This window comes from Quercus suber, unplaced genomic scaffold (genome assembly GCF_002906115.3).
Source record: "Quercus suber isolate HL8 unplaced genomic scaffold, Cork oak 2.0 scaffold_17, whole genome shotgun sequence".
In the NCBI taxonomy this organism is placed as follows: Eukaryota; Viridiplantae; Streptophyta; class Magnoliopsida; order Fagales; family Fagaceae; genus Quercus; species Quercus suber.
Window position 1 is genome coordinate 1,315,429 of NW_027069482.1, and position 141,696 is coordinate 1,457,124.

Here is a 141,696-nt window from a genome sequence, read left to right on the forward strand (position 1 = left end):
CCCTTTTAGCGCGTGTATTACACGAATTTTTTTTTTTAGAGGGAAGATTAATTATTAAGGTGACAACTAACGACACACATTTTCACAATAGAATATAAATGTCAAGTTGTTATTAAGTAATTTAAGTTATAGATTCAAACGAGAACTAATAATAACTTACTATTTATGATTTGTTATGAAAATATTGTAAATATAATACTATTCCAAAATTTAGTAATCATATATTAGTTTCTTCAATTGATTTCAAATTGATAATTTGATTGTATCTATAATATTTTAAAAAGATAATATTATTTTTTACTTATCTAAATTTTACTCTTATTTTATTGATAATTAGTATGTAATCCATGTAAACACATTAATACATTTAAAATTAAACACAATTTTTACTATAAAAATATAAACAATTAGTCAAATTATTATTTTTTGTAAAGCATGTAGCACATGCATAAGTATGAATACATATAAAATTAAACACAAATTTTGTCATAAAAATATAAATAATTAGTCAAATCATTTTTTACTGAGTATATGTGATTGTTATTTTATATATATATATATATATATAGTTAATTAATATTAGATTCTTAGTATTTTGCACTCATTAACACACTTTGCACAAATATTAAAAAACTTAAGTGGACACATGATACAAATTTAAGTACATAATTATGATATAGTCCCCACATAAATTTAGACACATAGCGCAAAATTGAATTCCATAAAAATATAAATAATTAGTCAAAATTTTTTTTAAGTAAACATAATTAGTCACATATTAAAATTATTACCTAAATTTAATACTACTTATAATCCTTTTTTTTTCTAATTTTTAATAACATAGAATGTGTGATAATCTTTATTGTGTTGTGGTTTTTATTGAGTATATGTATTTTTATTTTTATTTTATGATTCATTAATATTAGATTCTTAATATTTTGCACTCATTAACTCACTTGGTACAAAGATTAAAAAATTTAAGTGGACACATGCACAAACTTAACCAAATAATATGATGTGGTCCCCACATAAATTTAGCACATAGCACAAAATTGAATTCTAATTTCAAATTATAATTGAACTTTCTCTGAACGTTGCCTATTAATATATATTAAAAAACTTAAATGGACACATGACACAAACTTAAGTGGATAATTATAATATGATTATCACATAAATTTAGACACATGACGCAAAATTGGATTCTAATTTCAAATTTTAATTGAACTTTCTTTGAGTTTTGCCTATTAATATATATATATATATATATTCAGTAATTGGAAGAGAAATATTTGAATTATAGATGTGGGGATAAAAGCCCAAGTTCGTTTATTGGGCCTTGGGCCCTATTTGAGGATGTGGGTATGTCTGAGGAAGAGTAAATAATTGGGAGAGACTCCATAGTAGAGAATCACATAAGTAAACGATGGGAGAATATAGTCTGAGGAGTGTATCCTTCTCAGATATAATAAATATCGGCCAAGCAAGTACTAGAACGATTTAGGTGATCTTCTAGGAAGTTCCACCGATAAGGATGAACTTAGACCCTTGAATAGTGTAATCTGAACCACCACCAAGCACAAAAAGTCAAAGAAGGTGCCTAATGGGACATATACTCGAGTGAATGTTTAAATGATTAACAGGTGTATGATCAAGATGGTTTGAAGAAAAACTATATAATGTAAAAGACCCCTTATAAGAGAGGGATCGAAAAAAGAAGAGGAGAGGGAAAGAGAAAAAGATTTACTGTACCACTAAGAATTGTATTAACCTTCTGAAATAGTAGTTCAGTTCATAGTTCATCTCTTCGGACACCAATTCAATCAAGGTCTAAGTGTATTTTTGTACTTATTCATATTTTAAATCCTTACTAGCCGTTGTTTAATTCACAAATAGCTCAACTCTTTCACCCACTCTCTACAAATTTATTGTATTGGGCTCATTGGGCTCACATTCCACCTCTTTTGGGCTTGGGCTACAAATTGTAACCCTACAATAGATATCTCCATTAAAACAATATGATGATGATGTTGGTAAGATATAAGACTTTAAACAATATTACTGTTATTAAGCTTGGTTTGGCATGGCAATTTTATTTTTTTGTAATGATGTTGGTAATAATATAAATTTGTATACAGAAAATAAGATGATGATTAAGAAATCAATTGGTTATATTTGGTAGATTGAATAGAGCTTACATTAGATGTAACAATCTTTATTACTATGAATAAAAGATGTAACTACTCATATTCAAATGTTTGGTTGATACCTATAGAAAGTTTGTAAAATATTTCTTTAAAAGAAATTTGTAAAAGATTTTTAATAATAATATATATATTGTTGAATAAAATTTAGTTACAAACATGATTGTAGCTATTGCCTACAACTTTATTCATCAATATTTTTTATTTAGATGTGAACTTTTAGAAATTCACTATTGGATTATATTTTCTTCTTATATCATCTATGCTTACAAAATATTTAGAACATTAAAAATAAATAGTTATGTTATTAATCAATTGTTTCAATTTTAAGCTTTTGTAGTCTAAAATTATGAGTAAAAAATAAGTTTATGGATTTAATAATAAATAACATTTGATTGCCACAAAATTGGACATACTTATTAAGAACATTTAAAAAAAAATGCAATCTATTGATTAGATTTTCAAGACATGTAGTCATGTTAATTTTTTTAGTGAAATACAACCAAGTCTATAGTCAAATTTTGTTGTATATTGTTTCTTTTGACGTCACAAAATTGTCTTGCACTAAAATATTTTTATTTAAGTTAATATTTTATAAGAGAGAGAGAGAGAGAGAGAGAGAGAGTATATTTCTAGAACAATTAATTCCTCAAGTGGTTCCGAGTGTCATGACAGGAAAGGTGGGATCTAATTTAGAATGAAGCCTTCAAGGGCATGAATTCTCATTAGTCATTCTCAAGACCCATAAAAAGATGAGACTATATTTTCATGCATTCGAACAATGTTGAATTTTCTGAAGATAGTTATTAAAAAGTCCTATCAAACTCTTTATTATGAGTTTGAGAGAAAAAGGTATTGATCTTTTTTAAGTAAGATAATAAATGTCTCCAACTTTATATAAACAATGAGTTCGTTGATGTTCAAATCGATTCATAAGAGATAAGATGCGTATGTTGTAAGTTTTTTCCAAAGAGCTTTTTGGAGAAAGACAAGTAGAAAACCCCATTTTAAAGTATAACATGGATTGGCAAGTATCACCACTTTGAAAAAGTCCTAATATTTAAGCTAATTAACAAAATACCAAACCCATTTATAACACACCCATTAATATTTAATATGGTTTTGGAAACCATTTTCTTTGAAAGCGATTGATTAGTTGTACAAAAATTGTGTTTTTTATTCTCTTAATTTATTTTAAGCATACAATCTTTTATATATTCATATATATAGAATGTCTCTTAGAAATGAATTTGAGGAAACATTAAACAAACAAACGTGTAGTTAATTAGCACTCTGTATCTCTTAGCGTGCTTTAAAAACTTGTGCTGATCGATGACATGAATTTCCAGTCTTATATTGCATCTCTCATTAGGCCTGCATGTCCTTGATGATAGATGAAACAAATTAACATTATATTGAAACAAATTAACATTATATCAATATAATGTTAATTTGTTTAATCTATCATCAAGGACATGCATGCCTAATGAGAGATGCAATATAAGACTGGAAATTCATTTCATCAAAAAAAAAAAATTAACATTATATTGATATTCTCCTAATTAGCTGACTTCATAATTTGAAGACGTCAACATGTATATATTATATACAAATACAATTAAAAAAATCCTTTACTGGAAAATATTGTTCATTATAAGAAGCAAAAAGGGAAAAAAAAAATTGGGTTCAAATTAACTCAATTGATAAAGTTTTTTATAGTTGAATAAGAGATTAGAGATTCAGGGTCCGTTTGGATAGCATTTATTGTTGCTGAAAGTTGATAAAAACTGATTGTTGCTGAAAACACTGTAGCAAAATAATTTTTAAATGTGTAAATAGTATCGTGGGACCCACTTTTAATATTAAATATTTCGTGAACAGTGCATAAACAGTGCGTGAACAGTGTGTGAACAGTGAGTGAACAGTAAATTTTGTCCCCAAAATGTCAACAATTGCGGCAAAAAAAAAGAAAAAAAAGAGAAAACGCAGGAAGCAAAACGCGCCGTGACTATCCACCGTATCCAAACCCAACCTCAATCTTGGTATACACCAAAAACCAATTGATATCTTGATTTAAATATAAAGAGTTATCATTATGAGTAAATATGATAAGTTAAAACTCTCTTTAAAAAAAAAAAAAAAGATTTCTTTACTTTTTTTTTATTTCTTTTTTTCTTTTTTTAGCATAGTTAAAAATCCTAATCTAATGAATCTATATATACTGCCGCCATTCCTTCCCATCCAAGACCACTCAAACTTAGAGTTTTCAAACCCTACAAGCCTTTAAGGCTTAATGGAAGTACCACTCTACCCAACGTGGGCGATGGTTAACTCTGATTTCTGAGTTCAGAAAAACATGGAAAGCATGCAAGCTTCATGAATCATGAATCATGCTTTTTCACGCGCTATGAGTGCACGTGAGATTGCATAAATTGCATAACTATCTAAGGACCTAAGGTTAATTATGTAAACTTGTACTGTTTGCATATCTTTACTTATTTTGATTTCTTTTTTTCTTTTTTTAGCATAGTTAGAAATCCTAATCTAATGAATCTATATATACTGCCGCCATTCCTTCCCATCCAAGACCACTCAAACTTAGAGTTTTCAAACCCTACAAGCCTTTAAGGCTTAAGGGAAGTACCACTCTACCCAACGTGGGCGATGGTTAACTCTGATTTCTGAGTTCAGAAAAACATGGAAAGCATGCAAGCTTCATGAATCATGAATCATGCTTTTTCACGCGCTATGAGTGCACGTGAGATTGCATAAATTGCATAACTATCTAAGGACCTAAGGTTAATTATGTAAACTTGTACTGTTTGCATTGGTTTGTTCGGTTGCCTATAGAAAATACAATAGAGCCGTTGATTTCTTTTTTACTACATTCTCGCAAGTCGTCAACTCGATTGGAATCAAATACTTTTTTGAGGACCATTATATGCCTTTTCAGTGTTTTTTGTTTCGAGTTTTTTTTTTTTCTTTTTCTTCTATATATTTTTTTTGTTGTATGCCTTTTAAGTTATTCATGAAGAAATTTGTTGTTATGAAAATTTTTATCACAGCAATGAATCTAAATTTTTAGCTTTTTAGCTAAACAAAAAGTCACATTATCTATGTTATCTTCTCACACCTTACAGTAGTAGAGCTATTTTACATTTTAACACGATAAAATGATATAAATACTACAATAAAATAATATTTCATTCAACCACCAACACACCACCACAACTACCATCAAACCCATAAAAATCACTACACAACCACAACCCCACTGTGCCCAACAAAACCAATGAAGAAGAACAAAACAAAAACCCAAAAAAATCAACATAGCCAAACCGAAACCCATGCCTGATACTCTGTCCGATTCGGTAATGGCCGACGAGACCTGCGCTGATCATCAATCAGTGATCATAAACAGTGATGATGAGTGCAAAGAGAAACAGAATGCTCTGATTTGAGGTGAGTCAGGTAATGTGGGACCCGATCGGAGCTAAAAACAAAGAGAGAGAGAGAGAGAAAAAAAAAAAAACGAAAAAGAAGTGGGTCTAAGGCGGATGGCGGCGTGGGTTTGAAGCTGATCGGCGGCTTGGAATGGCTGGTGGGTCGGTGACATCGAGTTTCGGTGGCAATGACGTTGAGAATGAGTCTAGCCGGCGGCGATGAATGAGGGAGCTTGAGAGAGTGACGTTGAGAGAGTTTGCCTAAGAGAGTTTTGAGAAATGATAAGAGCTTCAGCACTGAGAGAGAGAGAGAGAGAGAGAGAGAGGCATGTGGAGTGATTGAGAGAGAGAACCATTTTTATTATTTTAATCGGGCCGGGAGTAAAAAATTGTTTTTTTTTTTTTTTTGTTTAGCTCTCAGTTACAGTGCACGCCTATCTATAAATGTGCACTGTAACAATGAAGTTAAAAAAAATTAAGTATAGCTCCACTGCTACATGCTTTTTTTGGTGTTTTGGTGGAGCTAAAATAGCTATATAGCTATTTAGCTTCACTGTGCAAGTGCTCTAAATAGTAAGTATATATTATATATATATATATATATGACATAATTTACATAATAGCATTGCTATTTATATTAAATTTTTACAGTCAAATATTACCTATATCCTTTTCAAAAGGTAAGGGTTCGTGAACTTCGTGGTGGTAAAAAATATATTCAACCGGTTTGAAATGTAGAAAAGAAAAAATTGCATGTCCTCAGACAATGTGTTTTGACTTTCTATAGGATGCAGCTTCCTACTCAATATTGGTTGTTGTAAGCCCTTAAAGGAAACATATATTTTTATTTAATGGAAAGCCAAAAACCTTTATACAAAAACAGAAACCAAAACAAACAACAGCTACGTGTCATACATTAAAGGAACCCAGTTGAACTTCACATTATGTGAAAGAGCTTTCAAACTTAACGTATCTGAAATTAAATTTGAGATTATCCAAGGAACATGGGAGTCTGGCTCTTGAAGCAAACATATATTCAATCATTTAATAATTAAAAAAAAAATATATATATATATATATATATGACAAAAAACTAAAACTACTGCATAATATGACATGTTTGAAACCTTTAGGTTCTGTTTGGTTGGGAGGATATAAAACTGAGAAGATAAAAAATGTTCAACTTTTCCCTAACAAGTTTGGTAGAGAGGATAGAGAAGTTGAAGAAAAGAAATTTTGATTTAAATAAATTTATTACTATACCGTTAACATAAGGAAATGATAGAAAAGATTGGGTAAAATAATAAATTTAAAGTGAAAAATTATTCTCTCCACTTTTCCTCCCAATTTAGGAGGATGGTTTTAGGTGGACCCAAGTGGAAAGCTCCATCCATGCCCCTTTTCCATCAAACCAAACAATGAAAAACTACTATTTTCCATCCAACCAAATAAACCATTAGTTTTAATGAGTAATTCATTGAGTTGGGCTGATCCATAGTGCACTGAAAATAGCTTGATTATATATCACAAGTTTTACCATAATATCCACAACCCAAATCCCTTTTCTTGCTTTATAAACTTCCTCCACATGACCTTACGAGCTTTGGAACACCTAGACATTGTAGAGCCTACTAGAGTCTCAATGTATTTCCACACTCCAATTGGACCAAGTCCTAGGGTAATTGTTGATGGTGACCGATGACATATGAGAAAGGAGCACTTCATAGTGTTATGTATACATGTGTGAGTGAAATCTTGCCCACTTTGAATATTAAAAAGCTGTACATAAAAACTAATACCAAAAGTTAATGTCAAACACACTCATAGTTGGGCCCAAACCCATGAGCTTAAACATTTGGGTTAATTAATGCCCTACATGTTATATTAACTATTCAATTGGAGTCTTCCCAATGTGTTATCTCCATTATTCCTTAACAACTAGTATTTGAGTTAGGTAGTTTGTGACAAAGTGGCAATGTTAACAAGGTCCTCAACAATTGGTATTAGAGCCCATGATGGTGTATGAGAAAGGTGGCAATGGGTAAGGTTCTTTTTGCAGTTGAAGTAGGGACAAGAAAAGATCATAATGCCAACACAAACAATTTTGGGAAAAAGCTTAACAAAGTAGTATTGTCAATGGTGCAAGATTAAAAAAGAAAAGAAGAAAAAAAAAGGTGTAGCACAAGGTTCCAATAGACATGAAAGTGTGAGCTAGGTTCCTATGGATGAGCGTGCTAGGTTGACATAAATTTTTCATAGATGGTGTCAAGAGACCCGTAGATGATGCTTTAGTAAAGTAAAAAGCTCAAAGATAAGGGGGAATTATTTAGTAGGATTTGTTCATGAACCACAAAGAGGTCTCAAAGTCCACATAGAGAAGCAATGATTCACATATGAGGGGGAGATTGTTAGGTATACACATATAAATGAAGTCCTACATTAAATAATAATGAAAAAATTGAGTAATTAATATAACATAGTTGGACACTTGGACCTAAGCTCATAAGACTAAACTTTTGGGTTAAGTATTCACCAAAAAAAAAAATAAAAAAATTGGGTTAAATGGTACTCCTATATGTTATATGAACTACTTAATTGGAACTTCCCAAAGACGCTATCACCATGGACTCATATAACACTTGTTATATGAACTACTCTGTAGTTAATATAACATGTAGGGACACCACTTAATCCAAAAGTTTTAACCTATGAGATTAGGCCCAACCACTCAGTCTTCTCATTATTATTCAATGTGAGACTTTATTCACACATGTATACCTAACAATCTCATCCTCATATGTGAGTCATTGCCTTTTGTGAGACTTGCCTTGTGAAATGCACACTTTTTTGGGACATTTTGTGTTCCGAAAATATAACATGTGTAGGGGATCAACATGTGCAGTAGGGGAGACACAATTGGCGAAAAGAAATAATGCGTGCGACACTTTGTGTTCCCAAAATATGACATGGTGGGAGATCTAAATCTTTTTTTTTTTTTGCAATCAGATTAGCACATCTATAACCTTTCTATTTAATGTAATAGTCAAGGAAGCAACATAATTGTGAGCATGGCTGAAATTTAGTGCATTGATGGGGCTGAAGTTAAACAAAGTAGGCAATGCCAAAAACCTTGAGGTTACTCTATTCATGAGGTATGTCAAACAAGCATTCATTAGGTGTATGATCATGCAACAAGGGTGGGGTGTGTGTATAGGATTTAGGGTGGAATCGTGGAATCGTAGGAGCAGAGCACTTTCTATTGTGACAAGTTAAACCCCTGTGCTAGTAGCCCCACCAACCCTAGTACTAATGTGTCATGCACGACTCAAACCCAAGCAATAAGGTGAGGTCGATGAGATGCCTGACTACTAGACTCTCACCTCTCAAGGTCTAGGGATATCTGTAAACACCTCATTTTATACTCTTTACAACTCAAGTCTTGTTCCCCAACAACGATATCGCTAGATGGATATAGGAATGATTTAGGGCTAGTCAAAGGAAGTTGCAAAATAGGGTGTTAATACATGTGTAGGCGGGTGAATGTGTTGATTTAGTGGCATAAACTTCTATTAGAGGATGGAAGCTCGTGCAAAAGATTTTTTGGGATGATTTTGGAACATATGAGTCACTTCTTTGTTAACTCAATTTCAAATCGATGCACGATGACTTGGATTTGATAGGGCAAATGCTTAAATGACAACATGACACCACTAGGGCTCACACCTAACATGACAAGAAACCAAAAATAAAAGGATGATAATAAGAACATGTTTGGATAGCATGAAAACTAAGTGATATCACTCAATTTTCATGATCCATCATCCAAAACGAGTGGGTCCTATAGATGATAAAGAGTTTGACTTGGTTTTGGATTACTGTTTCCATCACTCAAAAACTCAAAATTTTGAGTTTGGATGATGGAAACTGAAAACATAATTTTGGTGTTTTTACATTTCCAAGTTATGAGTTACATGACATTTTAGTAAATATATAAAAATAATGGACCCACCTAAAGTCTTGTTACATCAATTCTTTTTTTATTTTTCTTTATTTCTTCCTTTCTTCTTCGGGTCACACGCTTGGTTCTGGTTCTCTCTTTCTTTCTAATTTTTTTTAAATTTTTTTCTTTTTCTTTCTTCCTTTTTCACTCTAGCGCCATTCTTCTCTTCTCTTTTCTTTCTTTGTTTCTTCACAGCTACTGCTTCTTTTTTTCTTCATCTCTTCACACCGATTTTTTTTCTTTCTTTCTCCACACAAATTTTTTTTTCGTTCTTTTTTCTTGATGGGTTTATGACAATTGCTTCTCTTTTTGTTATCTTTTTATATATTTATTTTTTTTGTTCTTCTTCACGACTGGGTTCTTTCATCTTCTTCCTTTTTTTTTCTTTTTCTTTTTTTTCTTTTCAATCTAGTTTCTTTTCTCAACTTCTTATTATTCTTCTTCATTCTTTCTTTTTTCTTCACGCGATGATGGCAGAGGACTTCGATTTTATTTGTGATTTGCATTTTAATCGGGTTAAGGTATGCTTTTTGGGCTTGGAGTTGTGGATTTTGACATTTTGTGGGGTAATTTTTTTGGTTTTTATTTTTATTTTTTTATTATTTATATGTAAAAGAATTTGCTGTGATGTTGAAGGTGTTGGTGGATTTGCTATGGTGGATGAGTTTAATTTTTGGTGTTTTGTACGGTGGTGGATACAAAACAAGGGCAGTGGGTTGGGCTTTTGAGAATTGCAATTGATCGGTTTGTGGGTTGTTGGAGGTGGTAGAGGCCGAAAATGGGAGGAGAAAGGTTTCAATGTTTCAAGCTTCATGAAAGAGGAGAGGAAAAAAAAAAATGAAAGAGATGGAGGAGAGAGACATGTTACCATTCTGATTTGCACAGTACATGGGCTCCACCTCTTTGTTAAAATTTTGAGTTAAGCTCACCTAGATTTGAAACCAAATAAAAATAAGATAGAGTTATGGAAAAAGTAGAGATAGAGATATGAGTTATGAAAATTGAGTTTGAGTGATGAGAAATGAGATATGAGAATTGAGTTTTGAGTTAAGAGTAAACCAAATAAGCCAATATTCCTTTATAGCCTAGACTTTGATCCCATAAAAAAACTGAAGAACTAATAATTCTGTATATTGAATTGTGTAAATAACTATACAAGTGTTACCCTTATACATAACACTAAATAATACGTAGAAAAGTTCACAAATACTTGGGTATGGAAATATATAAATACAAGAGTAATACACTATACCTGGGCTGATACAATATACCAATACACTAAAGAAAGATAGTTACATCTTAGTTTACCAAAAGATAGTCACATCTTGGTCTAAGACTTTTGGGACTACTGATTTTATTATTTTTAATAGTGAAATGATTTTTTTATATAAATAAAAAAATAAGAAGAAAAGCGTGTCCCAAGGTGTGATATTATATGCCTTTGTCTCCATTCCTGTGTGTTGTTTGTTTACTTTCCTTCTTAAAAAAAAAGGTGGCTTGACCTATTGTAACATTTTACTCGTTGGGCATTGAGCCATGGCCGGCTAAAGACGTCGATGAGCACTAAATAAGGAATTGTCATTGGGTAGTTTGGAACTGTACTTCTATTTTACGAAGAGATGAACCATTTCTGTAGGGCCGTTAATAGTTTGGGATTACACTCTCTGTTGATCGCAGAAGGGTGGGACAACCCAATAATATTCCCTAAAAATGTATAGATGCTACTCGATGCGAGAGTTGAAACCCAAAAAGCTAGTGACATTACCAAGTCTCCTTTTATCTTTCTCTTATTCCATGCTATTTTTTTTTTTTTTGAAAGGTCTTATTCTATGCTATTCAATCCGAGAAATGGAGGTACGCAATGGTCCCCTTGCCCCAAGTGTCGACTGTACTTATGAATTAACAACAAATTAAGATGAGAAAGAAGCTTCTTTGCCATAATCAGCTTCATACACGCGTCATGCACTACAAAATTAAGGCTAATAATGAGACTCAGTTTTTAGTCTCCAAAAAATTACGTATAAATTGAATCCAGCAACATATATAAATAGGCGCAGCCAGCCAATCCCATCGTACTCATCAAATTTAAGTGATGTGACTTCACTACATGCATCTAATTATAACACTGTGTACTGTTGTGTTTGGTGGTCATAGTTTCTTCCTCCTTTCCAACTGCCAAACCCCATCATTCCTACCAAACTTTCCATTTCTTTTATCATTTTTCGCTTTCATTCCCCCTTTTTTTTTAACTCTTACTTTTTTTTTTCCCCGTGGGGATCTCTTGAATCAATTTCAAGACACACACATTTAACAATAAAATTGCTTCAGAAGTAATTAGCTATTATTTGACACAAAATTTGATGTGTATAGAATAAAAATAGATGTACATGATAGCAAAGTTAGAACTTTTTTCATGAGAAACAAGATTAAAATAAAAATTAATTAATATAAGTATCAAATATTTAATTAATTAAACATAATTTTAATTTACATAAAAAAATTGTAATGTAATGCAGATGAATTTTTTTTTTTTTTAAATTGATTAAAATAAAAATTAATTAATATAAGTATCAAATATTTAATTAATTAAACATAATTTTAATTTACATAAAAAAATTGTAATGTAATGCAGATGAATTTTTTTTTTTTTTTAAATTGTTTCCATGTTAGTTGTTTTCAATTTATATTTAGGTGCCTAGTGTTAAAAGTTGAGATTTAGTTTCATACTTTAAAGTGTTCTATAATGGTGACTATAAATATATGTTTCGTAAAATATATAAATAAAAATATAACCATTTTATAGATAAATGGAAAAGATTAAATTAAATATATGATATTCAAAGAAGTCATTTGAATGCTTTTTAGTGTGAAGTCTTTGAATACTCGCCCATCCACGCTAACCTCTAAAGTTTTTTGGTTAAAGTTGCTCACTGCTTTGATATCCTCTTTGCTCATTTCTATATACGCACCCTAGATACATAGATAGTATAGAGCCTAGACAACATGCTAGTACTGGTCTAGATCAATCTAATCCCTCTGGAGCTTTGGCATCTATTACCCAAATTCACGTACGTTTTCAACAACCCTTAAACACTTGGCCTTAATTTTAGGAAATATCTAGGAAGACATCGATCGGTATATTTTGGGAGGATGCCAACATTTCAATACAAATCGATGAATTTACAACACTTTCCTTTTTTTCCTTTTTCTTTTTAGATAATGTAGTTGTGATTGTGATCAACGTATATGCCGCTTTATAATATATATAGATGAGTTATTTTATTTTATTTATTTTTATAATCTATAGAATACATGATCTTATTTTTATTGACTTGCTTTGTTTAAAAAATACATAATAGTGTAAAAGTATAGTCCTACTTTTTTTTTTTTTTTAAATGTAAAAAGTAAGGCTCTAATTAGTTATATGTAAGCTACTGGTAAAAATAATTAGACATTTTATAAGCTAAAATAGACACACCCTTTCTATTCCCTCTAGCTTATTTCAACTAGGGTTACACCCATTTTGTATCTCTATTTAGTATTTTCGCAAAAAAAAAAAAAAATCCTTTTATGAATTCAGATGAAATAATAAAAATAAATAAATAGTACATATCACCTAAACAAAAATTAAAAATATAAAATATAAAATATCACCAACCTCCTACTAGAGGAAAGCAAAACTTGTTCTACGCCAAGATAAGTGAAAGTACTTCAACATCATCATCACTGAAAATGATGGATTACCTATACGATGCAAATGATTACTTCAATGGTCCACTAAGGATAAAAAAAACAAAAAGGACAACTCATTAGCATTAAACATATTATATTTGGGAAATTCATTATATTACAATGTAACACTTTTCTTTTTTGGGCCGAAGGTGGGTTAGGCAGTCATTAGACAATGCTCTCATAATCTCCTTTGTGAGAAAGTTGGGACAGTGATCATTTGGACCTTAGCAATAATTAAAGAAAGCAACCAGCAATCAACCCTTGGAAGCCATCACTTTTAAGGACTGAAATAATTCAGGTGTTTCATTATTGCTGCCCCCATATGTTGTCAATGACATAGGCATCAATAATGAAGTTACACTCTAACCAAAAAATCGAGTAATTACTCTACTTAATTAAGCATGTCGTAAATAATGAGGAGCTAATAGTTACAGTGTTGGTTCCATCAATTAATGCTGGAGGGTCCCAATCATTTATACTGAATTGTCACAAATAAGCGGTGCAGGATTTACTTGGACCTGTTCAGGTTGAGATGGGTGAGCATGAGTATATAAGAGAGACTGGTTGAGCACTCGGTTTTAAAGTGGTTATCTTGAGTTTGAATGAGAATTCTTTAATTTAAATTCAGGTACAGCACTTTGAAAAAATTCTCTGAACCAACAATTTATCCGGTTATGAGTCTATCCGTCGCGAATAATGATTAGTCTTTGGTTGAAAATTTTGAAAAAATACTATAATAAAAGGAAAAAAAGAAAGAAAGAATATATAAAGTGAAAAGCATTTAGAAAGATGAGGACTTTCTTACTTTTGAAAGTAATGGCAAAAATGAGCTAGGTGAGATAGTTGCAAAGCAATTCCTAGTTGAAGATTTGGTGACCTCCCTTGTTGTTTGGTTGAATGGTTAGGTATATCATATATGCGTTTTCTGGAAATCCAACCAATAATTATTGTTGTGAGTTGTGACACCATTCATTTGTAAAACATTAAACGAGCGGTGTACAAATGATATGTTGTATCATGTATGTGGTGCCCCCCACAATCTCAAATTTCATTTCATACATTGAGATGAGACTCTCCGTCAATTCATAGATTGATGAATATATATTTTACAATTTGATGAGGAATGGGACTGGTTGGGATATTTGGCAGTGGCACGGTGATCGGATTCAAGAATTCAATAAGTATCTAAATTCTGAAGTTGGGCCTGGCTGTATGTCATTTTCACTTGTTCTCTTATTGGGCTACATTCACAATTTGTTAGGCTAAAGTCTGGCTGAATTAATTTTCGATGTACTATGGACTCCTAAATATCAGCAGGTTTGTATGAGAAGCGTTTTTATGAGAATTCTGGATGTACTATGGACACTCCTATTTATCCTTTATTCTTCAAATCATTTTAAATTTCATTTATTTTTTATATTTTAAATTTATAAACAATAAGTCTCAACAAATTTTACAATATTTTTATCACTATTGAGATGGTTATGGTAGATTGTGATTAGTGTACAATAGGAGTGATATAAGAAATAGTCTTGTAAAAATTATGCCCCCCAACCAATAATTTTAGGGGGTGTTTGGTATATGCATTTAAAAATATGTGTTTTGTTGTTTAAAAACATGTGTGGAAATATGTGTAAGTGAAAAAGTGTATGAAAAAGTGTATAACGTTGTTTAAAAACTGAAAATGTTTTTCAAAAGCGATTCAAAATGGCATAGGAGTGATATAAGAAATAGTCTTGTAAAAATTATGCCCCCCAACCAATAATTTTTGGGGGTGTTTGGTATATGTGTTTAAAAACATGTGTTTTGTTGTTTAAAAACATTGTGGAAATATGTATAAGTGAAAAAGTGTATAACGTTGTTTAAAAACTGAAAATATTGTTCAAAAGCGATTCAAAATGGCATAGTTTTATGTTCAAAAATAGCATCATGTCATAGTTGACAAATAATAGAAGCATTTTTTTTAATTATTCTTTATGCCACACAAAGTCAAATGGGGTAAGATGCTTTGTATGCCATGAGGAGCACTATGGAGGCTAGGAGAGTTTTGGAGGTGGGAACTAGGTTATTTCACCAAAGAATGTGGATATCACAACTGACAACCTACAAGGTTATTTCACCAAAGAATGTGTTGTCAAAGGGGATTTTTTTTCAAAATAACACTAAAACTCAAACAATTTCATTAGTTAGCACGTTTGCAAAACTATTTAGCAAACTAACATCTCGAGTACAAGAGACTCGATTTTGTTGTGCCAAATTGAGTGTAATAAACTCATTTTCCATGGAACTCAAGTCTTTAAGACTCAATTTTAGGAGTGTGCAGAAAACCCACCAACCCACCAAACCCGACTCGACCCTCCGAGTTGGGTCGGTTTTTAGGCTTGGTGAGTTGGGTTAGGTTACAAATTTTTTTTTTTATAGCGAGTCGGTTGGGTTTGGGTCATAAAATTACAAACCCGCCAAACCCAACCCGACCCACCCATATTTAATATATATTTAAATATATTATATATTTAATTTTTTTTTAAACCAACTGTAAGGCACTTATATATATATATATATATTATATATTATATATTTAATAATTAAAAAAAAAAAAAAAAACTAGCTGTATAGCAACACTTCCTCGGTTCCTCCTACTAATACTAATTTATATATATATATATATATAATATTATATAATTAATAAATTTCTTAAAATAACCAGCTATTCCTATCCTATATAAAAGCCAATTAGTTCACACAGACTCTAGTAAATTACTATTGTGGTTTAGTCATTAGTGTTGTTTACCTTTAAGGAGTTACATTTATACTAATCTTTAGGATTTTTTAATATATTAATATTTATATTTTTTTCTACTCAATTTAATAATAATAATAATAATAATAAATTGTCAAACCCATGGGTTCAACCCGACCCATGTGGGTTGGGTTGGACTTATGTGATGGGTTGGGTTGGGTTGAATTTTTTTTGACCCACCATGGTGGGTTGGGTCAAAAAATCCTCTCAACCCAACCCATGCACACCCCTACTCGATTTCCAACAAACCCAAAAAGAGAAACAACGAAATATCATCAACCAAAGACTCAGACAAGAAAACAACGAAACGTCATCAAACCCAAAGATCCAAAGAAGAAAATGAAGGAATTCGGCAAACCTTCGCTTGGAGCTTCGTCGTCGCTGCCTGAGCGTTTGAGCCAAACGGTTTGGGTTAGGGAGATCTGGGTTCATGGGTGCATTCTTCGTGGTTTCTGTTTGGGTTTGATCTCTCAGGTTTGTTCCTTCTTCACAATTTGTTGTTTCTTCTTGTTTCTGTTTGAGTTTCTTCTTCGTATTTTCTGGTTTGGGTTTCTTCTTCGTCTTCTGGTTTGTTCTTCTTCTTCATGTTTCTATTCGGGTTTCTTCTTTGTGGTTTTGTTTGATCTCTACTCGATTTAGCACAACAAAATTGAGTCTCTCACACTCAAGATGTTATTTTGCTAAATAGTTTTAAAAATATGCTAACTAACGAAATTATTTGAGTTTTAGTGTTATTTTGAAAAAAAAAAATCCCTGTCAAAGGAGGCATGGGTCCAATAGTTGATCATACAAAAAGGAGGAGGTAGAGCACTTAGTTGGTCCACATGATCTTTCTGCCTTTTGAAGCTAAACTCATAACATGTATGCATCTTTGAAGAGGATGATCCCGTGATGTGCTTATATGGACCCATATTCGGACATGAATCTATTCTGTAAAGAGTGATTTCAATCTCCTAGTGGAAGATATACAGAGAAATAAAGAGGAGGAGAGCTCATTGAAGAATCAAAGAACCCAATTATGGCGTAGATTTTGAAAAGTTGCAACATCAATTAAGTGGTGGCTTATATTGGATATACAACCCTCAAATGAGTCTTTGTACATGAGAAAGATTAGATCTCAACTAGAGTGTGAAGTTTACATGGAGGCAGTAGAATTAGTACTGCACTTCCTATGATCTTAATCCTTCGAAGCCAAAGTTTGGGAAGCTATGGAGGTCTCTGTCCTCAAAAGGCATAAATAACTTTCTCATTTTATTGAAATTGTTGAGTATGTAATGGAACACAGAGACATGAGGGAGGCAGCTATGAGCTATAGTTTTATATCATTGCATGGAATGGTGGTTGCATTAGAATGAAATTTATCGACAATCAAGATGTTCAATAAACTATAATGGAGGTGGTCATATGAGTTAGTTCCTTCATGGTGGTGAATGTGTAAGAAACTCAGAGACATGAGAACCAATCTATGACCCAAATATGTCGATGGACACCAAATAGAGAGCAAGGTTTCAAGGTGAACTTTGATGGAACTATTGTTGCACACATGGGTTTGATGGGAATTAGGGCTCTGATTCATGATTCGAAGGGTTAGACATAATTGCGATGGCATCAAGGTGTGTTAAAGGATAGAATCGTGAGGAAGCCCAGGTGCCTACCTATGGTTCGAGTAGTTCAGTTTGTATAATTAGACATTCAACATGTATTTTTTTAAGGAATAAACTGAAATCATATTTTTAAAATGTCCTCTACTACAAAGAGCTTTAAGGGTATTGTGATTTGGTACTAGTAGAAGCTCATTCACACAAACAAAAATATAAAACATTCATATATGATAACAATATTTAGTGTGGGCCATCTAAGTCCAAGCCTACATCCACAAGAAATGCCAACCAAAATCCACTGTCAACAATATGGATTACAAGTTTACAACCTCACAAAAACAACACTCACAAACATAAACTCACAATCCCAAAACCCCAATAAATCCAATAACACAACACTTACACAATAACATACAAACACTCAAACTACTCTTCATAAGCTACCATACCCTTTGCAAAAATACCCTTCTATAAGGCTTCGCTTTTATTCTTTGTTGGATAAGGAATATAGATTACTTCTTCAATAAAGAGCTTTCATTCCATATTAAGGAGAATATTTTTCTTCATTAAAAAAAAAAAAAAAATCTTTCATTCCACTCCTAGAAAATCAACCCCCATAAATAAATAAATAAATAAAAATCAAAAATCAAAAATCAAATTAACAACTTGATGCTATTTCCAACATGGGCCGCTTGTTTAAAGGAAGCAAGGGATTTAGCTCTGATATTAAGATATGCTATTTTCACCCTTTTGGAAGCAAGATATGACAAACATACTTTTTCATTAACTACCATAGGCCAATCTAGTACTTTTGAACTCAATGGAAGAAATTCTACCACCCATTGTCAACCATATGGTTGAGGAATGAGGATGCCTATTTTGTATAGTTTTGTAAATGTAGTGAATAATGAAATGTTGTCTTCATTATATATATGTGGGGAGTGGAATAGTCTCTATTCAGACCTAGAGCCTAGGAGGTTAATGGGCCACGAGAAAGTAGTTGGGCTTGGCCTTTGGGTTGAGGGGAAAGCTTGGAAGGAGGCAGTCCATGAAAGAGTTGAAAGTTGGGTCATCATGTTGAAGACAGAGTTGGATACCACGGTCAACCTATTCCTGTGGAAAAGGAACGCACTAGCTTGTTTGGAGCACGGATAATCAATGTACGATCTCCAAGAGACATTGGTGATCACGGGAAACTTCTGGAATACGCAAGGAGAAATAAGATCTTTTACCTCTGCATAAAAGAAGGGGTTCTTACCTAACCTTTGCCGCATTAATTGTGTAAAAGACAGCCTAAACAGTACATGCAACCTCTAGGCAGTCAGAATTTCAAGATAAGAAGGAGAGGAAACTAAGAAAGTAAGAAAAATATCATTGAGACTCTGAAAATGAGCAAGATAGGTGGAGGGATAAGAACAAAGGTTGAGGCTATAAGAGAAGGAAAGGAAAAAAGTTTAAGGAGATCCAAGAAGTGGGAGAGGAAAAAAATCAGTCTGAGAAGAAAAAGAAAGTGAGAGTGAAAGATATTGAGTGAAATACCATGGGAGCCAAGATAAAAAGCTTCCTAGAATCACCCTTTGTAATAGTGATGGTAGCACAAATGGTCAATGAAATCCACTGTTTGTATTTCCCATTGTAGAGTGTATATTCCATGTTGCTTATTTGAATCTTGTTTGTGTGGGTCATTGTAAAGAGAATTTCGTGGAGCAATCCTCGGGGACAAATTTCAATGTCCCTACAATATATATTAACTAATTTTAAATTCTATTCTATATTTCAAACCATCATTAAAATCTTACCAAATCATTTTTTTAAAGGTAGAATAAGTTCTATATACAAACATGATTATAATAAATGCATATTAATTATAAAAAATCATAATAAATGTCTATTAACAATTAGAATAATTATTAAATTTCATATTTAAACAAAAAATAAAAGATCAACAAATAATATTTTGTTAAACTTTCTTGTGCATTTTATGGGTTACTGTCGTTGTGATTCACTAATTTGTGACATGTGAATTTTGGAGGTCTTGCAATTTTTACATGTCATTAATCTATGATATATTTTTAATTGGTTTAAAATTTTATTCTATATTGAAACCCTCCATTACAATCTTATCACCTCATATTTTCTTTCAATGGTAAAATACATAGTTCCATATACAAAGACAATCACCATATATAAATGGTTATTAATAATTATAGAAATGATCAAATTTTATAATAAAAAATATATATTTTGTTAAATTCAATCCGGACTTCATGTAAAGGGTCATTCTACCATACCCAAAAAAAAAATGGGTACGATACCCACCTATATTTAAGCTGTTAGGTTTTAAAGATTTAGGAATTTATGTATTTAGAACTCTAATGTGTAATGTTGGCAAACCATGATCAAAACAATATGTTTAAGTCTTGTTTAGGCTTACTCAAAGTTGGGTCTTTCATGCAAAGTTGGAATCGAAAGGCTGCAGATGCATTGGTGCATTTCGGCCTGGCTCGATCGATCGAATCTCGGGCAGAATGTTTTTTTGCAGAATATTCCAGCTCAGCCTTAACTCATTAAACGTATTGAGTTTTCTGTTTTTACCCTAGGTATATAAAGAAAAACCCTAGCCACGTTTTTAGAGTTGCTCATGTTGTATTGTTACTCATACTTTTCTGTTTTGTGTAAATCTCTTGTGAGATCTAGAGGAGTTTTCATTTACACAAAGTTTAGGGTTTTCTAGGTAGAGATTACTTCAAAACCTTGATGATCAACTCGGTTGCTGCCATTGGAGCTTAAAGAATAACAAGCGTGGGTGCTTGTATCTTGTGGAGAATCCAAGAAAGAAGGAGTCCGTGGATTCGGAGTTTGCACGTGGGTGTCAGTAAGTTCTACTGGTGGGTAGCAGTAGGAAGTCAAGCGGGGAGCTTGTAAGTCCTTTTGTATGAATTTCAATTCTTTCATAGTGGATTCAGGTTTACTTTGATGATAGCTAAGTCAAATCCTCCCCAGGTTTTTTACCGGTTTGGTTTTCCTGGGTGATCATATCTTGTATTTTTTCTATTCTACTGCTTTATACTTTTGATATAATTGTATGTTTGTGATAACTTAGAATTGCATAATTTGACAAAGTAACAACTTAGCTAATTAACTAGGTTAATCTGGTTGGTTTAAGGGGTCTAAAACCGTTCATAAGACATTAATTTACTATGGTTTTGATCTTGTCCATTGATGTAATTTTAAAGGTTTTTGGTTACCGATTAAACAATTTTTATATATAAACAAAAAAATTAAAACATTCTTCACGCTTTTCAACCTTTTCTCTTGTCTCACGTTTGCTTCTCTACCTCTCTACTTCGTTTGCTCACTGCTCTGTTTGCCTCTCTAAACAAAACTCTCAAATCAAACAGTTGATACCACATCTACGGTGCACCCACAAAACCCTCAGAGCCCGGCACACCCACATCCTCAAATCGAAGGCGCTTCTTCTCATCCAATCCAACTCGTCGGCACCGATCTCTAGCTTATTCTCTTCTAATCCATATTCAAATCAGCAGGGCACTCATATCCAATCCAACTCGGTGGCGCTTCATCTCTTCCCGGACGACTCAGCAACGCTTCTTCTCTTCCATTCTAAATCGGCGGCGCCACCCACAATCTTCAAGTTCTCTCTTTGCATATAATTAACATTGATATGGGTTTATATTATTTCTCTAAACTTTGTGGGTTTATGATATTATTGTTTTTTTTGAGTTTTGGGTCTTATATATTTGACAAATTTACACCGAAGGGCTTGACAGTCCCCCTTGCTCTGTTTGATTGAAGACTTACCTGGGGACATTATACCCCTTGTTCTGTTTGATTAGTTTTCTTATGTTTTAATAAAAGCATCGGTCTGTCTCACATACTGGTTTCTCAAAAAAAAAAAAAAAAAAAAATCTTTAAACTTTTGAGTTTGGGATGAGAGATGTGAAACTTTAGTGAGATGTGGGAACCCTTATCCGTAAGTTGGGATAAGATTAGATTTGGTTGGGAGTGTGGGGAGGACACGATACTATGAACCTATGGACTTAGGATATTATTTTTTTTTTCAACCACCTTGGCAGTAAGAACACCAATTTTAGTATTGGTTTGTGCTATATTTTAGAGTTGGTTTCCAATTTTAGAGTTGGTTTCTCTAAAATTTAGAATTTGAAAGAAGCCTGGTGAGTTTGCTCAGAGTTTCGGGAGCAGATATTTTATCTGGATGATGTTCACCATAAATTGAAGTTGTAATAAAAACAGCCTTCCTAATTAGATCATCTCCTGTATCAAAATTGTGTCCCTCTTTTAGCATTAGTTTCTACTTTCTACTTTCTAGCAGTGTGGCTCTGCATAGAGCCAGTTGGTGCCAAAGGCAAGGATTCAACTGGGAATTAGTCAGTAACAAAGCGATCTCTCAACTTGAGTAACAAATAGTTGGTCCCCCAGCTCCCAAAGCATTTGTACATTACCGCAGAAGTTGTAGAGCAGCACTACACCTAGAGAAAGAGAATGTAGCAAGAGACAAAAACCAAAACCCACTTGTTTGTTCGACAAAGATATAACAACTCTGACACCTTTACCTCAACAACAATTACAGAGTACAGGGTAAGGTCATCTCCAATTCTGAATAGCAACAACAGACGCTGCACAGATAGTTTCAGGTTCAACCCAGTGATTACTTTCAAATTAGGATTAGCTAACTATTTTTCTTTTTTCTTTTTTTAGTCCAGTTACTGTGAAAAATCAGGTTACATTATTTCTCATTGAGAGTTTATTTTAGCTTTGGTTTTTCCTAGATGAGGTGAGGTACTCTGAATCAAGATGATACCGAATAAAAAACTAACCATCATGATTGGCTCAATCCCCCTTTCTGAATTAAAAACTCAACTACCTGCAACACTTGCTTAATCAAAAAATTACATCACATCATCTTCAGTCTGGAGCAAAACTTGAAGGCTTAATAAATTTCATGGTTCATCTTAGCGACATATATTATTATTTGGCTGTGTAATGGCATCTGTTTTCACTTCATCCTAGTTTTACCCCACAGGTTCTTTATATAGAACATCTTTAACGAATGTGTAAAGTTTAGAATTATTGTCTTTTTCCTCTCATGTTTGTCTTATGTACTTAGTACTTACAATTCAAATGCTAAGGTTTTAGGGTGACAAACCAAATCAAAACACATTTCTCTCTCTCTCTCTCTCCTCTCTCTCTCTCTCTAGCACGTGTTCATGTGATGTGATTAGTGCACACATTTCATATTCCATAATGCTAAAGTAAAAATAAAATTAAAAAAAAAAAAAAAAGTGAACTGGTTATAGTTTCTCTCCCCTCTTGACTTTATGAATAAAAATCTAGATAATGCATGCATGATGGCTTTGTAGTTGTACATCTTTCGTTATAGAAAGAGAGTTCATTTCTTTGAGGCTAAGAAAACAAACACTTTTGCTGCATATTAGCAGAAAAGAAAAAAACCAGTGAAACAAAATGAGTTGGTATTGATGCAATCAAAAGTAGAAAGGCAACAATCTACGCATGTAAGACCATCCAAAAGCCTAGAAGTCAGAAATTATGATCACCACCGTTGGATCCCATACAAAATAATGGGTATGTACTAAATTGTAGATTTGCACATACAAATAACTATTGTGTGAATCTCTAGGTTTTTTAAGTTTTAACTATTTTCATATTTCAGATATGATTGCGGCATGTATGTTATTAAGCACATGTATACAAAAATTATCAAACAAAATCTATTCTTGTTGGTAATATATTTATTGGAAGTATGTTTTACAGTTTTGATTTAGGGGACGTTGTTCCCCTTAATGGTTTTTTTTTTTTTGGGGTCAAATTTTTCTTATTTTCTTTTAATTCCGAATTAAAATAAATAAAAATAAAATAAAAACTTGCAAAACGGCGTCGTTTCAATGAGTCTAACGGCAGCAGTTAACTGAAGTTTAATGGAGTACCGAATTGACAAAAATTGAAAGTCAGAGAACTAAATTGATAAAATTGAAAGTTAGAGGACTGAAATGAAAAAAATGCGAAAGTTAGAGGGTTAGTTTTGCATTTTTGCCTTAAATTTAATCTAATATCGACAGTTTAAATTTATTTTTAAGAACTATAGTTTTGAAAGAAGTCCTATGAATAAAGACAATCCAATTGATATACTTATACACACACACTAGATTCTAATCCAAAATCATGTATTGCTACAATTTATTTATTTTTTACTATATAAATAAAATTTGAAATTTTTCAAATTTAAAATTAATAAAACCATACATAAAATAAATTATGTACAAGGAAATATAAAAAAGAAATTTTCATATTATCAATTCTAAAGAAGATGTTAGCAAACTTGAAAACAAAATTTTAATTAACAATTTTACTTCTAAAAATGCAAGAGGAATAGATTTTAAATTAAAAAGATTGATAATATAAAAAGTTAAATAAATATTATTTATTTAATATATAAATATACAAAAATAACTCACTTAGATTATCGCCTTAGCCCTCAACTCTTATTGAGACAGTCTTACCTTTCCTCCATTTGTCCATACAAAAATTTACAACCCCGGCTGGTCTTTGGTTAACCCTCCAATTAAATTAGATGGTACCCTTTTTTTCAAGATTAATTGGTATAAGATTTCTTCTTTCAAGTTACACAAATATCTTCTCCATATCTAGATTCTAGACTAGTAAAATGAAAGGCCTATGACAAAAGAATGTACCTTCCATGAAAAACTAGTCTTCATTAATTGGCTCAATATTTCTTCCACGACAAATTGGTTGCGATAATGCCATATTTGTCTTAATTAATTTTTGCAATATTTCTTCTCCCAAGTAGCACAAATATCTTCATTCAAAATTTTTGACTAGCAACAGTCAAGTTAGCATGCACATGGAATCATGGTTTCAAGTGGAAATATAAAATATTGCCAAGTCATAAAGCTCTTGATACCACGTGTAACAAATTAAGATAAGAATAGTTGATGGAGAATGAGATAGTTCGATGGGTCCACTATATTGTTTGGTTATTAAGCTCTCAACAATATCAGACAAGATGAGCTGCATGGATAGTGAGTTATTGATCTCTCAAATTTGTTGATTGAGATAACAAAACTAATGGACACCTTTTTCTAGCGCCAAGAAAAACTAATTTTCTAAGTTCAAAAAACTCCTATAATATACTAGCTTGGGATGAACTAGGGTTTTTTTGGGTGTAGGATCTTGTGGGCTTTTCAGCTTATGGATCGAAAATTGAAAATTCGAAAAAATAAAATTGCAGGCATGAAGGATTCGAACCAGAGTTGTTCGGCAAAAAAATACCGACTTGCCACCATGCTGATTCGAACAAAGTATAGAGATGAAAATTGACCTTTTAATAGCCAATTATGTTTAAATTACACCTCCCAATATTTTATAGGAACAAATACTAAATGGCTTTAGAATGACGAGTTTGTATAAATTTTGCAAAACCCAGAGAGAGAGAGAGAGAGAGAGAGAGATAAGTGCTTTGTGGCACCGATAAGTCTTCAACAACGAAAACATTTCATTGCTATTAGGGCTCTCTCAGACTTAGCTAGTGGAGGCTCTGCTGACTCAAATAAGGCTCACACTTATCATTATGGTCGATATGCTAAACTCTCAATGACAAAATTATTTTGATAATTTTTTAAAAAATGACTGGGTTGTTCGTTTTTGGTAAAATCGGTCAATTGCGCTTAATTGTTTTTAGCTTTTCTATTGGTAATTTTTGTTATTGTGGAAATTTTTTGGGATGTTTATTTTGTTTTAGATGGGTCTAAATATAATAATAATTTTATGAAACAAAACTGCATAGACACTTTAGTTGGGGTGGTTATACTCGTGTCAGACACCGTCATTTAACACTTCTGCACACATGGATCTAATGAAAATGCCTAAAAAATATAAAACTTCGTGTAGTAGCCTTGATTGATGACTATTTCATACTAGATCTGTAGTTTCAATTCAAGTGTTTATTGAAAATTTTAAAATTGTCAACAATCTTTGTATTGGATTTTTTGCATAACTTGCTAATTGTATAGTCACCCTATTTCCAACCTAAGACACCACAATAAACACACAATTGTGATTAAGTTGCAAATGTTGCATAAGAACAATTAGAGAGCACATAAGGTTATACATCTTCGGTTTTATAGTACATATTGATGATGCATAGGAAATCAGTAGGCTGAATGCTTCGGGTTTCAATGAGCTTGAGATTGCTTGGAAGGCCTGAAAAGAAAGAAGCGCATGATCAAAGGTGACTGGGGTAAACTGGCCAAAAACCCTCCGATACTTAAGTTAGTTTTCTCTCTTGAAATCAGGAATTCCAACTCTATAAGTGGTGAAAAACTTACTTTGATTTCATATGGCTAAGTTATTTTATAGTGAGCTTAGGAGTGGTTACTTGTTTAGTAACTTCCTCAACGTGGATGGAAGTTAGAAGGTTCAGACTTAATTTCTATAACTGCCATCAGAAGTTAAGAACTTAGTGGGAAGTTAAAGCGATGAATAAGAATTTTGCTCCTACTTTAAAATAGTAGAACGTGGTCTGAATCATAAGTTTTTGGATATAGATTTACTTTGAAAATTTATAAGTGTTTGGCAGTTGTCTAGGTGGCTCTATGCTGGACAACCTTCTTGCACTTGGATGACCTTTCTGGTCTTGAACGACACTATGGACAAATTGGAGATAATCTAATTTTTGGTTCACCATCTTATATAAATAATAAAAATATAAACATCAAGAAAATGACTTCAACTATGTTATTTTATAGGGATGTATGCCCCTGAATGTGATGGAAGCTACTAAGGGAGATACGTAGGAAATTAATTGGTATATTCAAATATTTGTGGAAGAAACCAAGATAATTCAAGCTGATTTTTTTTTTTTTTTCAATTTTAGATCTAAATTTTTTAACAACTTTAAAAAAATTACTATTGTGATGAGCGGTTATTAGTAAGTAAAAAAGTGACCTCAGTGATAAGCCTAAATGTAAAATTATGGTTAGATGTGATATTGGTATTGCTTACTGTAACGTCAATTGTAAGGAAAAAAATAGGGTACCACTGAATGTGACAAAAGTACTGTCAGAAGTAATGTGGGTACTACCCAATGTAATAATGGAAATGTCAATTTGAGAATAAAAAAATAGGGTACTACTGAATGTGATAAAAATAAATCAGATGCGATGTTGGTACTATTTAACATGACAATGAAACCATCAAATGTGAGAAAAAAAGTAAGGGAACCACCAAATGTGAGAAAATAACTGTCACATGTGATATTTGAACTGCACATATGAGGATGAAACTGTCAAATGTGAGAAAAAAAGTAAGAGAACTATTAAATGTGATAAAAGAACTGTCACGTGTGATATTGGAACTGCACAATGTGAGGATGGAACCGTCAAATGTGAGAAAAAATTAAGAGAACCACCAAATGTGAGAAAAGAACTATCACATGTGACAAAAGAACTGTCACATGTAACAAAAGAACTGTCACTTGTAACCAAAATAGAACAGATGCGATGTTGATACTGCTTAGTATAACAATGGAACTATCAAATTTGAGAAAAAAAATTAAAGAAATCACTTTCTATGACAAAAGAACTGTCAAATGTGAGGATGGAACCATTAAATATGAGAAAAAAGTAAGGGAATTACCCAACGTGAGAAAAGAACTGTCACATGTGATGTTAGAACTGCACAATGTGAGGATGAAACCTTCAAATGTGAGAAAAAAATAAGGGAACCACCAAATGTGATAAAAGAACTGACACATGTGATATTAGAACTGCATAATATGAGGATGGAATCATCAAATATGAGAAAAAAAGTAAGGGAACTACTAAATGTGAGAAAAGAATTGTCACATTTGATGTTAGAACTGCACAATGTGAGGATAGAACTGTCAAATGTTAAAAAAAAAGTAAAGGAACATCCAAGTATGAGAAAAAAACTGTCAAATGTAATATTAGAACTGCACAATGTGAGGATGGAACCATCAAGTGTGAGGCAAAAGTAAAGGAACCACCCAACGTAAGAAAAGAATTGTCACATGTGATGTTAGAACTACACAATGTGAGAATAGAACTCTCAAGTGTGAGAAAAAAATAAGGGGACCACCCAATGTGACAAAAGAACTGTCATACGTGATGTTGGAACCGCACAATGTGAGGATGGAACCGTTAAATGTGAGAAAAAAATAATGGAACCACTAAATGTGACAAAAGAACTGACACATGTGATGTTGGAACTGCACAATATGAGGATGGAACCGTCAAATGTGAGGAAAAAAAATAAGGGAACCACCAAATGTGAGAAAAGAACTGTCATATGTGATGTTGGAACTACACAATATGAGGATAGAATCGTTAAGTATGAGAAAAAGGTAAGAGGACCATCCAATGTGACAAAAGAACTGTCATATGTGATGTTGAAACCGCACAATATGAGGATGAAATCGTCAAATGTGAAAAAAAAAGAGAAAAGAAACCACCAAATGTGAGAAAAAACTGTCACATGTGATGTTGGAACTGCACAATGTGAGAATGGAACCATCAAGTGTGAGGCAAAAGTAAAGGAACTACCTAACGTGAAAAAATAATTGTCACATATGATGTTAGAACTGCACGATGTGAGGATAGAATCGTCAATTGTGTAAAAAAAGGAAAGAAACCACCCAATATGACAAAAGAACTGTCATATGTGATGTTGGAACCACACAATGTGAAGATAAAACCGTTAAATGTAAGAAAAAAAGTAATGAAACCACCAAATGTGACAAAAGAACTGACACATGTGATGTTAAAACTGCACAATGTGATGATAGAACTATCAAATGTGAGAAAAAAAGTAAGGAAATTACCAAATGTGAGAAAAGAACTGCCACATGTGATGTTGGAACTGCACAATGTGAGGATGGAACCGTCAAGTGTGAGAAAAAAGTAAGGGAACAACCCAATATGACAAAAGAACTGTCATATGTGATGTTGGAACCGCACAATGTGAGGATGAAACCGTCAAGTGTGAGAAAAAGATAAAGGGACCACCCAATGTGACAAAAGAACTGTCATATGTGATGTTAAAATCGTACAATATGAGGTTGTAACTGTCAAATGTGAGAAAAAAAAAAGTAAGGGAACCACCAAATGTGAGAAAAGAACTGTCACATGTGATGTTGGAATTGCATAATGTAAGGATAGAACCGCCAAATGAGAGAAAAAAGTAAGGGAATCGCCAAATGTGAGAAAATAATTATCACATTTGATATTAGAACTGCACAATGTGAGGATGAAACCATCAAGTGTGAGAAAAAAGTAAGGGAACTACCCAGTGTGACAAAAGAATTGTCATATATGATGTTGGAACCACACAATATGATGATGGAACTGTTAAATGTGAGAAAAAAAAGTAAGGGAACTACCAAATGTGAGAAAAAAATTGTCACATGTGATGTTGGAACTACACAATGTGAAGATGGAACCGTCAAATGTGAGAAAAAAGTAAGGGAACCACCGAATGTAAGAAAAGAACCGTCACATATGATGTTAGAACTGCACAATGTAAAGATGAAACCGTCAAATGTGAGAAAAAAGTAACATAATGTAACAGGTTACTTACTAGTGGGTACGGTACATTTGTACCCTTTTTTTTTTGGTACCGTAGAATTACTCTCATGTAAAAGGCCTTGTTTGCACTTTCTAGTCATGTGACACATCAAACTTTTGCACATGGAATTAAAACAGAGCATTCATGACAAACACAATCACACCCTCCTAAATACATAATATAACAAAATTTTAAAACCCAAAATCATAAAATAAAATAAAATCAAAATCAAAATTCAATCTTCGTCAAAGCCCAATCACCAAAGTCGTCACCTCCGAGTGTGCTGCCACCTTTGTTGCCTCCGTTCCTGTTATTTCATCAAACAATATCCATGTGTTACCAATTTACCATCATCACCGGTGGACAATAATAGCATTAACGAGAAGAGGCACCATGAAAAACAAGTATCATTATGAAAATACTAATTCTTCCATTATTTATTATGAAAAATACCAAGTCACGTTGATGATAAAACAACCACCAACAATCTTGTGTTGGCGACAGTTCTTCCGTTACTATTATGAAGAAAGAAGAAACTGTCTTACACTGGTAACAATGGCGGACCATATGGATTTTGTTTCTTCAAGCTAACATTAAGAGCAGCGATGGAGGTGGTGATGCACTCGTCCGTGATGATTTTGGCAACTAGGCACATGTGGAGATTGAGTTTTAATTTTCTTTGATTTGGGTTTCGAGTTTTTTATTTTATTTTATGTTAGGTATTTATGAGGGCAAAATTTGCCAAATAGCATGCGTTTAGAAAAAATTTAGGAAAGTTAATTAGTTAAGTAGACTGTTTTTGGGACTCGAGTTTGTTAAATTCGAGTTCTAACTCAAACTTGAGTTCGAAAAACAGTCTACTTAACTAATTAACTTTAGTCACATGCTATTCACCAAAAAAATTTCTAAAATGGTACTATTCAACAAATTTTGCCTATTTATGAGGATGTGATTGTTGTGTGTGTTATGCTTTATTTTTCCAAGTATAAAAGCCTGACATAGAACATTATTATATTGGATGGTGCAAACAAGACCTTTTACACTAGGTCTGAATTGAATTTAATCCTTAGTAATTTTTAAAATTTTTTTATAAAAAATCAAATTAAATTTATTTTTCAATTTTTGCTAATGAGTGTTATAAGGACATAAGTTAATGTGCATTTATTACTCTATTAAATTACATTTTATACATAGCATATATAACCATAATAAATTTGTGACTACAAACTAACAAGTTCATTTTTTTTTTTTAAATAGTTCATGTTTTAAAACTCATTATTGAATACTCGTAAAATACAAAAATTACGTTTAAGACTTGGATACTAGGTACTATATAAACTTTTTCAAAAATATTCAATTTGCTCCCAAAGCACAAATCACACTTAATGACTCTCTCTCTCTCTCTCTCTCTCTCTCTCTCTCTCTCTCTATATATATATATATTATATTATATATATAATCGAATCTTTTGAAACTTCCACAATTTTCTACGTCAGTAATACTTATATAAATAATAAATAAATAAAATTTCCACCAAATACAAATCACAAACTCGATTCTTATTAAACCCCTATTACAAGAGGAGCCTAAATGTAGAAATCAACCGCAAACAAAAAACCCTACCCATACGTAGTTAAATTTTTCTTCCTACTCTCTCAACACTATCTCTCAAACGCAAACTCCACCCTAACAAAACCCTCGATCAAACTCTCTCTATTTCAAACTCACTCCCATCTCCTTCTTCTTCTTTAACTCTCTCATTCAATGCAGCTTCCTCCTTCTTTTCTCAAACAAATTTGGGAGAGGGAAAGCAGTTCTAATATTGTTTGGTTAAATCCGAGTCCGAGGGAAGAGCTTCCCTCTATCAAAATTTGTTTGTACTGTTTGATTTTAAGAAAACATAATTTGTTGTCTTGTCTACCTTACAAACAAACAAATTTTCTTAAATGATCTGTTTATATGAAACTCAAAACACCTGACAATATTAGAGTTTCTGTTGGATTTAACCCAAAAAAAGAAAAAAGAAAAAAAAAAGAGAAGAGCTTCTGTAGTTCTGTTAGCGTAGGATTGCCAGATCATCGTGTCAAAAAAAAAAAAAAAAGATTGCCAGATCATCTCTCTTTCCAATGGCCCGTGTCCGAGTCCGAGTCCGAGTCGGTCAAAGCTCTTCTTCTTTTTTGGTTAAATACAACAGAAACTCTAACATTGTCAGGTGTTTTGAGTTTCATATAAACAGACAATTACATGAATAAAACACCATTATGTTTTTTTTAATCGGTACGTTACGTTGGTTTAACAAAAAATCGCAATGAATAATAGGAGCGGCAGAAGAGGGCAGCACCATCGCCACCGCCGGCCTCTTCAAATTGATGAAGAGGTATGGACCGTCAAGCCTCTCACCGATCACCACCACCTCTCACCGCCTTGTAGTCCTCCTTCTGATGATTCAAGTGCAACTGCAACTGCACCCACCATCGCCAGTGTTCCCACAATAGGAACGCGTCAGAATTCCGGGAGGGTGTCTAAGAATCGGCGTGCCCGTCGACCCAAACCAATGTCTGTGAACAAATCTGAGGTGGGTTCACTGAATTCTTTGGATTCTCAGCTGGGGTCTTTGAGTATTGCCGAGAAAGTCAACGAGAAAGAGGAAGAGAAAGAAGAAGAAGATAGAACTGAAGTGTCTGAGTCAAGTGAGGGTGTGGATGGTGTTTTAAGTAGATGGGAAGAGCTGCAGTTGGGCGTGCAGGAGCCCGAATTGTCGGAGCAGCAGCTGAGGATCAATGATCAGCTGCAGGAGGATGAGGTAAATTATTATTTTTAATTTCAATGATATGATTAATATTTGATAACATATATGCACGATAAAGTGGCTGCCTGGCTAAAGTAAAATAAGCTTAATGAGATGGTGTTTTCACGGGATTATAAAAATGCATAGCTTAGTTCTTGGTCAGTGGTATTGTCTGGAAAATTATAGGTATTAATGAACTATTTGTTGGAAGTACAATGAATAGTGTTACATAATGCAATCACTTTGGTTTTTAAACTACCTTTTACGAAGGTAAAATGATCAAGGATTTATATTTGATGAGTGTGATGCGCGTTTGGCATCAAATTATTTAGCTTTTTGCTAATTGCTTTTTCTTGAAAGTATACTTGTACTTTGAGAAAAGAGAGAAAAAGTGAGGTTTTAACTTTTAAAAAGCTATATATAAAAGCTAAAAGCTAAAGGCAAATGGATTGACATCAAGATTGAATTCTGAATCTATGTTTCAAATTCAAAAATTTTAGAGTAGGGAACAAAATAATAATAATAATGATAATCTAATACAAGCGGTGGTGTAATGAAATAAATTTCATCACATTGGCTGTGAAATGAGCCAACAATGCTTTTTTGCTAGACGCATAAAGTAAGGAAGAATTTCACATGATAGATATTGAGGTAGAGTCTAATCATCAAGGAAAATAATATTCTTGTAACTAAGTTCATGTGTAAAGACTAAGCCAGGCTTGAGAACAATCGGTGGAAAGTGGGTTCAAATAAGTAGAGCTGCATCAACTTGGAAGAGGCTCATTTATGTATTTCTTTGCTTAGGTTTTCTGGATGCTTGTAGAAATAGATTATATTAAGTAGTTAGTGTTGATTGCACTCAGGTTCAGCGATATTCCTGCTAAAGAGAACTTGCTCTAGACTTTGAGATGTTGAACCTGTGATAGTTTGACACTGCAACAATTCCTTGCTTAAAAGTAAGTCATATGGAGAATGAGGTGGATAGAACCCCAAGTTATCCTAGACTTTAAATAGGCCTTTGATGGTTTCTATTTTCTTTTGCCTTTGCCAAATATGTTGGCTTCAAGAAGTGATAAACTTCCAACCCTACAATACATTAATTCAACATATTTCAGATTTTGGATCTCATGACATGTATACTTCATGTTGCTGCCTCATTCTGCCTTTTAATTACTTTCATGGTTGTGTTTGTGCATGAATGTGTGACAAGGATGGAGTATAAGGATCTTGGCTAGTGATTTCCACTAGTAAAGTACTTGAAGAAAAAATTGTTCTGTTAATTTCGTTGGATGCTTCTTTCAAGTAAGGCTCAGTCGCATATAATCATATAATGTTTCAAAAATAGAAATTTATCAATTGGGAAAAAAATAATGTATAGATTACAGTCTTGATAATTGATGGATGAATGTGCCCCGGGTTTATTGGGCCTAGCTTGAAGTGCATATTTGCTTCAGACTAAGCTGATGATTAGGCAAGTTTTTCAGTAAGCAGAACTCTTTTGGCCTGTTGGGCATTGGCTATAATTTGGAGTTCCTATTTAAAGTGAGCATACTCTAAATAAACTTTTCTCTGCCCTTGATGAATTGCTCATATATATACTAGGTCAACTGGTACATGTTCAACTGATTTTCCTTATTAATGAGAATTAGGGGTAAATTCAAATATTACAAGAACATGTATTCACTACATTGGAAAAAAGTGTGAGTTAAAATTATTTTAGACCTAATGTACCAGTGCAGAAAATCTGATTTTCTTGGTCTCTCTAGGAAAATCTTCTTATCTTTGCATTCATTTCTTAATGAGAAATAGAAGTTCTTTTCAGATAAGAGCTTGTGGCTGAAATGGATTATGCTTTGGAAAATATAAGAGTCTTATATGAGATGCTGAGTAGTGAAATCCATGGGTGGGTTCTAGTCATAGCCAGCAGTAATGACATCCTTTGTGATGCCCTATGTCTATAGTTTGAACCCCACCTCCCCCACTATCTACCTATCAAAAAAAGCACAAAAAGAGGTGCATCCCTAGTATTTGTGAAGTATACAATGGTGAACCCATAAATAGAAAAAGGAAATTAGTATCATTTTAGAAAATTAAATCTTTATTCTTTAGTAAGTAGAAGCTTAGGGAGAGCTGGTTGAGGTGCTGCGTGAAACTCCTGAGGCCATTAAAGAAGGTAAATCCTAAATGGGTGAAATTATATAAACACAATGCAGCAGACAAAAAGGATAAAGGTTTTTAGGTTTTAATGATCCTGTTTGAGTTTGATAGCTTAACTAAGCCCTCAAGCTACCAAATGATTGCCCCCTGTACTAGGTAGAATATTTATTTAAAAAAAAATTGTTTATTACTTATTGAAACCTAGTTTAGGGATTCCATTCACGCAAATATTATGGAATATTTTATTAGTTTTTCCATTTATTATCAATTATTTGAAATTTATTTATAACTTCCTAATTAAATATGGTTGGAATTGGTGTACAACTTGACATATAAACCTTTTACTTGGAATTTTGTTGAATTTGATAAATTTGTTGTTTGAGAGATGGTTGAAATTTTCGAAATGCCAATTTTTTAGATTTTTTTGGCGAGTAGAATGAATATGAAGGTCTGAAAAAAAAAATTCTAAAATTTAAACCATTCCTATGGGGTAGGAGAATCATGGCTTTACAAGCTAGGAACTTTAAGAGTACTGATTTTCCTTCCCTTTATCATCCTTGAGTTTTTCTTTTGCAGTTACTTGCTATGGAATCCATTTATGGGGACAATGTTTTCATCCTTGAAAGACACAAAGGCTTAAGATGTTTTCAGGTTTTGCAAAAACCCAATAACTTAACAACTAACTTCAATATCTGTAAATAAATGAATAGTTGACACCTGTTTATTATTTTGCAGATTCATATACACATTGAAGCACCTGGTGAAATTGCTATGACTGCAAAGCTAAATTTATCTGGTGATCTTAAGACTGAAAATGACAGTTCAGATGATTTCTCATACTCTTTCAAAGTCCAATATCTTCCACCAATTATATTGACTTGTTTGTTACCTAAATCATACCCAAGCCAACTACCGCCTTATTTTACAATATCTGTTAAGTGGTTGGATTCCAGTAGGATTTCTAATCTCTGCTCCAAGCTGGACTCTATATGGATGGAACAGCCAGGACAGGAAGTCATATACCAGTGGGTGGAATGGCTACACTGTTTTTCTCTTTCTCATCTTGGGTTTGATAAAGAAATTTTTCTTGGTCCTTATGGCATAAGGCAAGCAGGGGATAGGCGTGCATTTTCTGGAATTGTTTCCCTTGATGTTGATGTTCCTTTAATGAAAAGTTACAATGATGAGAGACAACATGAGAACTTTCAGAAGAACTTGCATGAATGCTGTATCTGTTTTATGGATTATGCTGGTAACTCTCTACCTTTGCTTGACATGCATTTTATCGAATCTAAGTTTTCAAAATACATTTCTGCCTTGGGAAATTTGGTGAATTGTCCTCCATGTAGTTCATTTTAAGCTTCTTAGGGAACACTTGAGCTTCTAACTTTGAAAATTATCAATGATGTTGGACCAATTGGCATCTCCTCACCCCATAAATCAGAGGTGGACATAACTGTTAAACTACGGATTGTCCCAAAAGCTTAAACTATTGGGATATAGTAAATTTAATCATTTAACTATATATTTCTAACACTCCCCCTCACGTGTGGGCCGAAACTAACTTTTAATAGGTGAGGCCTAACACATGAGAATTTAAATGAGAGGTAGAGCGGAGGAAAGAATGATCGAACTCAGGGTCTCATGCTCTAATACTATGTTAAACTACCGATTGTCCCAAAAGCTTAAGCTATTGGGATATGGTAAATTTAATCATTTAACTATATATTTCTAACAATAACAAGTTTAATCCCATATGAGTGCATGAGTTGTATTTATCTATTAAGAGAAGAAACTAGTATGATAGATCTTTTCAGCTCCTTAATATCTGTTGCCTAGGTGTGTGCATTTAAGCATTACGAGAATTTGTGCTAGAGGTGTGTAAGTACCCAAGCACCAATGAATTGATAAAGAGAAAACACATACACCCAAAAAAGAAAAAAAAGGCAGACTCTCATCAGCTTAAAAGCATAAATAAATGCATAAAAACTTAAAAAGTAAAATAAAATAAAAGGATGACATTTAAGAGTTCAAAAGATATACCCCTTCTAGAGAATGTCATATAAGTTATAAATACTCTTCGCCAGTGTTGGTTTCGACGTAAATTATTTTCACCAATTTCAGGTGTTTGATGTGGCTGAAAATGTTGGTTAACCTGAAAATAATCTTGCCTCGGTAATTTTGCCTCATGAGGCTAAAATGGTTTAAGCCCTCAAGAGACATAAATTTTTTTATGTCTCTCACACAGACCATACCCCTCTCCCCAAACCCAACTCACCTTGAGTCACCCATCTACCCCAACCACCACTGCAACCGGCAGTGACCCTTTGTGACTGATAACAAACTCACTGCTCTCTCTCTCTCTCTAGCTAATGCCAATCAAGCTCCCTTGCTCCAAGGACGAACCCATGGCTTGATTGGGACTCTCAGATGCTGCCTGCTGGGACTCTCAAATCAAGCTCCATTACTCCGCAAGGATTTTTTTTTTTTTTTTTTTTTTTAAGATGATTTTAGATATATTTTGTGTAACCACATTGTATTTCGGTATTGTGGATTTGTTGGTATTGAAGATTTGTGGGATTAAACTGTTGGTATGGTAAATTTTGTGTTCAATTTTTTTTTCTTTTAAAAATTTTCATATGGGCCAAACAATTGACAATACTTTTTGGAGAATTTTCAGGAATGCAATCAAACACAGGAAAAAAAAAATTATTTTCCTGAAAATATTTTACATTGAAACAAACCCAGCCTTCTTTTTCATAAACTTTTTCATATGCTAGTGGGTGATTTTCCCATAGTTGAAGCTGAAAAGTAGACCCCACCAATGTTGATATAGTGCCTTGTTTTGATTGGACTGACAAGAACTTGATAGTTTATCACTTTAATTATGTTTACTACCTCCTGATAGGTTTATTATGTGTAAGCCTAATCCAAACATAGTTGTTCATCACTTATGCAATTCCCTTTCTTTATATTGTATTTATTTTTTCTTCATGTTAGGTAATGGACTTGCATCGTCTTCTTTCCAACTGCACAATTTCCAAATTCTCAGGGTGGTGCTTATGTTCATTTAAATGCAAATCATATAAGCGCTTTTTATTATAAGACATTAGTGTACATCCTGCAGTGATCTAGGCATAGCTACATTCCCATTGTCCACTTTTATTTTGTAGCTTCCAGGATAGAGTTTCTTAATCACATTGACTTCTTCTCTGGACTAATGTCTTTTTTTATCCATATCTGCATGGGTGTTAACACTTGTTATTTCTGTCCTCCATTTGTAAGTTTTTCATTAATTAAAAAGCCAAACTTCTTGCTATACTATTTTTCATTTGTAAATTTGTATTCCCAGGTACTGAGTTCATCAGGCTGCCATGTCAACATTTCTTCTGTTGGAAATGCATGAAGACTTTTTCTGAGATGCATATCAAGGAAGGTACCATAAGCAAACTTCACTGTCCTGATGCAAAATGTGGGGGTATGGTCCCACCCCCTCTATTGAAACGAGTGCTTGGTGACGAGGAGTACGAACATTGGGAGTCCTTAATGTTACAAAAAACGCTCGAGTCAATGACTGATGTTGCCTATTGCCCAAGATGTGAAACACCCAGCATAGAAGATGAGGACCAGCATGCTCAATGCTCAAAGTGCTTCTTTAGCTTTTGTACACTTTGTAGGGAGCGACGCCATGTAGGCATAGCATGTATGTCACCAGAAATGAAGCTTCGTATTTTGCAGGTAAATTTTGCAGTTCATCCTGGCCTTTCTTTATTGCAGCTTTTTTGGCTGCTCTGTGTTATGGGGCATGCTTATCATTTTCTTCGGAGTGAGATACTTTTAGTGGAATTATGGTCTTATGCCTTGTATGAGGCTGGTGATATGCAGCGATAATGAATCAGCTGAATCCTAAACATATAGAAGAAGTAATATTTTCCCAATTATATATATATATATATATCATAAATTAGGCTCTGCTTATGGCTAGCTAAGCTTGGATGCAGATTTTCTTGCAGTCCCTTGCTTGTTTAACTTTTGAGTTTGGTAAGGAGATGGCGCTTTCACTTGAGCCTTTAGGAGAGGATCTACTAATACCTAGAATATATAATTCAGGCAGCATGATTTAATTTCCCCCACTTCTCCCCTGGTCAAAATAAGTAAAGAATATGCATACATGTACTCCTTATAATTTCTCTAATTGAATAATATTCTAGAGAGTTTTACTGTAACCATGTTGATTATTATTATTTTTTTAGGGGATGCAAGTGCATCTGTGAAGCGTGACTTTCAAGTTATGTGATAGGATAACTTGCAGCAAATTTGAGTCAAATGATCCAAATGCTTATCTCTTGCTTGCACTCTCTCAATGGCATACTCATAGAGAAGGTCCAAACTGGGATTTGATTGCTCATCATTCTTCCTTCTAAATCTCATCCCATGTTCTGAGGGACTTCACCAGATAATTGTTTTAATGGCCTCTCCCTTACCATACAACAACAATAATAACTATAACAACAAAACCGTTAGTCAGAAATTTTGGATTCACTATAGATCCTCAATAGTGTAATTGAGGTCAGTCTATCCAATCCAAATTCATACTCTTTGTCATCTCCTTGAGTAACATATCCTTTTTACTACTTCTACCAATGTTATTTTAGGTTTTCCTCTTCCTCCTTCATTTCCTTTACTTGAATCAAATCACTATTTCTCCTTGTTGCATCATTCACTCTTCTTTGACATAACCAAACAAATCCTAAGTAACTCTACTTGATATTTTCATCAATAGGAGTCATCCCTATCTTCAAAATGAATTTCTTCATTTCATATATGTGGGGGACCAGGCCTAAAGAAAAACTGATCCTGGGCTAGAACCACAATTAATTTGTGGGTAACTGGGAATATAGCTCAAAATGTGAGGTCCCAGAAAGGATTGGTCTAATGGTTGATAGGCAGATACTTCCCTAAGACTATTTAGGACTGTTTATTAGGCCATATAAGGAGGTTCTCTGATGGCCGAGGTACCCCAAGACGGTTTCTACTAGGTTTTTCCCTTACCCAAAAACCCTGTTTTATACTCCCTTTCTCTCCTGTTTCTCTCACCCAAAAATGTTCAACCCCTCTCTCTTTAAATTTTATACTCTTTATATTCTCCAGTTAGTGGGTCAGTAATGATGGGAATCTTCCACCTTTGCATGGGTCCCACTGCTTGCAGAATCGGGGTGGTTCCTTGAGTCTGGTCTACTGTTCCAGCATATCAAATCTGTTACCAGGAGGTGGGCCCTCCTGCTACCATCACTGTGATCATTCCTTTGTAACTTGTGCCATGTGTTGAGATCCATGCTCAGATGGCGGACTCTCCCAAGGCATCATATCTCCTCGGCACCATTATCCCTCCTCAGGAGGGGTAATGCAAACTGGTGGGCCCCCAGCATGGTTGCTCACGTGGTGGGCCTGCTTGGGGCCTCTCATAGGTTGCACATTGGGCCATTAGTTCCTGGGAAATCGGCCCGATACTCGGTTTGGGCCGATTATCATCCACCCACAATATCCTAATACCCTATCTCTCCATGTATTCCCACTTATTTATCTTGACACTATTATTTCAGCTATGCTAATTTTGTGAACATGTTGACTAAATGTTTTTGATTGCTGAAGTGGCTCCAAAACATGATTCTTCTTATGCTAATTATAATTTTCAACCTCTTAAGTTTGTGACCAAATGTCATTCTCCTTGGGTACAACCTTCTCATCTGTTTAAAGCAGCAAATTTCTAAATGTCATTTGTACTTCAATAACTGATCCTCTACTATAAAACTTTCTTATACTCATAACAATCATTTACATTGGAAGTTAAGGAAACAAACGTTTATATAGATTGTATTCTACCTGTTAGTTTAAGGCCTGACAAGATAGCTAGATACTAGAGAGTGACAATTTAACATCCTTCCATAGTCTAGTGTGATTAATCCCATTGCCCAAAAATCTCATGGATCAATCAATTATTAGAGTTCATTTCGTAGATCTCTTCTCTTTTGTAACTAATTTGCTGTTGTTGTTTCTGTTTCTTTTCTCTTTTTCCTTTTCTTGTAATTGTTGGTTTGCTCTGTGCTTTTCATGCATAGAGCAGCCTTTTTGCATATATATATCATTCTTATTTAATCATTCTTATTTTAAAAAAAAAAAAAAAGAAAAAGAAAAGAAGATATTTTGCAAATCCACTCTATTCATAATTATGTCTTCTGTTAGTTTGAGCTTTGATGGTTTTTTTTAATAATTACCTTCATGTTTATTCTCCAGCTTGTCCTTGTTTTTCAGGAAACTTCCTCTTAATATAGAAAACTTGCCAGATTACTAAGAAGTCAATGTCTTTATTTTTGCCTGCAGGAGCGCCAAACTTCATCCCAACTAAAGGAGGATCAAAAGCGTAAAGAACGTGAAATGATAAATGAAATCCTTAGCGTCAAGAAAATACTCAGTGATGCTAAGCAATGCCCGTCTTGTAAGATGGCAATTTCCAAAACTGAAGGTTGCAACAAGATGGTGTGTGAGAACTGTGGGCAGTATTTCTGCTACCAGTGTAACCAGGCGATTGATGGATATGATCATTTCAAGTATGTAATTTACAACTTGTTTAAAATTGATTAATTATGCTTGTGTTGTATATATATTTGTATTTATTGTCTTTATATGGACTTATAACTTTTACTCATTCAAGGGATGGGAGGTGCGATCTGTTCCCACAAGAAGTTATTCGGGAGTGGGTAGAGCGCATAAATCCTCGCCAAGTGTTGGGTCAGATTCAAGCTGAGCATGCTCAACATGGTTTACCATGCCCTAATTGTCGTCAATTCAATGCCAAGGTGAAGAATCAGTCTCTGAAAGTTCATATGTGATGGGATAATTCTATCAAAGTTGCTTCTTTATGCAGTCACTGTTCTTTTTGCATTTGTCTGATTTAAACAATTTTCCAGTATCCGAATTTGTCTTGGTACATCTCATGGCTGGTATTGTCAAATACACTAATAAATGTGTTATAAATGAAATATAAACTCAAAAATCTTAGTATTTCTAGAGAAGAAAAGCCTCACTAAAGCAATCAAATTGATGAAGATTACATCAAACCCTGAATAACAAGACTAAAAGATTGTTCATATCAGCTGATATTTAAAAAACCATGGGATTTAAGTTTTGATGCTGCAAAAACTGTGTGTTTTTCTTCATCTTCTTCTCTTTGTTGGCTTAGGGCCTGAGATTCCAAATGACAATTTTATTGAATTGAAATCCTCTTATGATAACATGTTTCTTTTATTTGTGAACAATCAAAAAAAAAAAAAAATTTATTGTTTGCATTAAAATTTGTGAACAATCAAAAAAAAAAAAAAAAAATTTATTGTTTGCATTAAGGTAGTTATTAACCTTGCTTGAAATGATGTCCCGACCTTTAATATTTAAGAAAGATAATAAAATTTAAAAAAGAATGAAGGGAAAAAGGAAATAGAAAGCCATATTATTCTAGATGTGTCAGCTGTGTATCCCAATATGAAGAAAATACTTGAATTTATTTATATTACTGAAAATCAAACAACTGGCCACGTCCCTGTCAAGCTTGAGTTGATCTCACCAGGGCCTAGAGCAATGTCTATGATATGTAAGTTAAACCTAACATAAAGAGGATCTACTTCAGTTAAATTATTGATAAATACTGACTAAAATTTAAATATAAAAAAATTCCCCTCCTAAATAAAACAATTTTAGATGGTAACTTGTTCTATTGACAGTCATTTTGAAGATAATATTATTTTCATTTGAAATTTAGAGTCACGCTAGACTAATATATCCTTTGTTTTCACCTTTTCTTGGCATGCACCAACAGGTTGACAATAACAATCATATGTTCTGCTGGGCGTGCCAAAATCATTATTGCTATTTATGCAAACAGATTGTGAGGCGTAGCGCTCAGCATTTTGGACCCAAGGGTTGCAAACAGCACACAGTGGGGTAGTTGTGAACACAACCGTCTGGCACAGCCTATTTGAAGGAGCAAACCGGACATTTGGTAATAATAGCTGTGCAATAGGACCTAACATATTGAGCCTCGTGGTGATTTATATACAATCCCAGCGGAAGGTACTTCTACTGTGAGGAAATTAATTGCCACCCATCTTATTCATGATTGAATTAAAGGATGCTGTCCTTGCAGTTTTGTCATAGTGCTCTAAAGTATATGTTTTTCAGTTTGCTTTGGCTCTTTGGGACTACGTTCTCTTCTTTTTGGTTTTGTTGATTGTAAGTAGTAACTTCTTTCTAATTTTAAGCTGGATGCAGACTGTAGATAGAGTGTTCTTTCATGTACTAAGCATTCTCTTTCCGTTTTGGAGGTGTGCTTGGTAGTGTTCCAAGAAATAAGAGATGAACAATAAAACTACAACATTGAGTGCCCGTTTGGATTGAGGGAGAGTAGAGTAGAGTTGGTAGAAAATTAGCCTAATTTTTGGCAAATAATGTTCCAAAACTAGCATTAGTATTCAGCATTATGATCAACATTGTTCGCCGGTGCAATTTTCATGGTTTACCATTAGGCATAGAATTTTTTTGACATTCTAATTAGAAAAATGACGTTGAGTATGAAAATCTGCCCAAAGATTTTGATGTAGATTGCAATTTGGAGGTTTGTTTTCGTTATCTTGATGGAATCGTGGAGGTTGCCTTACACAAGTTGTGAAACAACAGTTGAAGGAGCTGGGGGGCATGAAGTCTTAAGTACCCTTTATGTTTGTGGTGGTTCAAAAGTTGAAGAACTGTAAAACACGACTAAATAGATGGAACAAAAATCAGTTGGCTGGGTCAGGAATGATTTGGCCAAAAAGAAAAAAACCTCCTTAAGCAAGCAGAAGCGGGTTCAATAAGAGGGTAAGGGCATGAACAAGTGAAGAGTATCTGATTTGCTTAGCAAAGAAAAGAGAATGTGGGGACAAAGATCCCATGTAACATGGCTGCTTTGCAAGGGAGTGACAAGAATACTCACATTTTCCCCATGGAAGGGATACACAAAGGCAACGCTGAAATTACCATTAATTAGTGGCCTTAAGAGACAAACAAAATGAAGAAGATATTGAAGTTATGTTGTTCCTTAAGATTCAGCCATATGACTATTTAACTAAAAAATACACTTTCATTCCATAAGAAAAAATTCACATAGCAAAATTTTAAGAGGAAAACTTAAGGAATAATATCTGAGTATTGTACTTAAGTCTTGTCCAATCAGTTATTATCAAAAATCATTTGATTCTCCCAATTCACAACATATGAAGCGGGTACTAGAGTTGTACTGTCAACATCCAAACCTAATACTTAGATTTGCATCTAAGACTCGCATGATAATATCCAGCCTGATATTAACATGAGCCAACTAACCTCATAAGCAAAAGCTTTCTTTTTCTTTCTTTTTTTTCTTTTTTATTTAGGACAAATTACACTTTTTCCGCTCTAAACTATTACCTAAATTACACTTAACCCTCTAAACTATTGAAACCCACAAATGACCCTTCTTGCTATCTGTTTTGGCATTAAGTATAATGAAATTTAGTATTAAAAGGCCAATTTTGACCCTCCAAAATATATAGTTGATGGTAAATTAGTCTTCAAATTCTAAATTTCATTAGATTTAACACCAAAATAGATAACATGAGATTAAGTGTAACATAATTTTTAAATTGGGAGGTTAATCGTGCATTTCAATAATTCAAGGGGTTAAGTGTAATCAAGGTAATAGTTTAAGATAGAAAAGTGTATTTTGTCCTTTATTTTATATTTGATATTCATTTGACATTTTACTCCAAAGGGTAACAAAAACCATCAATCATTCAGATTAACAAAGGCTGGTTTCTGCCAACCAATAGCAGCCCAATCTTCAGCCATTTATTCATCTTGACTCCAATGTTAAAGCAAAGAACTCAGCATTTTTTTTTTTTTAATGCACAGCGTGTGGGTATTTAAATCAACGAACCCATTTCAAAAAACAAAAGAGTTTGTGCAGCCACAGATGCCATAAATCCATAGGAAAAAGAATATTCCAAGGCAACGCACATTCACTGGAAAGACTGTTAGAGAAGGAATTAGAAAGCATCCAATCCATGAGGGTTGTAAAGGAGCTCCGCAGCTCATGTGGGACATTAAGCTTCTGCCAGAATGAATTTGCAAAGGAACACTCACGCTAAATATGAATCAGTGATTCGTTGCTACTGTTAAACAGAACACTGAATACCAAGAGTAATAAAACCTTTTGAACCCAACACTTCACAAAGCTACGCTATTATGACTGCATAACCAAATGAAATAGCGGATTCCAGGAGTAGTTTAAACATTCCAGATCCACTTATGGGGTTCAAGGGATTTAACCCTTTAGCTATTATGCATGCTGATTTAGGGGGAAAAGGAACAATCCTTAGAGAAAGCCGAACAAGAAGTATCTTCAGAGTAGGGGTTGAATGAGAAGGGGATGGCTTTTATGTTTTTAGAATTTTCTTCAGGCAGAACAAAAGAAATAGCAGATTTAAACCAAGTTGAAACTGATTCGTTAATATCCACTACAGATTTAAACCAAGTCAAACTACTAAGTTGTGCATACAAATTAACTACAGGAAAAGAAATAAAAGGTCCTATGTCTCATCTACAATTTGCAAGAATCGGTATATCTAAAGAATAACACCTGCAGGAAGATAGATTTGAGCTACCAAATTGAAATAGGTAGGTTACAAACTAAAAAGGAAAGGAATCCAACAGAAAACTGGAATTTGAAATTAGAGCAAGCAATATGAACTACAATACAGTTGTCGTCATTCCCTTCTTACGCATGAAAATATGTGCAAATTTTAGCATAAAAGCGGAATGCTGGGAGACAGTGAGATTCATTGACAAGGTATAATATGCAACCAGTTGCCACAATTTTTTTTAATTGGTAACCAGTAGCCACAAACTTGATAGCAAATTTTAATCATTTATGGTGCTTTCATCTTCCTCAGGTTTCACAAAAAACTCAATGTACGCAATCCGACTAGGCTGCTGGTAGCCTGCAGAATCAATGTGTGGGTGAGGAATGGATGGTCTTGCAACTGAAACCAGGTGCTGAACTTTCAGCATTCCACCTCGCCCAATAGTCAACTTGCTTCCTCTGTTATCTCTAATAACGCTGCTGGGTATATTTGAAGTTGTTGCCTGGAGGAACTTGTATTTATACCTGTTGAAATCAAGGTGAGAGCTCACACAGTCAATTTTCATGAAAGTGAAATGGTGCATTACATGAAGGTAATAAAAAATAGTTGAAAAGTACCTATAAGAAACCTGACGATCACAACTGAATGCAATCAAGAGATCAGTATTCACATAATACATGAAGTCTATCTGCAAGAGAAGGCAAGGATTAAACCTGTGAAAATATTAAAATCCAGACAAAGTGGGTACTTTATTTTTAGTTTAGAATAAAACCTCACCTGTAAGTCACCGTGGCCTTCACCTTTAAAGGTGACAGAAGGAGGATCTGGTTGTAGTATGATCTGTACACTTGATCCAGGCCATTCAAGATCATCAATAGCTTCCTTCAATGCTGCAGACTGTGGTTTAAATATCACAGTTTGAATTGTTAGTGGTAGGCACTGGCTCCAAGATAAATAATACATGAGCTGAAAACCATGCATATTTATCTATTACAGTAAAATTTTCATGTTCAGAAGCTTTTCCTCAATAATTTTAGTAATTTATTTGATAAATGACTCGTTCCTTCACAAAAAGAGAGTGATTGAAATTTAGCACTACAGCACCTTCAAAATGTCATATACCCTAGTAACCTCAACAAAGCCTTGTATCCAACTAATGGGGGCAGACAGCTGAAATTCTGTCTCACCACCAAGCACTTTAAAATGATGACATTTTGCATCAACGTGAATGAATAAATTCTCACATCAAATAATTAAATGAGATGTTCTTAAAATATTACTGATGCATAAAAAGAATATTAGTTAAAACCACTAGAAATAGTCAACTAATAGTGGAGAAAAAAAATATATACTTAGGTTTGTAAATTGTAATTTTAAGGACCAACCCAGTGTAGGTGATGTTCAAAAGAGAGTAAAATTACACAAGCATAATATGCATACATTATCATTCAGAAAAGCAGAATTTGGCACGAGAGAGAGAGAGAGAGATGCAAAGCAATTGTACATCAGGATGCAGCTACAAAACTACCACTATCATGCAATGGAATAATGGAAGATAAAGGGGTGGTCAATTCAGTGGCTAAAGAGTATATATAATAAGAGTATACCTTAACAGTAAAACTTAGTGGGGTGGTTCCTGCAGGTTCAAAATTATAGTCCCATGAAATTGTTTCTGGGATTCTTGTCCTGATCTCCGCATAAATGCAAGCATCCAGTGAATCAACAGACCTTAAGATATAAAAGACAATATAGCATCGAATCTCAATCTGAATTATGGAATTGGCAAACAAATACAAACGACAAATCATATTAAAAAGCATCATCACGTGAGCTACAATTGTCCGACCACTGGGGCATCAAAAATTTAAATTTAGAAATTAAACATGACCACTGGCCTTTCTATTTTCTCGATTCTTAATTACCAATAACTATTTCAGTAAGGACAAAAAAAGGGTAAACTTCAGAAAATTGTAAATTCACAATATCCAGATATGAAACACTAACCAACAATCTAAAAAAGATGCAGTAAAAACCAACAAGAAGGCTTCAAAAAATCAAACACTAGGCAAGTATGTCAAAGTGCAAAATCCACCATACTCCTCCCAAAGATTTGAAAAGGAAAGGAAAATGAAAGTCTAAAGCTTGAGTTATCCACTACTTATATTAAAATTGTTGAAACATGGCTCTGATACCATATTAGAAAAGATAAAAACATGACTACAATACTATATGTTAGAAAAGATTAAACATAACTTTGACACCATGATAAAGTGTACAAAAGTGAGATATAAGCGTTGTTCGGTATTATGGCCTATGTTGACTACAGAAAACCATTGGTAACTACATCTTTCTTATCAAGCAATGTATTTAACAATCAACCCATAGTAAGGTATTTATAGTAAGCTAAACAACAGACTACCCCATACATTGATTAAACTACAACAGTTGCAATAATAGAAGTAATATTAGGATTAGTTTGCTTGCAGATCAAGTAACAGCGGATACAATGAACCTAGACAACAGAGTTGAGCCTCAGACAGAAAGAAAGAAAGAAAAATATAGGAGCAGCAGCATATAAAGTAAGATAGTGGGCCAAATTTGCCAAATAGCAAAATTTTAGTAAAATTTTAGGAGAAACACATCCAAACAAAGTTATTTAGTTATATAGCACATTTTTGGAACTCGAGTTTAAGCAGCTAGCTAGCGTGTCACACCAAGCAGTAGACTCATACTGCTTGGAACTTGAGCTACATAACTAAACAACTTTGTCACGTTCTTTTTTTCCCTAAAATTTTGCTAAAATTGTGCTATTTGGCAAATTTTGGCCAAGATAGTGATGCATACTTGAGAAGGAGCTGCATATCAGGGCCTGGATATCGAATTTCGATGGTGGAAGAGGAACGCCCACCCGCCGGAACCGAAAATGTGTTCAAGCAATTGACCAAGAGGCCCAAGCTCACACCGAATCGAGGCCGCCCTTGTGCACCACCGTACTCATATTTAATGAAAAGCTTCATTATTTTGATACCAAACCAAACATTCATTCATTCATTCATTATTAATATTCATATAAATTCAAATTCCAACTGAATTTTTAACTGTCGCAATAAATTAGTTGAAACATTTGATAGTTGATAGTACCTCGCGCTGGAGATAAACTTTGGCCTGAAGACAACTGCTTTCCTCCACGATCAAAACCACGCCGTGCTCCGATAATTCCACCACCGCGTCCTGCTGCCGTTTCCATCGGACGGCGGTTAGCGCATCAACGATGCCTTGGACGTTGTCCACCTCGCACACTAGATCAGGGCCTTCTGAACTCATCTCTCTCTCTCTCTCTCTCTCTCTCTCTCCTTCTTCCCGCCAATTATTTCTTCCCCAAATATTATATATATATATATATATTTGTGATTGTCAAGAATATTTAAATAGGATATATATTTAATTAATACAAATTTATAAATAAATTTAGTGAATATGACAATGTAATACTTTTTGTAATTTTAAAAACTTATTACTAATTTATTAAAAATGAATATTTTTCATATACTGCAGGCGCATGAGATACTACCTCTTATAAAAATATATATTTGAATAATTATATTTAAGTACACCACTTTTTTTCAAAATTTTTGCATGTCCTATTGTGATTAGTGCATTGAAATGGGTGTCCCAAACCCAAGTGAAAATGATGTTACTGCAAACATAATTAATTATAAATCGTGTCAATAATTATGAAAATATTATCTTTAATACTGCTTATGTTAAAATGATGATAGGCAAAAATATGAGCTTTCTAAAGATTGTAAGCAAATATTAGAAAAATTTAACTAAAGTTAAAGGATTTCGTTTTATATATTATTAATCAATTATCATGTGTAAGCTAAAAACTAATTTTTTTGGATAATATATGTAAACACAAAATCGTAAGTTTGGAAACAAAGAATGAAATGGATTAAAAAAAATATAAATTTGTATTTATGAAAGAATGATTCTATTAGAACTTCAAGGGTTGGAAAAAAAATATTATAATAAATTCTTTTTTAATGTTCTTGAGGCAAAATTTCTTCGGAATTTCAAATGTTCTAGATAGTTAATAGAGAGATACAATGAGGGTGTGAATTGAATCCATTTAAAAAGTGCATAATTTTAATTATAAAATTATAATATTTTAGGGTTAATTTGAAACTATACCATATTATAGGGAAATTGTGTAGTTTGTAGTTTGCAAATTATGTAATTTATTTAAGTTTTTAATAAAGGATACCCACTTGGTATTCTTGGCTTGGCAGAAATCGGTTGTGGATTTATAAAAGGGTTCCAAAATTCTGAAATTTGGATTTTCTAAACACACAATTTTTGGTCTACTCCGTGTTCTGATCACAAGGTTGGGAAACTAAAATATTTTGTAATTGTGGGCAAAGAGGTATAATTATAAAAATTTATAAATTTATAAATAAATAAATAAAAGAGGCAAAGACAAGGATCCAAGTTCATGCTCCACAGACCACAGCCTCACAGAATAAGGAGAATTGAAGACGATATTCCATCTGAAAATGACTCATAGTCATGGATTGAAGCATATGGAGCTCGTATGTTTTCTACACCAGCTTGTATGTACACGAGCCCATGCATGAGAGAGAGAGAGAGAGAGAGAGAGAGAGAGAGAGATTGAACAGAAAAGGCATTGGATTAGCCTGATATCAAATTTCTCATGAACTTTCTCTCTCTATTACAATTCAATATTTCATTTCACATTTCGGTGTAAATGTTGTCCAAAAGGATGACATAAAATATCATAACCAAAATTTGATGACTCTACCAAAAGAAATAAAATAAAATAAAAGCATGCAGTCCATTTTAAGGAGAAGGCATGCCATTTTTAACTTATGGTTTATCCCTTACATCACTCATCAGGGAGCTCAATACCTGACATAGGCACCTTGCCAATTATTTTATTTTCATTGTCCTTATCACCAACATCCATGGCAGATCCCTTCTTGAAATAATCCAATTTGAAATCGTAGTCATCGTCCATGGCATCTTCTGGGATTGACTTTTCGGCTTTTTTCCTTCTCTTCTTCTCTGCTTTCTTCATCTTTGTATTAAGCATACCTTCAACTGCATATAACTTCTCATTCTGCCTGCTAGTAGCAGTTTTTCCCTTGTTCCTGCCTTCTTCATCTTCTTCACATGCCATGGACACATCATCTTCATCTTTAGCCATGTCTTTGGGGCCTTCAACAACTTGGATTGGTAGTTTTGGTTCATCATTCTAATTATAAAATGCAAAAAAAGAATTGGCCATTGAGGAATTAGTTTCATAAATTTTTAAAACTGCATATAATGAAATTTTAGTTCCACTTTGATTTAAATTCCATTTGAATTAAGTATTTTTCCCATTCACTTACCCAAAAATCTTTTTAACTTGTTCAAATTATTTTAAAAGAACCACAGACAAACAATGAGGAGGTGTGCTCCTCTCAGGGATGGAGATTTCAAGCGCTAATAAAGTCACTTCACATCCTAAGACCATAAATAGATGCTTAAAACCAAGAGAGATCACAAACCTCGAGTATATCCTCGTCAAAATTGAGGGGGCAACTTGGAGGAACTTCCACAGGATTGAGATCATCAACAGACTTGAGGCTTCCGATGAACGAAGATTCAGTGTTATAAACCTCATCAATGTTAAACTCTTTCCCAAGCTCAGAAACAATGTTGGCCTCTGAAGGTTCTCCTTGATTCCTAATTGGGGGCATAGTGTAATATGGAATCTTACCTACAACAAAATGAAATTATTAACATCACTTCTTTTTTATAAGTATAACATTAGATAATTAGGGGCTTTCTAAGAATCGAACTCAGGACCTCTCACACCCAAATTATTATCACCGCTTTGAATCTTTATATATTACAATTTGCTTTTCTTGTTCTCTCTTTGTTTTGTTTGTGTATTCCCAGGGCACATAAACCATAAATGACTAACACATACCCTGATTCCAGTCATGCAGAACAATTCTTGCGGCAGCTTCAACATCCACAACACCACCCTTTTTCAGCTTACCCCTAACAGAAGCCACTTTCTGAAGGAATTCATCAACCGAGTCAAAGCTAGGGACCTTGAACAAAGTTACCAACATACTGGCCGGGCAAAGCTTTAGAATCTCCTTCACTGCACAGATGGAGCAGGGACAGTATGATATCAAAGTCTAGTTATAGAACCTAATATAATAACACACAAAATCCACAAAATTTATTTATTATTTTTAAATAAATGATTTGTCTTCTGGTGCAATACATGTAACAGAATTTGACGTCACTGTAATGTCTTTAATTAACATTCATTGTCTTTGATTCTATATATGCAATTTCCTTTATATGAAGACAAACAAAGCATTGTATTTCTTTAGCCACATGAAAAGGCATTCAAGCAGAATAGCAAATAAACTGCCAAAAACATAAAATGAATTCACTCACCTGGACCAATTGGATCATCCAACTTCTCAATTCTTTTGCAATTTCGAAGAGTTATAGATGCATCATTTGCTCCAGATCTAAGCATCACAACACCAGGGCAGTCTAACAATTTGACATTCTTGTCTAACTGAACCTCTTGCATAGATCTTGTTAAGCCAGGAGTAGAACCAACATTGGCAACATGGGATCTCTTTAAACTATTAATGAGACTACTCTTACCAACATTGGGCAGGCCAATAACACCCACTGTAATTGATTTCTTGATCTGCCATAAATACAGATGACAATAGATTAATATGGCTGGAACTATTTATTCAAACTCAAAAACCCAAATTCAAAAATATCGCATAACTAGAACCATTGAGTAGTAAAAACAAATATGGTAGAAATCCAGCAACATCAAACACATCAGATGCCTCCAAACTATGTCATACACGAGCATTATCATCATTACTATTGCTATTATCAGAATACATTACCATCAGCACGATACCATCATCATAGTCATTATCATTGACTATTTGCTTCAATTGTTTTTGATATTATTATTTAAATTTATACAATTTCCTAGTTTAATACAATTTTGATAAGGCCAACCACTATTCACCAAACCATGGAACATCCAATTAGCAAAACAAGACATCATTCTTCGTTCCATTTTTTCCCAAAAGTATTTTGTGTTCAACACACGAAGTACAACACGCATGTACTAGATAGTGCATAAATCACCAGGTAAAGGAAAGTTAAGTAATTTTTTAGTTGAAGGTTCTCACGTCTATGAACTCACCCGGCAAAATGTTAATTTTCTTAACAATTTAGAAAAAGCACTGACAGTCTAAAAGCAAAATATGTGAAAATAATACAGTTCTTCCCCACTGAAGATTAGTTTGCAAAATAATTGTCAGTTCTTCCTCAAAATAATTCATTTCAAATTAATTTCCTTATCAATTTAGAAATGGCACTGACAAAATAAAAGGGAAATACGTGCAAAATAATTATCAGTTCTTCCCCACTGAAGATAAGTTTGACTCAAATCATCCTAAGGTACCACGTAGGCTTACTTTCTTATGTCAAGCACTTCAATTCTCCTGGATATGAATTGGGCTCTTTGAAGAGTTCACTTCAAGACTAGAATGATCCATTTATCCTCCAAAGGAGAAGTTCAGTTTCAAGCCAAATTTTTAATAAATTTCTAATTCACCATTTATAGTTCATTTCACCAAATTTGGGGATAAGATTGCTTACCAGTAATCAACCACCTCTCTTAAACCTCACATAAGCTGGAGCCAACCCTCACTATTAGTACTTCCTTTTACCTTTTCCTCACGGTACCGTGTCACTATCAATCACCCAGGTATGAAATGAGTGGGGCTGGTGTTATTAATAGAAAGAATCACTCTGCTAAAATCTATAGCAGTCATTCTTATATCAAAGAAAAACAAAATTTCTGCCACAAATGCCTTATAAATAATGTTGGGAGATATGAGACCACTAAGACAATAAACAAAACCTAAAAGCCAAGGCTTTGCCAATAGGAGCGCCAAACAACCAAAATTCCTGGAATCAATTAAAACCTCAAAAGAGCTCCTGCTTAGATTATAACTATGATCAGTAGATACATGAACTTGGTATAGAAGTGGTACAAGGTAAAACAATCTTCACCATGGTTCCTAATTGAGAAACTTTGATATGTGGATTAAAAAGAACACTAATACAGGTCTTGAAAGGCATACTTTGAGAGCCACTTTGAGAACAAAACTTCCCTAAAAGAGAATATTAGGTTTTGGTCAACAAGGCATATATTTTCCTGATATTCACCAGAACATAAGAAATAAGAATCACACATACAATGAGCCAAGTGGCTCATATCAACTGATTAATCATCAACTTTTCAAACCTATTTCACCTCATCCAGAAAATTTACTTTAAAAACCACTGCACAAAGACTCTTTATAACAATAACTAACTTCCAACCAAGTACAGTGAAAATAGCAAGTCAAGCAAACTCCACATGCTAACATATAAATTAATTTATCAAAAAATAAAAATCAAATGAAGACCATACGAGCGCATGTACAATAAAAAACCTAAAGTATATCACCAATGGAACACATGTTTATGCTCATGCACACAATGCACATTATAAACTATATTGGCAAGAGAAACCCCAAGAACAAACAGCATACCCCACTGAAAATCTTATAAAGCTTCAGAGAAGTCATTGTAGATGAAATATGTGGTCATTGCAGAAGACAAGTGATAGACTTACCTCATGGCTTCTTGAGTAATTCTTCAACAATTTAATAAGAGTATCAGCTCCTAGACAATCACTAGTTTGTAGAAGATTGCTTGGTTTTGCTCCCTTTGAGCTTGATTTCCACCCTAAGTTTGATCTTTGCTCTTGGGTACTGCACTTAAATGCAACAGCTGGTAATTCTTCCCTAAGATACTTGAGCCACTTCTCAACAGCTTCACGAGGAACAAGATCTGAGACACAAGTAACAAGGACAAATAAACAAGCTGAAACCATATGGACAAGAAAAATAGATGAAACATTTCTCAATCATTTACATGTGAGATAGATAGTGAGATAGTCATGAATTCAAATGGCAGCCAATATATGATTTATTATTGTTTGATAGTGAAACATAACATCTAGAGCACACTCAGAGTTATATTTTGGTCAAGCCATTCCATTGAACATCTAATCTAAATTCTACTTAATCATAACATGCTTCGTAAATGTTTTCACTTTCTAGCTTCTCCAAAATTTTCTATGGAATAACATAAGAATCATGACACAACTTTAATCACCTTAAAAATGCAGAAGAGAGAGGAAGATAGAGAGAGCAAAAGATTACCAATTTTATTCAGAAGCAACACTAGATGCTTGTTAGGACCAGCTTTCATCACCAAATTCTCCATGTCAACACATCTAGTACCTAGGGGATCACGAGCATCAAGAACTTCCAAAATGACATCTGATGCTTCAATGACTTTAACCAACTCCTTGTAGAAAGCTCTATCTGAGTTATCTGTATGAAAATAATAGATATTAAAAGTAGCAAAAAGATAAGTTAGATCCAATGAAAAATAATTCTTTCACCAAGAATACATCTCTTAATAAAACATTCAGAATTAACATACCCCGGTTTTTCCCAGCTCCAATGGAATTATCTGCCGAAGAAGCTGATTTATCCAATTGGGAGCTATCATCATCCTCTGGTAAACCCAACTTCCTCTTTCGAGCCTGGAAGAGTGCAGAGTAGAGTACCACTATGAATTTAAAGCGATAACTTGTTGCATATACATTATACATTAGAGAATAGTATCTAACGGGACAGTAAAATTTATCACAACCTATAAAAAAAATAAATAAAAAAGAATAGCACACAAACCCCCCCCAGCCCCTCCTTTGGTTTATCCTTAAAACACAGTATCCCTGCCCCTCAGTGAAAATAACCGGGGCACAACAAGTGTCCATATTTAGAGTTGCATTTTCACATAAAACAATAGGATTTTTTTGTGTTAAATTAAAAACTGCAAAGGGGTTAAGTATTACAGTTTAGACATAAAACAATACCACTAGGGATTGTTGCATTCAAAACTTCCTGGGGTTTCCGTGTTTTACGAAGAAGAAGAAAAAATGCGGGGTTTTGTGCATTTTTTGCATAGAAAATCACTGCAAAGGGTTAACTGTTGCAGTTTAGACATAAAACAATACCACAAACATCACACAATCAGTAAGCAATCACACATTTAGAGATGCATTTTCACATTAAACAATACCACACAACAAAAGCAAAAATATGAATGAAGTTTAGGGAATAATATATATATATATATATACCCTTTCTTTGCGTTCGGCTTTCTTGAGTTCTAATTCGTCGATAGCACGGGCACGGCGGGCTTCGAGAGCCTTGAGCTCCTGTTCCTTGAAAGGCCAGTCGTTGGGGATACCGGGGTCTTTCTCGGGCTTGTTCTTGCGGTTGAGGCCGAGCTTCTTCGCCTCCTTCGCCTTCTTCCTGTGGTGCTCCTTCACCTTCCTTATGATCTTGTGCTTCTTCTTTAGAGGGACCCTCTTGCTCTTGCTTTCTGAAAAGATGAATCAATGGTTTCAGAGAGAGAAAAAGATAAATTTTCCCAAGTTAGGGGATCGTTTTTTGTTTGTTAGAGCTTACTTTTGCTCCTCTTCACCATCTTGAGGTTGGAACTTGGAACCCTGCTTGCTGGGGCTGCTTGCTGCTCTCCTCTCCCCTTTACACACGTACAACACAAATGAAAATAGTAGTAGGGTTATATATTTAAAGGATTACCTTATTTTTCTTTTTCTTTTTTTTTTTTCTTTTTTTGATACTTGAGGATTTAAATTCTAAATATTTCAAGCATATTATAAACTTGTTATTTTATTTTTATTTTTATTTTTATTTTTTGCTTCATTGTAATTTTTTATTCAATTGGAATCCAACACATACACATGGTCACAACAATAACAACATAAATAATTTTTTTTTTTTAAGTAGAGTTTGTGATTTTTTTTAATAGTTTTAACCTATAATGTTTGTTTCTCTTAAGTTGTGTTTGAAAACAGATTATAAAGCAAACTTATTTTACTATTTAGCTTATTTTTGCTACTATTTACGAATCTCACTGCACTTTTTGGTATTATTCATAGGTCTTACTGTACTATTTCAGATAGCTTTTACCTTTATAAATTGTTCCCAAATAGATCCTTATTTAACTATTAGAGATTTTACCAATTAAGCTAACTGAAACTTACATGAAGTTTGAGATTTAATTTGTGTTAGAACCTTAATTCTTTCTTGGAAAAATAAATTTTTAGCATTCAAACAATTTTAAGAATTCTTTTTATTTTATATTAAAATTTTCAACTTTTTAGTCTTTACTCATAAATTTTCAACAAAGATAGGGGTTATATTGATAAACAAAATAATAAATGAATATACTAGTGAACATACTTTAAAGTTTCCTCTTAAAAAAAACTTTAAAGTTCACTAATAAAAACTTACCGCATGTTCATTGTTTAATTAAAAATCCTAATTCGGGCTTGCTACATTTTTCAATAAGAAAAATACATAAGGGTGTAAGGAAAATAATATAAACAATAGCATCCAGTTAAATGAATCTAATGTAACAATATAGTTTCATCAATGAAAAATTTTAGAATGTGGCAGTAATTGGAGAGTAATAGAAATATTTGGTTTTTCTAATATGAAAGTCGCTCGCTTCGCCTTTTAAAAATTAGCAATCATATGTTTATTATTGGAAGATTATGGGAAGCATTAAAGCATCTAATGTTGCTAATAAATAATGGTTAGGTGTTCCATGCACTGAAGACATTGTTTTTGCCTACCAATAATTATATTCTTAAAATCCAAGTATGAATTACTATCTCTTAAAAACTGTTGAACATTTGCAAGCTACATTAATATCCACACCGCCTACAAATAAAACAGATCACAGTCAATACTCTATAGACCTCTAGTAGTTAAGGAGAAAGTTAAGAATCAAAATGTTCGGCCAAAATGGGAAATTAATCACAATTTTCAAATAATATAATTAGTAGGCAATATTTTCAAACTATATTTTTTTACTAGCATCTCAAGTTTAAGGGACTCGATTTAGGGCCTATAAATCGAGTCTTTGAGGGTCGGTTTTCATGTTTTGATCAGGTTTGAGTTTGCACTTTTTCCATGTGGCGTCCACCTAGAAATCGAGTCTCTAAGACTCGATTTATAAGTCCAGACCAACACAAAGATAAAAAAGAACAACAGCACCAACAAAACAAAGAAATTAGAGCTAGAAAAAAAAAAAAAAAAAAAAAGAAGACGAAGCGCGAGACCCAGGTCGCAGCGCAACCCAGGCCGAGTGCGACCCATGCCGCACTAGACCCAGGCCTCTCTCACTACAACCCATGTTTCTATTTCTGGGTTTTTCTTTTTTTCTTTTTTTTTCTCTGATGAACAAAAATTTTCAGAGTAATTGAGGTCGCTAAAGAACTCGAAGAAGTCGATGGAATCATTGTTGTTGTCGTTGTGGTTGTTTTTGTTGTTGTTATCGAAAATAATATTTTCTTTGTTGTTATGCTGAGAATGTGTAAAGGCCAAAATCTTTTCTTTTATTGTAAGTGTAATATAGATGTAAATCGAGTCTTAGAGACTCGATTTACAGGTGGATGCCATATGGAAAAAGTGCCAACTTAGACCCAATTAGAACATGAAAACTGACCCTCAAAGACTCGATTTATAGACCCTAAATCGAGTTCCTTAAACTCAAGATGCAAGTAAAAATATAGTTTAAAAATATTGCCTACTAATTATATTGTTTGAAAATTATGGTTAATTTCCCATTTTGGCCAAAATGTTCACTAATAAAACAAAATTGAACTACTACTTTGACTATGAAACTAAACTAAACTTTAGGCAAGAGTTTTGTAGTACTTTAGGCAAAGAGATTTGTAGTTTAACTAGTTGTCACTTTTTGGTATTTCCAACTAGGTTCAAATCTCATTACGAGGCATGTCATTGGTCTTATGATGTGGATGGAAAAGATTTATTCACACCTGATTCAAGTTGATTTGGCTCTTTCTTAATGAATTAATAACATTTTTCTAAAAGAAAATAAAAATTGAATTATCCAAAAATAAAAACAAAGGCTAATTGTTAGTGTATGCTGTACACTCTTTATATATATATATATATATAATAGGTGAAGTTAAGAAAAATCTCAATGCAAATCATGAATGGAAACAACAGAAGTTTTTTTTTTTTTTTTTTTTTTTGAGATATGACTAAAATTCATTCAACAGCAAAGAAACAGTACAAAACCAGTCAACACAGCAGATTCAGAAGCAAGGAAAAACGAAAGGACTAGCACCAATCTAGACCACAACTAGACTTAATTACAAAGAGACCATAGAGCTTACAAAAGTTACTACCAAAAATATCAATTGTTAAATTCATAAGAACCTCTTATCATTTATACAAAATTTGCAAAAGAAATTCGACATGAGATCATTTACTTGTTAAATACGTATCACTAATTGTGCACTTATTAGACTTTGTAATTGTGCACTTACTGTAACCGAAATTTGTTAAAATAAGCAAAATAAAAGACATTTTAACAATTCTTTTATAGAATCAAAATTACATGGATATTTGTTTAAATTCATAGACCGGTCATGAATTTTGAAATAATACAAGCCAACTAATACTTCTGTACCATACAAATTAAAATTTGACATAATAACAACTCAATTTAGAATAAAAATTGAAATAAAACTTGTCACAATTTAATTTAGAATAAAACCTGTCATGATTTAGAATACAAAAAGAAAATTATAAGATTACAAAGACACCTGAGATAAAACCTGTCACAATTAAATTTTTTTTTTAAGAAAAGTTTCTAATTGAAAATACATTTACCTTAAATAAAACCTGTCACAATTCAATTCATAAAAGATCATGTGATTAACCATACATCTTGAAATAAAATTTGTCACAATTCTTTTGGGAAATTTCTAATTGAGAATACATTCATCTAGAATAAAACCTGTCTTAGTTCAATATACAAAAAAGAGGACCCTACATTGGGAATACAAAAAAGAAGATGGTTCTATGTCTATCCACCACAATTTAAACATTATATAACCGAAAAATATTTGCTTCCCAATCCGTTCTCTTGGACACAAAACTTGTTTGTACATCAACTTCTTGGAATTGTTGTAATGGATCCTACATAAAAGAATGTACAACAAAATACAAAAAATAAAATTAGAATGAACACAGTTAAAAAAAATTCAATATATTCTAATTAAACGCTAAGTGGTCATACTGTAAATGGTGAATGGTTGGGATGTATATGCATAGTAGATGATGATGTAGAATGATATGTCACAGTTGGCAAAGAGTCCTAGAGATGATTGACAAATAAAAAAATGAATAGAAACTATAGTCATTAGCAGATATTTGAACAAATATTTGAGCAAACATACACATGGTATTCATTAGCAGATAATAGAAACTATGTTCAAAATTTTCCCTGCAAAATTTTCATTGGCAGATAATACTCTCTTAGGAATCAAATCAGCTATTACACTTCATTTTTATCAATGTTCTGTCTCAGCAGAACATTTTTTTTAGTGGACAGTCTGAAATATGAGTGCATTAACAGGCTATGAATTTTGGTGCTAGCATTCATATAAAAGTTCCCATTAAAAAAACACTATAATTTCCATTCACTGGGAAGTGAAGAAAAGATAGAGAGAGCATGCCTTTGCCATGACAAATACAAAAGCATTTAAAAGAAGATTAGTTGTTACAATTGTGATGGCATTTGAGTAGCCCCAACCAAGCATATAAGCTTTATTCATATTATCTTCTAAATTCACAATCCAACTGACTCTTCCTTATCAACATATGTCCTCTAAAGTTATCAATTTGGGGTTTCAATTCTGACCCCTCACCACACACACACACAGACCTTAATCCAGTTTAAGGAATTCATAGAGAGAATAAAATGTTTTAACATATTAGAAAGTTTTTTTTTTTTTTTTTTTACTTAACCAAAAACAATTAAAAAAAGAAAAAGAAAATACAAATGTAACAGAAGGCTAAAACCTAATTTCTTGCACTATCTCTTTCCTCTTTAAATGGGACATGCCAAGAAACTGATTAGATGACAAAGATTGTAACATGCATCACTTCCATTCAGACAAGATTTTCCCCAACTAGTTCTCAGAATTTCCTTGAATGTATCCCAATTCTTCATAAATCCAACAAGCAATAATTAATAGACACAACATATATAATCAATACAATTTCTAAACCAATAAGATGACCACTAGTTGAACTGTTGCAACATTTGGACCAAAGTCTTGGGTATTAAAAACTGAAGAAATAGAAAAGCTAACTCTGGAGAGGATTACCTGTACATCTCCAGCGGCAAATAAACCTTCAACTGAAGTTTTTGCAGTCCCCTCTACGTGCAGCAATCAAAAAGCAATCAGAAAACAGAAAAACCCATAAACCCATAAAACAGAAAAACCCATCAATAATTCGAAATCCAAATTGGGGAAAAGGGAAAATCATGAAAAAAAAAAAAAAAAAACCTTTGGATCATGGCTCGCGGCGGCTTCGGTATGTTTCCAAGCTCCACGCATAGCTTCGGCGAACTCTGTGGCGGTGAGCTCCGGTGTGTGGTGTGGTGGAGGATTGGGCAAGCAAAGATGGAGGAGGGAGGGTTGTGGCAGTGAGCTTTTGTGTGAGTTCTTTCTTTGTTCTCTGTTTTCAGTGTGTTTGGAGAGGGATTTAAGTAGGAACTTAATATTTTCACGTGGCAGGAATCTATTGGCTGGCGTAAAACACTGGTTTTATGCCACAGCCTGATAGAACGTTTTCTCTTTCATGTCCTATGGTTACTATGTTAGACTAACACGTAAATTAGATATTTGGATGTTCTTTAGATGATCATTGAGAAGGTCATAAATTAGATATTTACATAAGAAAGGGCTCTATCTTACATTTATCTCAAATTACTTACTTAAAATTTAATAATTTAAAATTTAAACCCCTCGTTGAAATTATTTTTTTTTTACCAAACCAAAATTTGTTACAAAAGTTTCACAAAAATGTTGTCTACGAAGTTTAGTCGACCCGACCCGTTCCATCAACCCACTTACGAGCTCGACTAACCGACCCATTTGGTTCTTCTTCTACTATTGCGGTTCTTCTTCTCACTTCTCTCTCTCATCAGAACCTCTCAAATCCAATGGACGAAACCGATAGAACTACCGGCGAGTTCACCGATGAAGAAGAAGACGCAAGAAGAAGCAGCGTGTTTGCAGAGCTAAAACCCTACTGCGTGGAGCTTCTGGAGTTGCTTCAAAACCCTACCAAGCATTCCTCAGCAATCCCCGCTCTGCTTCAACTCTTTCGCTCTTCTCGCCCCTCTGCTCTCCAGCCCTTCTTCGAGTATGCACCATTTCTCACTTTCACATTCACATATATGTTGCTTTTTGTATATACTAATAATCCATTCTGGTTCTCTGTCACCTGGAATTTTGATGAATAAATATAAATTCTTGGTCTTTACTTTCATTCTTGGGTGTTGTTCTCCAAAAAAGGAAGAAGTTTTGATTGGGTCAAGAACAATTTTTTTTTTTTTTTTTAAGTGTTGAGTGTGAACTGCTTGATGATAATTTACTTTGGCATCATTTGGGTGGAAGAGAATTGAATTTTTTTTCTAAATAACAATAAATATTAAAATATTTAGTTAGTTGTCACGTTGCAAAAGAAAATTGAAAACTAGCATCTCGAGTGTCTAAAACTCGAGTTCCAAGATAAAAATCAAGTTTTTAAGGCACGAGTTGTAAAAAAAATCCAAGTAAAAATTGAGTTTTAAAAACTCGAGTTCGGAAAACGCCGCTATAGGGCTTAAAAACGTCACTATAAAGCTTAAAAATAGAGTTATTAAAAAATTTAGCAGGAAAACGCCGCTATAAGGCTTTAAAACATCAGTATAGGGCATAAAAACGCCACTATAGGGCTTCCTGAACCTGGTATTGAACACTTACGAAAAAATTTTGCAGAAAAACGCTGCTATAGGGATTTAAAATGTCACTATAGGACTTAAAAACGCCACTATAAGGGCGATAAAACTAAAAAATTTTTTGCATGAAACTCGAGTTTCTAAAACTCGAGATTTATCTAAATGGATCTCGATTTTTTAAAACTCGAGATGTCTACTTTTCCTTATAGTTTCAAGTGTTGCCTAACTAACTATATACAAATCATTTCCAAAGCTATTCTGCACATTCCCCCAAGAGAATTTACTATAGTTTGTTGTGAAGAGTTGCTGATCACTGAATTGGCATGGTGATATTTATTTTGGTTTCTATGCTAGTTGTGCGTAAGGTACTGATTGTTGGGGGTTTGGATGTGTAACAGTATCAATTCTCTGTTGTATGGCTGAATTTGTTGCAATTATGGCAAAAGCCTGCGTGAAATTGTGGTAATGTTCCAAAGTGTGGCCTATGGTGGAATAGGGCATGAACTGTGATTTGTATTTTAGTTCTAAAGGATTTGGTCTGGGTATTTAACAGTTACAATAAGAATTGGCTCTCAAGAAAGCCCCCAACTGTGAGTTCTAGTGGGTGGTTGGACGTTTGGGATGTGCTTTAGACCCCAACATCTTAGGTTCAATCCCGAGTAAGAGTTCCCTGGATTATCTGATACACAGTTCTGGCGGGTGGAATCGTGTACTTGTGGTTTACTCCCCAGGGGTGGGTCCCAAAGGCCCTGCTTTGGTGAGGTTCCATGTAAAATAAAAAAGAGGCCAAAGCTATGAACGATTTTTTCATCTTCTAACTGTGAAGTCACTGACACCTCCAAACAGTCTGTCCTTGCAAATGGAAGCAGCAGTAGTAGTACCTGTTAAGAAGATCCTTGTGTGTTGAATACTGTGTTGGACATTGCACTACTGTAACATTCTTCACTTGTGTTGGATATGTCCTGAGCCACTCCAATTTGCTTTTGATTGTTACACACAACCAATGGGCCAAACCTTATGACCTCATGCTTCACGTTTCCAAATTTTTTGAAATGAACTGTTTTGATAGTACATGTGCGAATGAAATGAGGTCACACGGGACATGTTGGAGTAGAACTTTTCTTCTCTCTTTAATGTACAAAGAGAGCAAAATAGAAGAGAGATTTTTTCTTTTTGATAGGTAATCAAAGATTTATTTCATAAAAAGAATATCGTGTTCATGATGGTGAACACTCAGAACTTAAAACGAATACAAGTACCTCAGGAAGAGATACGAATAGAAAGAAGAAATTTAGAAATGGAAATACATTGTGTAAAACCCCAAATTTTACCCCACTTAAATAAGGTCCCAACTAGTATAGGCTTCAAAAGATCTATTGATCTCACAATATCTTCAAAAGTACGATTATTACGCTCCCGCCAAATTAACTACATCAAACAAGCTGGAACCATATTCCAAATATTAGAGGAATGCTTCCCCGGCCAATTCCACCAGCTTAAAAGAAGGGAGGCTACGGGTGCCTTGTTTATATTGATTTGTTCTCTTCTTGTCTTCTCTTGATATATTGAAACCACCACAGTGGTTTGTTTGAACCGTTTACATATGTTTCTTGTGTTTTGTTTCTATCTTAAACCATGTTAGTGTATTTAATCACCCCTCCACCCCAACCTTCAAATAATAGGGTCCTAGTTATCTGTTCATGTAGCGGTAGTGTCAGACCTTGCTTTATACTGGGTATAAAAATAGATAACTGAGGGAAAAAGCTGTGTTGGTTATGGTCATGGATGTTTTGTTGTATTTAGCATGAACAAAAACATATTAAACCTCTAATAGTCAGGCATGCATTGAATCATAAAATGTTAACTAGGACCACAATTTTATGAATCTTAATTCTTACATCATGAAATAGGGGGAAGGTCTGATATCTAAACTTCATTCGTGAAAAGTGATTTTCCCCCTTAAAAAAACTGCACTTTTTTGAGGTCCATATTTTCTTCTTAATAGGAAGATTGAAAATAACATTAGTAGTAGTAAAAAAGGACATGTTAATTATGAAAGTAACAGAATATGACTTTGGATATAATATAATGGTGGAAAAGAATACATGTGACCAACTTTGACAAATCTATTTAGGATCCATTGCCAACCCCAAAAAAATTTGGGACTAAGGCTTGGTTGTTGTATATTTTCTTCTTAATGATTTCTCTGCCATAATGCTTAACGCTATATGTGTGATGATAATTACATTATTTATAAATGTCAAAACTTTTTTTTTTTAATATCAAAATTGTGGTTTCTGAGGTTTATGGTGGTAAAATTGGTATTTGGTTCAACTAATACTTCAGTAGTGGAATTAAAAAAGAAAAAAAAAATTGGATATGGTCTTTGAATTTCCTTAATTTGGGTCTATTATATATATATATATATATATATTTTAATATTCTTGATATTTCTTCATCTTTCTTTCAGCTATAGTTTGTTCCCATTGCTGCTTCTATTGGATGCGGCAGTTGATTGCAGATCACAACAGAAGGATGATACTAAAGAAAATTTTATGCCTGATGTCCAAAAAATGCCTCATAAAGTGAGCGATAATGTGGCAGAAGGTGTACTTCAATGTTAGGAAGAACTTCTGAAGAAGTGTCATCTCAGATCTGTGGATCAGGTGGTCTGATTTCCATGCCATTCCATGTAATATAGAAGAGTGATATCTTTGGTATATACCGTCGTGTCAAGGCAACTAGTTTTAAATATGGTAATAGATGTTATTCATTACCATTGGAAAGAAATTTACTTCCTTTGAAATAAGGAGAGTGTAGATACAAAAATCGAAGACAAAATTGGGGTTTCCACTCTCTATGATATATTGACTTCTTCAGTATATAATAGCTTCTCTATGGATTCTTAAACTAATGTCTCACTATTATGCCTTTCTTATTAGACAGTTATGAACTCTTAAATATTAAGTATTTGCTTCTTACCAAGAACTTTATAGCTCAACTGGTTGGCACCTCTTAGTGGTTCTAATAGACAGGGTTCAAATCCCACTAGCCTTAACTATCGAATTTTAGAAAAGAGAACAGAAAAGTATTTTCTTCTCTTTTTGTAAATATTTTTGAGTGCTCTGTGAACACATGATGTGAAGGTTTGAAGGAAGGGGGGGGGGGGGGGGGTGTGGGGTGTGTTATGGGGCATTCAAAGGAGTCCACCTCCCCTACCTTTGTATGTTTTGTAGTATGGAAAGAAAAAATAATGGAGAGTGTAAAGATATTTGTTACCATTATACCATGATGTCAATGGTTTAGTGAGGACAAAACAAATTTCATAGACTTGTCTTAAAAATTCTTCTATCTTTGCCCTAATTTGCCAACATTGAAGGTCTGGTTTTGATCGGTTGGAAGGATTTTCCATCCTCCTCCCTTCTCTCCATTTTCATCTTTTCAACTGGATAAACCCTTTTTCTTCCTCTCACCTTCCCCTCCCTGTCCATTCTTTATCCTCCCAATCAAACATGTTTTTAATGGCTAATCATTTAATTGTCTATTTGGTGGTAAATAATAGTGACGATAACCTCAAAAGCCATAAAATGTTGCTTGCAACTATATTGTTCATTACTTTTTGAGCTATGGATTTAGGAGAAATTGAGAAAAGGATGTGATGCCATTTTATTAGCAAATGTTGTTATGTAGTTTTGCATAAATGTTAATTATGTTTTGCTTTTTCATGAAGTTCGATGATGTGCTTTTGCAGATGGTTGTGGTGCTAAAAAAATTGACTTATGGTGCTTTGCTTTCTCCTTTTGAGGCTTCAGAAGAGTTCCGCGGAGGAGTAATTAAGTGTTTTAGGGCTCTGCTTTCTTGTGTACTCCCATGCCCTGATATGTGTTGCGCATGTAAACAAATTCATGGTTTGCCTACACTATTAGAAAGCAGGTCTGTGGAAACTTCACTCTGTAGATCTTTGAAGTATCATTCAGAATCACAAGAATGCTTGCTTCTATTTCTACAGTCTCAAACTGCTTCCGCTGCTGTTGGACATTGGCCGTCGCTTCTCAAAGTACATCAAATTTTTTGTTCCTAATGGTTGATTTATTTTGGAGTACTTTGTCTTGTCTAAGGTTTTCTAATCCCAATATCATTTTATACAAAGGCTGCAGATACAGAGGCTACACAAGGACATCGGGGTAGCGCAAAGATCCGCATTGAAGCCTTTACAGCCTTACGTGTGCTTGTTGCTAAGGTTGTTCTTGTCACTTTTATTTTCTAATACTTATAGGTTTTAAATTATTGTTTATTCGTGTGCTTAGTTCTTCCTTAATCAAATTGCACATAGCCTTGATTAGTTGTTCATGTTAAGAGAGAGAGAGTATTCTTTCAAGATATAATTCTTTGGTCGATGCACTTGAACCTTCAATGCATGCATGTGGTTTGAATTATAGATGGAGGCACAAAGTTCTCAAATTCTTTTAAAGACAACTTTAATGAGGTTTAATTTTTTTTATATGTTTTCCTTTGCTAAATTAATTCAATTAATTGAAATTATGGGCTCTGGAATAACCAAATTGCATGCTGCTTTGGGTTGTCATCTTGTTTACTTTGTTCATGTAAAGCATGGTCTCTGTTTCTTCAAGGTTGACTTTCACTTTTTTGGCTTTAGCATCTTCTCATTAAAGTTGCTATGTCAATCAGTCTTTCATATGCATGACTACTTTTAGCAGGATTACTGATGAGGCATTCTCAATGATCTTCTGAGGAACCAATTTATTAAAGAAGAAAATTTTTGGTACTTCAAGACTAAATTTGGTCAAGTCAATCAAAGCACACATCTTTGGATGCTATTTATAATGTTCCTCCGCAAGTGCAATACTCGGCAAGCCTGCTTCACTTGGGAAAGATGTACTTTTGTTATGTAAGCAATGGCATGCCTCCGCATCCGGATCCGAATTTTGGCAATGGTTTCATTACAGGAAATGACAAAAAACGTTTCATTAGCATTGTAATTTTTCAAGCAGACAGGGAGACATACAAAAAAAAATGGCACTAGATTTTCCAAGGCAAATTTCCTTCATTCTGAGCACCATGAAGTTAATACCCCCTTCCCAATTGGAGGTTTCATCAAAGGCTGCTATGTTCTTGGCTCAGGATACCCAGAGTCGAGTAAACAGATCAGCATCTAAGGTGGGGTAGGGTGGGGTTGCCGGCAATCTTGGGCAGAAGATGTCCAAGCGCGTTTCGATTGCCAAGGCTGTGGTGTCTAGGGAATACCAGTGCAGCGGCAGAGGAGCATATTTATGTAACCAAAAGATGCAACTGTAGCAGATGGTGATGCTGATAATGTCTCAAGTATTAGTTGTGTTTGAATTTCGTAATTTAGTTTTACTTGAATTGTATTTTAGTTGTTGGATTTTATTGTTATTTGAATTTGTGTTGTGGTTAGATTAGGATAGGGCCTATACGATGATAGGACTCTTGTAGATAGGATTAGATGATTAAGTTATCTTATGTCATTTGAATTTCAATCTAATATGTATTTAAACATTAATATAAGAAATGGTAGGCAACATTAATTAAACTAAAAAAAAAAGAATGAGTTTGTTTAAGAGTAGTTCCCTTTAAAAAAAATTTAGATAGTTTTATTAAGCAAAATGGAAAAAGAAAAAAAAGGAGGATCTTAAACTTTCCATTTCAATTAAAAAGTAAAAATAAAACATTTGTAATACACCCAAGCTGAGAGTTACATTACCAATATCATGATACTCTCAAGTCATGTCTACAATACAGAAACTTTCGTTTTTGTATTCCTACTTAGATTTCTTGAATTTCTTTCTCTGCTGGAAGCTCTCCGGTGTTTGACCATCTAGCTTGCGTTTGATCCCTGCTTGTCTTGAAGAACCACCATCCTTTCGCACTGTTTCTTTTGCCCTTCGGGCAGCAGTTGCTGCCCTTTTCCGCATCCGTTCTTTTGACTTCTCTCGCTGATTTTTAGAATTCAAATGGCCTGGCCTACTGCTTTTGGGATGGTCGCTCTTTTGTAAATCAGATTTGTGCGCACGCTTGCCCTGGTAGGACAGGGGAGCCTTTGTATTTGCCCGGTTATTGCTCTTTGGAGTCCTAGGATCCATGGCCAGCCTCTTGGCAGGGGCAGTAGGAGCTTCAGCATGTGACGGGTTTGGTCTCTTAGAAGGGGTGGAATCTTTTCTTGCATGAGAGACCCTTAGCTCTTGGTCTCGAAGTTTCCAGTTTCGTTTTTTAACAACCATATTTGCGGCTTCCTGGAAATACGCATGTAATTATAATGTAATTAATGAGTAATATAATGGCTATACAAGTCTCATTATTTTTGAAAAGTAATGGCAACAAAAGACATTAGAAATAATAACAGAACTTTGAAAGATTTCATGATCAGACTGAATATTCAGTTTACAGTATCAGAGGTTTTGCTATTTCTTAATCTGTCTTTGCCCTTAAATTGATCATAAGTCTTCCAATTACCACCCCCCTTTAACCCAAAACAATTCAACTCTCCTTCACAAGAAAATAAGGCATGCTCCCCTAGAAACATTTAGCTGAACACCTAAATCTAATTCCAATATTCACATCTTGGCCAGATAAAAGAGAAATCAATATCGTCAACAATAAATCATGCAAGATATCATAACCATTCTATCCAAACGAATCCTTTTGCTTGATCTCCAAATATGCTTTGTCCAAAAGAGATCCTCTAAATAACAACACAAGATAAAGGCTATAACGCATTTCAGATGGAAGCTTTAACCTCCAAACATGTCCACAAGCATTTAGTGACACAACACACTGTTTATAGCCTCCAGAAATTACTTTCACAAGGTAAGGAGAAATTCACAAAAAGAGTCCCTATGACTATATCCCTTGAAATCATCAATTATAGATTACAACTCCAGTTCTCATGGTATCCATGTATAAAATGACAAGCAGTAGTGTGGGTGACATAGGTGTATAGAACTAAGTGTGACTGGATATGCCAAAAGCAAACTTTGTATCATACTATTTTAGGGGAAAAAAAGCCTGCTAAAAGTATTTAAATTAATGAACATCACAAGTTTTTGACTATCTTGTACTATCATAAACATTCTCTTAAGAATACTAACCCATCAAACTTGTAATCCAAAAGTCCACAAAATAATATAAAAATACTTGGTAAAAAATTTTCTAATAAAAGAGATAAAATGATCACAAATTTGCAATAGGATCAACAGCAGATGCAGGAAGTATAAATGAATTTCTAGAAAACAATGCCTTCAATAATTCAAAGCAAGTTTAAACAGTTTAGTACACGGCTCAAATGCCCAATTAATCATCCACCTCGCCTTCAATTGTATTTATTTAATAAATGGAAGTAAGCTATTTGGGAATGTCACTAGAGCATCCGCATCAGATGTGGCAAAAATTATGTCATTTTTTAACACTAAAACCCTACTTTATTATTTTACCACATTATTTTACAACATTCCATTTATCAGATATTTTATACTACAATTCTATACATTAAAATAATATTTCCTACACATTAAATAATATAAACAACCCAATAAAATAATATATCTAACCCAATAAATAACAACCACAACACTACTGCTGCCGCTGCTGCCGCCGTCGCCACCGTGGCAGCCACAATCCATCGGAACAAATCAGAACAACAACAACAAACCAGAAAGTTATCGGAAATCCCTGATCAACCCATCAGAACTCCCATCAGAAATCAACAAACAAACTCATAGCCCACCAAAACCTTGACCCACAATCAGAAATCAACAACCTCGACCCACAATGCCGCTGACCCACAACCCATAGCCCACCAAAACCAAATCAGTAGCCCCACCACCACCACCACCTTAACCACAAACCCCGACAAACCTACCGCCTCCACACCCTCACCCACACCCACACCCACTTCTAAACCCAAAACCTTCATAATCCAAGTCAACCCAGACTCCAAACCCACCATCTTCATCGCCGTCATCGTCATTGCCTAGCCCATCCGAACCCACCCACCTCCAAAAAAAAAAAAAAAAAAAAAAAAACAGAAAAACCATTGCTAGAGAGAAATTGGTGTCGGCGTCGGCGTTGGGGTTAGCGTGGGCGTGGAAGAGCAGTGATGAGGATTGAGGTGAGAGAGAGAGGAGAGGATTGAGGTGAGAGAGGTGAGAATGACGGAGAGAGAAGAGAGAGAGGAATAAAAAAAGAAAAAAAATTTTGCCACACGCGTTCCGTACCATGGCAAGTTTGTCACGGTACTGTTCAATGTTGCAAAAAATATAAGATATGACACATCTAATAAATGAGGTGAAATGGTGCTTGGTGTGTCAAATGTGCCAAATATTTAACATTTGGCATATATAGCAAAGCTGATAAAGATGCTCTAATGCTTGGATGATTTCATTGACATAATTTTTTCTTTTTTCTTTTTTCTTTTCTCACAAAAAAGAAAGAGCATTAAAGAGAAGTGGGGTCTGACTTCAGTACTCTGTCTCAGATCTCTCAGATTGTGGGCTTGTGGTCCATATTCCTTAATTCTTGCTAAGAACAATAAAGACCTGAAAATAATGGTTCTTTTTCCCAAGTCAAATATTACAAGTAGATGATCAAACTAGTTTTAGCAGTACACATTGCAAAAGATCAATAGCCAAGTATTAGCCCACCACTTTTCATTGTTCCGTGCCTTGAAGGCATTGCCTTCTATCTCTAAGTTTTGGTTTGTCTTAGATGTTGATGTATCATTTAGAAAGCTTCCATAAATAATAATAATAATAATAAAGCAAGACCCAAAAATTTAAAGACAAAGGATAAAATAAATTAATGAGCAAAAACTTGAGGCTATTTAATAAGGACATAAATAGCCGTTAAATCTGTGTATGCTAAAAAAAATTCCAATACTGACTTACCTATATATTTTGAAGGGTCCAATTAATGTATGCTCTTAGTGCATACATTAATCAATCATTTTAGAAAAATTTTTATAAAAAATTAAAAAATCTATAAAAACAGTAAATCACTTTTTCATTTACAACACTTGCTGCTCACCTCTCCCCTTTTACACACGTACAACACAAATGAAAATAGTAGTAGGGTTATATATTTAAAGGATTACCTTATTTAATTTAATTTTTTATTTTTTAATTTGATGCTTCGGGATTTAAATTCTAAATATTTCAAGCCTAAAGATATTATAAACTTGTTATTTTATTTTTATTTTTATTTTTTGCTTCATTGTAATTTTTTATTCAATTGGGATCCAACACATACACATGGTCACAGCAATAACAACATAAATAAATTTTTTTTTTGGTAGAGTCTGTGATTCTTTTTAATAGTTTTAACCTATAACGTTAGTTTCTCTTAACTCTTAAGTTGTGTTTGGGAACAGATTATAAAGTCAACTTATTTTTGCTACTATTTATGAATCTTACTGCACTTTTTAGTATTATTCATGGGTTGTACTATTTCAAGTAGTTTTTACCTTTATAAATTGTTCCCAAATGGATCCTTATTCAACTATTATAAATTTTACTAGTTAAGCTAACTGGAACTTACATGAAGTTTGAGATTTAATTTGTGTTAAAACCTTATTTTTTCTTGGAAAAATAAATTTTTAGAATTCAAACAATTTTAAGAATTCTTTTTATTTTATATTAAAATTTTCAACTTTTTAGTCTTTACTCATAAATTTTCAACAAAGATAGGGGTTATATTGATAAACAAAATAATAAATGAATATACTAGTGAACATACTTTGAAGTTTCCTCTTAAAAAAAACTTTAAAGTTCATTAATAAAAACTTACCACATGTTCATTGTTTAATTAAAAATCCTAATTTGGGCTTGCTACATTTTTCATTAACAAAAATATCTAAGGGTGTGAAAAAATAATATAAACAATAGCATCCAGTTAAATGAATCTAATGTAACAATATAGTTTCATCAACAAAAAATTTTAGAATGTGGCAGCAATTGGAGAGTAATAGAAATTGTAGGTGGTCGGGATTTCCTTAGAAGGCTTTGTCCTCTTTGGGGAGCCAAGCCCTCAAGGATTTGTTCTTAAGGGGTGAGATTGTCCCACATTGCCTAGAGAACCCTCCCACTAACACTTTATATGAGTAGTGGTACACTAACACAAGCTCCAAGGGCATATAAAGTGTTAGTGGGAGGGTTCTCTAGGCAATGTGGGACAATCCCACCCCTTAAGAACAAATCCTTGAGGGCTTGGCTCCCCAAAGAGGACAAAACGTTCAAAGGTAGGTGTAGGGTGTTAAGCCAATATCGGCCAAGCGCCTGAGGTGAAAATCCCGACCACTTACAGAAATATTAGATACGAATTACTATCACTTATAAACTATTAAACATTTGCAAGCAACTTTAAGATTCACACCCCCTACAAATAAAACAGATCACAGTCAATACTCTATAGACCTCTAGTAGTTAAGGAGAAAGTTAAGAATCAAAATGTTCAGCCAAAATGGGAAGTAGACACTTTTTCCATGTGGCGTCCACCTGGAAATCGAGTCTCTAAGACTTGATTTATAAGCCCAGACCAACACAAAGATAAAAGAGAACAACAACACCAACAAAACAAAGAAATCAGAGCCCTTTTTTTTTTTTTTTTTTTTTTTGCCGAAGCGCGAGACCCAGGCCAAAGCGCGTGACCCAAGCTAAGTGCGACCCAGGCCACCCGAGACCCAAGCCTCTCTCACTGCAACCCATGTTTCTGTTTCTAGGTTTTTTTTTTTTCTCTCTCTCTATCTGATGAACACATATTTTCTGAGTAACTAAGGTCGCTGAAGAACTCGAAGAAGTCGATGGAATCATTGCTGTTGTCGTTGTGGTTGTTGTTGTTGTTGTCGTCGAAAATAATATTTTCTTTGTTGTTATGATGAGAAGGTGTAAAGGCCAGAATCTTTTCTTTTTATTGTAAATGTAATATAGATGTAAATCGAGTCTTAGAGACTCGATTTACAGGTGGACGCCAAGTTGAAAAAGTGTCAACTCAAACCCAATTAGAACATGAAAACCAACCCTTAAATACTCGATTTATAGACCCTAAATCGAGTCCCTTAAACTCGAGATGCTAGTAAAAAATATAGTTTGAAAATATTACCTACTAATTATATTGTTTGAAAATTATGGTTAATTTCCTATTTTGGCCAAAATGTTCAGTAATAAAACAAAATTGAACTACTATTTTGACTATGAAACTAAACTGAACTTTAGGCAAGAGTTTTGTAGAACTTTAGGCAAAGAGATTTGTAGTTTAACTAGTTATCACTTTTTGGTATTTCCAACTAGGTTCAAATCTCATTACGAGGCATGTCACTGGTCTTATGATGTGGATGGAAAAGATTTATTCACATCTAATTCAAGTTGATTTGGCTCTTTCTTAATGAATTAATAACATTTTTCTAAAATAAATAAAAATTGAATTATCCAAAAATAAAAACAAAGCCTAAATTATAAATTAAGGCTAATTGTTAGTGTATGCTGTATACTCTTTATATATATATATATATAATAGGTAAAGCTGAGAGAAACTCAAATTAAAATTCAAAATTAGAGTTTCAATTTTGTGTCATATGTCATAAATTATTTATTCTTAAAGAGTTTTATTTCTTAATTTTAGAATCAAATGTGGGACCATATCATAAATATCCATCCAAGTGAGTTATTAAGTACAAAACCAAAGAGTTTAGAATAATGGATCGTAAAAAATAAAAAAATATAAAAAAGTGCTTCACAATAATTAAAAAAAGGATAATTTACATTTTATACTTAATAATATCCTTAAAAAAAATTTATAGAGTTAACAAAAAATAAAAATGACTATCAATAGTATTTAAATTATATATATAAGAATTATATTATGCATCTTATTGTATATTTTTAAGTATATCCATACATATGCATGAAGTTACAAGCTAGTGGCACATAATATATACACAAGTTTCCTTTTTCCTTTTTTTTTTTTTTTTAATAACTAAAATAGTGATGTGTATGTAATAAACACTTCCCATAATTAGTTCTCAAGTTTGCTAGAGAAGTGCTTAATTAAAATTTTAAAATGAGTAATGCTACAATCACAAACTATTTTACAATATTTTTATAAAATGTTGATGTGGCCAACCTCTCATTGGTTTTCATTTAGGTCCACCATTAATATCATTTTTTTTTTCATTTACCAATAATCACTCAAAGCATTAGAAATTTGTAAATTTTTTTATAAAATAATTTATATCTCAGCATTATTCTTGCACTCTACTCTTTAGGGATGTGAATTAGCATTATTTTTTTATAAAATAATTTATATAAAATAATAATTTATATAAAACTCAGCATTATTTTATAAGAATAATGTTGAGTTTTATATAAGAATAATTTATATAAAATAACTTATATCTCAACATTATTTTTTATAAAACTCTACATCTTGTGTGTTCTAAACTTTGTGTGGCTACTAATTGAGGATATAATGCAGGTAATTCTGAGTCGGGAACGGTTCTTTCTGAGATAATAAAGTCTAAAGACAAACTCTATGCTGCATTGCATAAACTAAAGGATACAAGCAACAGAATATCAGTGCCATACCCCAGGCTGTTGGAGTTAGCATAGGACAAAGTTTTGGGCAAGTTAGCCATGAACTCATTGTATCAAAACCTGAACCATCTCAAGTAGTGAATTTGCCAATTGAATTTGTGCCTGCTGTGTTACCAGAGCCTTCAGATGTAGTTCCAAGTTCCTTGAAAATATATATTATCTCATGATTTTCTCCATGGAACTTGAGTCCCTAAGTTCTAAAAGTGGCCACATAACTAATATGTTTCAAATTTGGTCACATAACTAATATATTTGCAAAATTAGCTAAACGGGCAATAAAACCCACTTATCAAGCAATGTTAATATGTTCTCCTAAATCTCACTATGTTGTTTCCCAAGACATTGGGATATATGTGTTTCTTTGTAAGAACGACAAGGGTTGAAATAATATTATAATGTCACTTTATATTTGCAACTCATCTAATTATGAAACTTGCACACTACTCTTTAGGTATGTGAATCTACGGAATTATGAATGATGAACACACATATGAAGTGTAATGTTAATGTGCTTATAAATGTCATGTAGGATTAGTTTGTTGAGAATTAGAGTTGTTTATTTATGTATGTCTAACATATTTATGTTAGATCTAATATTGACTCAATGATTGACCAAGATCTTTTTCTTTTCTTTTTTTCTTCTAAAAAAATAATAAAACCTTTTTGTAATTATTTTCTAGGATAAGATATTTTACAAGTCTATCCTCAATGAATTTGCTATCAAGATGAACTAAGAGAGGCCTACTTACAATACCGTTAAGCAAGAACAAAAAGGGTTTTTTTCCAGTTTTCACATCGACTTTGGTTTTCAATGGTTTATATTATACTGGTGAAGTTGGTAGAAATAAGAAAGAAGCTGAACAATTAGTAGCACGTGTTGTTATTATCTCTCTTTTGGGTATCTTTTTTCTCTATGATTTTTATGAAGTTGTCTTTAAACTATTTACGCCTTGTGTGTTCTAAAATTTGTGTGGCTACTAATTGAGGATATAATGTAGGTAAGTATGGGTTAGAAACGGTTCTTTCTGAGACAATCAAGTCTAAAGACAAACTCTATGTTGCATTGCATAAACTGAAGGATACAAGCCATGAGAATATTAGTGTCGTACCCCAGGCTGTTGGAGTTAGCATAAGGACAAAGTTTTGGGCAAGTTAGCCATGAACTCATTGTATCAAAACCTGAACCATTTCAAGAGTGAATTTACCAATTGAATTTATGCCTGCTGTGTTACTAGGGCCTTCAGATGTAGTTCCAAGTTCCTTGAAAATATATATTATCTCATGATTTTCTCCATGGAACTTTAGTCCCTAAGTTCTAAAAGTGGCCACATAACTAATACGTTTCAAATTTGGTCACATAACTAATATGTTTGCAAAATTAGCTAAACGGGCAATAAAACCCACTTATCATGCAATGTTAATATGTTATCCTAAATCTCGCTATGCTGTTTCCCAAGACATTTGGGATATATGTGTTTCTTTGTAAGAACGACAAAGGTTGAAATAATATTATTATGTCACTTTATATTTGCAACTCATCTAATTATGAAACTTGCACTCTACGCTTTAGGTATGTGAATCTACAGAATTATGAATGATGAACACACATATGAAGTGTAATGTTAATGTGCTTATAAATGTCATGTAGGATCAGTTTGTTGAGAATTAGAGTTGTTTATTTATGTATGTCTAACATATTTATGTTAGATCTAATATTGACTCAATGATTGACCAAGATCTTTTTTTTTTTTTTCTTTTAAAAAAATAATAAAACCTTTTTGTAATTATTTTCCAGGATAATGTATTTTACAAGTCTATCCTCAATGAATTTGCTGTCAAGATGAACCAAGAGAGGCCTACTTACAATACTGTTAAGCAAGAACAAGAAGGGTTTTTCTCTAGTTTTCACATCGACTTTGGTTTTCAATGGTTTATATTATACTGGTGAAGTTGGTAGAAATAAGAAAGAAGCTAAATAATTAGCAGCACGTGTTGTTATTATCTCTCTTTTGGGTATCTTTTTTCTCTATGATTTTTATGAAGTTGTCTTTAAACTGTTTACGCCTTGTGTGTTCTAAACTTTGTGTGGCTACTAATTGAGGATATAATGCAGGTAATTATGGGTTAGAAACGGTTCTTTCTAAGATAATCAAGTCTAAAGACAAACTCTATGCTGCATTGCATAAACTGAAGGATACAAGCCATGAGAATATTAGTGTCGTACCCCAGGCTGTTGGAGTTAGCATAGGACAAAGTTTTGGGCAAGTTAGCCATGAACTCATTGTATCAAAACCTAAACCATCTCAAGAGTGAATTTACCAATTGAATTTGTGCCTGTTGTGTGACTAGGGCCTTCAGATGTAGTTCCAAGTTCCTTGAAAATATATATTATCTCATGATTTTCTCCATGGAACTTTAGTCCCTAAGTTCTAAAAGTGGCCACATAATTAATACGTTTCAAATTTGGTCACATAACTAATATGTTTGCAAAATTAGCTAAATGGGCAATAAAACCCACTTATCAGGCATTGTTAATATGTTCTCCTAAATCTTGCTATTCTGTTTCCCAAGACATTGGGATTTGTGTGTTTCTTTGTAAGAACGGCAAAGGTTGAAATAATATCATTATGTCACTTTATATTTGCAACTCATCTAATTATGAAACTTGCACTTTACTCTTTAGGTATGTGAATCTACGAAATTATGAATGATGAACACACATATGAAGTGTAATGTTAATGTACTTATAAATGTCATGTAGGATTAGTTTGCTTAGAATTTGGGTTGTTTATTTATGCATGTCTAACATATTTATGTTAGATCTAATATTGACTCAATGATTGACCAAGATCTTTTTCTTTTTTTTCTTTAAAAAAAATAATAAAACCTTTTTGTAATTATTTTTCAGGATAAGATATTTTGCAAGTCTATCCTCAATGAATTTGCTATCAAGATGAACCAGGAGAGGCCTACTTACAAAATTGTTAAGCAAGAACAAGAAGGGTTCCTTCCGGTTTTCACTTCTACTTTGGTTTTCAATGGTTTATATTATACTGGTGAAGTTGGTAGAAACAATAAAGAAGCTGAACAATTGATAGCACATGTTGTTATTATCTCTCTTTTGGGAATTTTTTTTCTCTATGATTTTTATGAAGTTGTCTTTAAACTATTTACGCCTTGTGTGTTCTAAAATTTGTGTGGCTACTAATTGAGGATATAATGCAGGTAATTCTGGGTCGGGAACGGTTCTTTCTGAGATAATCAAGTCTAAAGACAAACTTTATGCTGCATTGCATAAACTGAAGGATACAAGCTATGAGAATATCAGTGCTGTACCCCAAGCTGTTGGAGTTAGCATAGGACAAAGTTCTGGGCAAGTTAGCCATGAACTCATTGTATAAAAACCTAAACCATCTTAAGTGGTGAATTTGCCAATTGAATTTGTGCTTGCTGTGTTACCAGAGCCTTCAGATGTAGGTCCAAGTTCCTTGAAGAAGCGCTGCAAGAATAAGCAGAAACCTAACTAGAAATTGCAGCCTGACATTCCGTATATTTTAGTCTCTCTCTTTTCATGTTTGGCATGATTCTTGTCTTATTTGTTGTAGGTTTCATTTGCTTGGAAATATTACTATTTTGGCTACTTCTATCTAGTGGAATACTTTATCTTGAATTTCTCTTGAATCACCTCTATCTCTTTAACCCATTTATTGGCCTGAATGTCCTTCTTTGATGGTAGAGTTGATAACCAGATGTAGGCCTTCAATTTTAGCCCTTTTCCTATGGAAATAAAATTTCAGAAATAATTCTCTTCTTTAAATGTAATTCATATCTTTGAACTAACGCTGCATTTATATACCTAATTTGCTTACCTCTGATCCTGTATGCTGACAATAATTTTTTGGGAGCAATTAATTTCAAAATATCTTTTCATCTAATCCTGCAATGTATTAAAAAAAAAAAAATTGGTAGACACAAACTATAATAATCATATCAACAAACTTGTTAGCAGGATGCAAGGGTAGCTTTTAGAACCTAGGTAAAAGGTTTGGGATAAATGTTATGAAATTTGAAACAGGCACTACAAAAAAAAGGTCTTGTGGTCACGTTTTTAAAACGCGGCTATAGGACAAAAAAACGTGGCTATAGGATGTTTTGGCCTATAGTCGCGTTTTTTTAGGCCGCATTTTCAGATGTGGCCTAAACCCCGTGACTATAGGCCTGAGGGGGTCTACAGCTATATTTTTCAAATGCGGCCTAAAACTAGGACCTATGGTCGCGTTTAAAACGTGGCCTAAGACCAGGTCCTATGGTTGCGTTTAAATGTGGCTATAAGATTGAACCAATGGCCGCATTTTAAACGTGGCTATAGGTGAAAGCTATAGCCACGTTTAAAACTTGACTATAGGGTTGGACCAATGGCCACGTTTTTAAACGTGGCTATAGTTATGGCCTATAGTCACGTGTTTTAAACGCGGCCATAGCTTTGCCCTAAAAAATGTGGCTGCAGCTCAAGAGAACGCGACCTTAGACGCATTCTATGGCCCTGCGTTTAAAACGTGGCTTTTGTTTTTTATTTAAGTCGTGTTTTTTTAAATCGGGGCTTAAGCTGCGTCTAGGGCCGCGTTTTTTCAAACGAGGCCTAAAAAACGTGGCTGAAGCCCCCCGCGTTTTGTAGTGAGGGGCATCATTGTCATATTTAATTGAAAAAAATATTAATAATATTTAATTTGTATTGTTTCCAGTGTTATTAAAAGTGTGCTTGGGCATGCTTAAATCTCAAAGCTCAAAGCTCGAAGGTCTAAGTGCTTTGCTTCGGAGAAGCAAAGCTCTTCCAATGAGGCAGGCCTCAAGCACACTTTTTTTGGTGCTTTTTGAAGAAGATGAAAGCATGCCTAGGCACAATTTTTTTTTTATTAAAAAAATGAATGAATCACTAAAAATAACCACTCATGTTTGAAGGAAATGACACCAACCATTGATTGATCATAGAATCACCATTCTTAAGATTCTATACTACACAATTTTTTGTTTACATATCAAAATTTTTACTATTCTTTTGCCTTTTGCTTTTATGCTTTTCGATATTTTGATTGAACCATATTCTTCATTTTGATCATAGCTATTACCGTTATGTATTTTTATAAAGCAGAAGAGAATGATAGAAAATGTTATGCGTATATAAAGCAGAAGAGAATGATAGAAAATGATATATATAACTATATACATGACAAATGCGTGGGTATTGATATGGGTATGGGTACTATACTGGTACGATGATACAACATTTGTTTAAATACTTAGGGTACAATACATCAGGGATATGTGTATTAATTACTTATTAAATATATTTTATTTATATATCTTTATACATTTTTTTTTTTGAAAAGTATCTTTATACATTATTAAGCATTTATTTTTATATAAATATATATATATATATTTTAACATATACCAATTTAAAAGCAATAATGGATTGTAAAGTGAATCCATGACCATCAAGTAATGTTTAGAATACAAACTAAGATCCAAATAGTAAAGAAAAGATAACTAGATAAGAGTTCAACATTGAAACCAATATATAAAACACATAAAAATTCTTACAAGTTTGGGCTATTTCTTACCATCGGGGGTTGGTTTACAACAATATTTAAGTCATATCATGGGTGTATACCATATGTATTGGCACCTAAAAAAATGTTTGGGTATGTATTAAGATGTATTTGTTATGATAATGTTATTATACGTATCAAATATGGGTATGTGAGCAAAAATGGAGTATCTGTGCATACTAGTATAGTAATATGTCTATATTATTATTATGTTGTCCATTGATAGTTATTTTCAAATTTACTATATAAATTTTTTAAGAAACTGAAATAATATATGTAAAATTTGAAGTTACAACCTTTGTGCAGTGGCACTATCCTTTGAACTAATAGACAATATATTACTAAAATTTTAATTTATTAACCCTTTTTATTATATGTTATGTATCTTTCTATTAAAGGTTATCATTGATTATTTTTGATTTTATAACTTACCAATCACATGAACACACACACACTCATGCACACTGTGACATAGCTATGTATTTATGTATATAAATAATTTTGATATAGTAAATCAAGCAAAAATTGGAAGATGTCCGTCTTCAGTTAATATATTTCTTTATTAGGTTTAAAAATATTTGTAATCTCACCAATATATGTGAAATCAGTGAGGCCCTATCAGTGTTGATGGGACAGCACACAATCATTCCTCTCTCTCTCTCTCTCTATATATATATATATATAGCATAGGGCATTTGGTAAATTTTGTTATAGTTTCTGCACTATGAACCAGATTCTAAGGTTGAAGTTGCTTTATGGTTTAATACTTTAATTGGATCTATGTAACTTTATTGTTGCCAGTTAGGATCTATGTAAGTTTTTTATTGCTAGTTACTCCTTTTATAAAAAATTTCCACATTATGCTGTTGTTGATTAGTCATAAAGCTGATTTAAGTTCTTTGTACCTTAGTGAGGAAAAAAATGATATTTTCATGTTCTATGGTTATATTAGACTAACACATAAATTAGATACTTGGATATTTTGAGAAGGTCATAAATTAGATATTTACATAAGAAAGATCTCTATCTTACATTTCTCTCAAATTACTTACTTAAAATTTAAACTCCTCGTTGAAATTATTTTTTTACCAAACCACTTAAATTTGTTACAAAAGTTTCACAAAAATGTTGTCTGCGAAGTTTAGTCGACCCGACCCGGTCCATCAACCCACTTACGAACTCGACTAACCGACCCATTTGGTTCTTCTTCTACGTTCGCGGTTCTTCTCAGCTCTCTCTCTCTCTCTCTCTCTCTCTTCAGAACCTCCCAAATCCAATGGACGAAACCGATAGAACTACCGGCGAGTTCATCGATGAAGAAGAAGACGCAAGAAGAAGCAGCGTGTTTGCAGAGCTAAAACCCTACTGCGTGGAGCTTCTGGAGTTGCTTCAAAACCCTACCAAGCATTCCTCAGCAATCCCCGCTTTGCTTCAACTCTTTCGCTCTTCTCACCCCTCTGCTCTCCAGCCCTTCTTCGAGTATGCACCATTTCTCAGCTTCACATACATTACATGCTGCTTTTTGTTATATACTAATAACTCACTCTGGTTCTCTGTCACCTTGAATTTTGAAGACCCATTTTGGATGGCTGCATAAGTTTTTGTTTTGTCTTAACTCTTAAGTTTTGATTGGGTCAAGAACAATTTTTTTTTTTTTGGAGTGTTGAGTGTGACCTGCTTGATGATGGTTTACTTTGGCATCGTTTGGGCGGAAGAGAATTTACTATAGTTTGTTGTGAAGAGTTGTTGATCACTGAATGGGCATGATGATATTTATTTTGGTTTCTATGGTAGTTGTGAGTAAGGTACTGATGTTGGGGGTTTGGCTGGATAAATATTTGGATGTGTAACAGTATCAATTCTCTGTTGTATGGCTGAATTTGTTGCAATTATGGCAAAAGCCTGAGTGAATTTGTGGTAATGTTCCAAAGTGTGGCCTATGGTGGAATAGGGAATGAACTGTGATTTGTATTTTAGTTCTAAAAGGATTTGGTCTGGGTATTTAATAGTTACAATAAGAATTGGCTCTCAAGAAAGCCCCCAACCATGAGTTCTAGTGGGTGGTTGGACGTTTGGGATGTGCTTTAGACCCCGACATCTTTGGTTCAATCCCTACTGGGAGTTCCCTGGATTATCTGATACACAACTCTGGTGGGTGGAGTCGTATATTTGTGGTTTACTCCCCAGGGGTGGGTCCCAAAGGCCCTGCTTTGGTGAGGTTCCATGTAAAAAAGAAAAAGAAAAAAAAAGAGAGGCCAAAGCTATGATATAGATAATGGGTGTTTTTGAGATGAAAGCCTATGAATGCAAACCTTCGGAAAGAGAGGACTCATTCTGAACGATTTCTTCATCTTCTAACTATGTAGTCTCTGACCCCTCCAAACAGTCGGTCCTGGCAAATGGAAGCAGCAGTAGAACCTGTTAAGAAAATCCTTGTGTGTTGAATACTGTGTTGGGCATTGCACTATTGTAACATTCTTCACCTGCGTTGGATATGTCCTGAGCCATTCCAATTTGCTTTTGATTGTTACACACAACCAATGGGTCGAACCTTATGACCTCATGCTCCATGTTTCCAAAATTTTTGAAATGAACTGTTTTGATAGTACATGTGTGAATGAAATGAGGTCACATGGGACATGTTGGAATAGAACCTTTTCTTTTCTCTTTAATGTACAAAGAGAGCAAAATAGAAGAGAGATATTTTTTTGATAGGTAATCAAAGATTTATTTCATAAAAAGAATATTGTGTTCACGATGGTGAACACTCAGAACTTAAAACGAATACAAATACCTCAGGAAGAGATACGAATAGAAAGAAGAAATTCAAAAATGGAAATATATTGTGTAAAACCCCAAATTTTACCCCACTTAAATAAGGTCCCAACTAGTATAGGCTTCAAAAGATCTATTGATCTCACAATATCTTCAAAAGTATGATTGTTATGCTCCTGCTAAATTAACTACATCAAACAAGCTGGAACCATATTCCAAATATTAGAGGAATAAGCAAACTTACAATGGAGTAGAAGATGATCCATTGTTTCCTCATCACACCAGCACATGCAACACCAATTAACCAGTGGTAACCACTTAAGAACCAGATTATCAATGGTGAGAATACTACCCCTAGCTGCTGTCCATAAAAGGAAAGACACCCTTTTAGGTACCTTTGTTCTCCAAATGCACTTCTAGGGAAAAGGGATGGAAGAAGAGAGATAAATAGTATCAGGGAGTAGAAGGGGGTAGTGTGAGGTGGAGGGTAGTAGTAGTAGCAGGAGGGTAGGAGGCATTCGAAGAAGATGTATATGGGTGCCTTGTTTATATTGATTTGTTCTCTTCTTGTCTTCTCTTGATATATTGAAACCACCATGCTGGTTTGTTTGAACCGTTTACATATGTTTCTTGTGTTGTGTTTCTATCTCAAACCATTTTAGTGTATTTAATCACCCCTCCACCCCAACCCTCAAATAATAGGGTCCTAGTTATCTGTTCATGTAGCGGTAGTGTCAGACCTTGCTTTATACTAGGTATAAAAATAGATAACTGAGGGAAAAAGCTGTGTTGGTTATGGTACTGATCATGGATGTTTTGTTGTATTTAGCATGAGCAAAAACATATTAAACCTCTAATAGTCAGGCGTGCATTGAATCATAAAATGTTAACTAGGACCACAATTTTATGAATCTTAATTCTTACATCATGAAATAGGGGGAAGGGCTGATATCTAAACTTCATTCATGAAAAGTGATTTTCCCCCTTAAAAAAACTGCACTTTTTTGAGGTCCATATTTTCTTCTTAATAGGAAGATTGAAAATAACATTAGTAGTAGTAAAAATGGACATGTTAATTATGAAAGTAACAGAATATGACTTTGGATATGATATAATGGTGGAAAAGAATACATGCGACCAACTCTGACAAATCTATTTAGGATCCATGGCCGACCCAAAAAATTTGGGACTAAGGCTTGGTTGTTGTATATTTTCTTCTTAATGATTTCTTTGCCGTAATGCTTAACGTTATATATGTGACGATAATTACATTATTTATAAACGTTAAAATTGTGGTTTCTGAGGTTTATGGTGGTAAAATTGGTATTTGGTTCAATTAATACTTCAATAGTGGAATTAAAAAAGAAAAAAAAATCATTATTTGGATATGGTCTTTGAATTTCCTTAATTTGGGTCTATTATATATATATATATATATTTTATATTCTTGATATTTCTTCATCTCTCTTTCAGCTATAGTTTGTTCCCATTGCTGCTTTTATTGGATGCGGCAGTTGATTGCAGATCACAACAGAAGGATGATACTAAAGAAAATTTTATGCCTGATGTCCAAAAAATGCCTCAAAAAGTGAGCGATAATGTGGCAGAAGGTGTACTTCAATGTTTGGAAGAACTTCTGAAGAAGTGTCATCTCAGATCTGTGGATCAGGTGGTCTGATTTCCATGCCATTCCATGTAATATAGAAGAGTGATATCTTTGGTATATACCGTCGTGTCAAGGCAACTAGTTTTAAATAGGGTAATAGATGTTATTCATTACCATTGGAAAGAAATTTACTTCCTTTGAAATAAGGACAGTGTAGATACAAAAATCGAAGACAAAACTGGGGTTTCCACTCTCTATGATATATTGACTTCTTCAGTATATAATAGCTTCTCTTTGGATTCTTAAACTAATGTCTCACTATTATGCCTTTTCTTATTAGACAGTTATGAACTCTTAAATATTAAGTATTTGCTTCTTACCAAGAACTTTATAGCTCAATTGGTTGGCACCTCTTGGTGGTTTTAATAGATAGGGTTCAAATCCCACTAGCCTTAACTATCGAATTTAAAAAAAGAGAAAAGAAAAGTATTTTCTTCTCTTTTTGTAAATATTTTTGAGTGCTTTGTGAACACATGATGTGAAGGTTTGATGGAAGGGGGGTGGGGGGTTGTGGGGCATCCAGAGGAGTCCACCTCCCCTACCTTTGTATGTTTTGTAGTATGGAAAGAAAAAATAATGGAGAGTGTAAAGATATTTTGTTACCATTATACCATGATGTCAATGGTTTAGTGAGGACATAACAAATTTCATAGACTTGTCTTAAAAATTCTTCTATCTCTGCCCTAATTTTCCAACATTGAAGGTCTGGTTTTGATAGGTTGGAAGGATTTTCCATCCTCCTCCCTTCTCACCATTTTCATCTTTTCAACTAGATAAACCCTTTTTCTTTCTCTCACCTTCCCCTCCCTCTCCATTCTTTATCCTCCCAATCAAACATGTTTTTAGTGGCTAATCATTTAGATGTCTATTTGGTGGTAAACAAAAGTGACAATAACCTCAAAAGCCATAAAATGTTGCTTGCAACTATATTGTTCATTACTTTTTGAGCTATGGGTTTAGGAGAAACTGAGAAAAGGATGTGATGCCATTTTATTAGCAAATGTTATAATGTAGTTTTGCATAAATGTTAATTATGTTTTGCTTTTTCATGAAGTTCAATGATGTGCTTTTGCAGATGGTTGTGGTGCTAAAAAAATTGACTTATGGTGCTTTGCTTTCTCCTTTTGAGGCTTCAGAAGAGTTCCGCGAAGGAGTAATTAAGTGTTTTAGGGCTCTGCTTTCTAGTGTACTCCCATGCCCTGATATGTGTTGCGCATGTAAACAAATTCGTGGTTTGCCTACACTATTAGAAAGCAGGTCTATGGAAACTTCACTCTGTAGATCCTTGAAGTATCATTCAGAATCACAAGAATGCTTGCTTCTATTTCTCCAGTCTCAAACTGCTTCTGCTGCTGTCGGACATTGGCTGTCACTTCTTCTCAAAGTACATCAAATTTTTTGTTCCTAACAGTTGATTTATTTTGGAGTACTTTGTCTTGTCTTTGGTTTTCTAATCCCAAGATCATTTTATACAAAGGCTGCAGATACAGAGGCTACACAAGGACATCGGGGTAGCGCAAAGCTCCGTATTGAAGCCTTTACAGCCTTACGTGTGCTTGTTGCTAAGGTTGTTCTTGTCACTTTTATTTTCTAATCCTTATAGGTTTTAAATTATTGTTTATTCATGTGCTTAGTTCTTCCTTAATCAAATTGCACATAGCCTTGATTAGTTGTTCATGTTAAGAGAAAGAGAGTATTTTTTCAAGATATAATTCTTTGGTCCATGCATGTGAACCTTCAATGCATGCATGTGGTTTGAATTATAGATGTAGGTACAAAGTTCTCAAATTCTTTTGAGGACAACTTTAATGAGGTTTAATTATTTTTATATGTTTTCCTTTGCTAAATTAATTCTATTAATTGAAATTATATGCTCTGGAATAACCAAATTGCATGCTGCTTTGGGTTGTCATCTTGTTTACTTTGTTCATGTAAAGCATGGTCTCTGTTTCTCCAAGGTTGACTTTCACTTTTTTGTCTTAGCATCTTCTCATTAAAGTTGCTATGTCAATCAGTCTTTGATATATATAACTACTTTTAGTAGGATTACTGATGAGGGATTCTCAATGATCTTCTGAGGAACCAAATTTATTAAAGAAGATCATTTTTGGTACTTCAAGACTAAATTTGGTCAAGTCAATCAAAGCACACATCTTTGGACTGTATTGATTTATTATTCTAAATACCACAGTTATTTTCATAATTTACTTTTCTTTCTGTTTCTGCTCACTGGCCATATTACCTTTTTAAAGGAACAGGTTCTAGCGGAAAAGGCTTGGTTATTGATTGCCTTGAGCTGAGAGATTCACGTGTCTGGTTTTCTTGTGAAAATGTGCTTGTTCATATATGAAAATTTGGCTTAGTGTTATCCAATGGCATTCTTTTTGCAGGTGGGTACTGCAGATGCATTAGCATTCTTCTTACCAGGTGTTGTTAGTCAATTTTCCAAAGTTTTTCATGCCTCAAAAACAATGATAAGTGGGGCTGCTGGAAGTGTTGAAGCTATTAACCAAGCTATTAGAGGGTTAGCTGAGTATCTGATGATCGTGCTTCATGATGATGCTAATTTAGATGGCCTTGATACATCAATAGATTTTATTGATGAATTTAATTCAAGTAAGTATAAATCTGCACAATCTTTTCTGGATGAGCTTCGCAGTTTGCCAGATAAAGCTCAAGGGAAAGGGAAAATAGTAGCGGAAGATTCCAGCAAAGCAATAAATATAGTTACTGCCAAATCTGAATTCAAAGAGGAGAGAACCACTGGTTCTGGCAAGGGGATTGGATCTTTGCAAGTGAATCGTACAAAAGATTGGATTGAGAATACTTCAGCACACATTGATAAACTTTTAGGTGCAACTTTTCCACATGTATGTTATTGTCTTTGATTTGATGGTGGTTACTACCCAAGGTTATGTTACATCATCACATTATTCAGAGCTTTTACACTAACTACTGTTAATTTCTTTATTTGTTGATGAAATGTTTGAAATCTTTGTCAGATTTGTGTTCATCCATCGAAAAAGGTGAGACAAGGACTCCTAGCTGCCATACGAGGGCTATTATCAGAGTGCAGCCGCACGCTGAAGAAGAGCAGGCTGATGCTTCTGGTGAGCTGAGAATTAGAATCAGTATTTTCCCTGGTTTGGGTTTCATTATGTATTAGTTCATGCTCATGCATCCTCTTTACATAAATTTGAATAACTTAGGAGTGCCTTTTATTGAATTTGGTTGTGAAATATATTTATAGGGATAAATACAAAAGCATTCCCTGATCAAAATCATACGGGCCCCTTGATCTTCTAATTTGATATTAGAAGCCCTTGAAATTTGAGAAATACCCAAATTGCTCCTTCTGTCAAAATTTCCTTCTGACTTCCATTTTGTTTTTATTAAAAAATTCATTTTAGAATAAAAATATTTTTAAACTAAAATTTAATTAATTTTTAAAAAATGTCATTTATTTATTTATTTCTGTTTTCTTTTGGTTCTCCTCACCAAGAGCAACCAAACTGTCTGCCTTCAATAATCATGGCAGACCCACTCGGCCACAACCACTGTCGACAAACCCAGGCTACAAATGCCACCACTGCTACTTGAGAAATCCGCCAATTAACAGCAAGCTCATTTATTAAAAAAAAAAAAATGTTCTACAAATTGCTGCTCAAAAGGAATGGGTATACATGTTTTGGAGGATGGGTATACATGTGTATAGCATATCTATGAAGCTAACCCAAAAACCAGTAGTGACTCTCATAACCTGATAATAAGTTAAAATCGGGTTTGATATTGAAAACTGTTTTTGACTTCAAATTTCATGTCATTTTCCACACAAAAAAGAAGAAGAAAAGAAACACAACTTGCCAAATCCTCAAATTTATACCAAATTCACATGAAATTCCAGTTAGGAAAGAAGAGTGACATTCGACTGCCCACATACACCCCAAGCAAACTACAAACCACAATCGGCCACTACCGAACCCCAATTAGCAATCCAAATTCTAAACCCACAAAACGTCTACTCAAATCCGAACCTAAATACCTCTCTCCCTCATGGACCCACAACCACTCAAGTAGAAAATCCATAAAAGGAAACTTCCAAATTTTGCCAAACAACACAACAGTTGGAATCCAAAGAATAAGAAGAAAATTAGTTCAATGAAGAAAGGGGAAAATTAATTCAATGAAGAAAGGAGAAAATTAAGTCAACGAAGAAGATATGGGAATGAAGGAGGAGTTTTGTGGTGCTTCAATCTCAGCTGCTACCTTCATCATTGCCTGTGTGCCACCTGTGCTTGGATTGGCATTATTGGTTACTCAAGACGAGTCAAGGCTCACACCAGGAGTTAGGTTTGAGCTCATTGTTGGACTTGTGGTAGCTTTTGGGTGTGTATTGGATGCAGTGGCGGGCTCTCTCTCTCTCTCTCTCTCTCTCTCTCTCTCTCTCTCTCTCTCTCTCTGAGAAGAAAAAATCAGTGGGGGAGTCAAATCCGATTCTGGCATGATTGTTGATGCGGGGATCAACCTTTGAAGTTGATGATTCCTACGTTGTTTGAAACTGCCATGGATAAGGATGCTTCTGTGAATCATTATTGGAGAGACAGGGGGAAGGGGTAAGGAGGAGTTGGGGTATGGAATTCATGAGAAACTTTAATGATTGGGAGATTGATGGGGTGGCTTCATTTTTCAATCTATTAGAATCTCATATTCCCATTAGGGAGGGGAATGATAGGATGAGATGGAAGTTCAAGACTAATGGGGATTTCACCGTGCAATCTTTTTACGAGGCATTACGGGGCTCATTTTCTATGCCTTTCCCTCGGAAAGCCATATGGAGGGTTAGGGCTCCTCAAAGAGTTTCATTTTTTGGATGGACAGAAGCTTGGGGGAAAATTCTCATTTGTGAGAACTTGATCAAAAGGGGTTATTCAATAGTGAGTTGTATGTGTTGTTGTGGGGAGACTGTGGATCACCTTTTGTTATATTTAGTGTAGCTCTTGGTTGGAGTTCTTATTTACTAATGCACCAACAAGAAAAAATGAGTTTAACAGGTTGAGGGAAAAAAAGGGTAGAGGAAGACAAAAAATAGCATTAGTAGTAGTAAAAAATATCATATCCATTAAGGAAGTAGAGCGTATTACTTTAGATAGAATAAAATGAAGGAAAAGAATACTTGTGGCCAACCCTAACTAATATGTTAAGGATTCATAATCTATCCAAAGAAATTTTGGACTAAAGCTTTGTTGTTATTGTATTTCATTGATTATCTTTCTTTTCACTTCTACTTATTTAGGAAAGCTTTTTGTGCATTGTGCATACATGAAATTTCTCCATTATTCTTGTAAAAGTTCTTTATTACTTATCAAAAGAAAGGACAATGTATCTAACATGGATTAACATAGTAAGAAAATTATCCTTTAGAATTCCCAATCATTTCAGGTTTTTTTTTTTTTGATAAGTAATAAGATATATTGATATCAAAAGGGAAACACCCTAGTACACAGGGAGTGAACAAGGAGCCAACAAATCAAAAACAAAAATTGCAAGAATCTAGGAAAACAAAAAGAGAAGGGAAAGATTTGTTTTGCAAAGCCAACAACCAATCCAACAAAATTCTAAAAAAGAAAAGCTTGAGGTCCATAATAGATCTCAGTATCTTCAAAACAACGACTATTTCTCTCCCTCCAAAGACACCACATTAAGCCACGAGGAACGATGGACCATATATAACTATTTCGACGACGACCAAACCTGTCTTGCCAACACCCTAACAGCCCCAAAACAGTATGAGGCATAACCCGAGATACTCCAAATAAACCTAAAACCATAGACCATAGATCCATAGCAACGGGACAATGAAGGAAGAGATGGTCAACCGATTCACCATTACTCTTGCACATGTAGCACCAATCCAAAATCCACACCTTCCTTTTTCGCAAATTATCAATCGTCAAGCATTTCCCTAGGGCGGCAGACCATATAAAGAAAGCTACTCTAGAGGGAATCTTCTGCTTCCAAATACTTCTCCAAGGGAAACCGAAGATAGTAGGACCAGCAAGAATTCTATAATAATCTTTCACCAAGAACCCCTTAGCTTTGCTAGGAATCCAACACATCTTGTCCTCACCAAACCCCCTTATAGAAGAACCATAAATGGTTTCCATGAAGCTTGATAAAGCCTCTAATTCTCGAACATGCACACTCCTAAAGAAACTCACATCCCAAAAAAGGACACCATTGGGGGATTTTATGAGCTCAGCCACACCATTGGGGGATTTCAGGTTCTTCTTTCTTCTTTCTTTTGTTAAACATGCTGGTTGAATATGTGTCTGACAATAGGATTGTTGGTTACTTTTATATATTCTCTTGCTAAACCATTTTTGTAACAGGTACTTCGTGCATATTTTTGATAATCATGTACTGTTCTTGTATATTTGTGCCTTATATAGTATTATTTCTAAGCTATTGGTACTGTTCTTTATATTTGTGTGGTCCCCATCTGAAGTTAAGGAGTTCAGTTGCTTCTACTCGTTTGTTCTTCTAGTGTATTAATCATTCTGATTTTGCTGATAAGGAAGCTATTGCATTGTTAGCCTCTAGTGCCAAATTAGTTATTAATATATTTATTTGCTGCTACTCATGCAGGAGTGCCTGTTTGTTTTGGCCGTTGATGATTCTGATGAGGTGTCTTTGGCTTCACAAGAGTTCCTTGATGATTTGTTTTTGTTAAGTGGGAAAAATAATTTAGAGCATGACATTGGTGAGATTTTTAGAAGGTTTGTTCTATATCTGGTACTAGTCTGAGCATTGGGCTGTGATTGGTCTTTTGAAAGGAATCTTACTAGAGCTATATTTTGTTTCCAAAACTAGGCTGATTGAAAAGCTCCCAAAAGTGGTGCTTGGGAGAGAAGAGTCACTTGCACTATCACATGCTCAGCAGTTACTTGTAGTAATATATTACTCTGGTCCTCAGCTTGTGGTGGATCACCTCCTTCATTCTGCTGTATGTTGTTACTTCCATTGTGATATCCACAAGTAAAAGTCTTTATTTCTTCTGTTCTCAAGTGAGCTTTATGTTGATATTATTATAATAATTATGAATTATAGATTTATGTAAATGACGGTATTGTAATATATGATATCAAACCTACAATAACACTTCTGTATTGATAATTCCAATAATTGAGGATGCAACACTTACGTTCACCCATGTCAAACAATTATTTTTATGTTTGTATAACTGATAAAAGTGCAAAGTTATTTGGATGCTTTTGTCAAGAAACTTATACATAATTATTATTTTCATAATTGCTCTATTTTCTATGGTTCTTATGTACATATACAAATAAATACATATGCTTTATATTATAAATTCATAGAAACAAATGATAGCTGTGTCCTTGTGACTTCATTATTGAGTTTTGCAATGTTCTACTCCCCATACTAAAATGCATTTTCCAAGTTCAACATGGCCAATCTTAAATAGCATGTGTAATGCATATTTGGAGCAATATGAATGATTTCAACTGCATGTGTAATACATATTTGGAGGAGCAATATGAATAGATTACAATAATCAGATTTAAGGAAGCTCTAGTGAAAATGTACCTAAGCTTTTCAATATTGTTTATTTGTCATTATAGAAAAACTTGAGCATGGGGAATCATTTTTATATAATTGTCTGAGAATGAATTATGATTGTTCTCATAATATGTCTAGCACAAGGTCATTTGTATAGGATTCTAGCACGGGTCATTTTCCATTACTTATTTTTTTTAACAAACAATTTAGATTCATTGAAAAATTAAAGAGAGTGATAACCTAAGTTCATAGGCTGGTGTACTGAAGTATCCCCCTATAATTACCAAAAAAGTATAAAGAATCCAAAAAAAAAAAAAAAATACAACAAAGAGGTTAGTTATTGCCTTCAATAGACATCCAATGAAACGGCAATCTCATGAACAAAAAATGGAGCCGATCAATAGGGAGCTCAACTCCTTCACAACTCTATTTTTCTGATGCCATATAGTCCACACCAGACAAAAAAATGGAAACTTTGTACTTCGCAATTTCATCCATTCAAGATTTATTTTATGGGGTTGATGTGTGAAGTCCAATTGAAACTACATTTATATGGTTTTAAAGGTCAAGTTATAGACAGTTTTTAATTTGGGTTTTATTTTTTCGATGAATAATAATATTTCATTAAAAAAACCCTCAGCATACAAGAAATATGCTAAGAGAACCAAAACAGTCAAGAAAAAGAAATACCAATGAAAGTAAGCAAAGGAGATGAAAGGGTGGACAATATAGCCATCCACTCATACAAAACACGGAAAAACTTGTTTCAGCTCCGTAGAAGGCCTCTCTAAGCACTTGACGATTCTGTTCCCTCCAGACTGTCCACATCAAGTTTAATTTTCTAATCAAGAGTAGATCTGTAATTTTTGCAGCTCCTTTGAATTTTAGGGTATTTTGTGAGTAGGTTGCATCTAGAATTTTGGAGGAGCTTTTAAATGTCTTGGTTTTACTTTCTTTTGAGTCCCAGTTAGTATTTTATAAGCTTATTATTCAAATTAGATTTCCTAAGTGGAAATACATGGAAACATAGAATTTGAAATAAGGAAATCCCCTTAAATATATGGGTAGCCCCTATTGATGAAAAGATGATGGAGAGTTGCTTGAGATGGTTTGGTCATGTTTAGAGGAAAGAGATTAATGCACCAATAGGAAAGAGTGAGTTGATTCAATTAGGGAAGTAACAAATAGCTTGACTTAAGATAGAATAGAGTGTAGGAAAGAGTACATGTGGCCAATCCTAACTAATCTGTGGAGATTCATAGTCAGCCCAAAAATTTGGGACTAAGTCTTTGTTGTTGTATTCAAATTAGAATTCCTAACGTGACTGGTATAAGAAAGAGTCCTTATTTATTTTTGCTCAATATATACTCAAAAGAATACAGAGGTTTGATTAATAGGAAATATAAGTGTTTTGGTATGTGGAGGGCTTGTTTCTGTAGAGTGGTTCTTTATCTTTTTCCTTGTTTTTCTTCCTCTTGCAACTCCAATTTCCTCCCCCTATCAAACCCTAAAAATCCCACATATTGTCCTTACCAAATAGCTACCAAAATTCAAACTTTTCAAACTCTAATTCACTCTAGACATCCTAACTGTTTCTTTGAAGATCTTAAACCCAAAATGCACAAATTCTTCTAACCCTAAGCCTACCACAAGCACAAGTAGATGTGTTATTCCTAAATCTGTCCTAAGTCAAGCATTGTATACCATACTTTGCTTCTAAGCAGTTTGGGCTTCCTTCTCCAACACTATGGTAAAGTGACAGGGGTCATTTAAGAAATACTTTAATGACATGAGGTAATGCATGGATTGTATTAAGTTAGGGCTATTAAGATATTTAGCATGTTTGGTGCGTGTTTAGGGGAAAAACAGGATTTATGATACTAATTAAATTGCTTATGCACTATAAGGCCTTTCTTCTTGGAGTATGAATGTGTGTATTTTTTATTCCTAAAATCAATTGTGCTGCTCACCAGTTCTATTTATGTACTTGTTTCAATTACTTCTCTTTGACGGTAAGCTTCATGACTTCAAAAATTGAGATACTCCCCTGGTTCTGAATTGGGCGTCTTACTTTGGAAAGCAGCTAAACTTTTGAAGAGTAAAGAATGCATTAACACCCTATATTTTACTGTTGCTTTGAAATAAGCTGTCTACTTTGATGTTCACACCCATGAAAGGACATAATTAATTTTTGAAGAATGATGTTTAGGGGTACTAAAAATTTTACTAGATAAGGATTACAAGTTGATGCGTTGACTTTTAAACACAAAACAAAATAGAAATTAAAGAATTTATTTATTATGTTGTTGATGTGGCACCATTAACGTTTATTGCCATTTCAGTTTGTAAGCAATTTTGTAGTTTGCCAGTATTGTTAACATTTTCCTTTTTTTTTTTTTAAACATTAAGGAGTAATATGGGAAAGTACCAACTTTAATGCTATAAATTTTATATGATAATTTTTTTAGGATAAACTAAGCAAAGACACAAACTCATTATTGAGATCTGGTAACACTCAATGTTTGTAAGGTTGAATTCAAAATTACTATTCACGGTCTTGTTCCTTATTTATTTATAATGTTCTATGTGGTTTCACCAATGAGCTCTAGCTCAAATGACACCTTTTCCCTTTGTAAGAATGTGGTGGAGGTGAAGTTGTGGATTCAAGATCCACCATTGTCACCAATTAAAATTCTTTTCTTGTCTTGTGAACAGTGTACCATCTAGTGAAATTAGGATTTTAATATTGTAATCGCCCTCCGCTCGAGAAGCTATTCTATGCATCTGTATATGAATCATCTCTCTCACACGTGAGCCCCACAACTCTGTGGGACCCACAGGTTCTGAGAGAGATGATGCATGGGATTATTCTTGCCCTCCACCACTCTTGCCCTGTTCATCGTTATTTATGTCATTTTATAGTTGTAATCTCATTTCTCAAATGCATAGAGATTCGTTATATATATATATATATATTTTTTTTTTTGGGTGTGGATGCAAGACGTTAATAATTTTTGTGTGGAATTTAGGTTTCAGCTGCTCAATTCTTGGATGTTTTAGCTGTCTGTCTGAGCCAGAATTCTTTGTTTGCTGGTTCTCTTGACAAGCTTATTTCTACAAGGCGATCCTCAGTTGGATACCTTCCATCTATTGCTGAGTTGAAAGCTGGAACTAACTTCACCAGTAATTACCTGACTATCATGAGTGCAACTCCATTTGAAAATTCAATGGGCACAGATATTCGGGAAAAAGTTGTAGAATATCCCCCGGAAAATGTACAGAAAAGTTTTGAGATTCCACGAATGCCCCCATGGTTTGTTTATGTTGGCAGTCCAAAACTATACGAGGCTCTTGCAGGAATTCTTAGACTTGTAGGTCTATCTTTATTAGCAGGTCTATTCCATTTCTTTGGCATTCAAGTTCTTTGTTTAGATGTGTCTTTTCTGCTCTGTACTTACACTGGGTATCTTTCATTTTGTGCTGCTAGACATAAGGAGTGAAGGTCATTTGTCACTTATCACTGATGTTCCGCTGGGTTACTTGCGTAAATTGATTTCTGAGATTCGTGTGAAGGAGTACAATAATGAGACCTGGCAGTCTTGGTATAATAGAACTGGTTCAGGACAATTGCTGCGCCAGGCAAGCACTGCAGTATGTATCCTAAATGAGATGATATTTGGTCTATCAGATCAAGCATTTCACATCTTCACAAGGATGTTTCACAAGTCTAGGGAAAAAAGGGAAGAGGCTCAGGAGTTTGATGCAGGACTTGCTAATGGTCAACATCACAAAACTGAATGTTCTTTGCCTAATGAATCTGTTTGGAAGGTGTCTCAGGATAAAGGTGTAAGGAGTAATTTGATTGATTGTGTTGGTAGAATCTTACATGAGTATCTATCTCCTGAAGTGTGGGATCTTCCAGTAGAACATAACTCTTCTCTTATACATCTTGATGGTGAAGATGAAGATATTAGTTTACACTTCTTCCGTGACACTGCTATGCTACAACAGGAAATTTACATTTTCCTTCACCTGATATATATAATTAGTTAATCTGGCATCAATTTAGCAGGTTCTGCTTAGCAGATCTACATGGTACTGATTGTAGCTTTATTTTCCTCATACAGGTTATAGTTGATGGAATAGGAATCTTTAATATATGCCTTGGAAGAGACTTTGCTTCCAGTGGATTTCTTCATTCATCTCTTTATCTGTTGCTTGAGAATCTGATTTCTTCAAATTTTGAGGTTAGGAGTGCTGCCGATGCTGTCTTACATGTCTTTTCCACTACATCTGGCTATCCAACGGTAAGCTTGTATGACACAAACTCAATGTTTTTCCAAGGAATATGTGATGCTTGACTGTTCCAAAATATTTGTTGTAGGTTGGGCACTTAGTTTTGGAAAATGCAGACTATGTGATTGATTCCATATGTCGACAATTACGCCATTTGGATCTTAATCCTCATGTGCCAAATGTGCTTGCTGCTATGCTTTCCTATATTGGAGTAGCTCAGAGAATATTGCCTCTATTGGAAGAACCGGTATGACAATATATCCTTGGCACAGAGCTATTTAGGGCAATTAACTTCCTCATCTTTCTGATGTGTCATGAAGATAGTGTGTTCGTGTACTCATCTTGGAAAATCTCTTTTCAGTTAGTTTGCTCTACTTATGGTGTTGTTTTTCTCCAAATCTTACCATTTGCGCTGTTTGTTTTTTACCATAATTTGTTTTCTCCCAAGATATTAAATTATCATTTCTTATGTATTGTTCCTTGTGTTATTATATCATGTAAAGAATTGAATCTAATGTAATTTACAACTTTTGGAAGTAATGTTTTGGCATGATGTTTTAAATTGAACAGATGCGCTCTGTTTCAGTGGAGCTTGAGATTCTTGGCAGGCATCAACATCCTGATTTAACGATTCCCTTTTTAAAGGTAAATTTTTTTACAATTTATATCTTCATGTTACATCTGCACTTGCCTGCTTTATCTATTGTGAGAACTGGTGGAAGATGAAAAGAAATGTGATATAGTCATAAATTTTTCAACAAGATAACTTGACTTGGCCAAATATTCATGTGATTAGTTAAGTCTCTCTCTCTCTCTCTCTTTTTAAATTATTATTTTATCATTTTTTTTAATGGGAATTCCAGATAATGAAATAATCTATGCTTTTAGGTGCTGGAACATTTCTGTCCATAGTTGATTAAAACAAAAAGGTTTAAGTGTTTATGAACTGTTAGAAGTATGTAGTTATATGACTATTAAAAGAGAGTTTGAGCCTACGCCTAAGGGAGAGTGTTAGAAGTATGTGGTTAAACGATTAAATTTATCATATCCCAATAGTTTAAACTTTTGGAACAATCAGTAATATAACATATTGTTAGAGTAAAAGTGTTTAGGGTTTGATAAGTTGACCCTAACACAAAATATTATTTATATATAAAGGAGTACAGTGATATTACTATTTTGCCCCTAGCTTATACCCATAACACTCCCCCTCAAGCTGGAGAGTATATATCATACAATTCCAATTTATTACATAATAAATCCAAATGAGTCTTACATAAAGTTTTGGTAAACATATCAGCAATTTGGACTCTTGTAGAAACATATGGAGTAGCAATTACACCATCTTCTACTTTCTGCTGAGTAATATGACAATCTACTTCTATATACTTGGTTCACTCATGGAACACAGGAGTGGAGGCAATGTGAATTGTTGCTTGATTATCACAATGCATAGCCATAGGCACCTTCACAACAAATTTTAATTCCTCAAGTAAATGATTAATCCACATAAGCTCACATGATTTGTGTGCCAAGGCTCTATACTTAGCCTTTGCACTAGATCTGGCAACAACAATTTGTTTCTTACTTTTCTAAGTAATCAGGTTTCCTCCTAGAAAAGTGCAATATCTAATAGTGGATTTTCTATCCAATGGTTATCCACAGTGGATCAAGAGATGATCCAGTCTCCCCACTATACATGTATCATATGTGTGCACATAGACCTCAATAGAACATTTAAGTTCTGGTTACTGAGAAACAAATGAAAATAGTTAAAAATTTTGAAGCTTGTGACAGGTTTGTGTAGGAATTGGACCTGTAATTGTATTGTTTTTATTCTCCATGTATTTCTTAGCAACCAAATGAACAGCAGTGATGATGCTTAAAAGCTGATAACCTGAAATGCCATGCTTCGACCCAGGGCAAATTATAGTTCAGATGATATTTGAGAACATTAAGGCTCAAATGAGAATGCAGTAAAACTGACTTGGTTGTGTGTGTACAAATTGTGGCTGTGAGCGATGGTGGAAGATTTGCTTCCAATCACAAGTTTGGATGGACTGGAATGGCACCTGTTTTGGGGGCATTCAGTTTCTGAGTGTTGTATGAATGTTTAACCATATAATCATCATCATCATCATCATAATCGTTATTGTTATTATTGTTATATCTTTTATTGGTAAGTTACACATGCACGCTAGTCATGAACCCATAACCTTATCCTCCACCCATTCTTGCAAGAAGAGAAAGTGCTATTTTAGGGCTCATTGGCATTATTATTAGTTTGATTTGATTAAAGATGCTTTACACATGCCTATTGTATTGTAAAACCGATGGCATAAAGTTAAAGTTATGACACTTGATGCTGTTTGGTATGCAGTTCTTCATCGATATATCATAATCATTATTTATTTATTTTTAGATTAGTTTCAAGAAAGAATATCATAGAAGTTGTTGAGTGAGTTTTATAAAGAGATTTTTAAAAAGAATGAAGCTTCTAGAAAATGCATTGACATTTGTTACTGTTACTTAACTAATGCGCTTAGACATAAGAGTTTCTAGTTACAAGCGGCTTACGCTTAGGGTTGATTTTATTGTTCATATTGGACATGGTCCTCAAGATATGTTAACTACAAATGTGCATCTTTGGTTAGAATAAAAAAGAAAAAACAAATATTTGAGTTTGGTCCTACTTGTAAATTGTAATTGTTGAGAAGAAACAGTGAAATTGAATTTTAGATGTTTCAATTCTTGAAAAAGATCATTACAGAGTCTTGATTAACTTTTTTCTTCTTTTTCATTCTTTTCTTTTGTCCTAGGAACAATGCTTAAAAGTTTTGTTTAGTATCTAAATAATCAGAATGTTGGATTCAATTTTTATTTTATTTTTCATCAGTTGTGCTAGGGCAACTAAATTAATGGCCATTCAAATGTTAGCTAGAGGAAAGTGGTAAATCTTGTATGTTCTAATTGCATTTTTCTCCCTTTTCCACAGATTTGTCAAATTTTTTAGGAAGTCAAATCTAGATAAGCTCATGATTGAAATGTGACTGCAGTTTATTTATTTATATTTCTGCAGTGCTAAATTCCAAGAGAAATCTTCATAGGATAGCTATTTGCTTTGATATTTTGAGCTTCCCTTTTTATTTAGTAAACCGTCTATTTTTTCTGCTTAGGCTGAAATGCCTATATCATAATCTGTTTATAATGTTATTTTTAGGCCCTAGCAGAACTTACCAAGGCATCAAAGCATGAGGCATGCTCATTGCCCACTAAGGCAGAGTCTTATTTTATGCATGTGAAGTCTATAATCTCTGATGTGAGGAAGAAAGCAAGAATAGGATCCAAAGTATGCTCTATATCATCTTCTGATGACGAATTTTTTATGTCTCAGATGGAATCAGGTTGTTCTTTTCTCCTCTCTTTTTTTTTTTGGTTGAACTTGTAATTGCCATTCAATGACCTTCATGTGGAGATAAACTGGTGTTTTAGGTCTATTAGTTGGCAATGCATACAAATATTTCAGCTATTTATTCTACTTTGACTATTGCATATCATTTATAAGGGGAGCCGCTGCTTCTAAACCACCCATTCATCAAATTGACCCAAATAACCTACAAACAACCCAATTACTGTTCTGGGGACCTAAACTTTAGGTTTACCCCTTTATTTCATCCTCATATACTACTGTTACTTTTCCCCATTTGAAACCCCATATTCCCTACTATTTTCCAGTCCTTTTTCAAGCAAACCCTAGACCATATTCTTAAAAACCCTAGCTGTCTAGAACTTTCAAATCAGACTTGGTTTCATTGTCCTATGTCAGTCACTTGTATACAGCAGATTATTTGTGGGCAGATGGACCCCTTGACAAAACTGTGTGTATGCTTTAAATAATTAATGCCTTTACACTGTCTTGCCCCTTGTGTATAAAATTTTATTTGTTCTTGGTTTTGGAAGGACGTTATATTTTTCTTTAAATTGCCAAAGTGAGTAGCTTCTGAGATCTTGGTATTCTGCTGAACTGTGGGCTCATATTTTAATAATATTTTGAATATAGAGCAAGTGGAGAGCATTTCGTTCAACTTGAATGATTCCAAAAGATATAGAAGAACAGTTGGATCTATTGCAGGTTCATGTATAACAGCTGCTACTCCTCTATTGGCTTCAACAAAGCAAGCAGCATGCTTGGTTGCACTAGATATAATTGAGGTAATTTACGGCCTAAGTTGTTTTTTCAGCTACTGTCCATGTTTTGATGATCTATATAATGTTATAGAAGTGTTAACATGTAAAATATTATCATTATCATTATAATTATTATTTACTTTCTAAGCACTCTTTTTAAGTATTATCAGCGTTGTTTCAACTGTTTTCACTTTCTAATCACTCTTTACCAACTCTTCTAAGTGGGCTCTCTGTCCTTGGTAAAATTATTAATTGATGCAACTTTATCAGGCGCTATTCAAAATTCCTTTGTGCTCTTTTTAGGACCTACAGATGAAGGAAATATGAACTCTTTAATGCATATTAGATTTTGTGGTTATGTTAGATGTAAGACCAATCATGCCGCATAATCCTTTAAAAGACGATCTAAGTGAGTTCCTTTGAATCAAAATTCAATCAAGCGGAGGCTTGATGAAAAATAAAAATAAAAGTAGTTTGTTTTTTAGGTTAAAAAATGAGTTGTTATTTAGTTTCTAGAAATCAAAGTCAAAATCTGTAGAATGGATTTTGTTTTTGGTAACTTTGATAAAAAAAAAAATTTAATTGTAAAAAGAAATATGTGGATAGTTTTTTTTACTGATGCTTTTCTCAGGATCCTTGCCAAATTTACTTGTGAAAAAGAGAGAATCTTTCTTTGGTGAACTTAGTGTCATAATCTGACATTTTTTTTGGTCACATATTTCATATAAAGAGCTATCAAAGCACCATTTTGGTTTGTGGTGGAAATTTTGTGTGAGAGGACTATGTCTAAACTCAAGTTATTTTTCTTTAGAACCTTATTGGATTGGATGTCAGTTATACATAGTTTGTATTTATGTTCAGTTATTGATTTGATTGAGTCATGTAATTTGCATGTGTATGGTCTCAGCTATATACTTCCTGCATATGTGGGCGATTATATTTTTTGATATCAATAAAGATTGCATTACTTATAAAATCAATAATAAAAAATAGTGAGATTTTGTGGTTGGAAGATTTTATGAAATTAGTGGTTGATGGTTTGATTTGTTTTGGGTGTGTTGTGTGTTTGGTTGCCAAGAAAGTGAGGAACAAAAAAAATGTAGATCAAGAATTTAAAAAAAAAAAGTAAAATATAAAAAAAAAAATTTGAGGAATTAAAATTTTGTTTTTTGCTTTTTTTAATGTCAATTAAATTATTTTATTATTAATTTATTAGTCACAATTGTGCCAACTGTGCAATCCATTAGCCATGTAAGCCTTTTTAGTCTTTGAGATGATGGCAAGTACTAGAATAAAAATGGGCTCTAAAAATTAAGGAACAAATTTAGAGTTCTAAAAACATGAGGACCAAACTGAAATTAGCCCCAAAATATAGGGACCAAAAAGGTATTGCCAAATGGGTGTTATATCCAGGTTATTTTTTAAGAAATAAATTCATAATCAATGAAATTAAAAAAGTCGAAGCTCCTCAGTTTTGTATTGGGAATTCAGAACTTGAAAATGATTTTATGCCGCAGTTGATGATTTTCATTTTTCTCAATCACTCATTGGCTGATGGCATTATATCTCTAAATACTAAGCAAAGCAAAGCGGAATCATTTAAGTTCATGGTATGTTGGAAAAGGCACACATGATCATGTTCTAAGATTGCATTGTAAGATAGATGAGAACTCTTGCCTGTGTCAACTTTCAATACTTAACCCAAAACAAGAAAAAAGAAAAAAAAAATATTGCTTGTCTCAACTTATGATGAATGCTTTTCTTATTTTAAGGGTGGCATAGTGGCACTGGCAAAAGTGGAAGAAGCCTATAGGCATGAGAGGGAAACTAAGGAAGCAATTGAAGAGGTGATTCGGTCATGCTCATTATATCAGCTTCAAGATACTCTAGATGCTGCTGATGAAGGGACTGATGAGAACAGGCTGCTTCCGGCAATGAATAAAATATGGCCCTTCTTGGTTGTTTGTATTCAAAATAGAAACCCAGTGGTGCGTGATACATATCCTTGGATAGTAAACATGAACTAATCATGAGACTAGTTCCATTTTATGCTACCACTCTTCTAAGATTATGACTTTGTTATGTTGCAGGCTGTTAGGAGATGTTTAAGTGTCATAAGCAACGTGGTGCAAATCTGTGGTGGAGATTTCTTTTCACGCCGATTCCATACTGATGGGCACCACATCTGGAAATTTTTAACTACGTCCCCATTTTGGAAAAACCCCAATCTAAAACAAGAAAGAACTCCATTAAAACTTCCATATAGAAGTACTTCCATTTCTCTGGAGGAGTCGGTGTCTGAACTAACCAATTTGAAAGTCCAAATTGCAGTGCTCAATATGATTGCTGAATTGTCAAAAAACAGGAAGAGTGCTTCAGCGCTGGAAGTAGTTCTCAAGAAGGTCAGTGGTATTGTAGTGGGGATAGCTTGTAGCGGTTTTGTTAGGCTTCAAGATGCAACTGTGAATGCCCTTCTTGGACTTGCATCTATTGACCCTGATCTTATATGGCTTCTTTTAGCTGATGTTTACTACTCTATGAAGAGGAAAGATATGCCTTCACCGCCCATCCCAAATTTACCAGCGATTGGTCAAATTTTGCCCCCTCCCTCATCTCCTAAAGAATTCCTTTATGTGCAGTATGGAGGACAGAGTTTTGACATTGAATTCTCTTCTGTTGAAACTGTTTTCAAGAAACTGCATTCTCAAGCTTTTACTAACCAAATGTGCAGTTAGACTGTTAGAGACTTATCACTGTATATATCTAGGTAATAAATTACCTTCATTGCGTCATCCATTTTGGGTAGAATTTCCTCATCTGTTTTCTATTGTGTTTTTTATTTTTTGTTTTATTTGATTAGAAAGTTAAACATGCAACCAATGGATTTTGACAATCATGTGCGTTCTCTACATCTTTCTTCCACAGCATATTCATGTTGACCTTCACCTTACTGCATGCATAGTCAGACGCAAGTTACCCTTGAAGAGCCCAATAGAACTTTGATTCAAATCGCGAGATATGCAACTTGCTACTTGCCCAATGTTTGACTAGGTTTTCCAATCATGTTAGCAAGCATTTGCATATCCTAGAATATATTGCTTCTTGATCTTAAAAAAAAATATATTGCTTCAATGTCCAGTTTAGAGATTTGAAGATGCGTAGTTTATATTGCTCCAAATTTGTATAGTCATAACAAATTTGGTTGTGTCCAGTGGTTTCAAGGAAAAAGCTCGACAATGTACAAGAAACTTTATCTTGAGGTCCTCAATTGGTGACAAAACAACAGGAAAAAAAAATAAAAATGGGGCACGAACTTTTCAACGTCACTGGTCCATTGAACAGGTTATTAATGCTTTCATTTGTTTTTAATGAAAACTTTTTAAGGAGATAGTTTTTCACGTTTTTTAATATTTGGTAGAATTAGAAAAATAAGTTTAAGGAAAACTATTTTTCGTCAACAGAAAATCTTATTAAAAATATAAGTAATTTTTTAGAAATTGCATTTCACTAAAATTTTTCAAAAAACAACTCTATTTTACGCCGGCTAAATAAAGAAAGTTAAAAGGTAACATGGAAATTGTTGAAAAAAAAAAAATCTTATCTTAAGAAACATAGGAAAATAATGTAATTTTTTAAGAAATAAATTTTAAAAAATAACTCATTTTTCAGAAATTATTAACATCGAAATGAGTGTAAGAACTGAGAGTACTAGAATTTGGAAATGCAAAAAATAAAAAATTAAAAAAATTTATTTTGCATTTTTAAATACTATATTTATTTTACTAACTCATTTTACAACGCACATTATATCCCAATTTTATTTTTATATATAATTTAATAAAATAATATAAACTACTTAATAAAATAATAAAAAGTATTATTCTTTCTTTTTTTTCTCCCATTATTTTCTTCTCTTCACACACAACCACTCGATTAAATATTATTTTTTTCTTTATAACCTATGAATACTAAGGTTGTATATATGCAACCTTTACTATTTATAGGTTGCAAATTTTTTTAAGTATACAAACACAGTTAGAATGAGTTTTTGTTGTCTTGAGTTGTAAAATAGCAACGGGATGAAAACATACCCCAATGCCAGTGGTCTAAAGTAAGAGATGCTCGGAGTCCATCACTGTATGTTTTTAGAGATGCGAATTTTGTAGTTCATAATATATTGCTAAATGGACTTTTTTGTTGTTGTTGTTGTTGGCTCTTTTTTTTGTCGTCAGAATGAAGCACTGGAGATGGGGAAAATTCCATTATACTCTTTCGATTCTTCGCAGTGATGTGAAGTAATTCAGCTGGAAAAAAAAGGGTGTCATCCCCCAAAATTTTATATTCTCATATATTGACTTATATACGTGTATCTCATTAATGTTCAAAACAAATTAATTTAGATAATAAGGTAGAGTTGTCTTATTATCAACCAATTTTATCAGGTAGTGTTTTCAATTTTAGAAATTTGTATTTTTTTTTTAAATTTTAAATTGATTTTATTAAGTTTTAAAATATGTTTTTATTACAAAAATTATTTTTTATAATTAAGTGATCATTTGTAATGCATATAATTATTTATTAAAAAAATTATTTTTTAATTTAGTAATCATATGTAATGCATATAATTATTTTGTTTATCACTCTTAATTGATGAAATTGTGACTGGTGGGCTAAGTTTACCTTTTCTATTATCTGAAGGGATCAATCAACAATGAGAGTAGATGAGACCGATCTTAAATCAATGCAAACCCAATAAAACCTATTTACATTTGGTCATAAGTTAATATCAATTAAAAATAAATGACTTATATACGTGTATCTCATTAATGTTCAAAACAAATTAATTTAGATAATAAGGTAGAGTTGTCTTATTATCAACCAATTTTATCAGGTAGTGTTTTCAATTTTAGAAATTTGTATTTTTTTTTTAAATTTTAAATTGATTTTATTAAGTTTTAAAATATGTTTTTATTACAAAAATTATTTTTTATAATTAAGTGATCATTTGTAATGCATATAATTATTTATTAAAAAAATTATTTTTTAATTTAGTAATCATATGTAATGCATATAATTATTTTGTTTATCACTCTTAATTGATGAAATTGTGACTGGTGGGCTAAGTTTACCTTTTCTATTATCTGAAGGGATCAATCAACAATGAGAGTAGATGAGACCGATCTTAAATCAATGCAAACCCAATAAAACCTATTTACATTTGGTCATAAGTTAATATCAATTAAAAATAACTTTTTTAATTGATATTCACCTTTTTCTTCATTGCCCTTTTGCAAGAGCTTGTTGGCACGGGTCTACTTTGGCTTTACACATATCTGAATTCATCAATTTATCTGTGCAACAATGGTTGAAGCTTTTACTTTCAAGAGATATTCAGAATGGTTCAGATACCATGAATTTTTTGCAGGATGTTTTTGTCACTCTTTGGACAATCTGGACTTACAGGAATAGAGTGGTTCATCAAGGACTGAACCCAAATCCAGTGGAAGCTATTTTAACAGCTCAAAACTTCTCTTGCAGGTACAGGGACTCTCTCTCAAGATGCAGCACCTCAGCAGACACAGAAGGCAGATGCACCAGATCAGAGGGGCAATCTGTAGCAGGGAACTGGCAGCTAATTATCAAGATTGCAGGAGTTAGAAGCAGTATACCATATAGAAATGGCATAGCTTATGAAGCTCTAACAGTTCAGGGAGAAAGGGTGTTTTTTTGGAGTGAACAGTAGCACTGCTAGAACATCAATTAGGGCACTGTTGGAGGCTGTGGTTGAAGCTGGTATGGCAGCAAAGGATCAAGGTTTTCACCATGTTTTGTATCTCACTGACAGTAGGAAACTTTTGCAGACCTTCAAGATGAAAACAGCACCGGATTGGCTTGATAGTACTAGGCTAGCTGATTTGAGTTTTTGTCTAATTCTGGTTTTCATTGTGATATGCTTTGTGTTCCCCACGTGGTGGTTAAAGAGTCTTGGATTGTAGCTAAATTGGCAACCCGTGAGCCAATTCATTTTTGTTGGGTTTCTCCAACTGCTGCTGGCCTATGATGTAACCCGTACTGTGTATATGTTTTTCTCCCTTGAATGTGATGGAAAAAAAATAAATAAATAACTTTTTTATTTTAACTTTCAAAAAGAGTCAAATAATAGAAGTGTGTTTGACATCCAGAAATGAAAGTCTAGGCATATAGGGAATAGACCAAAATGTAAAAGAAAAAAACCAGTTATACTGTCATTTTTAACTGAAATTGTGACTTAAAGTCAATATTTCTAATTTGAAAATATGACTTCAAGTTATGATTTCAGTTATAAAGGATATTGTGTGTATATTATGGTTGTTAGAATCTTGATCCTGAATCTTGGAATCCTAAGATTCTACAATCCTACCCTATAAAAATGATCCAAATCTATGTAGAATCTTTTATGGGGTTAGATTTGCATGTGATCAGTGATTACAATCCTAGATGATGGAATGTAATACCCTATGATCCGACTCCATAAAATCCTTACTATCCTACCTCATAAAATCAATTTGGATTGGTGTAGATCGTTCATATAGCCTCTAAGAAACAAAATTGACATCCATTAAAGTTATTATAATTATTTGTAATTATGTCTCTCTATGGTAAGTTTAGGATTGTCTAACCCTATTGATCAAATTGTAATAAGTTTTGAAGTGTTTGAAATTTCTCATTATCTTCTTTTTTAGAAAAAAAATTTCTCATTATCTTAATAAAATTGAAACATTTGCAAAGTCTTTATAACTTTGGAATTGGGATGATTTTCTTTTTATAGCCAATGAGAGATTTGTTAATTTGGAACTTTATGTATTATTTTGGTCTTGGAACTTGGAACTTGTATTTTTTATATTTGAAGTTTGTCATTTATTTATGTATTGGTAATTTGGTACTAAGTAGTTCGCACATTTTATGAGTAATTTATGTCACATTTAATATTTCTCTTATGATTCTTTAATGTATATTATCATTACTAATGATTTTTCATTATGTTTTTTCAAAGGGAAAGTAGAATCTTCCGTTCCCACGAAACCCTCTAATCGATCTTAGGTATGTGTGCAAAACACTCTATTGCAATTTCAATTATTATTTATAACCTTTTGCATTTTTATATTCATCAAATTGACCATTGAGATTAATTTTTATTAGTAATTATGAATAGAAAAATCATGTGATTACATTAAGAAAACTGATCAAATAATTAGATCACATTCCTAATAATTTTTACAAGTAACTCAAATGGGTGTGTTTTTTGTTGGACAAGTTTTATATCTAACCTAGATTGCATATAAACATTTTCCTTTATATTTAGGCCTAGAGAAAAAAGAAAAAAGAAAAAGAAAGATACATATATAGGAACATTGTGGAATGGGGGTAATTCACAACAAATAATGTCATAGAGAAAAATAATAATTTTTTTTTGAAGACTAATAATATTGTTTCATTGCATATAAACCTTTTCCTTTATATTTAGGCCTAGAGAAAAAAGAAAAAAAAGATACATATATAGGAACATTGAGGAATGGGGGTAATTCACAACAAATAACGTCATAGAGAAAAAAAAAAAAATTTTTTGAAGAATAATAATATTGTTTCTCAAAATAATAATAATAATAATAATTTTTTTGGAAAAATAAATAATATTATGTTTCGAGCGTGTAAAACGTGTTTCCTTTCCTTTCCTATGCCAAGTATCTATATATCCATACAATTACAAATTCACGACACACTGATTTGACAATTCCCTTTTTGTCTATCGTGTCCGTACAATCTCCCTCCGAAATTCCAATCCATGGTCTCCTACTTCGCAACCCTTCCAAAACCCTAAAACCCCAAATCCAAAACCTTTCCCCACTTTCATTTTCCATTTTAATTATGGAATCCGCAGTCACTACTGAAGGCGATTCTGCCGCCTCCAGCGGCGGCGGCGGCGGCAGCGGAGGCGGAGGCGGAGGGGCGCAGCAACAGCAGCAAGCTCCGGCGCCGATGCCGAGTGGAACTGGGCCGCCGCCGTTTCTGAGCAAGACGTACGACATGGTGGACGACCCGGCGACCGACCCGATTCTGTCGTGGAGCCCCACCAACAACAGCTTCGTGGTTTGGAACCCGCCGGAGTTCGCTAGGGATTTGCTTCCCAAGTACTTCAAGCACAGTAACTTCTCTAGCTTCGTCAGGCAACTCAACACCTATGTAATGCCACTTTTCTCCTTCTTTCCTTTCTATTTTTCGCTCTCTCTGTGCTTCTTGTTCTTGTTTTTCTTGTTGAGTAAATGAGTAATTAGGAATTGGGAACTTGCTTTAGTTGTGATGTGAAGTTGGATATGTAGACATGGATTGAAATCAATTGGGGGGGTTTTATGATAAAAATATGTATGTGTAATTTAAAACAGCTCGTATGTTGTGGTTGTGACTTAGAATAAGTATTGTTTTGGTGAAAACTTTTGGAAATTGTTAAACCGTGAGATTTAAGCAAATTTGTCTGTTATGATTTAGGGATAGGTTGCGTTCGCAATGCACATTGTCACCCCCCATTTGGTTGCTGAGAACCCGTTTCGTAAAATTGGGAATTGATGGATTATGTTTTTGTTTTCTTGTTTTTTTGTTGCTTTCTTTGTTTGGAAATTTTAGGAACTCATTTCAACTAAGTGGGATGGTCTTGCCAATGAGCTTTATCTCATATGGCATCTCCAATTAAAAAAGGGTGGGGAGTGAGGTCTTGGTTTCAATATCTATCGAGTTGATGTGGAAATTACTATTAAAAAAGAAAAAGAAAAAGAAAAAAAAAAAAAAAAAAAAGAGAAAATAATAACTAAGTAGTTGGTCCTGTCAGGAGTCTTGGTTTCAATATCTATCGAGTTGATGTGGAAATTACTATTAAAAAAGAAAAAGAAAAAGAAAAAAAAAAAAAAAAAAAAGAGAAAATAATAACTAAGTAGTTGGTCCTGTCAGGGATATGATGCTGTTATTTCTATGTCCAAAACAATGAAAATTTTGTAAGATTTTGATATCTCGTCTCCCTATTTTTATCAGCAACCAAATGAAGCAGAAAGGGGGAGAAAAGGAAAAGAAAGCCATTCTCAGTTTGATCATGACTTGATTACAAGGTTAATAATGATTTCATTCTCTGTACGATCTTGTTGTTGCATTTGTAGTCCAAACCTACTTAGTAAAATAGAAAAAAAGAAAGAAAAAGAAAGATTTGTAGTCCAGAACTAGCTGAACGCAAGGTCAAACATATGAACTAATTAGAGGGTATGGATGCACCTCTTGCAGCATTTGAAAGAGCTTCAGAGAGATCCAGTTCTGTGAACTACTGGATAGGTTATAGAAATTCTGGTAGTTTTCTTTTGATGATAAATGCGCTCTTTAGTCTTGTTTAAGTCTATAAATAGGTTATCTATGGTCACACCCGAATCATAAAAATGGTGAATGAAGTTACATTTTTTCTTTATTTCACAAAGCATCAAGGTGGTGTTCTGAAATGAGTGTATGTCTCTTCCTCAAATCCTATTTCTAAAGTGTAAGGGTGGATATTCTAATTTTTGGTTTAGATCAAGAATGCAAAGGAATTTGGTGACTCTCATCCAAATTGGCTGCCGTCATTTGTGGCCCAGCATATGATTGCATCCAGTTCAGATGGAGTTTACTCTCTAGTTGTAAGAGAAGATCAAATTGGTTTGTGTTTAGAAGTGAACTGAGAATACGATTAAGCTTGTTGCATGTGAATAAAATGAAGATTAATATGACATGTAGGTTGACTAACATTGGTCGGGTGTTTTCATATTGAAACCTTTTTTTTTAATTGTAGCAAACACCCTATGTTGAGGATAATTTGCTTGGAGGTTTTACTTTTTGTGAATGTGGTTAATGTTAAATTGTTGAAACTTGAAACCCATTCTTTTAGTTGAGCTACATATTTTGGATAATATTTGTAGTTGTCTATGATTTCTGGATACGGGCATCTATTTTATTTTCAGGATAGACACATGGACACAAGGTGTCGGGCACAATTCCTAGAACTCTAGATATTGGGACTTGACTATTTTTGAATATACATGCAACCCACTTCTTTACACACATGGTAGTAGGCTGACAGCCCGTCTACTTCTTTAGATACTCTAGCTTATATTGATAATATGAGATCTAGATGTTAATTTTGATAATTTTCTTTTCTTTTTTAATGGAGTGCTCTTTTATATAAGTCCTGTTTACTTGGGTTGTGCCCCTTTTGAGTTTTTCTAATTTAGTTATTTTACCTATATCAAAAAAGGATATAAGAACTCTATTTTGTAAAACAAAAGTATACATATAAGTTTTGATTTCATTCTTCTTTTCTTAAACAAAAAAGAAAAAGAAAAAGAGAGGAAAATGCAGGCACTGAAATTCTGCACTTCTTTTTAATGTTAGATGAAAGTGAAGTTTTAGATAAGTATTCAAATGAGTTTTGAGCATTGATGGGCATAAGTGACTGTGTCCTTGAGTATTTGTTACACCAAATCTTGTGTAGGAGTGTCCTACTAAACATGGTTTAATAGTTGACTATATGAACCATCCCTTGATGCAGACGGAAACAAAAAACAGGTTCAGTTTTATTTGATTTTAGGAGTGAAGGGTTTTTTCCCCATAAGTATGGAGGGAGATGAAATACAGGATATTTAATGGAGTGGAGACCTCGTTTGATCATTCTTCTTGACATCATTTTTTGAGTGATCTTGAATTCTTGGGTCTTGGCAATATTGATATGCAGTCTGTTGTAAACTTTATAGTTTCCCTTTCATTTTATCGTATTTTTATTCTATGAAATACTTGCACTATCTCATGTAAATACCATATGTACGTGGGGTTTCCCCTCTTTCTCAATAAAATTATTACTTATAAAAAAGAACAATTTCAACTCCAATTTATCAGAATGCCTTCTCCTTCTTAAATTGGATTGAGGGGTTGAACGTTTTGTTTTAGACACCTTTTGAGTTTTTCTAATTTAGTTATTTTACCTATATCAAAAAAGGATATAAGAACTCTATTTTGTAAAACAAAAGTATACATATAAGTTTTGATTTCATTCTTCTTTTCTTAAACAAAAAAGAAAAAGAAAAAGAGAGGAAAATGCAGGCACTGAAATTCTGCACTTCTTTTTAATGTTAGATGAAAGTGAAGTTTTAGATAAGTATTCAAATGAGTTTTGAGCATTGATGGGCATAAGTGACTGTGTCCTTGAGTATTTGTTACACCAAATCTTGTGTAGGAGTGTCCTACTAAACATGGTTTAATAGTTGACTATATGAACCATCCCTTGATGCAGACGGAAACAAAAAACAGGTTCAGTTTTATTTGATTTTAGGAGTGAAGGGTTTTTTCCCCATAAGTATGGAGGGAGATGAAATACAGGATATTTAATGGAGTGGAGACCTCGTTTGATCATTCTTCTTGACATCATTTTTTGAGTGATCTTGAATTCTTGGGTCTTGGCAATATTGATATGCAGTCTGTTGTAAACTTTATAGTTTCCCTTTCATTTTATCGTATTTTTATTCTATGAAATACTTGCACTATCTCATGTAAATACCATATGTACGTGGGGTTTCCCCTCTTTCTCAATAAAATTATTACTTATAAAAAAGAACAATTTCAACTCCAATTTATCAGAATGCCTTCTCCTTCTTAAATTGGATTGAGGGGTTGAACGTTTTGTTTTAGACGTCAGGCCAGCCTCTTTTTGCTCTCCTTCTCGTGGATGAGGAATGCTCCATAAAGCCAACGTTTGGGCACCTTCTCATCATTGAGGAATGCTCCAGCACCATCTCAAATTTGAGTTCTTAATTTTGTTGACTCTCTTTTATACTCTTTTTTTTTGGGTGTTTGCGCACATGTGCAAGTGAACAATTTCATTAATGTAAAAACAGGATGTATACAAGAGGGAGAACAAATAAAGGGTGCAAAAAGTAAGTATTAAAATTAAAAAAATTTCTTGAAAACTAGAAAGCTTGAGGGGGAAGCTGGAATCTTGGCTTTAGTCCATTTTTGAGGAATCTTTAGTAAATCATTCTTCAATCTATCTACTGGAGTCTCCTTCGTGTAAGTGATCAACAATTTCATTAATGTAAAAACGGGATGTATACAAGAGAGAGAACAAAAAAGGGTGCAAAGAGTAAGTATTAAAATTCAAAATATCTTGAAAACTAGACAGCTTGAGGGGGAAGCTGGAATCATGGCTTTAGTCCATTTTTGAGGAGTCCTTGATAAATCATTCTTCAAACTATCTACCAGAGTCTCCTTTCCTTCAAACATTATCTCATTCCTCTCTCCAAATACACCACATCATAAATAGGATAATGGCCTTCTAAATGTTGGTTCCTTTGTGTTTACCAAACCTCCTTTTCCACCCCTTGGAAACTTGATTTCGATGAAGGCTGGTGCAAAACAAATGCCCAATTGTCAGTACTAAATTTTGAAATGCTGCTCCTCTAGTTCTTGGATGAGCTAGGGTGTTTGGTTTTACTACAGAGTTTATTCAATGAGTTCCAGTTGTCCCTACAATTAAAATCATCCTTATATGTGGTAAAAGATAGCATACTTTTTCAGCCTTACTGTTGTTATGTAAATATTTTGCATTTTTATTTTCATTTACATTGTTATCTAAATTTAGAGGTAGACATAATTATTCCAGTTTCTTTGTTCATAGATGTTTATGTCTCCATGAATTCTATTCATAATTTTTTTTTTCCTGTTTAGTATTTATTGTTTTGCTAGGTTGGGATCACTCAACTTTATACTCTTCGTGTATTCTGCTGATTGAACAGGGTTTTAGGAAGGTTGATCCAGACCGCTGGGAATTTGCAAATGAGGGTTTTTTGAGGGGTCAAAAACACCTGCTTAAGAATATTAGTCGGCGAAAACCTACACATGGACACAGTCAGCAACAGCCACAGCAATCACATGGACAGAATTCATCAGTGGGGGCTTGTGTAGAGGTTGGGAAGTTTGGCCTGGAGGAAGAGGTAGAGAGGCTTAAAAGGGACAAGAATGTGCTTATGCAGGAACTTGTCAGGCTGAGGCAGCAGCAACAAACTACTGACAATCAGCTGCAAACCATGGTGCAGCGTCTCCAGGGCATGGAGCAGCGGCAACAACAAATGATGTCATTCCTAGCAAAGGCTGTGCAGAGCCCTAGCTTCTTGGCTCAATTTGTGCAGCAGCAAAATGAGAGCAACAGGCGCATTACTGAAGCCAACAAAAAACGAAGGCTCAAGCAAGAAGGTATTTCTGAGAGCGAACATTCTACTACTACTTCTGATGGACAGATTATTAAGTATCGGCCTCAAATGAATGAGACAATGCTTAGGCAGATCATGAAAATGGATGCTAATTCCAGGCTTGAACCATTTAAAAACAATGATAGTTTGCTGATTGCTGATGGTTCATCTTCATCTGATGCAATGGACGCTGGTAGCTCTCCAAGCCGTATATCTGGAGTGAGACTGCAAGAGGTAGCACCAATGACAGGGCAGTCATCTTATATGCCATCATCTTCAAGGGTAGCTCCAAGGGTATCAGGGAATGGACCCTCAGCTGCAACTTCCGAAATTCAATCTTCACCTCGTGCTGTAACTTCTGATAAAGTTACAACACCATTCCCAGATATGAGTGTGCTTGTTGGAGCACAAGATGCACCTTCCATTTCAATTCCTGAGGCAGATGTAATCATGCCTGAGCTCTCTCAAATACCTGAAATGATGCCTGGAAGTATTGTTGATATTCCTGAACAAACTTACGTTGGACTCGAGACAGGCAAGAGTGGATTTCTAGATCCCACTTCTTTGGAAGTGAATGGGCCAATTCCCATAGACATTGATAATATTTCCCCAGATCCTGATATTGATGCCTTGCTAGACAATTCTGACTTTTGGGATAACTTCCTTGTGCAAAGTCCAGTGCCTGAGGACATTGAATTAAACTCTGCAGATGGTTTGTCCAAGGAGAATGAAGCGCAGCCAGATGAGAATGGATGGGAAAAATCTCAGCATGTGGACAAGCTAACAGAACAAATGGGCCTTCTTACATCAGATACCAAAAGGGTTTGATGGTGGTTACTAATTGCACATATGGGGACCCTAGATTTAGTTTACTTTATTTTTTTAATTTGGATTTTCCTTTGCTTCGTGTTGGTGCTGAGTTAAATGAACGAGCAAAGTGGTGTTAGTGGCTATATGTTCCTTTGTACAGTTTGATGCCCAGCTCTATGGAATGTCTGTAGAGAGCCTGTGTTCGATGAAACAACTTGTAGTGGATGCCTTTTTCTAAAATTTTAGTCTTCTGGTCCCATTGCAAATTTCACTAGTTACATTTCCCTTCTCTGAATACACTTTTGTTCATAGTTATCTGAAACGTTCTTAGTAAATATCTGATGCTTTTCGTATTTGACATAGTAAATGTAGGTTTTAGGCTGCTTTAGGCTGGATGCAATGCTCATAGACAAATTCATTCAGATTGCACATGGATATCCCATGAACATGGGTCCATCTTATTATTTTTTATAAAATCTTCTGAATGGTCAACGGGACATCACACAGGCGTAGTATCATTGAGATAATAGGACCCAAATGTGGACAGTCATGTTTAGCCTGAGCAAGATGCGTTGTCAGGTTTTGGGTTAGCCGTGGGGTTTACATCTTATACTGATTCGAGTAGAAATGATATTTTCTCCGGTGATGGTCTATGGGTGGAAGGTGGGCACACCTTTGAAAGTTGAAAGGACAAAAAATAGGTTTTCACATACATAAAAAATACAGCTATATTTGTAGATTGGCAGTACGCTACTCTTTATTTTTTAGGGGAAAGAAAAGTTAGACTAGTATCTATCTGATATGGTTTGTGCTAGAATCTTGGAACGGGTGACAGATTGTGGAGCTTTATAATTTTACTAATTTGAGTTCTCTAAAAGTAATGCTCTTTAGCTTATTGATAAACAAAGATCCTCCCACTTGGTGAATCCCTCGCAAGGATAGCCATAAGCTAATGATGCAAGTCATTCTAGTGTTGGTCCGTTTTCTGTGCATTGCAGACTTATGAGTGCCAAATGTTTCCCAGTTCAACCAAGAAAAAGTTTCCCTCACTCTTCTAAGTTCTAACAGCTTCCAGAGAAATAGCTACACGTTTTAGAGTTTCTGTTTTGGTGCATGAAAAGGAGCAATTACTCTCAACCCAACCATGAAAGCATAGCTATCCATAATTCCATTCGATAACCTATACACTTACCTCTGTTAGTTAAGGGAAAAGCGGCTGTTACATGGCTTTGCCTTCCATTTCGGCTTCTGATCCTAATTATATGATTTTGCCGGCACAATCCCTTTATCACTCACTATCTGTTATTGTAACAAATCCTAAATGCGCACTTGCTATCACACCCTTGATCATGAATGAGGTTGTCATAATCAAGCGGATGAGATTCCCCTTATCTTTCAATTGTAACCCATGAAATTTTTTTTTTTGGGGAACATTAACCCATGTGTTAGCCATCAAGATATATTTGTTTGTAAAAAAAGGTTTCTAGTTACCATAATTGACAAATTAGATTTAAAAATATGTGTAAGCATGTTAAGATTGATGCTAATAAAAGTGATATTAATGATGGGTCCATGTGAAAGTGACGTTACTCTAATCACAATTCATCAGAGTCAACTGTTATTTAAAAGATTGTGAAAATTATTGTTTCTCTAGCATTACTGTAAAAACTAATTACCTTTAGAGCCAAGATAGGAATTGACATAACCATAAAAAACTCACCTGCCCTTGAATTATGGGATAGTCACATTCAGTTGTTAGCCTTGTGATGTGCTTGTGGGTTGCATGCACTGACCAATCCCATGTATTAATGCTCGTCAGATTGATTTCTTCGCTACACATATACACGAAGTGAAAGAAGTACTTATAAGCAGACACAGGGAGAGAGAAGAAGAGAGGCTGTAAGAGTGTAAATGACATTGGTGAGAGAGAGAAGACACCAACAAGCACTAAAGCTATCCTTGCCACCGCCAGTTCCAGTAGCTGAGTTCCAGCACCAGATCCACTTGACTGCATTGTTGCCAGCCCCTGGTCCTGACTCTCCAGGCATTGACAACCTCTCTGACCTAGAGAAAATGGCTGTTCTTGGCCATGGCACTGGTGGCACCGTCTATAAAGTCCTTCACAAGAAAACTTCATCAATTTATGCATTAAAAGTGCTCCGGTTCCATCAAAATACAATCAGCATTTGCCGCCAGGCTGCACGCGAGGCTGAGATCCTCAAAAGAGTTGATTCACAATATATTATAAGGTGTCATGCACTTTTTGATAATGGTTTCATTGATACAGACAATGGGGGTGGTGAGCTTTGCTTTGTTATGGAGTACATGGAAGGAGGGTCACTACATGATGTGTTACGAGCACGCCAGAGACTACCTGAGCATGTAATCTCTGGCGTGGCTAGGCGTGTCCTAGAAGGACTGCACTATCTGCATTCCATGCAGATAGTGCATAGGGACATAAAACCATCAAACTTACTTTTAAATGATAAGGGAGAGGTGAAGATTGCAGACTTTGGGGTTAGCCATATTGTGGCTGGGACGCGTGAGGCATGTCATGACTCCAACATGGGCACATGTGCATACATGAGCCCAGAAAGATTTGATCCAGAGAGATGGGGTGGTGATAATGCAAATGGGTTTGCTGGGGATGTGTGGTCACTTGGGGTGTTGGTGTTGGAATGTTATGTGGGTCATTTTCCATTGATTGGTCCTGCGCAAAAACCAGACTGGGCAACATTAATGTGTGCAATTTGCTTTGGGGAGATGCCGGAGATACCGGAAACAGCCTCACCAGAGTTTCGGAGCTTTATAAGGTGGTGTTTAGAGAAGGATTGGAGGAAAAGAGGGACGGTGGGTGAGCTTCTCGGCCATGCTTTTGTGAATAGAAAATGTTAGAATTCAATGTAAAGGAGTGGTTGATTAGTTCAATTGCGCTTGCTTCTCTTTCTTTAATCTCTGGCGTGGCTAGGCGTGTCCTAGAAGGACTGCACTATCTGCATTCCATGCAGATAGTGCATAGGGACATAAAACCATCAAACTTACTTTTAAATGATAAGGGAGAGGTGAAGATTGCAGACTTTGGGGTTAGCCATATTGTGGCTGGGACGCGTGAGGCATGTCATGACTCCAACATGGGCACATGTGCATACATGAGCCCAGAAAGATTTGATCCAGAGAGATGGGGTGGTGATAATGCAAATGGGTTTGCTGGGGATGTGTGGTCACTTGGGGTGTTGGTGTTGGAATGTTATGTGGGTCATTTTCCATTGATTGGTCCTGCGCAAAAACCAGACTGGGCAACATTAATGTGTGCAATTTGCTTTGGGGAGATGCCGGAGATACCGGAAACAGCCTCACCAGAGTTTCGGAGCTTTATAAGGTGGTGTTTAGAGAAGGATTGGAGGAAAAGAGGGACGGTGGGTGAGCTTCTCGGCCATGCTTTTGTGAATAGAAAATGTTAGAATTCAATGTAAAGGAGTGGTTGATTAGTTCAATTGCGCTTGCTTCTCTTTCTTTGTTCATCTCACACTAGAATAATTCTTTTTGTTTTGAGTTCACAATAATTCTTTTGATCTCACTTCCTTTCGGTCTCGGGGGATCGGTCATGCCACAGAATTTTTGGTTGCAATTTGGAAGTGGCTAGAGTCTATTGCAAGGGTGGTGGCCATTGCAGTGTAGTGTGCGTGTGTGTGCATGTAGGTGGTGATGACAAATGACAATGTGTTCTTGAAATTTTTTTATCTGATCTTCAAAAACAAGTTGCTAAGGTCCCTTATTTCTTTGTTATACATTTTATTTTATTTTAAATAATTCCTCTCAACATACCAAAATTTTATCAATTGTCCTACCGTCGATTTGCTTTTGTATATTTTCCAGACCACAATAATTTTATACTTTTGTCACATTAACACTCCATTTATTATACAATATCTTTAATAGTCAATTGACAGATGAAAATTTTTTTTTATTTTATTTTTTAAAATTAGAAAGATGAAAAATCATATTAAGATTTCTATGAACGAAAATGTATTATTTTAGTCAAAGACTTTACAGTTTACATAATATAATATATTTACCCGTTTGGATTGAGAGGGAGGGAAGGGGGAGTAGAGGAGATTAGAGTAAAGTTGGTTGAAAATAGACTAATTTTGGACCAATTCTATTCTATTCTACTTCTCTTCCTTCCCCATCAATTCAAATGGTAAAGAAGTTAGGATAAATTAGTGGTGGTTTTGCAGTTACAGTGAAATAACAAAACTCCGCAAATTACACAGCTTAGCTAATAAGCATTATTAATTCTTCTTTCTTAATTACCTAGCCGTAAGAGAAAACTCACCTGATTATTACCTAACAAAAAGAAAACTCACTCAAAAGAAAACTCACTTGATTCCCAAATAATTAAAGACAAAGTTGTCATCACAAAAAGGATTGAGTTTGAATTCCACTAATGCCAAAATAAATTGGTGTCTAAGTATAATAATAGTTATTATCATAAAGCAAATATCATACGTTCAAATAGTATAATATCTCAAAAAAATAAAGAATAATAAGGAAAGAAAATAATAATGTTCAATTATTTGTGTTAGCTTCCTTGAAATACTTTTGAAAAGTGCTTGGAAACTTAGGCTACGTTTGATAATTGTTTTTTTCCTTTATTTTTTATTTTTAAAAACAGTTTTTTATTTTTGAGACTAAAAAACTTGTTTGGCAACTCAAAATAGACAAAAAAACAAAAATTGTTCTCAAAACTCAATTTGTGAAGTAAACTGAAAACATACAAAATGTTGTTTTCAATTTCTAATTTTTAAAAGTCGATAAAAAAACGCATTTAATTTAATAAATCAATCTCATTTAATGAGTTAGCATTAGAATTCAAATCCTTTAACCTTTTTTTCTTCTAATTACATTCCCAGAAGGGAGAAAAGGCAATGTAAGGGGGAGTTTTTATTTTTATTTTTGTTATTATTTACTCTGTTTTACCATAAGCATGTAAATTAAAGTTTTCCCTTTGTTTTATCTTTCACCAGAGGTAGTTTGCGTGGACAAATACTTGGACAGGGCAAGATAATGGTAAACAAGAAAGATCATAGTTGTTCATGCTAATCTGGAAGACAAGCATAGTTCTCAAGTGTCAAGAAGACCTCAGCCCCTCCTTTACATGACCAAATAATGAGGGTTAGAACTTAGAACAAAGAGACAACACCACTAAGAGTCTATAGCATCATCCCCTTTTCTTGATTTCATTCACAACCTCTTCTATCGGAAGCCAAGAATCATCACCAAGTAGGATGAAGAAATCAAGACAATGGTTGTCTATTCTATGCTTTCTACCATTGAAAAGCACCAGGTTCCAGCCTATAGGTGGAAGGGCCTGTAAATTCAATCAATAGAATAACCTAATCAACCAGAAATTTATGAAAGTAGGTCCAATCTCCCCATGCTTAACACACCAAAAGGAGAGTGACAAGAGACTAATGCCTTGCTAAGAACCTTGTAGCTCATAGCTCTTGGTGGGTGGGTGTGTGTGTGTGTGAGAGAGAGAGAGAGAGGGGGAGAGAGAGAGAGAGAGAGACAGAGGGTCGACAAAATCATTACAATTTACTTGCACAAACACATAGTAGGCCAGCAATTATAAAACCTCTAAGGCAGGCCTACTTTACATTACATTGTATGTTTAGTAATTATAAGTAGGATTTTCAAGGCATGCCACTGACATTCAGGAGTGGTTAAATTTCTCAGTTTGGCTTCAGGGACCCCTGAAATGAACAGATTACCAAATGGAACAGTCCTGATCACTTCATATACATTTGCCCATTTGTCAAATTCAATGAAAACTGAAAAAGCAAAACCGTTCAGAATGGCTGTATAAAAAGAAACAGAGGGGATACAGACTCTAAGCCCTTCAATGTATATTCTACTTGAGATGAATTTCAGCACTTGAACAGCTTTAATTATAATTATTTGAAGAAGGTTAAAGAAGCACGTCTTAATAATTCACAGTATACCGTATAATATGCTTCTGCTCTAAGAATTCAGAATCATTTTGGTGGAGCCAAATTCCAACTCTTTGATATTTCTGTCGGCTTGTGAAGAAAACCACCTGAAGTGAATTTACAATGAAACTTAATTACCAATGTTAATGTTGCAATGAACATAAAAACAGGTAGTGGCACTTATATAAGGTGATATAAGAAAAATATGAGCTGAAGCAACATAAAAAAAAAACCAGGCTCTCAAAACCACAAAAAGGCTAAGCAAGCAATTTTAGATTCTAATATATGTTTTAAAAAATAGAAAAAAAAAAATGTGAAAGATGTTATTGAGTCCCGCCAATGAGCAAGACAATAGAGGATATACCAACAAGCATGTCCTTTTGCCTAAATTGATCTTCTAGACAGGTTTCATAAAATAATGGGTTAATCCCTGTGTGTCCAGCATATGTAATTCCTCTCTTGATACTAATTCATGCAAAACATAGAAGCTAAATGTGGTGTAAAATTCCTATTGATTGACAAATCAAATGTTAACCCATTTAATAACTTTCTATTGGATTTGTTTTTTGATAAATCTACCGTTGGATTACATTTATCTTATACCTTCTAAGCTTACAAAATATCAAGATGATCAGAGATCAATAATTATATGGTACATACAATTTTAAATTTCAAGCTTTTTATACTCTAAAATTACACTCAAAATATGAGTTTATAGATCCATATAGTAAATAACATCTGATTCATACAAATTTGGGCATGCATATTAAGAACAAAAATATGTGTAATGATTTTCCAAATACTAAAAAGTTATTGTCGTATAACTAACAAAGAGTTATATACCAAGTGTAACTTGATCCTAACAACCCCTACTTCTAATATATACAAAAGAGAAACATGGGCAGTCATTCAAATTTAAAAGACACCAAACATGAGAAATTGCTTCAAAATACATCAAAGACCACCCAAATTGGAGACACATGGCTAAGTGACAATATTTGTGTACTTACAAAGTTTGAAGTTTCTTACTTTTAAAACTACATCTAGATAATTTTATTCCCTTAGCAACAATAGAAAAACATACACGGTACTTGCCTTCTAGCTACAATATTTGTATACGTACAAAGTTTGAAGTATCTCACTTTTAAAACTACTTCTAGATAGTTTTACTCCCTTAGAAACAATAGAAAAATATGCAAGGTACTTGCCTTGAGTCCACTTTTCATAATCAAAGATTTGAAGACTGATTGACATACAAAGGTGAACTTTTATTGCAACAATGTTTTCAAGAAAAGAATCACCATGAAATTCTTATAGTAGGATGCACCAATATCATCAAGTCCATTAGAAACTTTTTTTAAAAAAATTTTTTTAAAATTTTAAAATTTTTTATTTTTTATAGTACAAGTTACACTTCCACTTAGTGAGTATTGAAGACACGACCTCACCCTCCATTCCATTATTATGGAAGGAGGAAGTGTAATTTGAGTTGGAGCTCATTGGCTCCATCACGTTTAACTTCTATTATGAATTCACATAGAAACCAGAAAATTCTAATTGGAGAAAAAATGAACACAGGATAAATTAAACTATGTTCTGGGTGAAATTCTATTTCTGCAATGATACCTATCAAAAAAATAAAAAGAAATTATATTCTGCAATGATAATGGAAAACCTATTGCATACATCAGGTAGAGTCAGCATCTTTTGTTATGAAAAAGGCACATCAACAAATGCACCAATAGAAAGAAACTTTCATTACATAATAAGTACTTTAAGAATCATAATTCTGATTTAAAATATGCACAGAAAAAACTGATTGACACTAGTATAATTCAACAACATACAATTCAAACCCTACAAATAAAAGAAAATAACATGCACACATTTTCTATCTAATTGCAAGTGTATAAATTGATTAAGGAGAAACTATGATAGGGTGAAGTTTTTTTTGGATCATGGGGATACTCACATTTCTATGTATAATAATCATATTAATTATAAATCAAAATGATTCAAACAAATCTATAAAGTAAGAGGGTAGACGATTTTCATATTTTGTTTGAATCAATCAAATAAAGTGTCCTGTGTGGCTGTGTCTTTACTTATATTTGTGTAGTTAATATGTAGCATATATGAGCAAATATATATATATATATACTACTAAAAGTAAGCACTGAATTTTAATAAATTCACTTAGTTATCTAACATATGATAGATGCTTAGCCTATTGGATTTTCTAAATTACAAAAATCATAATTATATACAGACCTATCAAAAAAAAAAAAAAATTATATACAAAAAAGGGAGTGGCCCTGTCAACTTTTATGGGGCACCGCCCTATCATAGTTTCTCCCATTAATTAAAAAGAAGTTTTAGGATTATGGTTCACTCTAAAAACTCAATAGTTACCTGCAATTTATACTTTTTCTTCTATAGATGCTATTTATATTGGAACAAAATTTTATGAAATTTACAATTCAATGAAAATAATTGCAAACTTTATCTTTGGAATTAATTATGCTTTTAGTTATACTTTCTTAACATATATAACCACATTTTTCCATTTAAGTTGTCCATAAGTATTAATTAAAATGAAAGTCACTTGAATTTAATCAAACTCCCGTGAATAAAAAAAAAAATTAAAAAAAAAGGTGCTTGTGCATAGTGTGGGCTATAAGGCTAGTGGTCCAACATAAGACAAAGTGCCACAACTAGAAAAACCGTAATTATCTTATTAATTTAATAAGGCACATGAAACATAATCCAACTCTAAAAATGGAATATCAAGAACCCCTCCCCCATCCCACCCACCTAAAAAGAGAGAGAGAGAGAGAGAGAGAGAGAGAGTTATAACTTATAAGAGTAATAAAATTTTGAGACTCAGAATAGCTTTGTGGGTGGGAGACAAATTCTTGACTCTTTCTTATTAAGAGTGGTTTTAGATCAATTGATTTCTGAGACTTAGAATAGCTTTGTGGGTGGGAGACAAATTCTTGACTCGGTTCTTATTGCGAATGAGTGTGTGGATAGCCGAGGGAAGAGTAGGGTTCCTGGAGTCATTTGTAAACTTGATATTGAGAAAGCCTATGATCATGTGAACTGGGAGGCTTTGCTGAATTTGTTGAATAGAATGGGCTTTGGAGTGAAGTGGTGTAAGTGGATCCGTTCTTGTATCTCCACAATCCAGTTCTCTATTTTGATCAATGGGTCCCCAGCTAGTTTTTTTGGTAGTTCGAGGGGTTTAAGACAAGGGGATCCGATATCTCCTATGCTGTTTTTGATTGTGATGGAGGTGTTTAGTAGGATGTTGAGAAGAGTGGAGGGAGCTGGCTTGATTCGTGGTTTTAAAGTTGAGGGTAGGAGGGGTGGTGGTGAATGTGTTACACATCTATTATTTGCAGACGATACTATCCTATTTTGTGATGCGGATGTAGAGCAAATTCTTCATATTCGGTTGTTATTACTTAGTTTTTAGGCGGTAACAGGTTTGAAGGTTAATGTGCATAAGAGTGAAATGGTTCCAATAGGGGAGGTTGATAATGTGCATGCCCTGGCTGAAATTTTGGGTTGCAGAGTTGGAGAATTGCCTATGTCTTATCTTGGTATGCCGTTGGGGGCTTCACATAACTCCCCTTCAATTTGGAATCCTATTTTGGAAAAATTTGAGCGGAAACTAAGTGAAATGGTTCCAATAGGGGAGGTTGATAATGTGCATGCCCTGGCTGAAATTTTGGGTTGCAGAGTTGGAGAATTGCCTATGTCTTATCTTGGTATGCCGTTGGGGGCTTCACATAACTCCCCTTCAATTTGGAATCCTATTTTGGAAAAATTTGAGCGGAAACTAGCAGGGTGGAAGAAGTTGTATTTGTCTAAGGGGGGTCGATTGATGTTACTCAAGAGTACGCTATCTAGTCTTCCTACCTATTTTCTATCATTATTCACAATTCCTACTCATGTGGCTAATAAAATTGAAAAGTTGCGAAGGGATTTTCTATGGGGTGATAGCAAGACTCATCTGGTTGGATGGGATAAAGTTTGTGCGCCTATAGCCAATGGTGGTTTGGGGATAAGGAAACTTACTACTTTCAATAAGGCCTTATTGGGGAAATGGTTGTGGCGGTTTGGGAAGGAAGAGGTTCGATTATGGAGGAGGGTGGTAGCTTTAAAATATGGGGAAGAATGGGGGGGATGGACCTCAAAGCTGGGTAGGGGAGTTCATGGGTGTGGTTTGTGGAGAGGTATTCGTATGGGATGGGAGGATTTTAGCAAAAATTGTCAGTTTGTTGTTGGGTTGGGGAATAGAGTGAGGTTTTGGCAAGATGGGTGGTACGAGGATCAACCTTTACAATTGGCTTTCCCAAGGCTGTATGCTATTGCCATTGATAAAGAGGCATCTGTAGAAGCTTTTTTGTCAAGGCAGGGGGCAGAGGATAGAAGAAGTTGGGATGTTCGTTTTATTAGAGAATTTAATGATTGGGAGATGGATGAAGGGCTGCATTTTCTTCATATATTGGGAAATAATACTCCTCCAATGGCTATGGGAGACCGGATGAGATGGAAGTTGAAGCCTAATGGGGATTTTGACATCCGATCATATTATAATAAATTAAGGGACTCTCCCTCAATTGTCTTTCCTTGGAAAGCTATATGTAAAGCAAAGGCCCCTAGGCGAGTTTCCTTTTTTGTTTGGTGTGTAGCTTGGAATAAGATCTTAACGGGTGATAACTTGAGATTGAGGAAATTGGTTTTTGTGGATTGGTGTATAATGTGCCGACATTGTGGAGAGACGGTAGACCACTTACTTCTTCACTGTGAGACAACCTATCGGTTATGGAGCTTTGTCTTTATAACTTTTGGCTTGCCTTGGGTTATATCTAGATCGATTTCAGAGCTACTTTTTGGCTGGTGGAATTGGTTGGGGAACCAATCATCTCAGATTTGGAATTTAGTTCCGTTGTGCATCCTTTGGTGTATTTGGAAGGAACGGAATCGGCGGACTTTTGAGGATTTGGATAGTTCTGGAGATCAGCTGCTTGCTTCTTTGAGTGAAACTCTTTTTGATTGGTCTCGAGCATGAGGACTCACGACTAGTGATTCTCTCCCTTCTTTTCTTAGCTCTCTTTCTCTTTGTAATTAATATGCTGATTGGCTTTCTTTTTTGTTTTTTCCTTGGTTTCTTTTTTTTTGTATTTTCTAGGTTTGCTCTATGTTATTCATGCATAGAGTAGCCTTTCGTATATATAACATTCTTACTTATCAAAAAAAAAAAAAATGTTATATATACGAAAGGCTACTCTATGCATGAATAACATAGAGCAAACCCAGAATAAGACTTAATCTCAACTAATTAAAGTTGTCTTTTCACTTGATAGAAGCATTGGGAAATAATGGGATATTGAAGGCAATTGCATTGTTTCTAAGAATCAGCTCCCAAGTATGGAAAGGCAAAAAGCAAAATGAACATGAGTCATGTAACATTCCCTTTTTCCACTGGGTGCAGTCTACTCTATCAGAATAAATAAAGTTATATGCTCCAACTTGTGAGAGATAAACTAATATTTTTTGCTCTTCAGCTATGCACAACCCCTCACCCCAGCTGTTTTTCTATAACAACTAATTATAAGCTCTTTTCTGACCTACTTTTGTTATTTCTCACTTAGTAAGTTCAGAAGGTTAATTGGATTTTAATTATATGATACTGTGACCAGTCTTTTGATATTGTGTTAGGATCTTGCCAAAAATCTTTAACTCAATGGCATAGCTTGATGTTTCCAATGGAGACATTCACAGTTCGAATTCCCTCTCTTCCACATAAAAATGTATCAAAAGAGATATTGGGTCAGGATCAAGTCCATTTTCTTTGTAATGGACAGGCCATTTCATGGTGAAAATTTAATCGCCTGTGAATTTAAAAGTGTATATGGTACCATATAATTTAAAATCCCATTTCACTAAGGAAATTATAACCGTTTTAAATGATGTGACACATTATTAACCTTTAGATTTGTAATATATTAAATCTTCACCTTAAAATGGATCCTTTCCATTTCAAAGCAAATGGAGAGGACCTTTTTCCTTTGATATCTTTCTTTAACTTTTAATTTGTAAATCATCATCACTACAATTGCTATACGATTTAATGAGATGTACACAGTAAACTATCATTGTAACTGGCTTGATCTTCACCATTAATGAGCAGTTGAAAATAGTTTTCAGGAAGCACCTGTAACAGAAACGCCTTTCTTACTGCCCTGATTTTTGCATTTTAGTAATATTGAGAACTTTCAGCAGGTGCCATTTAGAAAATTTGAATAGCATAGCAATAGATTGTAGTTCACTTGCTATTAAGGCTTTATAACAAGTCTATCAGCGACCATGTTCTAAAGTCTAAACATCATTTGAATTTTTATATTTCTCTTCTTTAAGCCTTCTTTTATTTCCTTTTGGCATTGAAGAAGCCAGAAGAAAAGGTCTATGATGAAGCTAAGCAAAGTAAAGCATTAGGAACTCATGCTAGGTTTACAAAATTAGCAAGATACAATAAAGGATTTTTTTAGTAATATATCCCAAAAATCTCTTGAATAAACCTCTAGCCAAACAAAGCCTAAATACATGAGAAATGTTGATAAAAGCGTCAAGCACACTTAAGCACATAGGCCTCTTGGAGCCTAGGTGCAAATTGCAAGCGCAGGTCTGATTGAAGTAAAGCGCACAGTTTTCAAATATAATATCTCATAACTTCTAATAGGAATATTCATAACATATAATAAAAAATAATAATAATAACTTAAAATTTGTATATTTTACCGATTAGGTAAGTGCGATTATATAATGTTTGTGAGTTCAAATACTACCAAAGTTATTTCAATTCTTTTTTTCTTTTTTTTTTTTTATATATATAGTAAATTGAAAATAGTTATCAATGGTCAATATCATAATATCTAGTCATAGAATGTTTAAAAATTATATTTTATATAATTCTTTTATGCTTTATAAAAGTACATAACCATGACGGTTATGATCAAATGTATATGGTTCAATCAACATACATCTAAAAGTCAAAGACCAAAAAGCACAAGAATTGTAAATTAACATTGTTCATGACACGTAAATAAAAAAATTGTGTAATACAACACCCTAAGGACAGTGGTTGTGTAGTAATCATTGGTCCATGTCATTTCTTTCAAGATTAAGCAATTAATTTTGATGGTCCATTATATTGGGTTTGTTTGGAGTTCATTGGGTGATGACAAAATCCGCTGTTTAGCTTTTAGCTTGTTGGCAAGGATGGTTTGGTCGTCACCAGAATAGTAATATTTGGATGATCAACCCCTATTGATTGATGTGGTGCATTTGGAGGGAAAGAAATAGCAGGAGTTTTGAAGACACCAAGAATTCTATGCCTAATCTCAAGTTATTCGTTTTTAGAACCTTATTGGATTAGTTGTCAGCCATGAGGAACCTTTCTTTATTTTCTATTGTTGATTTACTAGATTTATGTAACTTTTGTAACTGACTATTTACCCCAGTATATTTCCTGTATACTTGGGTGACTAGTTTTTTATGATTTTATACAATTTTATTACTTATAAAATATAAAATAAAAAAGTGTGCCTAAAGTGTGCTTCATTAAATGAGCTTTTTTTTGGACCTAGCGAAGCATTGAGAGCTTGGGGCTTTGAGCTTAAGCGCGCTTTTAACAACACTGTACATGAGGCACATATAGTATACTAATAAGCCTATCAAGTTGAGTAGCATTATATTTGAGCTGTCCCAAGCCATTAACCTATAACCAAATCAAGCCCAGAAAGTTGAGGTACTTAAGGTCCTAACAAGTCTATTAAGCCAATTAGTACTCAAGGATTGCTTTAAAGTTAAAATAAAAAAAATAACAAGATCTCTGCTTTCATTTCACAAATGACCTTATACAAGTCTGCTAAAGAGAAGAGCCATGCATATGTAGTTCAATTCCCCTTAAATCCCTAAAAGTAGACAGGTCATGTTGTTTCTGAAAATGCACAGGCTGTTCCTTCAAGCTTATCACACTCAAGCAACTAGCAACCAACAAGTTAATGTTGAAACTTTGGCACCCACACAAAGCTAACCCAACACCTTACCAGCCCTACCCCAGTGACATGGATATCTGCAACTACTTTGGATCATGCTTTTGAAAATCCTCAACTAAAGTAGCAAAAGGATGTCACAACAGATCAACCAGAGGGTGTCCACAAAGATTGATAGCAACTTGGCTAAAGAATGTAATGTAGATTTAATCTTTACTAGACTATATGTGTCAGGCATTATAAATTGTTGCAGATTGTGGACCTTAGATCCATACAAATTTTATTAGTCTATGTAACAAAACCAAACACATATCAGATGAGACAAAATCAAGAGGTCATTGCTGGGTTAAAGAACTAACCTCGCCTTGAAATAAGGTGGATACGGGAGCGAGGTCCTTCAAACTTCCAGTTATCTTCATCCAATGATTTAACCTCCTTATCAAGTGCGGCCATCAGATCAGATTTTAGGACTACAATTCAGAAGCAATCAGTTTCTTATTATGAGAGCAATGATTTGTCTAGTGTTAAAGATGCATAAGAAGAAGTAAAAAAAGTATGGATTTTCTTATTTAGAATCCAATGAGACAACGATCTTAACCCGAGTAAGTTGAATATACTGCATTTGGTTCAGTGGAGTCTTCTCTTTGTTAGTCTTATCTATTTTTCCTAAACCAAAACAGAATGAAACATACGGTCCAAAAATTTAACTTTGCTTACATCATTTCTCAGAAACCAAACACACACACACACAAAAGAGTAGATGAAGCACACATAGAAATTTCAACCTGAAAGACCCTTTAAGCCACGTACACACACAAAGGAGTAGATGAAGCACACATAGAAATTTCAACCTGAAAGACCCTTTAAGCCACGTACATGGAGATTTACCTGAAAATACTCAGGCTTGAGGTCATTTTACAACAATTTAGGACAAAAAGAAAGTTCCAATTTGTACTATTATGCTTTACACAGTTTCTTAGAATTAGTCATAACATCCCCCCCCACCCCCCCCCCCCCAAACACCCTCCCTAGTAAAAGCACAAAGCAAGTACTTTAATGAGACACAAATCGTCAGTATCTAGAAAAATTGTGTACAAGTAAAAAGCTGATTGCTGAAGTTAATCCTTAACCTCCACCTAGGGCTGTAAATGAATTTTAACTCGATTATTATATGAGCCAAGCTTAATCATAATAATGTGTTCGCAAATAAGCTTGTGAACATAAGGGCATTAGTTAACTATATATAATACTATATATTTTTATGTATACTTGTCTAAAAATATATTTATATAGACTTGAAATTCGGTTGTATAAGTTTATAAATTGGTTCATATGATATTAAAATTATTATTTGTATATTCATAATATAAACAATCCATTTATAGTAAAAATTCATAAATTTGTAAAGAGGTTAAATATTTTAGTCATGATTTAACTACATATAACAAAAGAATAAGTTAATCAAGTAAAGCTTGTGAACAAGCTCAAGCTTGCTCAAAAAGTAAATGAACTAAGCTTGAACATTTTTAATCTTGTTCGGTGATGTGCTCAACCTCGGCTCGTGTTCAAAATAAAACTAAATGAACAAGCTAAGCCTGAACTTTTTGATACTCGGCTCAGCCCTACCTCCACCCTCTCTAACACAAGAAGGAAAATACAATTATAGCTTAAATGTGTAGTAGAACTGAACTGAAAAGCCCAAAGGGCTAAAGTTAAGGAATTTCACAATGATTATATAATGACCCCAGATGGTTGTAATTAATAAACGTTAAAAATAAAAGATTAAAACCCACTAATCACTTTTTTTAAAATTTTAATGTGAACCTCCTAAGCACTTAACCCAATTTAAAAGGCCAAAAAACAAGGACCCAGATGGCTCAAATCAAAGAACTTTCTGAGAATGACAATATAAACATAGAAGGACCAAGATTCCTGAAGAAATGAACAAAAGAGAGAAGTACAAACCGAGCATAGCCTCGTCTTTACGCTCTTGAGAGGAAATTGAATCAGATGCGTTGTGTAGGAAATCTTCTGTGGATAGAGTAGCGGCATTATTGCTGCTACTCCCTAAGCCTAAGCCTAAGCCACCCACAATTGCAGTAGTTGATATTGATGAGTGAGCTGGTGAAGAAGATGATGATGATGTTGAACTGTTCATTTTTTTTTCCTTTTTTCCTGCTGCTGGAAACTGAAAAAAGTGGAAAAAGTTTCAAGCTTTTTATCTCAATTTTGCAGATACAAGCAAATGGGTCAAGTCAAAGTGTGACTGAGAGCTCGTTTTTAAATTGTGGGCTTGATTCTGACATACAAGCCCAACAAATGTATTGACTAAATGGGCCTCATCGCCACTTCCAGGCCCATAATAGGCCTTCTCTTTCTCTCTCTTTCTCTCTGTGCAGAAGAGAGAGAGTTCCATCGTCCATGGTTAGCCGAAGAAGAAGAAGAAGAAGAAGAAGAATACTAATTCAGAATCAGAAGCTGATTTAGGTGAGTTTTTACTTATACCTTGTGCCTCTGTTTGTGTTTTTACTCTGTGCAGAAGAGAGATATAATTACATACATTTGATCTTTTTTAGGTGAGAAATAGAATTTTTGTTGTTGTTCTTGAAGGATTGGATGATTTTATTAAAAAATAAATGAAGGGTATTGATTACTTTGTGGAAATTTTATAAGGGCTGCTGCAGTATTTTCCAAATCTGACTCTTAAGGAGAGGTTGTTAATTATTAGATTCGGATGATAATTTAGTAGTAGGAATAAAAACCCTCTGATATGCTCACTTTATGCTCCACCAATTGCTCTTGGGTTTTGATTGCTTGAGTGTAAAATGAAACACAAAAAAAGTGGGGACTGAGGATTTGTGTTTGTGGGATTAGGACTAGGAGCCCTTCACTGATATAGGATTTTACAAATCCTTAATGCAGACAAGGAGATTTCTTTTTGTTAATTTTGGGATTTGCTTCTTTGTAGTATTAAGTTTAGTAAAGTCTTGATGCTGGTTGTGTTTGGGCTCAATGGAGGAGGAGTGTATTTATAGTGTTTTTTTTTCTTCTACTTCTTCTTTATTTATTTATTTATTTTATTTATTGATAAGTGTATTTATAGTTCCAATTTTTATTCTGTTTCAGTTACACCATGGAAACTTGGCGGCATGTTCAGTTATGCATTCGTCTGGTAGTTGGAATTTCTTTGCTATTCTTTTTTGGCACTGGCTCCTGCATGCATAGTTCTTCAATCTCAAGTGAGGTGAGTTGACCTTACTTTTTGTTAGCTGAATTTTTAAGAGTTTATAATTCAAAACCATTGCTTTTTTTCCCCTTGGTGTGTGTGTGTTGTGTGACAAAGAACTATAAATGCACTGGTGTGAAGATTCATTTAATTCAAGTCACTAAGTGGACAATAAAAACAACATAGGCAGAGACTCTGTGGAAGAACATGACTGTTGCAACAAATATGGCCTTAGATACAGTTGAAAGTAAAAGGATTCACGTTGTGGATACCAATCTATTCTTTTCACAGTACTTCTTTCACTTCTTAAATCTATTTAGGCAAGTTCTCTATCCTTGGCATAATTTGTATGTTTGGTGTGTTATCGTCACCTTGGAAACAGAATATTTTCTCCCTGGGATATTATGTTTTTTTTCCCAGAAGAAGCACTTGTTGTGCCTTTAATCACTATCCATGCTTAGAAACTTTTATCCATCTTGAAAGAGATTGGGTTTAATTGCAACAGCAAGCTCCTTGCAATTTAGGTCTCTTTTTCATTTTCAGTTCTGTTGATGGGCCATTTAGTCTTTAATGAACAAAGCAGTTGTGTGAATTCCTTTGTTCAATGATATTAGTAAGTGATCAATGTGTGAGCCTATTGATTCATTCAAGATACAAAAAGAAACCAATGTTGGCAGTCCAAGCATCCAAACTGTAATGCTCGGGAACATCTTTAAGCCATTATAGCTTTCCAGTTGCTTCATTATGACTGTATTGAGAATGAAATGTAAAGCAATCCAGTCTGATATGAACATGAAGAGATTACCTACTATGGAATTTGAAAATACAGTAACACATTGGTGTAGGTGGACCATTTTTGAAGCATTAAAAGGAAAGAAGAATGCAATTATGCACTTAAAACCCAAACTAATTTAGATCCCAAAGTACTATAGATCATAATTGTGCCTAACAAGTTAAAATGGCACTTTCTTTGCCCATAATAATCTGATGGAGGGTGAGGTCCTGGGTTCAAGACCAATTGAGTGTATGTGTGACTTACCAATAAAGAAATAAAGAAAAGAAAATAAAGTTTTTATGCAATCCTGCACCTCTTGAATTTATGAATTATCATTAGTACCCAATTAATGATACTGTTCCATCAAAAAAAAAAAATTAATGATATTGTAACGAGCACCATATCACAATGTTCCAGGGAAAAATCTTTGCCAATATTCATCCTCCTTTCTAATACAACTGACTTTAGTATTTCTTTTTCTCAAATGTATACTTTTTTCAGGCACAAAGGGGTAATCCAGATTTTGATTCCAACAACTCAAATATCAGCTCTTTTTGCAGTTTCAAGAACTTTATAATGGAATCTTATTATGAAAAGTATGGGAGCTTGCTTGATTCAGATTTCCAAGATTTCATAGCACAAGTACTTCCATTGGGCATGTGTGGGAAGCTGCCAGATAATTTGAACCTTGTGCCAAGATTATCAGTTCTACAGCACAATCTGATTGGTGAAGGTTCTCATCGTCATCTGTCCTCATCCATCAGATTTAGCATGGATCCAAAATCCATAACTGATCTATCAACTCACTCATGTGAGGTCATAATTATTGAAAGACTGCCCTCAGGCGTTTTTGCTGACCCATTTGAGCTACAACATCTTCTGCAGCATGGTGGTAAAAATACTATATTCATTTTTTCTACTGAAAATCAATAAATAAAATATTATCAAAATTCTTAGATCCAAGCATATTGCACTGTTCTTTCTCAAGCTAATTAGTTTAAACCATTTATTGCAGCATTTAATGATGTATCTGTTTTTGGAGATACAAATTTGGAATTTCCTTCATTTCTTTCCAACCGATCTGTTGTTGAGATTCACATAAATGTTGGTCACAAGAATGAACTTGACATCAACATAAAACTTCCTCTACATGCACGTTATCCAGTAAGTGATAAGGATATTAAGAATTGTGTTTAAAGAAACAGAACTATTTCTTATCCCTTCTTTCATAATTCAGTATCTGAAAGTGTTTCTTAGTTCTCCTATTAAACATCTGGCCAAAATTTCTACACATGGTTGGATAACATGATTTTTCCTTTCGATATATATATATATATATATATCATTATGCATGCATACTACTAAGGAGGCTGTACTTGCAAAGTAGTTACTTTTACTTGCTGTCAGAAGAATCCTGGGGTAAAATTTAACATGGACTACATAAATTTCTTTTATTCGGACTAGTATTAATTGGAATTATAGTCTGTTTTCTGCTCTTCTTTCAGTAACTGACTGGCTACAAGGGAAAGCTTGCAATACATCTTGAAATTTCCTTTTTCTTTTGCAGCCTCTAGATAAAAGTGGTTATTCAAGAGTCAAATTTGGTCCACCTGATTTGTTTGTGTGCTGTAGCATAGAGGGGACGTCACATAATCAGAGCTGTTTATTTACTTCAACCAGTATTAGTTCTGAACTGGAAAGCGATGAGATTGTGTGGAGAATACCTTCAGGGATAAAGACTCATGCTAGAATTGTATCCATTGTCACTTTTATTTCAGCCTTATTGTCAACTCTGTTAATTGTTTTGACATGCATATTTTATTCAGATGCCAAACCTCGCAAAAATCAGAAGCAATCTTAATATATTTTCTGGCTTGATAATTTAGCATGTATCAGACTTAGTTCTGATTTTAGCCTCTATTTTTTTCTTCTTTTTTGGCTATTAACTATGACAATCCATGATGGAAGGTGGTGTGAGACTATAAAGTGTATATTGTTGAGGATTCAGATCCTCTAGAGTTCTTACTTCTTAGAATACTTTACAAAGTAAATCCCCACCTTTCATTTAAAATTAATGGTTAAAATGCTACCACCTCATAAATCCACTAATTCAAACCTAAATTAGTCTTCCAAAACACAAAAACCACTCCTATCTATGACTATCCTAAACGTTAAAGTTAAACCACTAACAGTCTAACGCCATTCAACTTGGAGAAATCATCAAGAACAAAACCCATTTTCCTTTTACAACTCTCTTGCATTCTTTAAACTGTCTGTCTCTTTAACCCACAAATGATAGATCAATCTAGGTCAATCCCTTCAAAATAGACATTGAATGACCATTCAAAGCCCAATGGAAGCAAGGTATGTTTATTTACCTGCTCTCCATGGTCTTTGATTCTCTCTTTTAGTTTTCAGCATATGGTTGATACTAGTTGTTGTTATGTGACGTGTTCTGCAATGGCACTATCACATCACTATTTATCTGCAAAGTGTTAGATAACTGTTTCAACAAATGCTTTTTTCACCCCTTTCAATAAGTATAATGGGGCAAAATAGGCAAATACTCATTTATTTTAAAACTATATAGCAAAATATCATTCTTATGAAATTATTTAGCGAAATGTCCATTTTATTGAAGTCTCAATTCCCATTTTATCTCTTATCAGTCCTATTTTTTTTTCTCTCTCTCTCTCTCTCTCTTTATTAATAGAAGAAAATTGCAATACTTTATTGGCCTTTTTTTTTTTTTTTCTTGAACTTAATATATTCAAGTTATCTCTTCATTTAAAGTTCTTTGGTGACCACCCTAGAAAAAATAGCTAAAACTGCAACTACTAACTATGAAGCAACAATTGCAGCCCTAAGTGAAAGACCAAATTCACCTTGTTTTATTATATTATAGCTATGGGCTATACGATTTGAATTTCTATTTTGCTAACCAGATTTGGGTTATGTGGAAGTTCACATATGCAGTCACTTTGTGCATTTTTTAGATGTGTACAATGGGTTTATCTTTGAAACAAAAGTCATTACGCCAAAGATGGAGAAACTAAAAAATAAACTAAAATTATAGGGTAATCTGTGTAGAAGCAATAGGAAGATATGGGGATCTTTCTTTATTTTGGAAACATTGGGTAGAATTGTCTCTCAAAACCTCACTTTGATTTGTTTTGGAATATGGGAAGTAAGGACATGGCAAAATTGCTAACGTGTTGGTGTCGAACACGCGTCCGATATGGACACAACCTTGACACAAACACAAACATGTCAAGTATGCACTCCGGAAGAAAAAATCATTTTTTAATTCGTTTGTTCTTTTTTATGTTGAATGTTGTTTATTTGAACTATTTTTATGGGTGTCTAGTTTATTTGAACTATTTGTTTGTACTTTAAAAAATATTTTAGTTTTTAAATTAATTTTAAATATATTTTCAAACATTTTACTGTTGTTTGGCGGATAAAAAAATAATTTCAATAGTAAGTTTAAATTATAACCAATAATAACTTACCACCTATAATTTGTTATAAAAATATTACAGATCGTAGAGATTTTTTTGGCATTTATTTTTAAACATCTTAGTTAGTAGTCAAGTTTAATTTGTGAAATTCGAGTGTTAAAGACTCAAGTTGCAATTGTCCCTGCATTCTCTAGATCTTCTAACTTCTTCTTCGAATCTTCTTCAAGTCCATGTCCTAGATCTTCCTCTTCTTCAGTTCGACTGCCTTCTTCTTCAGATCTAGTAGAGTCTCCAAACTCGATTTGTCACCAAACTTGAGATACTAGATTACAAAATAGTTTAAAAAATGTGTTTACTAACTAAAATATTTCAAAAATTTCCTCCTCGATCGTAACACTCCCCTTTTTAAAATGGTGTTTTCAAAACGAATTATGTAAGCTAATTTTTTTAAAAGTAGGTTTTAAAACAGTTAAATCCAAACAAGCCCAAAATCGCAATAAAATTGAAAGGGTGCAGCAGAAGGCAGAAGGGCGGACAGAATGAAGAAAGAGATGGAGGCATTGTGGGAGGAAGTGAGGGAGCTGAGTCTAGGAAACAGCACAGAAATAGATCATCTAAACTCCCCTCCAACCCCACTCCAATTCCTAAGAGACTACGTTTCTCAAAACAAGCCTTGCCTAATCTCCTCCGCCACTCTCCACTGGCCCGCCCTCTCCTCTTGGTCTCAAGACACTTACCTCACCCAATCACTCTCCAATTCTCCGAACGTCTCCGTTCACCTAACCCCACACGGCAACGCCGACGCACTGGTCCCATTCCCCAACAACAACCAATCCAACAACCTCTGCTTCGCTTCGCCACACGTGCAACAACTCCCTTTCCGCGAAGCTTTACATCTCATAACAACAACAAATTCAGATTCTAATTCCAGTACCCAAAAAACTGTTGCTTATTTGCAGCAACAGAACGATTGCTTCCGCTCCGAATACTCGGCGCTTTCTTCGGACTGCGATGATCACATCCCGTGGGCTACCGAGGCACTCGGATCCCTTCCTGAAGCTGTTAATCTCTGGATTGGGAACCATCGCTCTGTCACTTCTTTCCATAAGGATCACTACGAGAATCTATACGCCGTCGTTTCTGGTGAGAAGCATTTTCTGTTACTTCCTCCCACTGATTATCACCGTATGTACATCCGCAACTACCCTGCTGCTCGTTATTCCTATTCCCAGGAGTCCGGAGAGTTTACATTGGAGCTGGAAAAGCCTGCGAGGTACGTACCTTGGTGCAGTGTAAATCCTTATCTTTCGCCGGAGAATATGGAGGCTGAGATGTCCAAATTTCCCTTGTATTTCAATGGCCCAAAGCCCTTTCAGTGTACGGTCAAGCCTGGACAGATTCTTTACTTGTAAGCTCTACTTTCTTTCTCAACATGATCACCGGTTTTTGGATGAAGTATGATGTCTTGCATGATTGATAACATTTTGCATTGCAAATGGTTTGGTTAAAGTATAATGTCCTTATAACACCCGTCTCTCAGAATTTAAAGATAGAAAAAACCAGAAGACTCGAATTTGCATGGGACGATGCCACGAGTAACTTCTTGTTCACCTTTTTGTGGAGAATCATAGTGTTCCATACACTTGAATTCACTCAAGCAGAACAAATTTTCTTTTGTTCCAAATGCAGGGTGCAATATTACACAAATGCTAGCGAGGATAAATGGTTATCTGTGCAATTTGAAGAAATAAAATATAGAACAAAACAAAGGGGATGCCTATTAGAGTCAATTTGTGGGTTTTTTTTTAATAAAAAAAAAAATGCAAAAGAAGTTGTTTATAATAATCCACAGACCCATTGATTAGAGCCAGGAGACCAAGAACATATCTATAATTTGGAAGCTGATTTGGTAATTAATAAATTGGTGTCCTCCAGTAGGCAATTTCTGGTTGTGGCATGGTTGGAATTTTCGAAAGATCATCAGATAAATTTTTGGTGTACAAGCTGTTCCAAACCACCCTCTCCCCCCTATAAATTAAAAAGTGTATATGTTAGTGTGAAGTTCAGGCATCAATTTGTGAATAAGATGGCTTTAAAGAAGGAAGGGTTTGTCCTTTCTCTCTATCTTTTTATAGTCATGTCTCTATAGCCGGAATTTTGTTATATATATATATTTTTTTTGCCCCAGAGTTCCTGTTAGTACTGATTTCATTTTCTTTTGTGCTGCTTATTTTTTTCCCTCTCTTCAAATAGCCTTCAATTTTTCACTTGTTTAGTAATATATGATGCATATTTGATCTTCATATCTCACCCATATGACATCTTCTCTTTTTTTTTTTCTTTTTATGCCCACCACCCCCTATTTACCTGCCTTGTATCAACCATCTAGATTGCTTCTAATCTACCAAACCACCCCCCCACCCCCCCCCCCCCCCCCACCCCACAAAAAAAAAAACCTTTTTCCCGTCTAAACAGACAAGAATGTTTAAGAAATTCTACCCTAGGTTAGATTTCTTGGTAATCTAGACCTCAATACTCCCCCTGAGGAGAGTAAGGATCTGAAAGAATACTACAATTTTCCGAAGGTTTCTTTTATGGGGTTTGATGTTTAAGGACTTACAGATACTTGGTTTCACAAAATTGAATAACCTTACAAGTTTTTGGTATGAAAAATGATGAATTGAAGAATAAAAGAATAAATAAAGCCTCGGTAATCACAAACTTCTAGCTATAAAGAAGGTGTTGAATTTATCAATCCTTTTCCTCAAAGACTAGGTGGTGTGGACACTAGATATTCAGTTGATGTTGGGGCTAAATTTAGATTGATTTTGTCAACTCCAAGCAACCTTTTCGGTTTCCCCCCTGCTTGGTGCTAACTCCAAGCAACCCCAGGTACTTGCTCCAAGATTTTGTATCCCCGTTCCCCCAACTTGATGCTAACTCGAAGCAACCCTAGACATTGATTCCTAGGTCTTTCCTTTTTGTCTCTCTTCTTACCTCCCTAAATATTTTGAGAACCTTATGTCCTGCATAAATTTTAGTATCAAAGCAATCATTGTCCCACTAGGAATTTTGAATAAAACTGAAAAACAGTTAGAACATTTGAACCAATCTTCCTTGAAATTGACACCAAGTAAGAGAAAGCACCAAGTTTTATTTTTCTAGATTTTTGTCTACTTTTGTTCATTGGAGTACAATAGTGTACTTATATAGATTACTAAACTTTAATTCTAATTGTTTCAGGAAAGCCCAATTGTTACTTATCCCCCCAAAAAAAAGGGACAGCCCAATTTTTAATTATAAAAATACCCTTGACTCTAGAAAATTATAATAAAATACGAAGAATGTAATTCATTGATAAGACCTAAATTAAATCCAATTGATCAATTATAAAATACAGTTGGCTTCTAAAATTAAATAAAACCATAAAAAAAAAAAAAAAAAAAAATTCCTTGGCACCACATTTAATAATTTAGTGAGTCAAATTGCTTCTGAAATTTGTTTTGTGACTGAAAATCCACAATTGGTTTTCAAATAGAAAAAGGGAAGGGGTATATTTTCCTGCATCGTTATCCAATTGTTCTTTTGTTGTTTTCTCTTTGAAAATATGTGTTGCATTAGAGATTCAGAGTCAGATCTAAGAATTTGCACCGGATTTTTTTTTTTTGTTTTATCTCCAATCCCAACAGATTTGATGACCATAATTGTTTTTTTTTATGTGTGTGACCTTTTAGAAGTTCTAGAATAATATTTCTTTTCTATGAAGTTATTTACAGAAAAAGGGATTTATTTTTGCATTATAAGTGCTAGTTTTTATATTCATGATGTTGAATTACTTATAAAAAAATCCTCATTTTAAGACGCACATTTGAGGATGTGGTAATAGACGCATGTTTGGGGATGGGGACAATTCATGAGACCAGTTGCTTGCTTCATTTTGCAGTTATATGTTTGACTGGTCTAATGCTTGGGGATTCACATCTAGTGATTCTCTTCCATTACATATAAGCTCTCTTCTCTCTTGTACTTAAGTTTCTGTTTTTTTCTTTCTTTCTTTCTTCCTCTTGCTTTTTCTATTTGACTACTTTGTAATTTTTTGCATGAAGTATATATATATATATATATATTTTTTTTTTTTTTAATATAAATACTCTTCTTAACTTCTTGATCCATTAATTGTTCAATAAGAAGAGGCTTCATAACATCCGACACAAACTGAGCATGCATGTATGAATCACGTATTTTTGAATGTAGCAAGAGCCGCACAGTGGATGGAAATTTCGGACTGATCTTCTGGGGCTTGTAAGAAACATTAAACTCAGGAATCTCCACATCAGAACCTTCTACAGAATCAGGTTTCAGTAAACCAGCCTGCAGATTTAGCCAACAGGATAACTCATCCTCTTAAAAAGCAGGAGATCCCAAAATAACTTAAACAGCTAAACATGACAAAGACACGAGAGTGATGAAAAGAAAAAAAAAATACCAGCATACGGATAAATGTTGTTTTGCCAGTCCCATTCTCACCCAGCATCACAATAATCTGAGAATCAGTAAATTCACCCTCAACAACACGAAGCCTGAAATTTCCTTGAGTTTTGGTCATGGTTGGGTATTTGTAACGTGCATATGTCTCAATTTCCTCCGCACTTTCTTGTGGAGTCTCAGCAACCTAGAGAAGGCAACAAGTAAATAAAAGAGTACAGCTAAACAAAGTCAAAAGGCAACAATTTAGCAAAGCTAACAGATAACCTTAAAGGTAAGGGATTCATCCCGAAAACGTAAATTTTCTGTTGGAACAAATCCAGCCAAGAAGATATTGATTCCTTCTCTGACTGAGAAGGGAAGGGTTACAACTCCATATGCTCCCGGTTTCCCATATAAACAGCAAATGAAGTCCGACAAGTAATCCAGGACGCTAAGATCATGCTCCACAACAATTACATAGCTGAAATATGAAGTTTAAACAGTGTGATTACCATTCTTAAAAGTCCTTAATACAAACAATAAAATCATTTGAAGATTAAGAGTAATAAAATGGCTGGAGAAACAAAAACCTATTAGGCCTGAGCAAAGAACGGACAACTTGAGCAGCTTTAAGCCTCTGTTTTACATCAAGGTAACTTGAAGGTTCATCAAACATATATATTTCTGCATTCTGTACAGCAACAACAGCAATAGCAAATCTCTGAAGCTCTCCTCC

General features: G+C 34.0%; 11 protein-coding genes and 2 long non-coding RNA genes across 20 annotated transcripts in view; 8 read left to right on the top strand and 5 right to left on the bottom strand.

Annotated features, from left to right (window-relative positions):
• Nucleotides 1-31,625: 31,625 nt before the first annotated feature.
• Nucleotides 31,626-42,822, top strand: LOC112034943 (uncharacterized). The gene is made up of 7 exons (XM_024067770.2): nt 31,626-32,244; nt 34,963-35,037; nt 35,122-35,638; nt 37,739-38,124; nt 40,768-40,994; nt 41,099-41,243; nt 42,257-42,822. The coding sequence occupies exons 1-7, from the start codon at nt 31,750-31,752 to the stop codon at nt 42,383-42,385; spliced, it is 1,974 nt and encodes a 657-aa protein (XP_023923538.1). The 5' UTR covers nt 31,626-31,749; the 3' UTR covers nt 42,386-42,822.
• Nucleotides 42,823-45,149: 2,327 nt separating this feature from the next.
• On the bottom strand, nt 45,150-48,468 carry LOC112034435 (uncharacterized). The gene is made up of 6 exons (XM_024067262.2): nt 48,237-48,468; nt 47,940-48,106; nt 46,703-46,823; nt 45,873-45,992; nt 45,713-45,783; nt 45,150-45,619 (listed from the first exon to the last, which is right to left on the bottom strand). The coding sequence occupies exons 1-6, from the start codon at nt 48,417-48,419 to the stop codon at nt 45,373-45,375; spliced, it is 909 nt and encodes a 302-aa protein (XP_023923030.1). The 5' UTR covers nt 48,420-48,468; the 3' UTR covers nt 45,150-45,372.
• Nucleotides 48,469-49,766: 1,298 nt separating this feature from the next.
• LOC112034877 (guanine nucleotide-binding protein-like NSN1) lies at nt 49,767-55,874 on the bottom strand. Its single transcript, XM_065759971.1, has 9 exons — nt 55,757-55,874; nt 55,426-55,670; nt 54,723-54,825; nt 54,437-54,610; nt 53,845-54,062; nt 51,576-51,840; nt 51,091-51,270; nt 50,666-50,877; nt 49,767-50,370 (listed from the first exon to the last, which is right to left on the bottom strand). Exons 1-9 carry the CDS (start codon nt 55,773-55,775, stop codon nt 50,002-50,004), a joined length of 1,785 nt encoding a protein of 594 aa, XP_065616043.1. The 5' UTR covers nt 55,776-55,874; the 3' UTR covers nt 49,767-50,001.
• Nucleotides 55,875-59,046: 3,172 nt separating this feature from the next.
• On the bottom strand, nt 59,047-61,060 carry LOC112034500 (uncharacterized). The gene is made up of 3 exons (XR_010623602.1): nt 60,706-61,060; nt 60,523-60,575; nt 59,047-59,329 (listed from the first exon to the last, which is right to left on the bottom strand). It is a non-coding gene; the product is annotated as an uncharacterized LOC112034500 (long non-coding RNA).
• A 202-nt stretch (nt 61,061-61,262) lies between these two features.
• LOC112034529 (uncharacterized) lies at nt 61,263-67,663 on the top strand. The gene is made up of 5 exons (XR_002885378.2): nt 61,263-61,567; nt 64,615-64,810; nt 65,896-66,201; nt 66,295-66,384; nt 66,863-67,663. It is a non-coding gene; the product is annotated as an uncharacterized LOC112034529 (long non-coding RNA).
• Nucleotides 67,664-81,414: 13,751 nt separating this feature from the next.
• LOC112034689 (uncharacterized) lies at nt 81,415-103,775 on the top strand. Of its 2 annotated transcripts, XM_065759980.1 has the most exons (17): nt 81,415-81,852; nt 84,622-84,817; nt 85,890-86,198; nt 86,292-86,381; nt 87,205-87,684; nt 87,817-87,924; nt 91,460-91,590; nt 91,685-91,817; nt 95,425-95,788; nt 95,883-96,402; nt 96,519-96,702; nt 96,780-96,938; nt 97,262-97,336; nt 99,912-100,095; nt 100,752-100,903; nt 102,652-102,867; nt 102,970-103,775. In XM_065759980.1, exons 1-17 carry the CDS (start codon nt 81,650-81,652, stop codon nt 103,612-103,614), a joined length of 4,149 nt encoding a protein of 1,382 aa, XP_065616052.1. In that variant the 5' UTR covers nt 81,415-81,649; the 3' UTR covers nt 103,615-103,775. The 2 variants fall into 2 exon arrangements, with proteins under 2 accessions (XP_065616052.1, XP_065616053.1); XM_065759981.1 differs by lacking the exons at nt 81,415-81,852; nt 84,622-84,817 and adding an exon at nt 84,844-84,907.
• Nucleotides 103,776-108,609: 4,834 nt separating this feature from the next.
• On the top strand, nt 108,610-115,246 carry LOC136061759 (heat shock factor protein HSF8-like). The gene is made up of 2 exons (XM_065759986.1): nt 108,610-109,099; nt 113,710-115,246. Exons 1-2 carry the CDS (start codon nt 108,785-108,787, stop codon nt 114,988-114,990), a joined length of 1,596 nt encoding a protein of 531 aa, XP_065616058.1. The 5' UTR covers nt 108,610-108,784; the 3' UTR covers nt 114,991-115,246.
• Nucleotides 115,247-116,666: 1,420 nt separating this feature from the next.
• On the top strand, nt 116,667-117,879 carry LOC112034883 (mitogen-activated protein kinase kinase 10). Its single transcript, XM_024067701.2, is given in 1 exon segment — nt 116,667-117,879. A coding segment is annotated over 1 exon segment (996 nt). The 5' UTR covers nt 116,667-116,883.
• Nucleotides 117,880-117,899: 20 nt separating this feature from the next.
• LOC136061912 (mitogen-activated protein kinase kinase 10-like) lies at nt 117,900-118,760 on the top strand (the record flags this gene model as incomplete). The annotated part of the gene is made up of 1 exon (XM_065760358.1): nt 117,900-118,760. A coding segment is annotated over one exon (534 nt), but the record flags the coding sequence as incomplete, so codon positions are not given.
• Nucleotides 118,761-120,043: 1,283 nt separating this feature from the next.
• On the bottom strand, nt 120,044-131,248 carry LOC112034770 (protein SAMBA). Of its 3 annotated transcripts, none has more exons than XM_065760032.1 (4): nt 130,997-131,248; nt 129,391-129,501; nt 120,978-121,072; nt 120,044-120,343 (listed from the first exon to the last, which is right to left on the bottom strand). In XM_065760032.1, the coding sequence occupies exons 1-3, from the start codon at nt 131,187-131,189 to the stop codon at nt 121,011-121,013; spliced, it is 366 nt and encodes a 121-aa protein (XP_065616104.1). In that variant the 5' UTR covers nt 131,190-131,248; the 3' UTR covers nt 120,044-120,343; nt 120,978-121,010. The 3 variants fall into 3 exon arrangements, with proteins under 3 accessions (XP_065616104.1, XP_065616099.1, XP_023923358.1); XM_065760027.1 differs by lacking the exon at nt 120,044-120,343 and adding an exon at nt 120,552-120,728; XM_024067590.2 differs by lacking the exon at nt 120,044-120,343 and having other exon boundaries at nt 120,552-121,072; nt 130,997-131,247.
• Nucleotides 131,249-131,383: 135 nt separating this feature from the next.
• LOC112034930 (uncharacterized) lies at nt 131,384-134,913 on the top strand. Of its 2 annotated transcripts, none has more exons than XM_024067758.2 (5): nt 131,384-131,518; nt 132,158-132,275; nt 133,534-133,924; nt 134,048-134,196; nt 134,600-134,913. In XM_024067758.2, the coding sequence occupies exons 2-5, from the start codon at nt 132,165-132,167 to the stop codon at nt 134,891-134,893; spliced, it is 945 nt and encodes a 314-aa protein (XP_023923526.2). In that variant the 5' UTR covers nt 131,384-131,518; nt 132,158-132,164; the 3' UTR covers nt 134,894-134,913. The 2 variants fall into 2 exon arrangements, with proteins under 2 accessions (XP_023923526.2, XP_023923529.2); XM_024067761.2 differs by having other exon boundaries at nt 134,538-134,637.
• Nucleotides 134,914-136,806: 1,893 nt separating this feature from the next.
• Nucleotides 136,807-141,696, top strand: part of LOC112034575 (lysine-specific demethylase JMJ32) — an 11,489-nt gene continuing 6,599 nt past the window's right edge. Inside the window, exons 1-2 of one of the 4 annotated variants that reach the window (XM_024067393.2) lie at nt 136,891-137,636; nt 137,726-137,838. In XM_024067393.2, coding sequence (XP_023923161.1) covers nt 137,033-137,636; nt 137,726-137,823 — 702 coding nt within the window. In that variant the 5' untranslated portion in view covers nt 136,891-137,032 and the 3' untranslated portion in view covers nt 137,824-137,838. Of the gene's footprint in view, nt 137,902-141,696 lie in introns of those variants that run through there. The other 3 variants (XM_065760006.1, XM_065760009.1, XR_010623609.1) reach the window with 3 other exon arrangements.
• LOC136061847 (ABC transporter E family member 2-like) lies at nt 138,203-141,690 on the bottom strand. Its single transcript, XM_065760210.1, has 6 exons — nt 141,551-141,690; nt 141,246-141,441; nt 140,980-141,165; nt 140,645-140,864; nt 139,491-139,519; nt 138,203-138,223 (listed from the first exon to the last, which is right to left on the bottom strand). The coding sequence occupies exons 1-6, from the start codon at nt 141,634-141,636 to the stop codon at nt 138,203-138,205; spliced, it is 738 nt and encodes a 245-aa protein (XP_065616282.1). The 5' UTR covers nt 141,637-141,690.

Coding starts and splice junctions, on each gene's coding strand:
- LOC112034943 (XM_024067770.2), top strand. CDS start 31,750: ATGAATAATAGGAGCGGCAGAAGAGGGCAGCACCATCGCCACCGCCGG. Junction 32,245..34,962: donor ATCAGCTGCAGGAGGATGAG/GTAAATTATTAT, acceptor TTTCTTTTGCAG/TTACTTGCTATGGAATCCAT. Junction 35,038..35,121: donor AAGGCTTAAGATGTTTTCAG/GTTTTGCAAAAA, acceptor ATTATTTTGCAG/ATTCATATACACATTGAAGC.
- LOC112034435 (XM_024067262.2), bottom strand. CDS start 48,419: ATGAGTTCAGAAGGCCCTGATCTAGTGTGCGAGGTGGACAACGTCCAA. Junction 46,824..47,939: donor GATATGCAGCTCCTTCTCAA/GTATGCATCACT, acceptor TTATATCTTAAG/GTCTGTTGATTCACTGGATG. Junction 45,784..45,872: donor AAGGCCACGGTGACTTACAG/GTGAGGTTTTAT, acceptor CTTCTCTTGCAG/ATAGACTTCATGTATTATGT.
- LOC112034877 (XM_065759971.1), bottom strand. Junction 54,611..54,722: donor TGGAGCTGGGAAAAACCGGG/GTATGTTAATTC, acceptor ATTTTCATACAG/ATAACTCAGATAGAGCTTTC. Junction 51,271..51,575: donor GGATGATCCAATTGGTCCAG/GTGAGTGAATTC, acceptor CCATCTGTGCAG/TGAAGGAGATTCTAAAGCTT.
- LOC112034689 (XM_065759980.1), top strand. CDS start 81,650: ATGGACGAAACCGATAGAACTACCGGCGAGTTCATCGATGAAGAAGAA. Junction 81,853..84,621: donor GCTCTCCAGCCCTTCTTCGA/GTATGCACCATT, acceptor TCTCTCTTTCAG/CTATAGTTTGTTCCCATTGC. Junction 91,818..95,424: donor ATCACCTCCTTCATTCTGCT/GTATGTTGTTAC, acceptor TGTGGAATTTAG/GTTTCAGCTGCTCAATTCTT.
- LOC136061759 (XM_065759986.1), top strand. CDS start 108,785: ATGGAATCCGCAGTCACTACTGAAGGCGATTCTGCCGCCTCCAGCGGC. Junction 109,100..113,709: donor TCAGGCAACTCAACACCTAT/GTAATGCCACTT, acceptor CTGATTGAACAG/GGTTTTAGGAAGGTTGATCC.
- LOC112034770 (XM_065760032.1), bottom strand. CDS start 131,189: ATGAACAGTTCAACATCATCATCATCTTCTTCACCAGCTCACTCATCA. Junction 129,502..130,996: donor TAAAGACGAGGCTATGCTCG/GTTTGTACTTCT, acceptor TCTGAATTGTAG/TCCTAAAATCTGATCTGATG. Junction 121,073..129,390: donor CCACCTTATTTCAAGGCGAG/GTTAGTTCTTTA, acceptor AATTCACTTCAG/GTGGTTTTCTTCACAAGCCG.
- LOC112034930 (XM_024067758.2), top strand. CDS start 132,165: ATGGAAACTTGGCGGCATGTTCAGTTATGCATTCGTCTGGTAGTTGGA. Junction 132,276..133,533: donor GTTCTTCAATCTCAAGTGAG/GTGAGTTGACCT, acceptor TACTTTTTTCAG/GCACAAAGGGGTAATCCAGA. Junction 134,197..134,599: donor CTCTACATGCACGTTATCCA/GTAAGTGATAAG, acceptor TTTCTTTTGCAG/CCTCTAGATAAAAGTGGTTA.
- LOC136061847 (XM_065760210.1), bottom strand. CDS start 141,636: ATGTTTGATGAACCTTCAAGTTACCTTGATGTAAAACAGAGGCTTAAA. Junction 141,166..141,245: donor ATGAATCCCTTACCTTTAAG/GTTATCTGTTAG, acceptor TGCCTTCTCTAG/GTTGCTGAGACTCCACAAGA. Junction 138,224..139,490: donor TTCTCAAAATATTTAGGGAG/GTAAGAAGAGAG, acceptor CAAATTGCACAG/ATAACCATTTATCCTCGCTA.